This window comes from Zalophus californianus, chromosome 15, assembly GCF_009762305.2.
Source record: "Zalophus californianus isolate mZalCal1 chromosome 15, mZalCal1.pri.v2, whole genome shotgun sequence".
NCBI lineage: Eukaryota > Metazoa > Chordata > Mammalia > Carnivora > Otariidae > Zalophus > Zalophus californianus.
In genome coordinates, this window is record NC_045609.1 from 6,556,960 (window position 1) to 6,701,138 (window position 144,179).

Here is a 144,179-nt window from a genome sequence, read left to right on the forward strand (position 1 = left end):
TTCAACAGTCTTGCACAATTCACAGTGCTCACCATAGCACATACCCTCACCAATGTCTATCACAGATCTGTACCTCTGAAACAAATAATGCAATATATGTTAAGAAAAAAAAAAAGATAGCAGGAGGGGAAAAATGAAGGGGAGTAAATCGGAGGGGGAGACAAACCATGAGAGACGATGGACTCTGAGAAACAAACTGAGGGTTCTAGAGGGGAGGGGGGTGGGGGGATGGGTCAGCCTGGTGATGGGTATTAAAGAGGGCACGTTCTGCATGGAGCACTGGGTGTTATACACAAACAATGAATCATGGAACACTACATCAACAACTAATGATGTATGGTGATTAACATAACAATAAAAATTTTTTAAAAAAGAGATTACCTAGGTATTGAGATAATCAGTCATTCTCATTTTCTTCTTTATATTTATCTGTGCTTAAAAAAGAAAAGCACAGTTGCTGAACTTTTTTTTTAGAAAATAATAAAGAAATTTACCTAATAACAATTTTTTAAGCCATCAACAAAACAAAAGGGCAACCTATTGAATGGGAGAAGATCTTTGCAAATGATATACCCAATAAGGGATTAATATCCAAAATATATAAAGAATTTCTACAACTCAACATCAAAAAATACATTGATTAAAAACGGGCAAAGGGCCTGAACAGATATTTCTTCAAAGAAGACATACAGATGGCCAACAGACACATGAAAGATGCTCAACATCACTCTTGTAGTTGACTCTATTGAGTTTCATACTAAAGAACAAACAGTAATACAGTGATTGAGTCTCACTATTCTTGATCAGTTGCCTTTGTGAGATGCTTATGAATACTTACTTTGCAGTACAAACTCCCATATGGAAATATACCAAGATCCTCAAAAGAAAAGAATATAAAGTCTAATGGCTCCACGATCAGAAAGAGAAGGCCACAATACAGTGTTCTGCAGAGAGTAGATATCCAATAACCATTATTAAACTGACTTCCTAGGCCCTGCTATGTACCCCACCACCAGCTAAGAAGGAAGTCTAACATAAACTTGTGTAACTCTATGATTACTTACTTGTTAGGTGCATAATATGTTCCAGAAGTGAAGATGAGGAAACAATGCTGTCTTTTAGAGTCAAGGAAAAGCACTCAACGTCAGTAAGTGACATTTAAGATATGTATTGAAAAAGGAGGAGTTTCCCAAGGAAAATGAACACGAAGGCATCCCACACAGTGAGGGTAACATAACCAAAGGCATGCGATTAGGGCAAATGCATGATGTTATTCTGGAAAGAATATTCTGTTAGACAGTAAGCTCTCCAATGAAGCCTGGACCCAAGATTTTAAAACCTTATAAATGAGATAAATCAAATTAAATGTGGTAAGAGAGGCAAAACTGCCTAACACTGTGCCCTAAAGCACATGCTCAACAAATGCTGGTTTATTTCACTTTATCCTGTACACCAGGAGTGGGCGAATTTTTCCTATAAAGGGCAAGATAAAAATTGTAGGTTTTGCAGGCCAAAAAGTTTCTGTTGCAACTAGTCAACACTGCCGTTATACCACTAAAGCGGCCATACACAATAAACAGATGAATGTGACTGTGTTCTAACAAAATTTTATTTACAAACAGTACAGGGGCTGGATCTGGCTTGCACACATCTGCTGAGTTTTGCTGTCAACCAGCGTTTCCCAAACTTTGCATCAAAAAACCAACCAAACAAGAAAGCTCAGTATATGACATCACGGTGGTGCCCAGAAAGGAGCCATGTAATTTTTAGTACTCACTGGTGGAGAAAATACCTAACACATAACTCATACATGTACTAACACTGTTCACGAAACTTCTACATACAGATGAAAAATAGTAGTACTTTACATATATATCATTTATTCAGCCTGGAGATCATTGGAGTATGAACCTTAGGGCTTTTGCAATGATGTGCAGCTTGTCACGGTCAAGATCAAATGGAAGAAGGTGCAGAGTGCTCAATTTGTGCATTTAGAAGGGTAGGGTAGAGGAGGGATTGAAGGAAAAGCATGATCGATATAAGATTTTGCTTTCAGAGCATTTCCTGATGTACAAGTGAATGCAGGAAACAAGCAAGAGAGCTAATACCTCAGCAGTCTTTACAGGTGTGAGGTCATGTAAAAGTCAATGATTTCTGAGTCTATGAGCTGCAAAGCCCACAGAATTTAAATTTATAACACTAAGAATAAAGAGAGGAGGAGCCTAAGGGCGCCTGGGTGGCTCAGTCAGTTAAGTGCCCAATTCTTGATTATGGCTCAGGTCATGATCTCAGGCTTGTGAGATCGAGCCCCGCATGGGGCTCTGCGCTCAGTATGGAGTCTGCTTGAGATTCACTCTCTCCCTCTGCCCCTCCCCCAGCTCAAGCTCTCTAAATAAATAAATAATATTAAAAAAAAAAGCAGGAGCCTTAAGATAGTAAGCCTGGGCTTCTGTGTGTTTAGGAAATCATACATCTAGGGAAGCAGAAACCAAGAGCCACCTGGTTCCATTATCCACATTCAGAGAAAATAACAATCATCTTTCCCATTTGATAACCAGGTACCTGCGGCTGCTAGCAGTTAGGTTAACAACTCTAAGGTCAAGAAGGGTGGGAGAAAGGATGAGGAATCTCTCAACACAGTACACAGCTTACTTTTCCTATTACAACTGAATAAAGAGAAACTGCGGCAAAACCAAATAGTGCGGGGGTATGCCATTGCTAACCTGAAAAAAAAAAAAAGCCATCACTGTTATCACTGTTCAATTGCCTTTGTCTAAAATAAACACTCTCCTCTTGTTGTTGTTTTTTGACACCATCAAATCAGCGCCTTGGATTTGATGAGGACACTGATACACATGGAGTTTAAGCAACTTACCAGGTCACGACGTAGTCTATGTCTGATGGCACTGTCTGCCTCTGGAGCATGCAGTACTGTTATCCTAACAACCTCTGGAAGTGTCTGGGCTCCAAATGACTTTTCAACCTTTCTGTGTGTGTCAGTTTAGTACTCACAGGTATCAGATTCTCATCCATGCTAATCATGTTCTTTAAACATGCTTCTGCATCTGTACATATATGACTGAATGAACATGCAAAGAGAGGCATCTGCAAGTCAGCCAGCACCATGAGGACTATTCTTGTAAATCCAAAGACTGAAGAACCTGTAGAACTCTACACAGCTGGAAATATCTCAACTCCCAATGTCCCACTTCAACCAGGATCCACTTCACATCCAGGTTCCGCTTGAAAATGACTCTGGGGCGGAGCAAGACGGCGGAGGAGTAGGAGACCTGGATTTCGTCTGGTCTCAGGAATTCAGCTGAATAGGCATCAAACCATTCTGAACACCTACGAACTCAACAGGAGACCTTAGAAGAGAGTAGCAACAACTCTCTGAACAGAGAAGCGACCACTTACTGGAAGGTAGGACGTGCGGAGAAGTGAATCCGAGGCAATATTCGGGAGGATAGACGGCAGGGGAGGGGCCTCCGCCGGCCGCTTCTGGCAAGTGCTAGAGCCGCGGGGCACAAAATCGGACCTTCTAGAAGTCGGCTCCGCGGAGGGACGTCGCTGCAGTGGCTGAGAGGGGGGTGGAACCCTCGCGGGACAGTGTGGTCTCGGGACCCTCGGGGTCACAGAAAGACCGGGGGTGCCTGAGTGCGCCAGAGCTCCCAGGGATCGGAGCGGGGAAGCCGGCTGCAGAGACGGAGCCGAGGCGCGGGCTCTCAGCTCGGGTTGCCATAAACTGTGATCCGCGGCCCAGTCGGGCCACTGCTCCTCCAGCAGGGACCCAACAAGCGGCAGATCCGGGGAGACTCCCCTTCCTCCCCCGGGAGGAGCGGTGCGGGAGCGCACTGCAGGGATCTGCTGGGTTTGGAGACTCCACACGGGGTCGGGTGCCAGAGAGAGAAACGCTCGGTCACAGGCCGGGTGAGCACGGAGTGCAGCCGGAGACCGGGGACACGGGAGTGACTGCTTTTCTCCGGGGGCGCACTGAGGAGCGGGGCCCCGAGTTCTCGGCTCCTCCGGGCGGAGATTGGGAGGCCACCATTTTCACCCTGGTCCTCCAAAGCTGTACCGAGAGCTTGCAGGGAACAAAAGCTCCTGAGAGCAAACCCGAGCAGCTTGCTTAGCCCGGACCACAAGGGCGGGGCAATTCCGCTTCCGGCAAAGACATTTGGGAACCACGGCAACAGGCCCCGCCCCCAGAAGATCAGCACGAACAGCCAGCAAGCCAAGACCAAGTTTACCGATCAAGGAGAACGGGAGAACTCCAGCGCTAGGGGAATACTGCACAGAGAATTCATGGCTTTTTTTACCATGATTCTTTAATCTTTCAAAGTTAATTTTTTTAACTGTCTTTTTTTCTTAATTTTTCTTTTTCCCTTTTTCAACCAAAATCTTATCAATCTCTTTTTCTTTTTTTAAAGATTTTATTTCTTTTTTGACAGAGAGAGACACAGCGAGAGAGGGAACACAAGCAGGGGGAGTGGGAGAGGGAGAAGCAGGCTTCCCATGGAGAAGGGAGCCCAATGCAGGGCTCGATCCCAGGACCCCGGGATCATGACCTGAGCCAAAAGCAGATGCTCAAAGACTGAGCCACCCAGGCGCCCCCAATCCCTTTTTTAAAAAACATTTTTATTTTTCACTTTTAGAGTCATATTCTATCCCTTCATAGTAGTTACCCTTATTTTTGGCATATATATATAAATTGTTCTCTCTTTAAAATTTTGAGATAGAGTTTCTTCTAACAGATCAAAATATACCCTAAATCTCTAGTGTATGGCTTTGTTCTAGTCTCCTGCCTGATCACATTCTATCCTTTTTTCTTTTTTTTAAATACTCTTCTTTCTTTTTTTTTTAAGTTTTTGTGTGTGTGGGTTTTTTTTTTAAAGATTTTATTTATTTATTTGAGAGAGAGAGAATGAGAGATAGAGAGCACGAGAGGGAAGAGGGTCAGAGGGAGAAGCAGACTCCCCGCCGAGCAGGGAGCCCGATGCGGGACTCGATCCCGGGACTCCAGGATCATGACCTGAGCCGAAGGCAGTCGCTTAACCAACTGAGCCACCCAGGCGCCCCTAAATACTCTTCTTTCTTCTTTCAAACAACTTCTTATCTTATAAATTCCTTTTATGAAATCTTTTATAATTTTCATCTTTACAGTCATATTCCATCCCTTCATCGTATTAACCTTTATTTTTGTACATATATAAGTTTTTCTTTCTTTAAAATTTTGAGAGGTACTTTCTTCTAACATACCAAAATACACCCAAAATCTACTGTGTGGCACTGATCTATGCACCAGCCTGATCATATTTGATCATATTCTGGTTTTTTGTTTTGTTTTGTTTTGTTCTGTTTTTGTTTGTTTTTATCTTTATCTTTTTCTTTTTCTTTTTTTCTTTTTCTTTTTTCTTTCTTTCCCTTTCTTTTCCCCCAGTTTCAGGTCTTTTCTGATTTGTTTAGAGTATATTTTCTGGGGACGTTGTTACCCTGTTATCATTTTGTTCTCTCATTCATCTATTCTCCTCTGGACAAAATGACAAGACGGAAATAATCACCTCAATAAAAAGAACAAGAGGCAGTACCGACTGCCAGGGACCTACTCAATATAGACATTAGTATGATGTCAGAACTAGAGTTCAGAATGATGATTTTAAAGATACTAGCTGGGCTTGAAAAAGCATGGAACTTATGAGAGAAACCCCTTCTGCAGAAATAAAAGAACTAAAATCTAACCAAGTCGAAATCAAAAAGGCTATTCATGAGGTGCAATAAAAAATGGGGGCACTAACTGCTAGGATAAATGAGGCAGAAGAGAGAATCAGCGATATACAAGACCAAATGATGGAAAATAAAGAGGCTGGGAAAAAGAGAGAGAAACAACTACAGGATCACGAGGGCAGAATTTGAGAGATAAGCGATACGATAAGATGAAACAACATTAGAATAATTGGGATCCCAGAAGAAGAAGAAAGAGAGAGAGGGGCAGAAGGTATATTGGAGCAAATAATAGTAGAGAACTTCCCTAATGTGGGGGAGGAAACAGGCATCAAAATCCAGGAGGCAGAGAGAACCCCTCTCAAAATCAATAGGTCAACACCCCGATATCTAATAGTAAAACTTACGAGTCTCAGAGACAAAGAGAAAATCCTGAAAGCAGCTCAGGAGAAGAGATATGTAGCCTACAATGGAGGAAACATTAGATTGGCAACAGACCTATCCACAGAGACCTGGCAGGCCAGAAAGGACTGGCATGATATCTTCAGAGCACTAAACGAGAAAAATATGCAGTCAAGAATACTATATCCAGCTAGGCTGTCATTGAAAATAGGAGAGATAAAAAGCTTCCAGGACAAACAAAAAACTAAAGGAATTTGCAAACACGAAACCAGCCCTCCAAAAAATATGGAAAGGGGTGCTCTAAGCAGAGAGAGAGCCTAAAAGAAACATAGACCAGAAAGGAAGACAGACAATATACAGTAACAGTCACCTTACAGGCAATACAATGGCACTAAATTCATATCTTTCAATAGTTACGCTGAATGTAAATGGTCTAAATGCCCCAATCAAAAGACACTGGCTATCAGATTGGTTTAAAAAACAAGACCCATCAATATGCTCTCTGCAAGAGACTCATTTCAGACCCAAAGACACCCCCAGATTGAAAGTGAGGGGGTGGAAAACCATTTACCATGCTAATGGACACCAAAAGAAAGCTGGGGTGGCGATCCTTATATCAGACAAATTAGATTTTAAACGAAAGACTGTAATAAGAGATGAGGAAGGACACTATATCCTACTTAAAGGGTCTATCCAACAAAAAGATCTAACAATTGTAAATATCTATGCCCCGAACATGGGAGCAGCCAATGATATAAGGCAATTAATAACAAAAGCAAAGAAAGACATCAACAACAATACAATAATAGTGGGGGACTTTAACACCCCCCTGACTGAAATGGACAGATCATCTAAGCAAAAGATCAACAAGGAATAAAGACTTTAAATGACACACTGGACCAAATGGACTTCACAGATCTCTTCAGAACATTCCATCCCAAAGCAACAGAATACACATTCTTCTCTAGTGCCCATGGAACATTCTTCAAAATAGATCACATCCTAGGTCACAAATCAAATCTCAACTGGTACCAAAAGACTGGGATCATTCCCTGCATATTTTCAGACCACAACGCTTTGAAACTGGAACTCAATCACAAGAGGAAAATCGGAAAGAACTCAAATACATGGAGGCTAAAGAGCATCCTACTAAAGAATGAATGGGTCAACCAGGAAATTAAAGAAGAATGAAAAAAATTCATGGAAACCAATGAAAATGAAAACATAAGTGTTCAAAATCTTTGGGATACAGCAAAGGCAGTCCTAAGAGGAAAGTGTATAACAATACAAGCCTTTCTCAAGAAACCAGAAAGGTCTCAAATACACAACCTAACCCTACACCTAAAGGAGCTGGAGAGAGAACAGCAAATAAAGCCTAAACCCAGCAGGAGGAAAGAAATAATAAAGATCAGAGCAGAAATCAATGAAATAGAAACCAAAAGAACAGTAGAACAGATCAACGAAACTAGGAGCTGGTTCTTTGAAAGAATTAACAAGATGGATAAACCCCTGGCCTGACTTATCAAAAAGAAAAGAGAAATGACCCAAATCCACAAAATCATGAATGAAAGAGGAGAGATCACAACCAACACCAAAGAAATACAAACAATTATAAGAACATATCATGAGCAACTATATGCCAGCAAATTAGATAATCTGGAAGAAATGGATGCATTCCTAGAGATGTATCCACTACCAAAACTGAACCAGGAAGAAATAGAAAACCTGAACAGACCTATAACCACGAAGGAAATTGAAGCAGTCATCAAAAATCTCCCAAGAAACAAAAGCCCAGGGCCAGATGGCTTCCCAGGGGAATTCTACCAAACATTTAAAGAAGAATTAATACCTATTCTTCTGAGACTGTTCCACAAAATAGAAATGGAAGGAAAACTTCCAAACTCGTTTTATGAGGCCACCATTACCTTGATCCCCAAACCAGACAAAGACCCCATCAAAAAGGAGAATTACAGACCAATATCCTTGATGAACACGGATGCAAAAATTCTCACCAAAATACTAGCCAGTAGGGTCCAACAGTACATTAAAAGGATTATTCACCACAACAAAGTGGGATTTGTCCCTAGGCTGCAAGGCTGGTTCAACATCTGCAAATCAATCAATGTGATACAATACATTAATAAAAGAAAGAACAAGAATCATATGATCCTCTCAATAGATGCAGAAAAAGCATTTGGCAAAGTACAGCATCCTTTCTTGATCAAAACTCTTCAGAGTATAGGCATAGAGGGTACATACCTCAATATCATAAAAGCCATCTATGAAAAACCCACAGCAAATATCAATCTCAATGGGGAAACACTGAGAGCTTTCCCCTTAAGGTCAGGAACATGGCAGGGATGTCCACTCTCACCACTGCTATTCAACATAGTATTAGACGTCCTAGCCACAGCAATCAGACAACAAAAAGAAATCAAAGGCATACAAACTGGCAAAGGAGAAGTCAAACTCTCACTCTTTGCAGATGATATGATACTGTATGTGGAAAACCCAAAAGACTCCACCCCAAAACTGCTAGAATTCATACAGGAATTCAGTAAAGTGGCAGGATATAAAATCAATGCACAGAAATCAGTTGCATTCCTATACACCAACAACAACACAGAAGAAAGAGACATTAAGGAGTCGATCCCATTTATAATTGCACCGAAAACCATAGGATACCTAGGAATAAATCTAACCAAAGAGGCAAAGGATCTGTACTCCGAAAACTATAAAATACTGAAGGAAATTGAGGAAGACACAAAGAAATGGAAAAACGTTCCATGCTCATGGATTGGAAGAACAAATATTGTGAAGATGTCAATGCTACCTAGAGCAATCTATACATTCAATGCAATCCCCATCAAAATACCATCCACTTTTTTTCAAAGAAATGGAACAAAGAATCCTAAAATTTGTATGGAACCAGAAAAGACCCCGAATAGCCAGAGGAATGTTGAAAAAGAAAAGCAAAGCTGGCAGCATCACAATTCCGGACTTCCAGCTCTATTACAAAGCTGTCATCATCAAGACAGTATGGTACTGGCACAAAAACAGACACATAGATCAATGGAACAGAATCGAGAGCCCACAAATGGACCCTCAACTCTATGGTCAACTAATCTTCAACAAAGCAGGAAAGAATGTCCAATGGAAAAAAGACAGTCTCTTCAACAAATGGTGTTGGGAAAATTGGACAGCCACATGCACAAGAATGAAACTGGGCCATTTCCTTACACCACACACAAAAATGGACTCAAAATGGTTGAATGACTTAAATGTGAGTCCATCAACACCCTAAAGGAGAACACCGGCAGCAACCTCTTCGCCCTCAGCCACAGCAACTTCTTCCTAGAAACATCACCAAAGGCAAGGGAAGCAAGGGCAAAAATGAACTATTGGGACCTCATCAAGATAAAAAGGTTTTGCACAGCAAGAGAAACAGTCCACAAAACCAAAAGACAATTGACAGAATGGGAGAAGATATTTGCTAATGACATATCAGATAAAGGGCTAGTATCCAAAACCTATAATGAACTTCTTAAACTCAACACCCAAAGAATAAATAATCCAATCAAGAAATGGGCAGAAGACATGAACAGACAATTTTCCAAAGAAGACATCCAAATGGCCAACAGACACATGAAAAAGTGTTCAACATCACTCAGCATCAGGGAAATCCAAATCAAAACCTCAATGAGATACCACCTCACATCCGTCAGAATGGCTAAAATGAACAAGTCGGGAAACGACAGATGTTGGCGGGGATGCGGAGAAAGGGGAACCCTCCTACACTGTTGGCGGGAATGCAAGCTGGTGCAGCCACTCTGGAAAACAGTACGGAGGTTCCTCAAACAGTTGAAAATAGAGCTACCATATGATCCAGCAATTGCACTACTGGGTATTTACCCCAAAGATACAAATGTAGGGATCCGAAGGGGTACGTGCACCCCGATGTTTATAGCAGCAATGTCCACAATAGCCAAACTGTGGAAAGAGCCAAGATGTCCATCGACAGATGAATGGATAAAGAAGAAGTGGTATTTATATACAATGGAATATTATGCAGCCATCAAAAAGAATGAAATCTTGCCATTTGCCACAATGTGGATGGAACTGGAGGGTATTATGCTGAGCGAAATAAGTCAATCCGAGAAAGAAATGTATCATATGACCTCACTGATATGAGGAATTCTTAATCTCAGGAAACAAACTGAGGGTTGCTGGAGTGGTGGGGGGTGGGAGGGATGGGGTGGCCGGGTGATAGTCTTTGGGGAGGGTATGTGCTATGGTGAGCTCTGTGAATTGTGCAAGACTGTTGAATCACAGATCTGTACCTCTGAAGCAAATAACATATGATATGTTAAAAAAAAAGGAAGAAGAAGAAGAAGAAGATAGCAGGAGGGGAAGAATGAAGGGGGGGAAATCAGAGGGGGAGACGAACCATGAGAGATGATGGACTCTGAAAAACAAAGTGAGGGTTCTAGAGGGGAGGGGGGTGGGGGGATGGGTTAGCCTGGTGATGGGTATTAAAGAGGGCACGTTCTGCGCGGAGCACTGGGTGTTATATGCAAACAATGAATCATGGAACACTACATCAGAAACTAATAATGTAATGTATGGTGATTAACCTAACATAATAAAGAAAAGAAAATAAACTCCGTCTTGTTTTGTGGGTTACTACATCTGTTACAGTGGAGAGGACATAATAATGGTGAAAATATATGCAAGATGTCTGTTGGCTCTACATGTTTCTAATATAACTGGCTAAAGTATCTCTGAAAATATAAGAGCTGGTTGAATTCAAACAAGAGAGACTGAAATACTAATTGTGAAGCTTCTATTTAGATTCATTTTGGGTCTTTCCTGGTCCTGTTTCCTTTGAACTTGAACCTGCACTCTCAACATCCACTCCATCCTATTTCTACGCGCCATACGACACCAACCTTCCCAGTTACTCAGGACACAGGACTTTGAATATTAAAACCAGGATAATCCCAGGCAAATCAGGACTATTCGCCACACTGCCTATTGTTCACTGAAAAAAAGGCTGGTAGAAATATAGCCACAAAGGTCCCTTCCCCAAGGAGCCTGATCCACGGACCTTGGTCCCATTGCTGAGAAGTGAGCTGACTTACAGTGAAAGGCTGGGATGAGAAAAGGAAAAAGTGCCTGGATTCCTGATGGTTTCCTGAATTCTGACTTCACTACAGGAGGGCCAGCTGCACTGCTACCTTTTAGTTACATAACACACGCTTGTATAGCAAGTTGCCTGGGTTTTATTTAGGTATTGTTTTGGTTTAAATTAGTGGAGGTAGTTTTCTGTTATTCAGAACTAAGATAACTTCGGTCATTATAATATCCATCACCAGCACTGTCCAAACAATTAAAAACTTTTTTTAAAATCTCATGCCCCACTGATGGGTCAGTAGTACTGTGTTTGTGAACCAAAGGGAGAATTATTAATAGCTTTGGAGCAGGAACAAGGTCTATCCATTAATGCTTCAGAAAGAAAAGCACTAATGGAAAAGTGGTACCTCATTTCCAATTTTCTTTGTTAATGAGCACATTTCATTCTCAGGCCAGCAATGACTAGTTCAGAGTCCCTGGTGCTACAAAAGCTCTAATCTAAAGGCTAGCTTGCTCTGTCGTGAAATCACAGTGCAGATAAATGCTTAGATGTCCAGGCTTGAAAACAGATCTGGAAATTACAACTACACAAAATGTTTTAAAAATTGTTATCTCCTAAAATCTCAAGTCGAGTGCAGTGATATTCGGTGAAGGAGAAGAAGATGACAATCATTTATGAAAATCTCAGGCTCTGTCTGAGCCCTGAGTCACCTCCTACTCACCAGGGTTAAGGCCGGTTCTCCTCCTGGTCCCTGTTGCCTGCCTCAGTCTCTCCCCCATGAGGGTAAGAGTATAAGTCACAAAGAGACAAAGAGAAGGCCCAGGGTGGCTGAGTGAGCTCTCTCCTTCCTAGGATAAGGCACTAGGGAAAGCAACACATTTTGAAGTAGGAATTGATCATGAATCTCACCACTTTGCTGATACCAACACAGTGCACACCACAATCATCCCTCGGTTTGATAGAAATGACCTCCTGACTCATTCCCCTGCTCCCTCCATTTGCCCTGAAGCCAAGTCCTCACAAGAGAGGCAGACTACAATTTTCTGAAGCCAAACATCAGACTGTGCCTCTTGGCCTCTAACACTCTTGAGTCCCCGTCATACTCAGAATAAAATTCTAACTCCTTACAATAGCTTATAAAGCCCTATGCCCTGTGGCCCCTCCTCTCTTTCCCCAACTGTGACTCCTACCACTTTGCTCCTTGCTCACAGTGCTTTAGCACCCTGGCTTTGGTTGTACTTGAACGTGCTGAGCTCATTATTCTTTTAGAGTCTCTGCACGAGTTGTGCATTCTGCCTGGAAGGCCCTCACCTCAAAAATTTGCAGAGTTCTTCAGTGAGGCCTCAACTCAGGTGTCACTTCCTCAGAAAGAACTTTTCTGCCACCCTATCTAAAATAGCACCTCTGCCCCAACCCAGTCACTCTCCTTCCCCTTATCCTGCTTATATTTTACAGATAGCATGTATTTCCTGATTGCTTATACATATATGTGTGTATATCATCTATGACACAGACACACACACGTTTACTGGGTCTGACAATACAAGCCACTATTCTAGGTAGTGTGGAAAAAGCAGAGTGTGCGAAGGATTTTGGTTGGAATTTAAGTTGCTGTTGGCATTGTCTGTCTCCCTCACTAGACTATAAAATCCATGAGGGCACAACCTTGCCTCCTCAAGCACTGCCATAACCCCAGCTCCCGGAACACAATAGGTCTGCGATCGAGGGAGGGAATGAAAGACTACTTGGATGAACAAAGAAAACACAGCCAAGTTCAACAACTAGCTCTTCCACTTCCGGCCATGTTGCCTTTAGCAAGTTACCCATCTTCCCTGGACCCCAATTTTCTTTACCTTTAAATTGAGCGTAATTACCTCCTCCTTCAAGAATTGTCATTGGGAATAATTGAGATAATTCACCTAAATCCTCTAGAGAATGAGCTAGAACTTAGTAGGTGCTCAACAAATGTCCTGCCCCCTCACTCATTCCTCCGCCTTTCCAGGGATACCAAATCAGAGTAAAGCGATGCTTCACAAGTCAACAGAGTAGCTACTGGGTTATGTGTCACGAATTCATGAATCCGCCCAGGTACTGAAATTCTGCCATTTATTCAATTAGATTTCTGTGTCCCTGCCTAGTCCTATAAAAAAAATGCAGATATTCCTGGAAGAAAATATTCATAAGGTTTTCTCCATCTTAATAAACACCATTTTTTGAATGATTTTTCTTTACGACTGAAAGCCCTGCAGAATAGAAATCAGAAACCAAAGATGCCAAAGAGCAGCTTCCTAGATGCCTAGAGGGTGTGCCATCTACCATCACAGCCTGAAATCAGAGTCACAGCTAAATCATCAGAGATAAAATAACTGATTCTTGGACAGGAATGATGAAAGAGATTTGTCTTCAACACAGATATCCCTCGAGGTTGGCAGGTTGGTGGCTACCCCACCGATGGATACGCCTGGTGGAAAATTCCTGAGTGGCCGAGCCAGATACAAACTGAATTGTTTTATTGGCTAGAGAAGTGATCCTATTAAACTAGTGATGACATCATTCCAAAAGACCTTAAGGTTTCTTTATAATTTAGCCAAGATGGCCCCAGTCCCACCGTGATTCAGCTTTATACTGATGCCTTCCGTTCTGCTTTTACTCCTAGAGGGAGAAGAGGGAGGAAGAGGCCCCAGTCAGCTACTTTCTTTCTTCCCACCATCCCTCCTACCAAGATGCACTGAAACAAGCTCACCTAAGCCACTCCAGGACACCACTAGAACCCCTGACACAGTCTGAACCTCTGATGTTGGTACCCTCTCCTCTCATCTTCCTTCAGTGGCCCTGAAGTATCTCACCAACCTTGTCTCTTCTGGCCTTATAGGGTCAGTAGCCTCAAAATACCTAGGCTCCCTGGATTACAGAGAATTTAGAATCCAGGAAAAGTCCCCAGAAGCCTATCACCTTGTGGGTCGGTTCTATGACACCATTTTCAAGGACATTCCTTTTACTCATTTAATCTCCTTCAGTGATGGGCTTCCTTTCCCCACCCCCATCTACCACCCCCAATCCAGATAAGCTTTTGAAGCTGAAAGTCCTTTAGAAAATAAATGAAATTCTATCATTTTATAAAATGTATTCTGTTTGCATTCCAAGATATGTTTTTAAGTCTATCATAGCCAAGTATGTGCCATCATGGGTAGATTGTTACTAACCAACCTGGTTTGGCTGAGATGCCGTAGCTTACTTTTGGTTCCCTACATAACCCCTTGCGTAGTTTTAAGCCCACATTCCTAATATAAATGGTTCTTGATTCAGTAAACATACATAAATAAGACTGATCTTTGGATAAATATAAACTTTATTTTTATGTAAAGTGTTGTTCACTTTTGACACACCCATACCTGAAATCCAGCCAAGACAGTCTCCTCTCTTACAGAAATCTGTGCAGCTGCTATTTCTTAGAGAAAGAATTCTAAATCAGGGAGCTCAGAGGAATGACCTAAAATCTCATCAGTGTCCTAAAATCTGTGCTAGTAATTTTGGAACCATAATTTTGGAACATGAGATTGCACTGATAGCTAATAATACTGCAAAAACTTGTGGCTATCTTTTCCAAGCCTAGATCAAAGGTTTCATAAGCAAAGAACATTAAAGCTCTAAAAAAATTAATCATTACCCTGACATTTGCAGGACAACCCAGGTTAATCTTTTGTTTTGAGGGGCCACCTTGTCCTCTCTATGTACTAAAGGCAGAAGAAGTGGGGATGGACAGCAAAGTCTTGTTTAATATCACCTTACTTCAATGGTTAAAGAAAGATTTTTCAAGTAAAAATTTCCTGACCTGTGGCTTAATATTATGTAACAATCTTCCTTGCTGTTTAAACTTTGCTGATGAAGAGGAGAAGAAAACAGGAGACACCTCCTGGGGTCATCGTTTATTTAAAGGTCTTCCCGAGAACTCTTGTGACACATCAGTGACAACTGTGCCCCATTGGTTGTTTTCTCTATTTTCAATTCATTTTGTCAGTAATTGAGTGTGTGCTAGCGGCCAAGCATTTTGCTAGGGTCTGAGGGGCAAGTTGACCCATTCCTACTCTCCACGTAAGAGCTCAGTCTTAGAGCTCGTTGTTGTGACCAGTGCCCCAATGAGAATGACGAAATCATCATTTGCTTCTGGAGCCCGCCCACCCTCCTCTCAGTGCTTTGCTCTCTCCAAAGGCTCAGTTCTAAAGCATTGCTTGGAAAATAGTTCATACTTATATGAGTAAATCCATCACTAACTTCTCCTTTCTCTTTACCTACAATCCATCTTCCCCAATAGACTAGGAATTTGCCGTTATGGAAGAAATACAGTAATACATGAGCATTGCATTTCAAGGATAACACTTTTTAAAGAAGCCCCCAAGAGAGGATAAAGTTTAGCTCAGCAAAGAACCTTCAGGCTATGAGACATCTAGTTACCTGATGCCTTTCATCTCTTCTGGTTACAAGAAGTAGAAATATACTAACCTCAACACAAAGTAGAATTAGTGAGTACATGCATTTCATGGACCAAGAGCAGAAAGTGAAGAATAGATGGCCATTTGGTGGCATCCTAACTGGAAACTGGAACGATCCAAGGCAGTTATTGTTCTCCATCCCTCCCTTTCTCTCTGAGGGATGACAGGATTTCTAACTCCTGTTCCCCTGAGTTTGGTCCATCTTGTATCCTCAACCAGCTTCTTCTTCTAATGCACCTTGTGTATGGCTCCATGTGGCCAGCAGGCCTAACTCCATTCAGTTTCAGCCCTTCTACCCATCACCAACTATTATCAGTCTTAGTTCTTCCATCCAAATATGAAGGAGGAAAACAGGAAGAGAATATATGAGTCAGAGTCTACTTGGTCCAACTCATCTCTTCAAGCCAAGGTATAAAATTTGCTGACTAACCAATGCGCAGGCAGATACTGGATAACGTATTCACTTCTAACCCAATTATCTGGACCCAGAAAGTATCAAGAGACCAGAGTACGTAGGGCTGTCTACATGGGATCTGGACAGGGCAGAATGTTCAAGAAGTCTGGATAGGGGCAGGGAAGGAAACATCCTTCAGTGGACCCAACCTCTGTATTCCTAACCATGAAATATCTGTAGGATGTTATACACCAGGATCAGCCCCTCCTCTCTTCTTCCTTTCCAATTATTACAGACTTTTTTTTGTTGTTGTTTAAATCCATTTCACATTTGTTTGCTTGCCTCCCACATCTCTTTTGTTCTCCTTTACTTTAGGCTCTCAACCTTCAGGACATACTTAGTATTGAAACAAAGCAAAATCCACATGGATCATCCAGCAACCATGATTGCCCACTTCTGTAGCAGTCATGACAGAGGGTGCTCAGACAACCTCCATCTGCAGTTGGCCATAACATTGAGTATCATCGAGACAAGTGGGCAAAGAGAATTGGATGTCCCCATATGCCCTTCACAGTGGATCCAGAGAGGAGCCCAGGGGTCTCTGCATTGCCCTCTTTTCAGCTCACGAGATCAGACTGACCCTGCCTCACAACAATATAATTTGGTTTCTTTTTTATGCCTACATGATCTCTTTAAGTCCCTCTCTCTCTTTGTCTTTCTCTCCCTCCTCCCAGGATGTTAGCCCTAATTTCAGTTATTGAGGGGGAAAGAATTCACTGCTGATGGCAAGTTCTCCACTTGCACACAATACCGTGGCTGGAAAAACTGTGCCATGGCAGGCAGAAAATAAAATCTTCCCTGATATAAAACTCTGTTATAAAATGTTCCACTATTCTACAAATTCAACTATCCTTTGGTGACATAGCAAACATCATGTAATAGTGATGTATTTGATGGCATGGAAAACTTGCAAAGTAAACATAATTTTCCTTCCCTTCAGATGGGACTTTTTGATGGATAGGAGTCCCTTGAATATTAGAGGAATGCAAAACAGAGTGGAAGGTACTCAACCAAGTTCCCTGGCTCCATTACTGGATCTATTATTGACCAATCTTGTGACTTTGGACAAATCGTCTAACTCCTGCTGCAGCTCAGTTTCCTTGAAAGTCACGTGCTGTGTTGGATGCTAAATCAAAGTCTGTTGGTTGCCAGGAGTCATTCCTCTCACCACCTCCCCCCTCCCCTTTCTTGCTGGTGGAGCTCATCTCCCACAATAGAGGCTAAAAATGACCATCTCACTTCTCTAGCCTCCTCTGTAGTTAGGACACGAGCATCTAACCAGTCTTGGCCAAAGGAAACTGATCATTCTGCCTGGGGTCTTCTGGGAAAGGTGCTCCTTCCTACTGAAGGTAAATTTCCCTCCTATATGCCTTTGGAGGCTCTCATGCCCAGAGCTGTGGTAGCCATCATGACACAAGGACAAGAGAGAAGGATTATATAGAATCCAATCCACAACCCTGCCCCCTTGTGAGCTGCTGACTTACCAACCCTAGAAGTTATTAAACAATTTGTTCTCATTCTATTCTCAGCCATTTTCACTTGGGAATTCCATTGCTTACAGCCAAAATAGATCCTTATTGAATAGATGCCTTGGTCTCTAAGACCCCTTCCAGCTTTAACAACATACGATCAGATAAGAGACAAGGAAAGTTGTCCTCTTGGTAGATAAACTACAGATCTTGATTTTAAGGATCAATAGTGAAGAGACTTCAGAAAACAATACCAGACTTAAAAGCATTGAAAGCAGAGAGTTGTTGATATGCTATGGCTTGAAAAGCACAGACATGAACCCAGCCCAAACATCTCCCACTGTCTTTATACCTTGGTTGGGGGAAGGAGCATCTATAAGTGCATATCCGTAATATCCTGACTGCCCATCACTTGAACACCCTTCCTATTTTAGGAATCTGTCTCCCACGATAGAAGCCCAAGGGAGATTTACCCTCTTCCTATTCCTGGCTACCAGAGTAAGACAAGATGACGAAGGCCTAGCCAACTGAATGCTTCTACACAAAATTTTGAATCTTGGAAAGTGGGGATGAGGGGTACCAACACCATACTAAAGGTATTGACATCAGAGTCCTTAGCCTTGACGGGGCAGTGAACCTGTCACCAGTGGTGACTCCCCAACCAGACTATGTCTGCGGTGTGAACTTGAATAAGAATTCCAGATGCCCAGTCTCCCTTGGTTCTGCCTGCATTTTGAGCCTGGTCTTTCCAAAAGCTTCTGGGAGCTATCCCCAATATATCCCCATAATTACTGGTTTCTGGTTTTGGCTAGCCAGAGCCTGCTTTTGCTTATCATAACCAAGAAACCCAACAGACACAGAGTCAAAATCTTGAATGTGAAGAAATATATCTTCAAAAGTCTAGATTTCAGACAAATCTTTGAAAATAGAATTTGGAAGAATAGCTAGAATGTTTGAAGGACAGCTGGAACTTTACAATACCTCTGGTCCTACCAAGAGAGGAATATCAGCCTTTGGAGGCACTGAGGGAAGGAAGTCAGTCCTCCCTGAAGCAACCTCAAGCCTCCCCAAAGACTTCAGAATATCGTTAACGGTCATTTATAACATCAGCAAACACTCTCATTTCTCATTGCGTCCCTTCAGGGAGAATCATGATTGTCCTTCAAAAGTGTTTTTGATAAAAACTAATGATATATTGTGTGGTGACTAACATAACATAATAAAATTAAAAGAAAGTAAGTCTGGGCATAGGATGCACGTCATGAAAACAGTAATCTGTTTGTGTCTCTAATAAAAACATCTGTGACTTGAAAAAAAAAGTGTTTTTGACATATGCTTAGTGAGGTGTGTGTATTTGGGAACCAACGTTGAGTAGAATGACTTTTATTAAGAGTGACACCTACAGGGATGCCTGGGGGGCTCAGTCAGTTAAGCGTCTGCCTTAGGCTCAGGTCATGATCTCAGGGTCCTGGAATCGAGTCCCACATCGGGCTCCCTGCTCAGTGGGAAGCCTGCTTCTCCCTCTGCCTGCCACTCCCCCCTGCTTGTGCTCTCTCTCTCTGACAAATAAATAAATAAAATCTCAAAAAAAAAAAAAAGAGTGACACCTGCAGAATTGTCTGGGGACAAAAAAGCCTACACATTCTCCATTCACGGTGGAGTGGTTTCCCTATCCCTCAAAGACCAGACTTCCTGCTGCAATTATAAAAACAGTTTACAAAATTAAATAAAACAAAAGGAAAACATAAATGGAGCTATATCAAAACAAAGATAGTACGTTCACTGTAGGCTAACATTGTTGGTAAAAATTACAGTGAACAAAGTAAGAGGGAAAAATATTAGAGAGAAAACAGTACAGTTGAACTATAATATAGTGAAAGAAAAATCAAAGATTCAAATCAATAAAAGAAATCAAAAGATCGGATTAAAATAATAGTGAAAAGGAAAATAAGGTCACAAATAGAGATCCAAAAGGTAACCTGAATCCAAAAGGAAGCACTATTTTTAAAAACTCTAATTCAAAATAAGAAAGTATATCAATGGATGCAAAACCCTAAAACATGTGTGTGTTTTAAACAAAAGCCACTCCATTCTCAGTAAAGATAAGGAAACAGCAAAAATCAAAGCATTGTCTTTAGAGGAAGCTTTAGTCTCTTGAATGGTCTTCAGGAACAGAGACCAAGGGGGACAAAGAGCAAAGCAAGGTCCATCTATAACCTCCCAGGACAATTATCTTGTTCGTTCTTACCCAGTTACACTAAATGCTCTGTCTCAAACAGCGAAAAACAGCCCCGACAATTAGGCAAGCATACAGCCTTCTTAATGTTTGCTTTTGCTGTCACCTTTCAGTGAGCCCCTACTGTATGCACGTGAATATGAAGCCAGTCACGTTCACGTAAGTTCTCTCGTTTAATTCCCTCAACAGCCCTGTTTCACTGATTGTCAAGCACTCTCCGTACACCGGGTATTAGTTTGCTATTGCTGTCATAACTAACCACACAAATATAGTGGCATTAAGCAATAACCAATTTTTTTCTTATAGTTCTGAGGTCAAAAGTCCAAAATGAGTCTTATAGGGCCAAAATCCAGGGGTTGGGGTCAGCTGGTTCTTTCTTCCTGCCTTTTCCAGCTTCGAAAGACTGTCCTCATTCCTTGGTTCATGACCCTGCCTCAAAATGCCTATTCTGTCTCTGCTCCCACCAGTGCATTGTCTTCTCCAATGCTGAATTTTCTTCTCTCATCCCTTATGATTATAAGGAACTTGTGACCACATTGCGTCCATCCAGATAATCCAGGACAATGTCTCCATCTCACAATCTCTTAGTACATTTATGTGGTCCACTTTTCCATAGAAGGTGGCATCCACAGGGTCTGGGGGCTTAGCCCGTGGGCATCTTTGGGACCATCATTCAGCCTCCTACACACCGGTTGTGCCAGACTTTTTCAAGGGGTAGGTAGTTTAGTTAATAGTAACCACATCACTTTCTCCATTTTAATGATTATATTAAAATGAGATGAACTGTCAACATCAGGAGAAGCCGGATGAGGGGCATACGCAAAGTCTACTTTTGGTAACATTTCTGTAAGCCTAAAATTAGTGAAAAACAAAAGGATATGAACAACAACAGAAACAACAAAGATTTTCCTGGGAGTTTTATGAAAAACAAAGGTCCTCGGGTCCCTCCCAGGATGATAGAATTGCATCTCCAAAGGATGGAGCCTAAGGATCTGCAACTAAAACAAGCACATGATCCTGTTTCACAAGAAACTCTGAGAACTGCTCATTTGAGATTCTGCCAGGGCTCCTCAAAAGGTTACCTGGCGTCTTTCAGAAATGTAAATTCTCAGGCCTACCTCTGACTGACCAGTCAGAACCTCTCCTGGGCATGGGGGTCTGGGACTCTTGTGTTTAAACACATTCTCCAGGTGATTCTCTCGTACAACGTATTTTGATAAGCACCTGACTGCACGCTTTTAAATGGTAGGTTGTAACTATTACTATTAGCAGTCACTTCTAGCCTGAGATCACTGAGGATCAGTAAATAAAATACTGCAAATAAGGTAGCTACGACGTGCCAAAACTGGAACAAAATTCCAGGTTCAGCTGAAATCCTCATCAAATTGTCCTTTAAGTCTGATAGTTCACATTTAAGTGTATAGCATTCAAATCTTTCCCAAAATGAAAATATATTACCCTGCAGGAACAAATCATTAAGATGAGCCAATTACAGGGGCACCTGGGTGGCTCGGTTGGTTGACTTTGGATTTCGGCTCAGGTCATGATCTCAGGGTCGTGAGATTGAGCCTTGCATTGGGCTCTGTGCTCAGCACAGAGTCTGCTTAAGATGCTCTCTCTTCCTCTCCCTCTGCCCCACTCATGTTCTCTGTCTCTCTGAAATAAATAAATAAATAAAATCTTTTTAAAAAAATGAACCAATTACGTTCATTAATCACACATGAATGAGGTAACCTGTTACCACCAGACTTGAATGAGACTCAGGATCGTAGTTCTTTTTTTTTTTTTTTAAGATTTTATTTATTTATTTATTTGACAGAGAGAGAGAGAGAGAGAGAGCACAAGCAGGGGGAGGGGCAAAGGCAGAGGGAGAAGCAGACTCCCCACTGAGCAGGGAGCCTGATGTGGGGCTCGATCCCAGGACCCTGCAATCATGACCTGAGCCGAAGGTGGACACTTGACCAACTGAGCCACCCAGGCGCCCCAGGATCGTAGTTCTGACAGCCAGAGGGAAATCTGATATCACTGACCCAACCATATACGTCAAAACTATCAATCCAAATAGTCCTTCCTGCAATTATTTATTCTACTGTCTACATAAGCATACGCACACTTCTCGGATGTAACTCCCCAATAATGAGATCCAGAAATGATGCGAATCTTACTTCTGGAGGGATAGACGAGGAGGCAGTTCCTATGTGTGCTGGAAGGAAGAATCTATTCCCACTCCAAACCCACTGCCTGCTTCTTGGGCCCAGCACACTGAAAGGCCAAGAGACCAAAAGGGCACTTGGTAATGCAACTCAAAGCAAAGAAAGAATATGTCACCAAAAAGTACTCTGAGAGATTGACCATTGCAGCAGGTCCTGGGTCTGCTCACAGACTGGGGGCATGCCTGCAGGGTCTAAGCACCTGCTCAGTACCACTGTCCACCTTGGTCTGACCTGGGTGGAAGAGATGGACCCTCATGATCGGCAGCCAGCACCAGAAGCGAGGCAGGGCCCCAGGAAAGCAGAGATAGACACTTAAAAGCTTCCAAAGGAAGAAAGAAGTTTCCGCCAGGACCTTGAGCAGAGTAGTGAGCGGTGGAGTGGGGGTTTGAGAGGCAAGCCGATGAGCCACGCACACCCACCACCTGCCTGCAGACGCCACGTGAGTTAAAATGTACACTTCGAGCCTCAGTTACATTTTGCTGGACCTGGATGTGTCCGGCTGACTGAAAGGATGTTCACTAATGAGCCGAACCCCCATCCCACCCACAGGCAAAGACAGAACTCCGAATGGCAGAAGGGCAGGAACAGGTGTGGGGCCAAGCCCTGAGCGAGCCTCGGTGGGAGAAGAAAGTCAACTTCCCCAGAGCGTCTGGAGGCTCCGTGGGTGAGCCCAGAGTCACTGTGTGGGCCTCAGTGCCAGGCCATCCTCCAGATTCCAGAACCTGGCTCTGTGCGTTACGTGGGAAGCTGGCCGGCCTGCCACTCTGAGCACTTGCAAATATTAGAGATCTCTCAAAAACTTGCTGATTTCAGATCCTCATTTGTCCAGCCCATAAAACCTCAGGCTATAGAGAAAATCTATTGATTTTTTTGAAGGAAGAAAGGTGAGGGAAATAAATTCTAGAAATGATTCTGGGGCCTGTTTGATGGTGGCTCAGCAACTTCCGTCAAAACCACCTACAGCCGGATTTGACTTAATTTTAAGGTGTTTTGTAAACCACTCAAGTCCTTAGCAGCTCTTGCCCGAGGGATGGAGGCTAAGAGCCTCCAAGCAGAATGCAAGGAGGGGAGAAACACGCTCTCTCTGCTCTCAGAGCTGTCCTGACTTGCTGGCCAGCTTCCACACTACCTGATTAAATCAGGACCTAAATTTATCACTGACCTGTTTTCCCATCTCTGGTGTAGTCAACTCGTGTAAGCCCAGTGCTCTGCAGTTATTTTTGTGTGAAACTCGGGTTTAACCTATTCTTTCATACCTGAATTTTGCAAACAGTAGCCTATAACTCTAGTTATGGTCAGAAGTGGGGAATGACCCAATGGCATGGGGGCCAAAGACGCCCAGGAGAGATCCAAGCCAAGAAAACAAGATGCCCCTCCAGGAATGAGATCATACACGTGCTATTTCCAGATCCCTGCTGAGGACACAAAAGGCTAAGGAGAAATCTGAAAAATCACTGAGCTGACCTGATTCCATTCAACATCTTTGAAAGACGTAGCTCTGCACTGATTGAGAACAATCTCACCCCAGCACCTGCCCAAGCCCCTGGGATTGAGAGCTCTTTGGTGAGGTGTTCGATGCCTAGAATTCTAGAACAAGGCACACAAAAATAAAATACACAGCTCCTGGCCCCAAGAATGCCCAGTCCGGCGGAGGAAAGCCGTGTGAACGTTGACAAGGGGACGCAGCAAGTGCCTTTTTGGAGGGGAGCCCTTGCCGGAGGAGCAGGGACGCTGGGCGGCCAACCCAGACCGAGGGGGCGCAAGAGCTGAGAGGAAAGTATACTTGGAGGGAGCGAAAGGGACCGAAAAGGAGAGAAATCCTATACCACAAGGACAATGGTTGCCAAGCTTCAGTGGACAGAAGAACCACCAGAGGGCTTTTGTCAAAATGCAGATTCCCAGCCCCCCACCCCCTACTGTATTGTGCACTGGTGCCTCAGGGGATCCCAGGAAGCTGATTTTTCACAGCCTTCCCGGGGGATTCTCTGACACCTGGTCCAAGTCTCCCTTCTGAGAAACACGTTGCCCAAGCCAGTCCAAGGTCACGGCCAGTCTGGCAAGCGTGATGCTCTAGCACACCGCACAGAAAAGGCATCAGGACTGACTCTGCCTATTGTTTCTGGTCTTTCAGCCACCAACTGCTCATACCCCGCTGCTGGCATCCCGGGCACCCTCAGGCCCTCCTCTGTGGCAACAAGCTCTCTGGAACGGACACCCTCGGCACTCCAAGGTCAGGGGAAGGTCTTGAGTTACCAAGGACCAGGATGAATTCGCTTTTCATCCTGACCTCCGAAGAACAAAAATCTGTCTTTAATGAAAAGACTGAAACATCCTCAGGGAGGCAGGATTGTTTGCAGGAGGGTCGGGGAACCTTTCCCGGGGAGCAGCAAAATCAATCATGCCTTGCGGGCGGCCATTTATTCAGCTTGCGGGGAGAGCTGCCCCAGGGCTGTGCGGGCGGCCGGCTGGCACTTCAAGGGCTCACCTAGCCCACACCTGCCTCTCGGGGCGCATGTGCATTGGACGGGGCTGCCTCTCTGTGCGGCCCCGTGCGTTTGAGGTCTCCCTCCCTATTTTCAGACGATAAGGGGTGACAGCCTCTGATAAGGCCCCAGGGATTCTCCTCTAAGAGTGCTTGAGCAGCTCTGCACTTCCCTGAGGCATCCAGAAGAGGAAAGAGGTTTTGAAGGGCTGATGCCAACAGGACTCCCCCCCCCCCCCCCCGCCATGGATATAGCTCTGTAGGACAATCCACACCGACCACCCATGCTCTAAGGCAGAACCGCTCAGGACACAGCCCTGGGCACGGCTTTCCCCAACCGGATGGGTCCTACTTTCTTCTGTGCCCTGTGCTCCCTTTGCTGTATCGTGCGTGTCCCTCCAGGGCTGATGCGCTCCCCGACTCGGGTGCATCCGCCTTCCCAGGCTCGCCCACTGCCATCCTTCCGCCTGTGCGCCCCACACAAGCCCCCTGGAGCCTCCTTGCAGGTCTCCGGGGGGCCCGCAGTAACCCCAGGCTCGGAACCAGCCTCCTGACTCCAGTCCATCCCGCCAGCGCTGCCAGGCGGGTGTCTGCTGCGCACAGCTACCGCCTAGGGACGCCTCGGCGCGGGGGGCCCCCAACGCCCCCGTGAAAGAGCTTCTTCCCCATCTTCACCCCAAGTGGCAGCCAAACAGATCTTCACGCTGGTTCCTTCCAATGCCTTGTTTGCATTGTTGTGGCTGCTCTTGAACTTTGTTTTCAGAAATGTTCTAAGTGCAGGTGGTCAACATCGAAACAATGCAGAAGGCAGGAGGTGAAAAGTACTGTCTCCCTTCGCCGTTGACTCCCCTCTGTGCACCCCCTCCCCGAGGTAACAATGTTGCTGGTTTTGGAGCTGTTGGCTGCATTTATGTCTCTGTGGATACATGCCCCCCCCTTTCAAAATAAGTAAGAGCACACTACATACACTGTTCTGCCCTTGGCTTCTGTCACCTAATAGTGTCTTAGGGATTGTTCTGTATCAATACATAGGATCAGATCACCTTCATCCTGTTCAGCAGCTGTAGAATATTGCATTATAAAATTTATCATAATTTATATCACCAGTACTCTAATAAGCAATTTGATGAGTGCAGCCTTTTGGTACTAAAAATTAGGGGCTAACCTATACATCTAGCTCTAATCAGAGGCAGGTTTACTGAAACTAATGAAGCCCAAGCTTCTGTGTCCCCCCCTCGCAGGGGTCCTTCGGTATATTTTTTCCCCATGAAGAGGGAACCACGAAATTATATATATGCTTCAAGACCCACAAAATCCGGAGCAGCACCTGGATGTAGTATAAATTGTCTATGAGAGCAGAGGCCAAGTGTGTATTTTACATTTGAATAATGTTGCTGAATTCCAAAATCAAGTCCGTAATCCATGTTCTTGCCACCTCCCACAATGCCCCTGGGCTTCTCTTGACACCTCTGGTTGGATACAACCCTTTGCACCTTGCTTCAGTTACTCAGGTGGTTGTCCTTTCTTCTTCACGGGGCTGCAAGCACCGTGAAGTCAGCACTCAGGTCCTCTGTCTACTCTGCCCAGCACCCATCATAGGGCCTTTGCCCAGCAGACACTCAAAAATGTGCTCCATCTGCTTGAAGTCCTTTTCAGATGCAAAAGATATATAATCAGTCAACAAAATATGTATTAGGTGAATATTAATATTCTGCATCACCTTAAATACAATTTATTTTTAGATCGTGTCTGTGAGATACCAGCTCTGCCAACTTTACGGATTTAATGACTATGTTCTTTCGCATCATTAAAGTCATGTAAAAAATAGTATAGAGTGGTGGCCCAAGGCCAAAGACCTACAAAATATTACCTAATATGTTCCTTTCCCCTCTTCATTATTAATATTAAGCCACTGATATTGCAGTCTAAATAGAACCTTGCAAAGAAATTTAATTTGCAAATATGAAGAAGAAAAGTGTATTGAAGCCGACACATGCTGGCTGCCTCATTCTCATTATCTTCTATTACTTTGCCACGGAGGCAAATTTCATTTGTTAGACAGAGTTCATTCTTGACAAAACAGCACCAGGTATTAGAAAACTCTTCAACTTGTTTGCGGTGTTTGCCAATAAGTTTGGAGGCATTCACGTTGAGGTGACCAGAATATGCAGGCATTCAATTGGATGGGATACATCATTTCTCATTTTAAGCAATATTAAGTTTAACAATATTGGAATCTGTGCCGAAGGCCTCATTTGTCCTTGATCTCATAAAAACTTACATTAGAGGATCCCCAAATTCCATTCTAGCATTACTGTACATTAATCTGAGCCTCTTTGACTATCATTAGATATTTACTTGATTCCAACCCAGGCAGTCCGTCCGTGCTTCCTAAAATCTCTTTGTTCTTTCATCAACCCCAGTATCCTATAACTTTGATATGCCTCATCATCCCCTGGGAAGTTTCTTAAAAACACAGCCCCCTAGTCCCATTCCCTACAGTGTCTGACTCAATAATTTCTCTAGTCAAAGTCTAGTCCCTACCACAGAGCCTTGACATCACCTGGGAGCTTGTCAGAAATTCAGACTCTCAGGCCCCACCACAGTCCCACTGAGTTAGAACCTGCCCAGTTAACAAGATCCCCCCGAGACCCATATGTGCACTAAGTTGGGAGAAGCACTGAGCTATACCCCTCTTCTGTTTGTCTCCTTGACTCCATCCCCTGACATCTAGTCAAAGACATTATTCCCTAAATCATGTCTTTATTTTCTTCTTTCTTCACCATGTGAGGTATTGGAAGCATAGCAGTAAATGAGTCAAGCAAAGGTTCTACCACCGTGGAGTTTATGCTATCTTCAGGAGGACAGGTAACAAGAGCAACAAATGAAAGAAAATAGGGAATGACTGGGATCGGTTAAGAAAGAAAGAAACAGGGGCGCCCTGGGTGGCTCAGTTGGTTAAGCGACTGCCTTCGGCTCAGGTCATGATCCTGGAGTCCCGGGATCGAGTCCCGCGTCGGGCTCCCTGCTCAGCGGGGAGTCTGCTTCTCCCTCTGACCCTCTTCCCTCTCGTGCTCTCTCTCTCTCATTCTCTCTCTCTCAAATAAATAAATAAAATCTTTAAAAAAAAAAGAAATCTTTAAAAAAAAAAAGAAAGAAACACAGCAGAATGAGCATAAGGCAGGAACCACCATTTCTATTTAATAGATGAGGAAACGAAGGTCAGAGGTGACAGAATCAGGAGAGGGTCACACAGCTAGCAAACGGCAGGTCTCTCTAAAATCAGAGTCTACTGTCGTGACACCTCTGCTAATATGGCGTCATGTAAAACCAGGTGGGATTCATCCACACCCCCTTGTTGCTCTTGTTTTCCCAGGATTTCTGACCCCTCTGCTCCTAATTTCATGGTGGGGAGAAAAAAAACCCAACCTTTCACCCCAACCCCAGAAGGTCCAACTGTCCCTCCCATGCATAAGAAAATTGACCATTTTGTCCATAATTTAAAAATTCCATCATCTTATCTCTGGGGCAAACAAACAAACAAACAAACAAACAAAACACCTGCTTCTCTGTATCCACAATACTAGATGTATCTGTATCACCGATAGTGTCTCCTTGAATGTTTCCCAGAAGTGAAGCAGGTAATAAACTAGAACACACCTAGCTTACAGAAGACATCCCAACTCTTCTCTCTTCCAAGGTAGAAAGACTCTAGGCCGATACCAGTCAACTTTAGGCAAATACCTTCACAAAGAGGAGTGTTTCGTTTTCACAGGTACTATGCTAAAATATCCTCACCCAACTCTGATTCTCTGAAATGTTGATATCATTTGTGACACAATAGAAATATTCAGGGTTCTAGAATATTTTAACAAACCAACAACAAACACCACACGTGTTTGTTCCAAGAAAGTCTTTTACCACTTGCCCATATTTAAATATGACGACTACAAATAGATTTCATGTTGTACAAACACCTAAAAGAAAATTGGGTGCTTGGGACGCCTGGGTGGCTCAGTCGGTTGAGCGTCTGCCTTCAGCTCAGGTCATGATCCCGGGGTCCTGGGATCGAGCCCTACGTCGGGCTCCCTGCTCAGCAAGGAGCCTGCTTCTCCCTCTGCCTCTGCTCCTCCCTGCCCTGCTCATTCTCTCCCCCACCCCGCCAATTAAATATATAAAATCTTTAAAAAAAAATAAGAAAATTTAGTGCTTGTTGAGTCAGGTAATGGGAAAAGGTTTTGGTTTCAACAATAGTATTAAACTTTAAAAGTGTGCCTTGAAGGAAATAGTGCCTTGGCATCTTTAGTTCAATGCAAAGTAAAAGAAAAGCATTGTACAGTTGCCTTTCAACATTTTTTTAACCTTTCCCACTTTGTGTGTGATCCCATGTGGTTTTCAAATTTGACCCTGATTGCTCTTAATCATGAGTATTGCCAATAATTGGCTTATAAAACCAGAGAGAAGCTATGCAGTAGATGGCTTTTCCCTACAGACAAAGGCTAACTGAAGAATGGGCCCATGAAGATCTTTCTCTTCCTCTGGATTTTGCTGTGTGGGGATGTGAGGCCTGAGCCAACCTACTGATAATGAGGCTGACACATTAAACCAAGAGTGTTGGCTGAAAAATGGAGCCAGAAGTTCTAAAACAAACCAAAAGCCTACACTACCTGAAGACACCCAGCTACCATATTTTATCAAACCTAATATGCCATCCATTGTAAGACATGCCATTATTTTATGCACCACTAAGAGAAATCTCTATCCCTGTGACATAACGCTTTCTTACATTTAGACTTTTTCGAAACTCTGTTATTGAAATAGTTCTTTTAGACTTATTTGGGCATAGGTTTTCATTATATCTCCTTTTAGACATAATAACAGGGCGCATGGAAACAAATTTAGGGTCATCTCAACACTTCACACTTAGTCTGACTCTCCTTAGATCTAGTTTTTCCATATATCATCCTTTTCTGTGCCATTAAGGCCATTGGTGATGCATTTTTTTTTTAAAGGAATGGTCCACTACTCTCTTCAGGACATTCCTCCAACCCAGTGGCACCCTATTCTTCAAACATTGATACGCACGTCAAGCAATGACCACGTCACACTTACTGCCTGGCCACCAGCGATTGTGAAACACGTTGAAATAGTAATATATAGAAAAAGTGTGTCTTAGAGTCACTGGAATACAGTATGTGTGCCAATTCTTATCCTTCTCGTTGTCATGGACCCTAACCATCAACACGCGAACATGACCGCCAAGAGGCCACCTTACCACCTGCTATCACAGACTGCTAACTGCAGCTTCAGAATCAGGTCCAACAACTGGAGAGGGAGGGCCAAGAAGAGGGTCTGAGTTGCAGGATCCTATAAGGCAAAGTGATTTACTGCTGAACGATGAATCATTGGTGAAACTTTACACTGTATCAGAAAGTTCTTCAAGGCCATGGAAACTGGCTGGCAATCGAGATTATAGCCACATTATAATTCACTGTCCAACACACCCAACCTGACTGAATAGTGTCTGACATTATTTGCCGTAATACAAAGAGGAATTCGGTGTCACCGGTTTAGAATACAATGTTCTTAAGTCAGTGTAGTAAGTGACAGTCTATGTTCAGAGTCATTAAAAAAAAAGAAAAAAAAAGATGTGTTTATCACAGAGTATGAGGGGTGCCAGGTGAACAGAACTTGGAAGCAATCTTTATATATTAGAATACAATTTAAGAATAAATATATTCAAGCTGATAATATATCCACAAGGAAAAGAGAGACTCATCTTGAAATTAAACGTCCTCCAAAATCAGTCATGTGCAGTGAATGAGTCCTCAGCTTGTCTCCCTACATTCCCCATCAGTCCTCCATTAAAATAAAACACTTAAAACACTCGAATATACTTTGGTCTCCAGAGAAGAAAGGGAACAATAATAATGATAATAAAAACAAAAAATAACTATCATGTCCTGAATTCCCTGCGACAGGCATTGTATTATGCTCTTAATTACACAATGCCCCACTTAATCTACATGTGTGAGGTGGGCGATTTGAATACCATCATTTCCTAAAGGAGAACACTGAGGCTTGCAAGTGTCAGGGAACTTGCCTGAGGTCTCTGGCTGGGAAAGGGCAGAGCCATGATGAGTCAAGCCTTGAGAAAGACCTCAAGGTCTTTCCATCGCCTAAGCTTAGCTGCTCTCCCTTACACCTCACTGCCCGTTGTCGCTAACTTATAAGGTGATAAAATAAAACCAGGGGTCCCAACTGAGCCTTTAATGAAGATCAGAGGGGTGCTTCATTCAACTCTCACCAGGATAGCAGAGTCACCTGCACTGATTTAAATATGTAGCTTACTCAGATTTTGGAATCCCTCATGTAAATTGGGATATGTGAGAAATGGCTGGAGGACGCATAATTTACCCATTGCGGGAAGGATTGACAACACTTAAATATTTTCTTGAGACTTACACCGACTCTTTTATTTCCATTGACAACAATAGACAGTACCTGGTTTTACCGAAGTATGAAGAAAGAGAAAGAGACAAAGAAAGAATGAATGATGGCAGTGATGACAGACATATGGACATAACCTATAATTAGACTTTTTGGAGAGTCTTATCATTTTTCTCAGTAGCAATATTCAGGGCTGCCTATGGGCATAAAGTGAGGCCATCTTGCTTACTGGCTGTGTGACCTTGGGCATATCTATAAACGAGGTCATAGTGTCTTCTTTTCAGAAGTTTAGGACTGGTGTATGGGATGTGCCGTACACAGTGTCTGACCCATCTTTCACTCATTCATTCACGGATTTTTCCGCTCCCTGTTCACTGAACACGTACTATGTTTCAGGAATGTCTCTAAGTACCAAAGATACAGCAGTAAACGATGAAACAAAGTAAGACACATACCCTACTGTGATGAAGTTAGGAGTTTTGTGAGGAAAACTACATTAAATAAAGAATTAACTGTGAAAACTATGCTCAAACAGAACTACTAACTGAAAAAGCTTCCCCAAAGCAAAACCCGGAACAACAGGAGCAAGAAAACAGTATTCGATTATAACCCAAAGTATAAAATAAATATTCATGAATCCATACAGATATAAATGAATGATTGAGTGAATGGGGGAGAAGAGACAAATCTCCCATGCAGAAGATTTCAAAACACAGGATCCTGGGTGGCTTCATTGGCTAAGCAACCAACTCTTGATTTTGGCTCAGGTCATGATCTCAGGGTTTTGGGATCAAGCCCTGCACTGGGCTCAGCGTGGAATCGCTCGTCCCTCCCTCCTCTCTGTTCCTCCCCTACTCCCACCTCTCTCCTCTAGAATAAATAAATACACAGCACATTACCTCTGTGATCTTCCTAAAAACACATCACTCTAGTCTAATCATGAGAAAAACTTCAGATAGATTCAGTTAAGGGTCATTCTACAAAATTCTTGATCGGGACTCCTCAAGACTGCCAAGGTCCTCAAAAAGAAGGAAAATTAGAGAAACGGTCTCAGCCAAGAACTTAAGGAGACACGATGAGTAAATGTATTTGGTATGCCTGAGTGGGATCCCACGACTGAGAGAAGATTGGGTCAAATTCAAGGAGATCAGAAGGAAGTATTGATTTTCATTAGAAATAATTTATCAGTATTGGTTCATCAACTATAACACATGTGCTATATTAATATAAGATGCTAACAATAGTAAAACTGGGTGCTGGATACATGGGGAGGTACTGTCTTCACAACTTTTCTGTAAATGTAAAACTGTTCTGAAACTAAAGTTTATTTTAAGGAAACATTTGTAAAAAATCCGGAATGCACTTGTTCTAAACTCTGATAATCATTCTTTCAAAAGCCTTCTTAAAAAGTGCTCCTAAAGACAGGCCTCTGGAAGTAGGAGAGCAGGCAATTGCTAGATTTGACTTCTGACTTCTGTTTTTGCACATTTATAAATGGTTTTCCTGAGGCAGTGTGGGAAGAGCTGAATTTGGGCTCATTAAAGAGTAGCTAAAGTTTTAATTCTAAGATTTGCTTATTTAAAAAAAAAAAAAGGATCTCCTTCCTTAGCCAGAAACCTATACCACTCACTACTGGAGTCACTCCTGCAAGTCAGGCTTGCCCAGGGCCACTGACTGGGGGAGGGCACAGTGTTCCCCCCCTCCCCACCGCCCCAGAGCATGATGGTTTTGTCCAAAATGCTGCCATTAATTAGGCCATCAGCCTATGAAGGAAACTAATGTGTATTAAATGCCCACATGTTCAGCAATGATGGCAAGGTCCTCAGTCAGAAAATCCTTACTCTTTTATAGCACTTCTGAAGAGAAGTATGAAAACCCCCATTTTACAGATGAGGAAACTAAGGTTCGAAAATGACGTGGCGGACCAGCCAGAGCTGGCTCCCTGCTTTTTCTATCTGACGTGGAATAACTGTTTATTTTACATGCCACAAGAGAGTCCTAATGAGATGGAATCAGTTTTAAAGGCCTGTCCCAGCTACAGTCTATATGAGAATGTACAAAGTTCACAGAATGGTAAGATGTCAATCTACTTTTCCTACTAAAATTAAAAAAAAAAAAAGAAAGAAAACAACTCCTCTAGCAGAGTCAACAGTCAGATATTGGAACTCAAAGGAACTCAGCAAAGTAGGTCTTGCTGAATTAAATGTGCCTTTAATTGGTGTTTTGGTTGAATGTCCCTTTTGCAGCAAAAGGAATCCAAAGTAAGTGCCATTAACAGGGAGCTCGTTTTCCAACTGAGTGAACAGAATTGGGGGAGGTTGTAAAGTTTGGTTGTTCTATTTTCAGTAGTGCTCTGTTGTGTGAAGTTAATGGGTTAGAAGTAATTTATGTGGACAGGCCAAAGTATTCCCAGTCACCAAATCCAAAAATATTCTAGCTGGCCAAAGCAAACAGAGGTTGTTCTGCATTTTATACCTCGAGTCACCTTCTCTCAGCCCGGGACTTGGGCATCACAACAACCCCCCCGCCCCAACACCAGGCGTGCATTGTGTGTTTTGACACAAACTGCATATACGGTGAGCCCTGACAAGGTCTCTTTTATGTTTCTGTCAGATAACAGTATAAAGGAACTCTTCCCTTCGCGCTTCATTAGTAAACCTTTCAGGATAGGGAAGTAAATCATTGGAACTCCTGTTCTGCTTCAATAATCTATAGCTAACATCCTCTGAATATTTCAGAGTCTGCCAGACAAGAGGGAAGCACTTTCTATAATTATTCTCAAATTACCCTGTCTCAGAGAGAAGGAAATTAAGCATCAGGAACGAATGGGCACCCGGGTGTGTCAAGGTGGTGAAGCGTCTGCCTTCGGCTCAGGTCATGATCCCGGGGTCCTGGGATCGAGCCCCGCATCGGGCTCCCTGCTCAGCAGGAGGCCTGCTTCTCCCTCTGCAGCTCCCCTTGCTTGTGTTCCCTCTCTCACTCTCTCTCAAATAAATAAACAACCCCCCCAAAAAAAGAACATAAATAATCTCACCAAGATGTCACACTGGTGGATGGGAGAACTGGAGTCTCAGTCAGCAGGAAAGCCGGCTCAGGCACCCCACCAAGCCGCCAGGTGTGACGGCTCCGCCCCGCATCCCAGTGAGGCCCGCCCTGACCTCCCCACTGAAACCACAAACCAACAACTTCTGAAGTTGGAATTCAGGTTTGGGAGCTGCTTCTCCTTTCGCCAGCCTCGGGGGTCACTTCGTTCTCAATTTTTCAACTTTTTAGAGGAGAGGGTCCAAGACTCTCCAAATCTCATTCTCTGTCTCTTCTTCCTGTTGTTGGGAGCTGCTTCCTGGATGCTCCACTGGGCAATCAGCTCTGAGCTTCTGGCTCGCTAGCCCAGAGCTAGAGCCCCCCACTGCACACTTGCCCTGCAGGGGCTCACATTACAAAGGAATCAGGGAGTGTTGCTGCTGGGAGTGAAGTCAACACTTAAGTGGTGTGGTGATCACCGAGGGCAACACCCCTCTTCCAGGCTTTCTGTAGTGACCGCCATTCCTGGGACAGCAATAAAATGTAAAGCGAGCCCTCCCGTCCTCTGCCCTTCTCTTTTCTTGACCCCACTGCATTCCAACACAACAAATTCAGTTTTAATACATATTTTTTTTCCACCAACCAATGTATTCCACCAACAGCAGTATGTAGAGTTTACCTTAAAAATAATTACTATTATAAGTAATAACCAAATACATTCTTATTGTCAAAATGCAAGTAATACTGAAGTATTTTTAGCTGCCCATCCTTTCTCGTTCATGGTGACCTATTCTTTGTTTTAATGAATGCTAATGTCTATCAGATCTCTCCGAGGGTAATAACTCTTGGACATTCTATGTTCTGAATTGGCTGCTTCAGCATGGAGCTGCCTCTTCTCAAATGCTTTTGGACCCTGACTGTTCATTTCTTAATTTCCTCATCCCTGTTTTATGATTATCAAATGTCTAATGTAGGTTGTATGGTAGCAACATCTAGAATAATGTTTGACCAAATATCTGGATACCAAATATCTGGTATCAACTTGGCCTAGCCAAGTTGACCTATGAAATTAACCACCACAAAGAAAATCCCTAGGTGGATGCAGATTAGAGAATTGAGATTTGGAGACCTGAAATTTCTCCCTAGTGATTCGATCACTAGGTATACGACAGTATGTCCCTTGGGATAAAAGTCCCATGAAAGCCGAGACTGTGCCTGTTGGCTCCTGTAACCCCAGGATCAAGTGTGATGTGAGCACTCAATGAAAACTCTTCCTTCTGCTGCAATCCTATAGGCTAGACATCTTGATAAAGTTCTCACTAGGGAAAAGACTAGTTACCCACCCGAAATGTGTCTTCGTAGGAAAAAAAACTTTATCTTATCTGGGGCAGCCTTGGAAGGACAGTCCCCCCAAATAGAATCTGCACTGTTATTTCCTATTATAAGAACCCAAACTTAATTCAAATTCATATAATTCCCACTAAAAGATCTGGAAATGTGGATAGAACAAAGCACATTCATGTAAATGCATAATTGATCTCACGAGAAAGAATACAAATTTAAGGAGGGTTAAAAAAAAAAAAATCAGGGAGCCAGGACTCTTAAATGAACTGCACCAACCAAAATGAAACATAAACTGGAAAATATTTGCCCCCTGGCAAAGGGAAATGAAAATGGAATTTGTCTCAATCTTTACTCTGAATGAGATACAATTTCTGCTATTTTTAACCACTGCTCTTTCCTTATGTAAGTGTTAGGATATATATATAAGATGTACCCTACATCTCTCTATAAAATATATATACTTACACATGCATGCACATATACGAATATCTCATCTACATTCCATGTTGGCTCAGAAATCCTAAGGGAAGAAAATTAAGATAGAAATACGTCCCAGAGAAAACAAATGCAAAACCTCTTTGGAGGGACACTCCCTCACAACCCAGTGGGCAAACTCAGGTTGCCCAGGATTCCCACATACAAGAAGCACCTACTGAATAGAACCTCACAACCTAAAATGACAAACTCCGAGGACACAGGACACTTTCAGAGAGCAAGGACAGAAACAATAATTCGACCGCTGACTGCCTCATATACTGTAATTATCATGTAGGGTCTATAAAAGAAATATGTTCACCATGTTTATGAAATAAAAGATGGAATTTAAAACAAAGAAAAATAAACAAGACTGCACCGCTCTGTAAAAAGAAACTAAGCAGAACTTCTAACACACACACACACGCGTGCACACGCATCTACGTTTATGCATATTTATTCAGCCAAGTTTAAAAACTCAATGGATGGATTAAATGGATGGTTCTAAAGCAGATCACAGTGTGGAGAAGGAAATGCATGAACTGGAAGGTGTATCTGAAGAAGTTACCAAAAGGTATCTAATCCGACTTGTAAAGAGACGAGAGTCGCTCGGTCCAGGGACACCTGAAGACATGAAGACCAAGAATATCATAGAAATGAGGGAAGGTGTGCATCCCCAGGTGCAGGAAGCAGAAGGCTTCTCGAGGAGTCTGTGTGAAGACAGGTCTGGCACTGGAAGGGCCATGCCAGAAGCCAGGTCTGCCGCACCTGCATGGACCATGGTGTAGCACAGTATCCTGAAGAAGAAAAAGAATGTACAAAGTGCCGGGCCCACACAAACACATTGCTCGTTTAGTCCCAACAAAGTATGGTAAGCCAGAGATCATCAGTCCCATCTTACAGAGAGAAAACTGATGATGTTCAAAGACATTAAGGAAGCTTCCAAAGCTGCTCAGAGTAAACAATAAAGGCTCATTCCTTTTGCTCCTGCCCTGTGCCGTTTCCTGGTGTGAGACCCCTTTGCACAAAACATGAAACCCCTTATTATCTCATCTTCTCTTCTTCAGAACAAGAGGAAATCGCCCTCCCGCCCTAATCACTTCCCAGAGTGGCTACAAGGATAAAACGCAAGTATATACAACATCTTAAATTCTAGAGATCTGTGATTCTCAAAGCACATTCGTGTCGCCGCCGACCCTCCAAGGTAAATGCATGGTGTCGCTAACCAACCGTGATGGTGATCTTGAAGCTCCTCATGCAAGACGCTAGTTGTCAGAGCAGTGCACTTTGAGGTCCCATAAAAATCTCAGTTTTCGGTTTGCTGGGATAACGGAAGGACAGTTCACCTTCAAGACTCCTTGTAAAACTGATTAATATAAAATTAATATAGATAAAAATTTCCTATGAATCTGGCTCTGAGCGAAGCATTTTCTGCACCTTCTCTCTTGTGAGCCTCACCTGGACCTAGGAGGTAGGTATCACTCTTGTCCTCATTTCCAGACAGGAACAGAGAAGCTCAGGGAAGTTAGAAGACACACCTGAAGTTAGCTCACTCGCTAGTCAACAGTTAGTTGGTACTTCAACCCAAGCAACTGGACTGTAAAGTCCATGCACGTCCTTAAACATTATACTCCACCAACTCCTAATACTGACTTGGTTCTTGTGAAGACCCAACAAAAGTGCTTTGCAAATGGCAAAGGCACACTTGAAAGCTAAGTTTCCATTTTGTATAAACCACAATGAACACAAATTGGGAATTAGGCCCATTATGGCCACAACCTCAATTTTGTTTGAAAAGTTAATGCTCTCTTTACAATAATCTTGCCATTGACTTTAGTTTTATCATTTGAAAAGGTATTAATGCACACAATTAGCATTTGATTATTCTACTTCTGTTATTAACCCCCAAGTTCTTCTAGTCTTTACCAAGAACATTTTTTAAAATCACCCCTTTTAGTTCATTGATCAATGTTTTCTTACTTGGATGTGGAAAGCCTGGGTTTGCTGAGTTAGCTAGAGGTGGTTTTATTGCAAAGAAAATTCAAGATGCCCTATATAATGCTACATATAACTTCTCAGGTCCTTCGTTAACCTGGAGAATTCAAAATATCAGTTGAGCATGAGAAGTAGTGTATTGTGTGAAAGGGGGGTAAGATTATGGTTAGGCCTGGAGAGTGTGTGTGTGTGTGTGTGTGTGTGTGTGTGTGTGTGTGTGGTCAGTTAAGTGTCCGACCCTTGATCTCAGCTCAGGTCTTAATCTCAGGGTCATGAGTTCAAGCCCCATGTTGGGCTCCACGCTGGGTGTGGAGTCTACTTTAAAAACAGAGAAAGAGAGAGAGAGATGGTGTGATAACGCTTCCTGAAGAATATCTGAAAGCTAGGAGAGATTTTTCTGTGGGAAGTTTTTCTTTACAGTAAAGAAAATAGAGCACAGCAAATTATACAGATTAAAGACCCAGTGATTGGTGTTCTCTAATATTAATAAAGGAAAATACCAGATTGGTACCGGATTTTTTTTCTAAAATTATTCTTTTACAAAACCCAGTATTTGCTTTTGCTTTGGGGCTGAACTAATAATATTGCTTAAAAAAATAAAACGATGCGACATCTGGAAACTCTAATTTCAAGATCATTCACCAAACCCAAGAATGACCATGAGAAAGAACAGGGACCGAGAAGAGGAAGATACTCCATTGACGTTTAAAGGACAGAGTGTGGCGTGCCCCACTTGCGGCCATGATTTTTAGAGGGAACCTGGACTAGATAAATCCTCAAGTCATTTTATCCTACAATTAGGTCATATTGAAAATACTATTCAAAGGTGTCGGGAGAACCAAATGCTATTTCCTAGAGCACAAAGCAAAGAGTGTGTGTGTGCGCGTGTGCATGTGTGCGTGCGCACGCAGGTGTGTGCATGTGCATGTTTTAATCAATTCAACACTAGATGGCTCTAGTTACAAAACCAATACGTTTCACAAGTCTAAAATCCTGAGATGTGATAGCAGAGAACAGATGGATTCTAACCTTGTGGATCAAATTCTGCCCTCTTCCCAAGTCTTAGAGGCATTAAGAACAGCACCAAGCTTTCGGGTTTAAAACGCTGGGCACCTCTGAAAGAGCAGGCTTACCTCCTAGAAGTTCTTACCTCACCGATTCAAACTCAGCACTGACATAGCCTTGAGGATGTAGGTTTAGTTTGCTCTGTAATTATTCCACTCCGCACTCTGCTAGTACCCTAGTATTTTCAAATCACCTTCACATATGCCAATTCATTTGACCCTCTCCATAACCACAGGGGAGATGTTGTCCTCATCAAAGGCAAGGACAGTGAGACTCACACAGGGGGCAGAAACTTGCTCAAGGTTACTCCTGTGTGATAGCTCATAAGTGATACAGCTCATAAATGATAAGGCTGGCACTGGATTCCCCAAGTCCCAGCTCCTGGCTCAGAGTTCTTTCTACACCACAGACAAGAAGAGAGAATTAGATGTTTGCCCTATGTAGTCTGTCTGGCATGGCCCTTTCGTTTTTAAGAATACTCCATTCCGATTCATTAAATACCCCCATTAAATACCCAAAATGTATTTTGAACTCTTAAGAAATTGAGAACAGTGAAGAAATCTTTTTTTGAGGGAGGAGAGGGAGGATTTTTGGCTAGGAGGGAAACTTCTTGCTATTGGTAGTCTTTGGTTTTGAATTGCATTTGAAGTTTTTTAAAGCTTTTATGTTTTACCTAAACCATCAATAAATAATCAATGCTTTTTACCCAAATATTCCAGCTCTGCAGGGTGGCAAAGTCAGTTGGATATTTAAGGCAAGATTAGTTAAAAGCCATAAGCCAAATAATTCACATGCAAATGATTGCTGATAACTAGCATTTAATGAGCATTCACTATGGACCACTCTGCATATTTCTTCCTTCATCCATTCTTTCTTGCTCCAATTCCACCACCCTAATCTCAACCACCATTACCTGCCACCTCTCTAAGTGGTCTGCCAGATACTTCACCTGCCTCAAATCCAAATCTCTAACTTTTATTTGAATATATATATGAATAAATGACTCTAAGACAAGCACATATTGATTTTTTTAAAAAGGAAAGAGGTAGGCAATGTTATCCCACAACAATTTGTTCTCAACCTTACAGCCAAAATATACAAATAGATCATGTGGTTCACTTTCTTAAAATCCTTCCAGTGACTTGCCATTGCCTGGGGACAGCACTGGAAGTCTATGGATCCAGCGTCTTTCCCTCACTTTGCCCCCCACACCTGGCCTTCTATCAGTTATCTGAATGTGCCAAAGTCATTCACACTGTGCTCTTTCCACCTGCAGTAATGTCCAGCTTCGCGCCTACCCCCTTCAGGTCTCAGATGTTCTGGAAGTCTCCTCAACTCCCTCCCAGGTCCACACTAGCTTAGGTCCCTATGTTGAAAGCTTTGTTTAGCATCCTGTACTCCTCCTTTGTAATACTTACTCCAACTCTATTTAATTAAGTATTTGGGGGAGTATTTGCTTAATGCGTATATTCTACATCCAGTTTGTCAACTCCTGAATCCCTGAAGACTAATATATTATTTTGAAGCTTTTAAAATTTTGCTTCACAATAAATTTTAGATCATAACCAGTACACACACGCACAAAACAGAAAAGTTTCATGAACATGTCCCTTCTGCATGCAACTCACTTGATAATTTCTACTCTGTTTTAAAAATGTTGGCTACAACTCAGTTTATTGAGTTTATAGCCTGCTAATAGACTCAACCCTCATTTGAAATAACCACTCATCTAACACAATGCTCAGTAGATAGTAGGTCCTTGGTGATCATTTATGGAACAGACAAATGAAAAAATACTTACCAGTTACTACTTAAAATGATTTGTTTTTGTTTGCGTTGGATAACGGTTGACTGATTATGGCTTTGTCCCTCCCCGGAGAATGGGGCCCCAGAAGGGCCAACCCCAGCCATTCTGGGTACAGTTATTTCCCTTGACTGGACTGATGGGATCAGGGTCATGGGGTGATTTCCCCTTGTCCCCGTGCCACAGACTGTCCCCTTAACTACCCTCCAGAAAGAGAGATTGTTCGTTATTTCCCTGTTTGCTGCAGACTGTTATATCACTATCACTGCAAAAAGAGAGGATTTAGAAAATAAAAAACTTCCTAGCAATATTCTAATGACACCAAATGCATTATTGTCTTTGCTCTTACGATTCATATGTCAATTGTCCCATCTAATTATCAGGCTTTAGGGCTATCTTATTTTCCAACACTTTGGCTTAACATGAGTACAGCCCTATCTTGTTGAACACCAGGACCCCTCAAAGAAGAAAACAATTCTTTTGATTAACCAGTTAATAAATGCCTTTATTTACCTGTTGCGTTTTTCTGTTTCCACCAGACACCTAAAATCCCGGGCTTTTCTCTCATCTCTACTTCTCACCATCCAGGCATCTACCACGCAACATGACAAAGAAAACCCTCCCAGGACTGACAGTCTTAAAATATCAACCATTCTCTGCAGGACCAGGCAAAGTCAAGGTCAGGATTCTCCCTCCATGTGGGAACCGTTAGAGCCCAGGCTGAGCTTTCTCCAGAGCAACCAGGGAAACTACTCAGTGGGGGGTCCGGTCCCAGGGGCTTGTGCAGGGGTGTGTCCTTCATGTAGCAGCGGTGCAGCCACAGGGAGCTTGAGTCCTCCCGTCCCCCCCCAACCCCTGCCGAGCTCACTCCCAGGGCACAACTCCAAGGCAAAGGGCGTGTTCTGTCACCCCTGGTCACACATCCATTTGGGAGAAGCGGAAGCAAATCAAAGGCTTCCACGAGTCTGAGAACTGAAAACTGGAAGCAGAATGAACATTCCAGCAACAAGCTTTACATTCAGCATTTTAGATTCCCACGTGTGTGGTTGACACCTTTTCCTCTACGTCCATATTCTGGAAGGATTGTTCATTCCGCACTTTTCCTGTGGCCCATGTGCTTCGGTTAATAGTTGGCTCCTAGAAAATCAGACTCCTCTTATTTGAACTGAAGCCAAGTGAGGGTAGCCTCTAATTCTAGGGGGCTGGGGGCTTCTAAACCCTTAAGCCAAAATGTACTCAAAATTGGGAGGGTTTTGAGTTTTTTTATTTTTTTTAAGTGGGCTTCACACCTTTAAGAATTTCCTCCACACGCTAGAGCTCTTACCAGAGAACTTAGAATCTCCAGGTTAGATCTTTGAAAATGTCACTTTCTTTATTTTTCAAGAAACACAGTTACCACTGAGGTTTCAAGCCATGAACTTCAAGCTTCAGATCTCCCGTAACCCAGTCCACAGCTGACAGTTATGCTTTCACAATGATGGGCCCTCTTAAAATCCGTAGGAGCAGCTTGCATAAAAAAGAAGCCTGTTTCCCCACCCCAATCTGACCCTATTTACTTGGTTACATAAATGCTTTGTGTACTTCATTTTTATAAGCCAGCATTTATCTGCATACTTGACCTGAAACTCCACACTTTACTCCATGCAATACAGTGATATAAAAAAGCATGAAAAAAAGGAAGAAAGACTCTCCCAAATTTACTTTAGCCTTCATATCCCTTTGACGGAAAAGAAAACAGGGGCACTCACATAAATAATAGTTACCCAAACCGCAGCGAGTTCTGCTTTTTAAATACGTAACTCACGAAAACAGCTTCAAAAGCATTATTCACATCAACGGTTTTTAAGGCAAAATATATTTTAATGTTGTAAACAAAGGAGCCTGGCTGTTTTGTAGATTCTGCGGGCTGTAGTGACCCAGTTGTCTGGTCAAAGGGCTGTATGGATGCGAGGGACAGAGCGAGTTAAAGTTTAACTTTCAGGAATTGTAAACCAAACCTAAAGCCACTGAACCTTTGGAGTTTGATATGTTGATTAGAGAATAACCAGAGTGACACGTTGAACGCTCCATAATCAAGGAAACCTTTTCCGGGTGGGGATCTCTGATCACTCAGGTACAGTCCATGTGTTTTGCTTTTTCTTGCTTCAACTCTGTGAAACTGTGCAGTGTGGCTCAGTGGGAATGCAATGAGAAGAGCTTCTATCCTCTTCTATTAGTCTAATACAGGGTGCTTTCTGGCTGGTTTTTATACTAATGGAGCAACCTGAACACAAGAGAATATATTGGAGGAATCATATAATCTCAGAATGAAATGGCAGCCATCTTCGGCTTCTTGGTGTAATCAATTTCTGGGGCTAAAGAGTAGATTTACTGCCTTGGGTTCAAGAGCGGGGCTAACGTTTCCGAGAAGTTTATTTAGCCATGGCCAGACAGCTGGGAGCGTTGTGGTTGACTGTTTCTCCTGGTCCCAGGACCCCCAGAAACATAAAAAAATGTAATTAAAAGAGGAAGAGCACTAACATCACTGGCAGATTCTGACTTCTCCGTGTAGGTCGTAATTTCTACCATACCTTCGATTTCGTATTTTCAATTCTCTCCTTCCCTCACCTTTGTCCTTCGCAACCACCCGAAACCACAATCTAAAACACAAAACCCCACAGAAAATAAACCCACCCAAAATCACCTGGGTGAATTCTTGCTATTTCATTTCCCAGGATCCTACTCACCAAAGGAATGCCTTAAGCTATTCGCTTTTCATTCTAGCAAAAGTAAAAAAAAGAAAACAAAAACACATGGAAAATGACTGGCTATGAATGTGTTAAATCGCAACCTTGGGGATAGCTAATTATTAGAGCTTTTTCTTGGGTTGGTTTGGGCAACCATGCTGCTGTGGATATATGTTTCACATGATCATTTTGTTCACTCCAGAAAGATGATGATTCACAACCAAAATACGCTACAATTGTATCTTAAGAAAGGTGTCAGAGCACTTAGCAGGAATATCCATTCCTACCAGAAATCTCTTAAACTCTGATTGAAATACTTTTGTCCCATGATTACGAAAACGAATTCTGAGGCTCCAAGTCAAACAAGTGTATTTACGGTAGGACCGTTCAGATGTGTATTGTGTATCTTCAAGAAGGTGAGGGACACAGTATTATTTGTGCACTGCGCAGGATTGGTGTTTTGCAAAATATACACCGACAAGCTCAACTTTTGTTAGAATTTAGAAGCTTCAAAGGTGTGTTGGTCTGGTCTGAAATATCCTTTATGATAATGTGCTGAGGCATATACGGTAGGAACGTAAGTCTAGAGATGATAGTGCTTACTAGAATAAGAGCATTTACTTGTTGAAGGGCAAAGGCCTTCCCCTGCGAAATACAGAATAACAGACAAATGACTTACTGGTTCATATTGCAGGGCCATATTTTCTGGAATTATATCGATACTGCCCATTTGAGACAATTCTCACATTTTGCTGTTCCAATTTATTATTTATCAGGTATAAGGGAAGGGGGAAGGGAATCGGGAAAAAGAAAGGAAAAGAAAAAAAACTTAGTGGGCAAATATGAATTGACAGGATGGATAGGAAAAACACTGAATATTTAGTTATTATTTTTAACTGGGCTAATAATACCAAGTTGTTTTGTGTTGTTTCAAATATGACATTTCTTACACTGTACTCAGTGGACGTTAATAAATGTGGCTTAAGAAAGAGGACCCTGTTGTCAAGTTGAGGAAAGGTAGTCAGACACTTTAAAGCAGATCTTGTTATTAGGTGGACATTTGCAGGGATACTAACAATAACAGATGTTGATTGAGCATTATATGGCCAAGTGTAGTCCTGAGCACTTTCCGTGCCTCCATCTATATTATTCTTAAACCAGTCCTATGAGGTAGATACTATTACAACGTTTTACTAATGAGAAAATTGAGCAGGGACTCGTTACCTAAGAAGGCTCCACATCATCCGGTTGGGAAGCAAAGAGCCAGATTCCCCAGCCAGATGGTCTGACGCCAGAGCCCACACGTGTCACCATCATAACTGCCCTCCCAGGGACTGAGGATTTACCGTGCGTGTCAATGTATGCACTTCTTCCGAGCATCTAGGACTTTGAGATGTTTCATTTCCTCAGCTTCATTTACAACAGAACATCTTTCAGGAACATCTATTAACATGTCTCTGAAAGCGGATTCCTCAGAACACAGTTTAAGAAAGAACAAACCCCTTTTAGAGCTCCCATCCAGCATTCATAAAACCAGAACCAACTGAAATCACCACAGCTAAAAACATCTGAGGGACCTGATGGCTTAGCTATCTTCCATCAAACAGGACCATGCCTCTCGTAGAGACTTTCCAGATTAATTCTAGAAAGAACACCAGACTCTTCTCCTGACAGAGCGTGGCTGGAAGGCAGGTTCCCGAACTCCCAAGCTGTGTGACCTCAGGCACACTACTTAACTTCCCTGAATCTCAGATTCCTCGAGTGGGCCGTGGGGATAGAATCCACCCTGCAGAATTCAGTGAAGATTAAATGAGATGACACAGCAAAAGAGTTAAAGCATTATCCCTGGGACTTGGTAGGAGTTCGGCAAAACTCTCTTCCCCTTCCCATTTCTCTATTTGTAACCATCTCCAAAAAAATATCCTGAAACTTTCCAAACTTACCCATTGGCTGCTCTTTGTCAAAACTCTACTGATATAATAATAATAAAAAAAAAACTCCACTGATAGAGTAAATCAAAAACTACAAGCAAATAGTACAGTCCTGATTAGTCACCAAGAGTAAACGTATTCTATTTATCCAGACAAAAAGACAAAACCTATTTTCTTTTATTCTAAAAAGACCGCAGCAACAACAACAAAACATAATATGCTTTTATTTTAGAGAATGTTGCTCAGGGAAACTCTTAGCTAAACACCCAATGCCCTTTTCTCCAAAACCCACCGGGCAGCCTGCGGTGGTGGGTGTTCATTTCATCACACAGCCAGTCGATGTTACAAATCTGTTTCAATAACTGTCTTTTAAAATCCTGTCATCCCTCAGCAAGCTGGGGAGTACGCTGGGTACTGTTGCACAATTGTTGTCATTACCTGATGTGTATCTAAATGACTCAATCAGTTTAAACAAGATGGTACTGATCGATGGTGGATAAACACCATTTGATCTTATTCATGGAAACAGTAACCAGGCTCCTGTAAAGTGCAGTTCTAACAGTCCCAACGCCCCCTGGGGAAAGCATCTGGAAAAGGAGAAGCACCATTGCAGTGACATTACCTATTAGAAATCTAAACACCATCTGCTCCTTGGCAGATACTGTAAGATGCAGGAAGTTCTTAACCAATGGTTCCTGCTGATTGGATCAGGAGAGCTGATGCATCATTGGAGTGCATCCAACTCAATCCAACTAGAATCTCAGTCTTAAGAACTATGTAGAACATTTAACTTAATAAATTAAGGTTTTTGTGTTGAATATTTTCAATTCATCCGAACCAAAAATTTCAATATTTCCTTTTATAATCACGGCTGCCTCGACTAAAATATGCTGGTACTTTGAGCTCCCTAATTTGATCTTTTTAAAGATATATAAACTTAGCTTCTTTTTTTCCTAATACGGATATGTATGTGGAATTTTATCTACGTAGGGTATTAGCAACCATGTGGAAAATACTTTCCAGGTTTGTTTCTTCCGATAGGGCTCTGTCCCTGGTAATAGTAGTAGGAAGGGCATAATGTGGACTAAGATAACCCCCTCCAGTTTGCAGGGGTGTGCACAATGTTCTGCCCCCAGCAACAATATGGCTAAGAGAATTTGCACATGACAATCTGGCCGGACGGAACGACTATGTGAGCAAACTGGCTGGCAAGTCTATAAAATCCCGCCTTCAGTGATGCAGTAATGTCTCCCTTCTTCCCGTAGTTAAAAATGATCATTGTTTTGGGGATGCCCAACTGATTCAAAGAACATTACACTTAACAGAGCAGAATTAACTACTGTTACTACCTCTTTTCTATAGGATATTCTAGCTTACAAAGCATTTTAGACAGAAGCATTTAACTTAAAAAAAAAAAAAGATTTATTTATTTGAGAGAGAGAGAAAGAGAGACAGAAAGAGCATGAGCAGAAGAGGCAGAGGGAGGATCTGAAGCAGACTCCGCACTGAGTGCAGAGCCCAGCGCAGGGCTCGATCTCCCGACCCTGAGATCATGACCTGAGCCAAAATCAAAAGTCAGACACTTAACCGACTGCGGCACTCAGGTGCCCCTAGACTTTTTTAATGCCAAATTTCTTCATGGTCAATTCAGCATGCCTACTTTCTTCAGGGAGCTCAGTCATTACAGCTCATTCCAGTTGTGCAAACCTGTTAACCGCAAGATGCTCACGCAGAGTCTAGAAGCCCAGCTGGGCTCACGCAGCAGAGGGCGGATTACACAGGGAGCTTCACCTACTGTACTGGACATAACTGCCCCGGTGATGAGTAACTAAGAGGTTAGATGAAACTAGGAAGAGAGAGGGCACCTGGGTGGCTCAGTCGTTAAACGTCTGCCTTCGGCTCAGGTCATGATCTCAGGGTCCTGGGATCGAGCCCCGCATCGGGCTCCCTGCTCCGCGGGAAGCCTGCTTCTCCCTCTCCCACTCCCCCTGCTTGTGTTCCCTCTCTCGCTGTGTCTTTCTCTGTCAAATAAATGATAAAATCTTAAAAAGAAACTAGAAAGAGAGGATGAGAATCCCCATAGAAGGTGAGAGGAAATCTAGTCCCATAGGAGTCCCAGAAGGAAATGATCCTACAAAGATTTCGAGCACGGCACGTGAAAGAAGTGAAGGGAGGGATGCCGGACTATCTCCCGGAACACTGGCTGGGCGTTCGCAGGGTTTTAGGTATCAAGGCAACTTTCTTTCCTTCCTCTCAATTCACCTTTACATTCTTCTGTCCAGCTTTTCCGTTAGGATTGCGTTTAGTGCTCATCTTTCCAGCTGGGGGCTTCTGCATGAAGTTAATTCGCTTCTTAGATTTGTTTAAACCCCTAATCCCTCCGGTTACTTTCTGTGGCAGTCAGAGGTCAGACGCTGATACCATGCAGCGGGAGTCTGTGTTGGCACATGGAAATGACCAGGTCAGGAATCCTCTTGCCTGAAGACACCCCGCAGTGCCTCACAATGCGGGCAGTGACTGCCGACTGGTTAGAATCAGCACCCTATGATGATGATGATGATAATGATATGAATAATAGCTCTTCCATGCTGGCATAGCTCCTGCCACATGCGGGGCTTGGAGATTCACTCCTTCAACCCTGTGGGGTTCTGTGGAGTGGGTGCTATTGCAATAAAGAGGTCAAGTCTTAGGACCATGGAGAAACTTGCGCAGGGTCACGTGGCTAAAAAGTGGTGGAGACAGGAGTGAACCCCAACAGTCTGGCACATACCACTCTGCAGACAGGGTGTGAATAGAGCATAGAGAAGCACTGGATCTTGGGACTGGAACTAAATTTTGAGGTTCTTTTACTGGACAGAGAAGAGTTACATGAGTTTCCCAAGGATAAAAGACATTTTTGTTGTTGTTGTTAGGGTAAGAACCCAAGTGTAGACCTCCAGCCCTTAGTAATTGCCCTGAATGACTTGGCTTCCTGACACCTAAATTCTGCTAGGGTCTGAAGACACAGCACCTCCCACCTGGAGGCCACACCCTTCCCCCCTCCCCCGGGGGGAAAGAATAATTGGGCTGCTAGGTCTATAAATGCTCAGGGAGTCCCATATTTAAACTGCCCTAATTTGGAGCTTTAAATGGAGACCCAGATATTCCCAAATAGCAGCTCCACCAGCCTCAATGGAATTATTCATTTAGGATAATAAGAGTATGCTTCCAGAAGTTCCTTGTTAACATACACATTAGTTGGGAGACAGGGTATGAGTGATAGGGACACTTTGAAGTATTGACATTCAGGAACACATTAGCCTAAAATCACTTAGCAAATTAACTAGCCTGGCAAAGCCGTTCCAAGAAGAGCATTTAGGACATGTAAGTTGTGATGGTAGGGAAGAGAAGAGGGAGAAGAGAAATGGCCAAGGATGGAGGTGTTCTAGGGAACCAAGAAGAAAATTTAAGATATTTGAATGACAGCTATTTGTCTGATCTTTGAGGAAGAATTTACTTATTAATTTTGAATGATTACTAAAGACATTTGAGCATCACAATTACCAGATTCCTCCATGTTTCTCCCTCACTGTAGAACAGGTAGTTAAGACAGGAGCACTGGCCAGAATTGGAATCATCCAAGAATGCTAGTACATGGCCCTTTAGGATTTTTTAAGACCAGAGAAAAACCCGTAAAGCCTAGAAACTCTTCTTCTCACTTGCCTTTCAAAACAAGCTATAATGTCAAATACTTCCTATAATAATAATTTAGTATCTCAATATTTCAAAGGATCCCCTAAAGCACAGTGATCTAAAGGATGGATTTATAGCATGGCACATGGAGAAGAGAAGACATTTGCACTGCTAAAGAAGGAGGGTCCAGACCCAGAATGCCTGGGCTTGAATCCTGGCCCCACCACTTCCTAGCTATGTGACCCACAGCAAATTATTGAACTTCTCTGAGCCTGTTTCCTCTTCCATAAGATCAAGATTATTTTGTGGATTGGATCAGAAATTACACATAAAGCGCTTAGAACAATAGCAAACAAGTGTGCACAAACCTTAGCTGATGCAGCTGGAACAGTCATCTCATTCCTGTGCTGCTTTCCTAGAAGAACATGGCTAGAAACAGGGAGAGGCTATGAGGTCAACATGTAGAAAATTGGAGGTCAGGTGGCTGAGAAATAACTCTCCCCCGCGCTGGCCTGTGGAGCAAGTTACGGACAATTTCTCTCTGACATGGTTGCAGTTTTTCCAAGACAGAGATGTTCTCCGTCGCAGTCAGGGGCTCCTAACTAAGTCAGGATAAAATGATTAGAAGGAACCTGGGTCATTAGCAAGGTAGCAGAATAGAAATCTGAATCTTCACACCAGAGGGCAAGCCTCTGGGCCTGTGTTATTTTCATGATGACAACAAAGAACCCATCAGGACTCGAAGCCACTTTCAAAGATGCAGATTGAAGAATAGCAGGATTATTAGCATGACAAAAACGCAGGCATGAGATAATACAACCTGTCCCCAAATCAGTCCCCTGCGCAGGCAGGACAGCAGACCCCTGAAGAGAAAATTATGGGGGAAGGGGCAAAGTGGAGCATCACGACTGAGGAGGAAGGGGTTGGGGATTGGCGTCTACCTCAAGGGGCGTGGCTGGATGGACGGGCAGGAAGGAGATCCCTTGGGATTACCGCGTTAATCTGTCCACCGGGACTGCCTGATGGGCCCCTTGCTCAGGTTCAGCATGATTCTAGATGCTGTGTTAGATACAAAGATGTACTGCACTTTTGTCCCTACTTCAAGGGGCCCAGGAAGGGTTCCCCAAAGGCCCAGTCGCAGTCTTAGGATATTTCACGTCTCCCTTCCTTCTCCAAACTCTCTTACTTCGCTGGAAAATGCATACTATTTCCTATACTACGTTGAGGGTTCCTGAAAGGCAAAAAAAGGTATCCTATTTCTTTTTCAACGGGCAGACCTAACACATTGCTCTGCACATAACAGGTTCAGCCTCTTGTTTGCTGAACAGCAGAGCCACCTACCTGGGGAGAGCAGGAGAAGAGGTAGAAGAGGCCAAGGAAAACAGCACTGACTGCCCCATCTCCTACTCTGCCCTATGTACTTGTCCTGTCTTTTTGCATCACTATGACAACACTGTGAGGCAGGCATCATGATCCCCAATTGCAAAATGAAGAAGCTGGGATCTGGGTAAACAACTTGATCTAAGTTCATGAAGTTCTTAAGGGTAGAGCCCCAACATTGGAATCTGAGTCAGTCCGAATCCATGATCCCATGGTGTGTCTAGCGGGCCACCCGCCCCGCTCGGAAATCAAGAATGAACACCAAAGGGCAAAATACTGGGTGTTTTATCATGTGGCGACACTAGAAAATTAGGACAGAGAGAACCAAGTCTGGAGTAGTCAGAGAGGCTATATGAAATTTCCACTCAGTCCAGCAAATCTGTATGATGAAGTGTCTACAGAGTGCCGGGCTCGGTGGAGGGGCTGGAAATGAAAAGATGAGTGCCTGTCCTTGGGGACGGGATGGTCCTCCCTCTCTTCATTTTCCCACCTGTCCCTACACTAGTCCTTCTGCCTCTAATATACTCTCAGCAACACTCATGGCGTCTCCTTCCTAAAGTGCGCAGCTGAACCTGTCAGCGTTCTGTGCTGACTTCATAATAAAGCAAGGACACTCCATCATGCATTCAGCATCCCATCCATACTCAACTCCCCCACCACCCAGGCTGTTTTCACTTCTACCTCTGGCCTCTAGAGTCCCCATCTCCCTTCTTCTCTTGACTCTTAGGCTCCTGGACTAGCCCGAGTAGAGAGAAGCTATCCGCTGGAAGTTAATATAAAGTTGGGCACGTTTGATAGGTGATGACACTGGTTGACAGGGTTGTAGAATATGGAGCCATGGAAAGTCTTCATATAGAAAGTAACATAATAAAATGGTCAAGAAAATTAACAAGTGTCACGCAGAGGATGTTAGAGTTAGAAAAAAAAGGCCAGAGGTCAAGGTAAGGAAACAATCCAGGTATGAAATCATGATTGCATACATGATAATTAATGGCCGTGGGAATTCAAAAGAAAGGCAAAGTGTCAGAACTCAGTGGCAGACTAGACATAAGGAGAAAGAACTTATAAGGACAATTTATGCGAAGGCATGAAAATTAGCATAAAACCAGAACTTCCACAATCCAGTTTCTTGAAAGGGAACATAAGGTTGCCTTCCATTACGAGTGTCAGATCACCTCAGGGCTACTGTCCTACAGAGCTTTAGATAGTTGGATTTTTGTAAGCTCCACTCGAGGATCAAACATATTTTATTAGTCAGTGGTTGGCAGTCTTGGTGAGAATTGAGTGTTCAACCTAATTTTTCCAAATTGGTCTGAGGAAACCAGATGCAGCAATTAAGTTCAAAAGGACAATCTCCACTAGGAAAAAAAGAGACATAATAACATGAATCCAAGGATGAATGAAACACAGCACTCAAAGCTCATCAGGCCCCTGTAATCTGCCACACAAATAACTGGTCCCAGGGCTATTGAATAAACATCTGCTTTTAGACTGAGAGACATCTACATGGCATGCTGTGATTACCACTTTCCCAATTTGTAAGTCAATTTAGAAATGAAACATAGATGCAAAGACATTTTGTTCTTCTTAAGAGCTATGCCAGCCTAGAATTTCTAACCTCTGCCAATTCTCTTTCCCAGGGATCCTTAAGAGAGTGGGGCATGATGGGAAGAGTTGGGCATCATGACTAAGTGAAGAGAACACAACAGCCATCTGTAGCCTGATCTTACAGTTACTGGGCACATGACTGCCCTGCAGCCACTTATGTATGTGTATTAGCCAGGGTTCTCCAGAGAAACAGAACTGGTATTCCAATCAGTACATACACAAAAATGGTTTGGTTGTTGTCATTGTTCTGGTATGTGTAAGATACCCGGACTAGCGACTAGCACCTCTCAGATACATCTACCAGTCCATCTAAAGGGATTTATTGTAAGCAGTTGGCTTGCATGATTATGGAGGCTGAGAAGCCCCAAGCCCTGAAGTTGGCGAGCTGGAGGCCCAGGCCAGACGATGTGTATTTCCAGCCGGAAGTCAGCCGGCATGAGACGCAAGGGCCAGTGTTTCAGGCCAAGTCCAAAGTCCAGAAAAGATGGATGTCCCTGGGAAGGCAGAGTTCTCTCTCACTCAACGTTTTTGTTCTCTCCTGGTCTTCAATGGATTGGATAAGATCCACCCACATTTGGAGAAGACAATTTGCCCTACTCAGTCTATCTTTAATCTCATCCAGAAAGACATTTACAGACATACCCAGAATAATATTTGGCCAAATGTCTAAGCATCCTGTGGCCCCGTCCAGTTGACACATAAAATTAGCCATCAGAGTAGAACCTTAGTGGGCTCTAGAGTTCATACACTGTCTGACTGTAAAGCTCTGCATTTCTTCCCCACCACCCACTCCACCCTCCGACACATGCAGTTTCCACCCGCTGTTAATGATTTCCCAAATCATTTTTGGACTAAAAAACGTGTTCATCTCTCGATCTTCAGTGTTACCAACAACAGGTCACGTATGAGAGTCTTTCAGAGTTTCTGATCGTCTTATTCAAGCTGAGCTGAGGCTGAAGGATTTGGAGAGGAGTTGGTGGGGTCAGAGCCAGCTACAAAAGGAAAGCAGTGTATGGAGAGGTCTCCCGTGTGATATCATGCTACCAACACTAGCTGCCAGGAGTTGGGTCACACCCGTGTGTATATACACATTCATGTCCACACACGCATGCTTGGGAGTTCAGACATATACACACCCATATAACTATGCCCCTCCAGAGGCAGCAGCTTGAGTTTGTCTCAGCCAGGAAGACTGTGGAAAGGAGCATGGGAACGAGGCCCAGCAAGTTACAGTGGGAATATAAACAACTTATTGGTCGGTCCTCACAGAAAAAGAGTTGAAAACAAATCACTTGAGCCAGAAGCTAGTAAGAATGTGATTTTTTTTTTTTTTTGGCATTTCTAAACACTAGCATTAGGAAAACATTTATTCATTAGGAATGATGAAAATATAAACAATTATTAGAGAAAATATGGAATCATCCCCCCTTTTCTCCTATCATCTAGTATCTACCTTTCTTTTATAGGCTTTTTTCTCTTTAATACAATGTTCTTTACATGATATCTAGCCCGTCTCTTTAGCAGGTGGGATAAATTCAATTACCGTCAATTGTTTTGTTTTGACATTTAACACGTAGAGACTCGAGCTTCATTCAGCAGTTCTCAACTCAGCTGCCAATCAGTACCACTTTGGAGGCTTACAAATAACCGTTTCCAGGCCCCTCTCCCAGACCGGGTGGATCTGAATCCCTCTAGGGTGGGGGGGATGCTGCCCCAGTGCAAGTGATTATTAGGTAAAGTCAGGCAGGGAGTCTGCTCTTTCTCCATAGCTCCTGCATCTCTTATCAGCTGTCAGCTCATGTTGACGAAAGCTATTCTTAAATGATTTTATTTTTAGTGCCAGTTTGGAGTATGCTGTATAGTGGTACCATATTTTAAGGATAGGGCCCTGCTTAGCAAGTTACGGCAAGTCACGATTAAGGAATTTGTTCAAACTGGACACAGCCTCTGAGCAGAAGATTACAGTGAAGTTGTTTTTTGGAGCATGATAAGGGGCGCCTGGGTGGCTCAGTCGGTTAAGCGTCTGCCTTCAGATCATGTCACGATCCCTGAGTCCAGGGATCAAGCCCTGCTTGATGTGGCGGGGGGGGGCGGTCCCCGCTCAGCGGGGAGTCTGCTTGTCCTTCTGCCCCTCCCACCCATATACCCCCACTCGTGCTCGTGCACGTGTTCCCTCTAATAAATAAAATCTTTTTTAAAAATTCAGGAGGGGGAGATTTAACAGAGTGAATATGACTTGCTAAAATCCAGGAATGCTTGCAGTTAAATCTGAAAGTTCTATTTTGACAAAGCATGTGTAGGTTAATGATTTCTCGTCTGCATTTCCTTGTGTAATTTACAGTTTCAAGCTAAATCCCAGGGATTTAATGGCTTCTTGTTGATAATTTAAAGGGCATTTTAAGCAAATAAATGTGAAATGTCTTTTGAAGCAGATCAAATGTTCCTACTCTATTCTATCTACTTCAGAATATGCTAAAAAGTGGGAGGTATTCCCACTGGAACACAAATTATGCATTTTTAAATACAGTTTTTAAATGAAGCTATATGGTTCTATTTGAAATTAACTTCCCCTCAACCAAAACAAAATGGATGTCTAGGTGTCAGGACTGTTTTGCAAGAATGATGATCTGTGCACCAGATGGACATGCTTAACTCTCCCAAGAGTTTGGGTAACTTTTTCTTTTCAAATGAGATTGTATCTGATTCCTGATTTTGAATTAGTACTTAAAAAAATAAAAAGAAGAAAAAAATTAGGAGGACACACCTCTCACGCCTTGCGTGTTTGTAACGCTGAGATTTAGTCCAGGCGAGTGTGTGTATGTAGATACGTATGTATGTACATATCTGCACAGACAAGGACACACACAAAAATTACAATACAGTCATTTGTCCATTATACGTCTGCTTGTTCCTTTTCTCCGATAACTTTAAGTCGGTAGCTCTAATGGAATTTTGTCTGGTATAGTTTCATTTTCTCCATAGATATTTTTACAACAGAGCAATTTCCCTAGTGTCTTAGGTTTTACTAGTTTCAGTTACTCTATCTAGGACTTCAAATGACTCCAAATAAGATGGTATATAGATTTAAACATCAACAAACAGTCATCAAAGTTTATTAAAAAAATTTTTTTAATTAAAAAAAAAAACAGTTCCATCTTTTCTTCCAGTAGTTATACAGTGTTTTTAAAGATTTTTTTCATTAATCCACTTATAATTTGGGTATCTGCTGTGATATGGTAGGCCAACTTTTTTCTCAAAGTGTCTGTGATCTATCCTTTGAAATGACACCTATCAGCAAATTCCAACATAAACAAAACTACAGGTCTAGACTTTTTTTCTTTCCATTAATCTATTTGTCTATTCCTACGTCTGTTTTAATTTTAACTTTTAATGAGTCCAGTTCCCAGGAATGTTACACACTCAGTGTATGTTGTGGTATTTCCTGAATGTTTTTCCTGCCAGGTGAACTTTAGACCCAATATGTCAAATTTTAAAAATAATTTTATTGAGGTTTAAATTAGTTTGCCTTCAATTAATAATATGGGAAGAACAGATACTTTTTCTTTTTTTTTTTAAAGATTTTATTTATTTATCTGAGAGAGAGAGAATGAGAGATAGCATGAGAGGGAAGAGGGTCAGAGGGGAGAAGCAGACTCCCCGCTGAGCAGGGAGCCCGATGTGGGACTCGATCCCGGGACTCCAGGATCATGACCTGAGCCGAAGGCAGTCGCGGAACCAACTGAGCCACCCAGGCGCCCAGAACAGATACTTTTCAATAATAACACTTCCATGTATCCAGGCCTTACATCCTTCAGTATAATTTTATCATTTTCTTCATAAAGAGTTTGGATACTTCACATTACGTTTATTCTTATGAGTTTTGTTCATATTGTTCAGATCTTCTCGTTTCATTTGCCGTTTCTGTTTCAATGACAAACTTGTTTTTCCTGTTCTTGTAGTATTCCTTTATTCTAATTGTTCTGCACAGTTGATTTACTTGTCTTTAATGAGAATGATTGCTGTGCTTCCCCATTAAGTATATTTGCTGTGTTTTTCTAATGTTCTTCATCAATTTAAAGATGTTTTATTCTATTACTTACAAGGTTTTTTTTTTTCCCTAAACCAATAGTGGGTGTTGAATTTTAAGTGCCAGTTTTAATTTACTGGGATGACTGTGTTTTTTCTTCCTTGTCACTGAAATGAATTAATAGAATCCCTAAAATTGAATAATCTTTGTATTTTGGTGATAAATGCATTGTGTTTATTGTATATTATTATTTTGAGGCTTTGCTATACGTAGTTTACATCTAGACTTATATGTGATATTGGGGCCTATAGTTTTCTATTTTGTGATATATTTGTCTGGCTTTGTATCAGAGATATGACATTGACAGATTTAGTATAAGTTTTCCATTATTTTGTATGCTTCAAAAGCTTTATATAATGAAATAATTATTTGTTTCTTAAATGATTTGTAAAACTTGCCCAATAAAACCATCCGGACCTTGTGTTATTTAGGAAGAAGACAGTGAGTTCTTTCATTACAAGTGTGTGGTTCTTAGATTATTCAAATTTTTATTTCACCCTCGAGTTTTCTAGGTAACTGATCATTGCATCCGTATTTGTCAATATACTGATAAAAGTATCAAGAGTCAAGAGCCTCTCTCTCATCTGTGGTTATAGCCATTTTTCCTACCTGTTTTTTAAAATAGGTTTCTCCTTTTTACTTTGTCAAGGTGGCCAGAGGTGCTAACTTACCAGCCTTTCAATCAGCTCTCACATTTATCAAGTCTACAGATTTTTCTGTCTCACTGGTTTACTTTTGATTCCTTCCGATTTCGTTACATCTACTTTGTTCTGTTCCTGGCCTCTTTAGCGGGACTTTTGTTGTAATTTTCAGTATTTTTTTCTAATTAATGATCAACAGTTTCCCCAGAATAGAATCTTGACCACATCTTAGTCTTTGATGACTTATTCTCACTGACAATTCATTAGCATCACTTAGCTTACTTTTTATATTAGTAGAGTAAGGGCTATATATTATATAAAGCTAAAAATAGTCAAAGGAGAATGGCAAACTGATTTGTTTACCTAGTTAGCCTTTTTTAATGCCTTACAAATATGAAAATTAACACAAGTGAAATCAGACTACACTGCTGTTTTTAACCTTTTTTTAATTTGATTCTATTCACAAATATCTGTCTGAATTATATATTCTACTAGAACAGTTTTATTAGATGCACTGTGCCACCACTTATTCAAATATTTCTTAATCACTGATATATAGATTGTGTCTAATTTTCATTACAACACTAATGTGCTCTTTCACAGGCACACACGCACACACACACACTGAAGACTTAAGGATTTTTCCTACTGGGAAGTGACAACAAAGACAAGAAACAACCAGATCAGTTATGGAAGCAACATGAAAGAAGTCAATATAACACTTTCAAAACTGTATTTCTCTTTCCCTCGGACAGTTTCTAGAAAGGAGAATAGCTTTGCAGAAGAACCCAGATGATGCTGAGTCAACCAAAGCAGCAGACAAGGAACAAGAAGGAAATATTTATTGAGCATCTTCTGAATGCCCAGCACTTTATTAGGTGCTCTCATAGCCATTATCTGATTTATTTGGTTCTTTTGCTAAAAGACCAAACAAACAAACCAACAATACCCTTCAAGTTTAGGTATCCGTGCTCCTGTTCTTAGAATAAGAACCAGGGTCTTAGGAAAGTTGAAATCATGGGGTGCCTGGGTGGCTCAGTTGGTTAAGCGGCTGCCTTTGGCTCAGGTCATGATCTCGGGGTCCATCGGGCTCTCTGCTCAGCAGGGAGTCTGTTTCTCCCTCTCTCTCTCTGCCCCTCCCCACCTCACTAGTGCTCTCTCCCTCTCTCTCTCAAATAAATAAAATCTTAAAAAAAGGAAAAATTAAAATCATGGTGGCAGGATTGAAATTTCCACGTAAGCTGGTCTTTCTCTGAAGACATGTCAACCTAGTATGGAAGGAGGATTTTTTCAATAATTTCAAGTTTACTATATCTACTATGAAAAATTGTCATTTTTCTTTATTTTAAGCCTTGTCTAGGTCCAAATTGCCCAGGCCCAAATTAATGTATGATTCATTACTAATGCCTTAGTAACTGAGAAGGAATTCTGGTTAACTTAATTTTTTGGCTGATAATATACTGATTTTTTCAAAAGATTTTATTTATTTATTTGAGAGAGAGAGAGAAAGCAGGGTCCCAGGACCCTGAGATCATGACCTGAGCTGAAGGCAGCCACTTCACCGACTGAGCCGGCCAGGCGCCCCAATATATTGATTTTTAAAAATAAGATGTCACATATTGGGACTTGGTGGGATGTTTTTATGGCCACATTCTGGAATTTTATGTATGCATATTCTCTGTTAATTTTGCCATGGTTCATGATACATGGCCAACTAAAGAGCTATCACATGAATTCACTTCCAAAGTAAACTTAAGACCGGTTGTAAACATTACCAGGGAGAACATTAGAGCTGGTTTCTATTTCTTTATCGAGTAGTGCACAGTAATATTTACTCAGCATCAGTAGGCAAATGCATAAACTTTGGTCGTCAATCCTTCACAGGCCATGTCAATACAATTGGAACTCCTCCTGTGTAAAATTCCTAGGAGATATTAAACGCTTGGAACTCGTGATAAAAACCAGGTACACAACTGGCATGCTGTGTGAGAGTTATCATGCAACATCGGTGCACAAACACTGGGGAAGCCCGGATTGGGTCTGGAGAAGTCCCCGTGGCCCGTGAAGCCATCACCGACCTTGCTCGCACAGACCCCAATGTCTCCCACCCGGTCACGGAGGAACGTCTCTCCTCTGCTTACTAAGTCAGAAACAGTCTTTCCCTCCACTCCATGCCCTTATTCCTCCCCTTTAGAAAAAGTCCACAAAATACACACAGAAACTTTACCATTAACAAAACTCTATTTCCTGACTGAATTGTCTAGCACGGTGCCTGGCACATAGTAGATATTCCTTTAATACTTTGGACCTTTTTGTGAAAGTTGAGGATAATTATTTCATTGCATTTTTATTTTCTTTAAGATTTTATTTATTTATTTGAGAGAGAGATAGCAAGAGAGAGCATGATCGGGAAGGGAGAGGCAGGGTCCCTGCTGAGCAGGGAGCCCGATGTGGTACTCGATGCCAGGACCCTGGGACCATGACCTGAGCTGAAGACAGACGCGTCACTGACTGAACCCCCCAGGCGCCCGCGTTGCATTTTTAAACCGAGAAAGCTGCTAACGTGAATCTCTGTCTTTAACGTTCCTCTCCATCCTGCCCCTGTTACCTTTGTCTGTCTTGCCCAGTTTACTATTTTAAAAATTTTCCTACTTTCTCTGTTGCCAACGGCCACCAACTGATTCTCCGCTAGGGCGTTCATCTTCCAACACTGCCTAACTTCGGGCAAATCTAGATAACAAATATCACTTACAGTGCCCTCATAATTTTCCTTCCACAAATTGCAAGCCCCATTTATATGTACAACTTTTCCATATGCTTTTCTTCTTTATAGCCTGGGGTTATAAAGAACGGGCAACATACAGTATCCCCCTCACAGCTCTAGAGGCAGAAAAGTCAGCTTTTGCTCCCCTACCTGCTTCTCTCTCTTGCCTCCCCCTTACCTTTGTCTCCCTGCTGCCTTCCCTGAGCCAGGACCCGCTGGTACCTGAGGCCTCCAGGGTCAAGGGTCAGGAACAGCAGCTCTGACCTTGCCCAGCAGTGAACTCTGGAAATTTCTACTGAAAAGTCTCAACCAAGGTGAGATGTTCATTCCAATCCACCTGTGACTTTCAGGAAGGCAGAAATCTTGAACCCTCAATAACTTCTAGGCTCTTCTTTTCTGGATCAGGTAGGCTCCAGTGTTGCAGATTTAAAACCAGAAAGGCATTGAAAAGAAGAAAAGTGAATTCAGATGTCAACTCTATTTTTCAATCACTTTGTACTCTTTTACACTTCTTGTCTCTGTCCCAGAGACGAGAACGTATTTGTAAATGCAGTGAAACCACTGAAATCCATTTCTCACAGAACGCAAATTCACTCCAGGACAGAACTTTCTGGAAGTGAATGGAACAAGAAGAAAAATAAATAGTAGGAGATTAGATGCAGATTCAATTAACTTCAGATCAAGTGTAAGTTACTGTCGTTTATAAAATGCTAGTCCAAGGCCTTTCGTTTGTTCTCCAAGTTATTTATTGAGCGCTTAACATAATGCCAGGCTAAGCCTTCTGGGCAAAGAAAGAGGAGTCCAGCACAGTCCCCACACTCAGGGAGCTCACAGTGTAGCGAGAAAGACGGCTGTGCAAGCAGATAATTACAACATCATGTGCAACAGTACAAGGATGTACCGGCTCGCTTGAGAGCGTGAAGGTGCTGGCGGCACCTGATGTGAGCCAGAGAGGGTATCAAAGGAAGGCTCCCAGAGCAGACGTTTCGATCCAATCTAGAAGGATAACAGGGCCAACATAGTGAAGGTTAGATGTGGGAAGGGAAGGGGAAGGAATAGAGGGCCGACAAGTATAAGACAGCATGGTAGCCCCCAGTGGCAGGGAAGGGGATGAGATGGCTGGAAGAGAATCTAGCCCTGGAGGGAAGATGTCTAGTCTTGGAGGGACGATGTGTCGTGCTAAACACATGAAACTTTACCTCCCCAGAAACTGATTTTGAAATTTTACCCTTTGGAATTAGAGATTAATTATAATAAGAGGAAAAATAATCTAATAGGTAACCCTCATTGGGCAGTTATCAAATGCCAGGAACGGCTTTAAGTATTTCCCATCTATTCATATTTAATCCTTAAAACACCCCTGTGAAGTCGGAATTATTATTATCCTCACACTTTATACGTAAGGAAATGGAGACTCAGAGTCTCCGCTAGAATGACTGGAGGCAGAGGAACAGAAGAGGGGAACCTCTTTATACAGCAGGTTTGCTGATGAGCGTCCCTTGAACCAAGTATCGCTTTGCTCAGAAAACACACGAAGGACCGGGACACATCGATGGCGGAGGAGAGAAAGTTGGCAGAGCTAGAAGAGTCCTCTGCTTTTCTGGATTGTGAGCCCCTCCCTCACCCTGTTTTCAGACAGAATACAAGGAGCAGGGAGAAGGGAAGGGACCTGTGCCGGGCCCTGCCTCTTCTAGCATTGCTGGGGTGGGGGGGGGGGAGAGTGGGGGAGGGCTGGAAGCTCTTGCAACACATTTATTCATGTAATACAACAACCCTGACAGAACCACTACTGCTTCCTGAGTTGAGGATGCAAGGGCGCCAAGAGGTTAAGGAACCTTCCGGACACACAGTCAGAGGCCGAACGCGGATTTGAATCCAGATATCTACATCCCTATTCAGGCTTCCTCTTACTTGACGTGATAGGACATGCCCGTCTCATCACTCAATTGTTCTCAACATCCTTCCTCTACTTGGCTTTCCATCCACCTCCTCCTGCTCATTCTCCTCCTGCCTTTCTGGCTGTTCCAGCTCATTCTCCTTTCTGGGTTCCTGCTTTTTGTCTCCCTGACTTCCAAGAGTTGGAGTGCCTCAGAGATCAGTCCTTGGACCTACTTTCTACACGCAGCTCGTAGATGATCTCACCCAATTTTACAGCTTCAATATCATCCCAAGGCAGAGAGATTTCCAGATGCCCAGATCTTATCTCCTGCTTGGAACTCTCTCCGGGAATTTCAGCTCGTGGACCCAACTGTCCACTCAGCCTCTCCGTGTGGCTATCTACTGGGCATCTCAAAATCAGCATGCCGGCAGCAGAGCTCCTGCTCTTCCCCAAATTTGCTCTTCCCCATCTCAGCGAATAGCAGTTCTATTCTTCTAGTTGCCCAGGCCAGAAAACTGGATGTCATCCTTGACTCCTCATTTTTTCTCTCATGATGCATCCAGTACATCCAGTACAGATATCCGCTCTTCACCACCCCTGGTCCACCACTGCTCCCTCTTGTCCAGAAGGTGCAATGGTTTCTGACTGGTCTCCCTACTTCGCCCCGTGAGCTGTCTGCGGACCAGAGTGAGGTCAGGGGTGAGTGAAGCCCTGCCTCCAATGCAACATTGCAGGAGCATCAAAAAACTCAGGAATCAAAGCAAGTGGTGTTTTCATGCCATATTTTTTCAAATCAGAATCCATGCCAAAAATATCCTAATGAACAAAATCACAAACTCTTTCATGAAAACAGGACAAGAGTATTGGCATCACTCCCCCTCCACCCCGGCCCTGCCCCACCTCCCTTCGGTGTTAGAGGGATCCCGTTAAACACCTTGTTGATCCTCTGGCCTCCCATCTCAGAGCAAAAACCAAAGTCCTCACCGTGACCTGCAAGATCCTTTATGGCCTGGGCCACCATTATCTCTCTGATAACGCCCACTTCTGACCTCATTCCCTCAACCCCATCCCCTCCACACAGGCCTGCTCCCTCTTCCATCAGGAAGCTCCCACCTCAGGGCCCTCATGCTTGCCGGCTCTTTGCCCAGAATGGTCTCCTCCAGACACACCCCTTACGGCACCAGGTCTCCTCACAAATCCACCCCATCGGGATCACACTACCATTTCACTCCCTCCACCCACCCACACACTTCGTATTCCTTATCTCTTTATTTTTTTTCTCCTCAGAAACTATCCTTAGCACCTGCATATTTCACTTGTTTATGGTTCTCTCACCCACTAGAAAACTCTGTGAGATTTTTGAGGGAGGGGGATTTGTTTTGTTCTCTGTTTTCCTAGTGTCAAAAAATTCTTGAATGACAGTAGGTACTCAGTACCTTTCTTAATGGCTAAGTGATACTTACTGAGAAGTATACTCATATACTTAGTACTCGTGAGCGTTCTCCTTTGGCGCCAATGTTCCTAATGCCTACTTTGTATCAGTTTTGAGTCCTATTGCCTCCATAAATTACCCTGGGAACTACTCTTCCAAAATGCAGTGGTCTGGGATCTGAACAATTATGGGATATTAAATTAGAAAATGTATTGCACAATCTTTCTTCCAAACTGACCAAATTTAAGAGATGTTTGACTTGCTTAAGAAAAATATTTATCTGGGATCCAAGTTCATCCTTCAGATTAGATCAGTGTTGGGAGAAATGAACATTGAAGATGAGGTGTCTCTTGTAGCAAATCCTGAATTTTATTTCTATGCCCTGATTCCTAAGGACTTGACGCTATGTCAAGATGTTATAGAGATTTTCTCAACAATGTCCGAGTGAGTTTCTGTGATCCAAAGACCTTTCTGACGTAAAAGTGTCTTCAGTTACCTTTACTAATCATTAACCAAAACTGAAGGTAGGCCTTGCAAATAAAACTTGTTATTTCGCCATGAACTGTTATGTTTTGATGGAAAAGATGAAGCTCAGCAAAGAGCAAATCTACAACTTGGCCAAAAGACAATAGACTTTGCCTTCAAACATCTGGAAGACACACGACGGCCAACATGACTAATCTCACCAGACTCCAGTCCACTGGTGGCCTCCCTGCTTTTGCAGGTTAAATCCAGTACGGGGGCAGGGGGGGGGCGGGGTGAGGATGTCCTGTTGAAAAGACAATTTTAGCAACATTTGGGGAAAGTGCAAGAGTTACACTTTGTCCTACAGGCTAGTTTTCTTTGGAAATCTTCCAAATGTCTTTCATAGTTTTATTTTTTTAGGAGGATTTATATTTTCACAGAGCTGTCTAGAACTGTAGTCAGCAACCAGTTAGCCTTATAAGCTGAATACAGGTTTCCTTTCACCCCTACCCTGTAGCATCCATAGAAAGAGGATTTACACTATAAAGTTTTCAGTAAAGCTCCATGTCCTAAACTGGATGCTACATGTGTATCAAATCCCCAATATCTGGAAAATAGTTTCAAATTTGTCTTAGCCAAGATATAAAGTTAGGATTAGAAAAAAAGAAAGAAAGAAAGAAAAAAAATCACTGCCTTTTGCCAAGGACAGCAACAGAAACTGATACGTTAACTTGATAGATGTGCCTTAAAACAGGGCAGGAGGGATGAAGCTGATTTGCACACAGTTCTGACTTAATACTACCTGAGAGAATGAATGAGTAAAAACGGAACTGGCCGGGGTTAGAAACAGGCAAGAATTACTAGAACTATCAAGGGCAGGAATGGCAATGCTTACATGTGAGGCATGAAATTACTCTGTCCCTATAACAACTGATGAACAGTCTCTCTGAAATTTTTTTCTCTTGTTCTCTGTATTTTATTGGAAGTCTTACTTTCTAGACAATGCTAGACGCTGCTTGTCTATGAGTTTGTCTATTAGTTATTACCTTAATAGAATATGTTGAATCTTTTATTGACACGATCACCTCTGCTTTACTTTTCACCCGATTTTTTACGCGTTTCCCATACTAGTAATGGCCCATTCATCTGACTCTTTAAATGACCACCTAAAGTAGTGTAGGACAGCTCAATGCACAGCACAGAAAAGTCTTAAAAGGGTCTCCGTTGAAAAGGCATTCAATCTGCATGTGATTCAAATCACTGGGAAACACCCTCCTTTGGTCTTGGTTGGCAGAGCCCAGTGGGCAGGGTGAAAGCCCAGCACAGAACCTTCCTGAGCCCTGACACTTAAGCAAGCAGGTCAGTGTAAGCCCCTCTGTGCATGGGAACCTGCAGCGCACCCATGCCACCGCAGCCTGGACCATTCAGGATGGCCACACCCTTGCCCTGTCAACCTCTAACTGGGAGCAATTATCACATTTGCAGTGGGGTTCAAATTATGTCCCCAAATAAAAAGTACAGATGACAAAATGCTGAAATTGCATCTTCATATCTGCATAAGCATGGAGATGTGTAAACTTTTAGAATTTCTTATATTTTTTTGCAAAGGGCTTCCTGTCCTCTCCCGAGTGGTCTAAGTGATAGATGATCCAGGTGCTAGTAGACACCACTTAAAAAAAAATCTATTGTTCTTGTTTTGTTAAAACCAATATGACACCTTTATTACACAGACTAGTTTGCATGACTCCTATATATCTGACACCAGCACAGTCTATTCTAGAAATTTATCTTTGGAGATTAAGTAGATAAATATTTTAGGTAACACCTTGAGTAGATAGATAAAGCTCAGTCTCTCAGGATTTTAATACTTTATCCTAGTTGGTTTGATTTAGGAACCATGTTCTCTTCCCGCATCTGCAAGGACCATTCTGCATATTTTTAATTGACATGAGCTAATTTGTTTTGAGCATTTGGTGACATTCTAAAATAATTGGATTGAGATTTACTGATCTGTGTTCTAATTGGAGAAGGGGTATTATTCATTTGTGACTTCTAAATCCCAACTAAAATGGAACCTTTTTCAAAAAAAAAACCTCTTTTTTAATGAGGACATTTCACCAGCCGTGTTTGTGTGTGGCTGTTCATTGCTCTAACCTTAATGACTTATTTATAGAGAATGTTTCCTAAAGATGTCCTTCATGAGAAGGACAAGTTTGGCAACAGTAATTTACTTAATTTATCTTAAATTTGGTTTCAGTGAGCAACCCTAATTAACCTGATTTTTTGCTGATAATCACTCTCAATGGAATCAAATCACAAATCCGGGGATGGATTGAGCGGCACCCAGAAGGAAGCAGCTCTCCGCGCACTGGTCCAGCGCACAGGATATAGCTTGGTCCAGGTAGGAACTTCTTGTGACATCTGCTGAGATCCAGCACTGAATTCACTGAATGGTGGGAATATTCGTGGTCCTAAGATGCAAAATGTGAAAGGTCAGCTGTGTAACTCTTGATGAATGTTCTTCCCCGGGGTGGGGGTGGGGGGCACAGGGGTGGAGGAGAAGTCACATCATTTCAGTGTTGTGGGTGACGCCGCAGAGGATGTTCTTTCTACCTGGGGTTATCAGCTTCACCTTACTGGTCATTTGAAAGCAGAATCTGTGTTCACGTCATAGAGACTATTTATTGTAGCTTAAAAAAAAAAAAAAAAAAAAACCACTTTGGTACATGAAAAGGCAATTGGAATTTACTACCCAAAGCTTTCTGTGAAGTAGAACCATGCTAGTGTTTCAAGAATCAGCAGAGAGCAAACTGTCCCTGAACTAGCCTTAGTTTCCAGAGAGATGTCTCACTTCAGATGCAGGAAGACGTCTGGATGCGGGGTCCCAGGACTGATCCTTTGGTCACTGTTGCTATTCCATGATGTTCTCTCACAATACCTCCCCCGCCAAGTCTAGGATCTGTAAGAATTTCTCTCCATGTTCAGCATTTTTAAAAAGGAAAAAGAAAAAGCCCGAAAACTGACTTCCTAGATGTCGGTTAAGAATTATCTATATGTTATTGCTGTTTCTGTGAAAGCCTCCTTTAGAGAGGTTAGGACACATGGAAAAGAAAGCTAGTACTAGGCATATTAACGATCTTACTTGAAGAAATAATGTTGCCCTTTTTACAGTAAGACAAAGTATTTTAATTCCCAGCTGTAGTCTTTCACCCACATACTTTTCAAACTTAACCAAACCCATATGCTATTACAAATACAAATTTCATTTGGATAACAATAAAACATACAGCATCCTTTTATTTCATATCCCTTTGTCAGATTGTTACAAAGGGTACTACATTTAGTTATGTTAGAAATGTTACCAAAATACTTAAACTTTTTTTCTTTTAACCTTCTTTGTATCTGAAACACTCATGCAAACAGTGGTAGTAGAAAGCAATTTAAACTTAAACCCTTTTGAAAAGGAATTTATTAATATTTATACATAAGGATGTTTGCCTTCTGGAAATCAATCTGTAATGGTTCAAAATATAATGATAGGAATACATATAAACCAGTCTAGCATGGCATTATTTTTGAAACCTCAATATCACAAACCTAAGTGTATAAAAGAAAATTATTAAGTAAACTATGAATATCTAATCATTACATTCAACAAGAACTTTATGAGAATTAACCACAAAACAATGTAAATTGTTCGATTTTATTCAAAACACTAGTTCTTCCTTTCCCCCCAAATGAAATTCAGGGCAAGTCTGATGGCTTTTTTGGTAACTTTTAGGTAATAAAAAAAAATCTTCCACTAAATAATAATATGTCTAGTGCACTGTAATAAAAACTTCAAAGTTACAGCTATTTCCTTTCCCAAGTATGTCAGGTTAGATGGTGATTTCTATGTTCTTTTACGCTTTCAGAAGCATAATTTCCCATGCCAGTCTGCTAACTATGCTTTCTGACTCTGAGCTGAGGCAGAAGGAAGGGATCAAAGCAAAGGAGAAGGGGCAGAGTGTGCCTGACCCAGGATGTCAGCCCTGGGCTCTCTGGGCCCAGCAGGTAGGCAGGATCATCAGAGACATCCTTAATTCCATTGTTAGGCATCTCTCACCTGGCTTCACTCTCCTCTAGCACCACTTTCCTGGGCCTCCGACTCCTTCTGCAGAGCTCTTTTGGACACTGTAAGCAGCCCTCCTGGGGAAGAGGGAAGATAACCCCTGATTCCTCCATGTGGCCAAACTCTAGTCCCCTGAAAGTACTCACACATTCTCTGACCGGTAAAACCTGGAGGGACGGCGGCCACAAAGCAACCACCTCTCCTCACCAACATCAAAGCAGGAGAACCCACTGCTCTCACCGTTACGTATTTCAGGAATGAGTTAGACCCACCGGCCTAGTGTGTTCCCAAACACAGGGGATGCATAGCAAGCTCTCTGAGTGCTTTCCTTATTTTACCCTGCCTCAGGTAAATTGAGATGCACCTCACAATTCCTCTCACTTGGGGGAGATGAGAATCCACAACTCACCATCAGTCGTCTCCAAATATCTCTGAATGGACTCCAAAACCCCCTCTCAGACTCCCTTACTGCTTTCCTAAACTCAGGGATGGGGAGCGGGAAGGAGGTGTACTGTCAAGAATGTAAAACCGCTTCTTGCTACCGCCTCATCCTGCTTGGTGGTCCAGTGACTTGATTTCATATCCAAGCCAGGGGCCAAAATGAGTCCCATTCATCTTAAAATCCTGGTGCAAATTAAACAGCATTCAGTCATTAAGTAATCATTTTCAAAAATTCTGCAGCACAGAAGATTGTAACATATTATTACAGCTATGTAAAAAGTTTCACAGATAGTATATTTTTCAAAGACTCAAATAGTGATGGAGATAATTTTACAAACCTAATGCTAGGATTTAAGAACATCTGCAGTATAAAGGAAAAGAAACCAATAGGGCTACTTTACTTTCATAATTAAAAATCTTTCCCAATAAAATAACTAAAAATATATGGCCGATCAGCATATTACTTTCAACTTATATGTTCAGTTACATACAGAAAATGTCAATAATGAAACCTCAAGTTAATAGCAACTAAATAACAGTAAACATTTAGTGGGCACTTCTATTCTAGCTGCTTTGTATAAATACATTCATTTAATCCTTACAACAACACTATGATCATCTCCAGTTTCCAGATAAGAAAAACAAGGCACAAGAAGGTTAGGTACCTTGCCCACGATCATATAGGCTATAATTCCACTGCTATTGGTCAGAATTTCTGGCAAGATTTACAGAACTAAGAGCTGTTATAATAATATCTTTATGACTGCAATTTTAGAGATTAGCATGATAGGGCATACAAAACTATTTTGTTGAGCTTAAACTCTGTAACATGATTCACTTTGAGTAGTACTATTTGTTAGCAGAACGACTAATTGGGGCAGAAATTCTTCCATAATGTAAAAACCTAGAATTCTAAAACCCAGCTATCCAGATCTAAAGCCTCTAATTAAGGTCTAAATACATAGACAACTCGGTTCAAGCATTTTGAATGCATTGGAAAATCCCTCCTGATTTTGGTTGCAAAGTATATGAAGTCACCCAAGACTTCAAATGGGAGACCTGTGGTTTAATATCCTCCTTGCCACATACAAGTGGTATGACCTTCAGCATGTCCTTAACCACTCTTGGTCTTAATTTGCCGAATACCGGCTAGGTCCTGCTCCCACTCGGCTAGTCACGATGTTGCAATCCTGGGATCTGCCCAATCTAGTCACTGGTCAGCAGCCCAGATTAACTGGCTGGAAAAGGAGAACAGCACGTTGGAGGCACAGCCTCAGCACTTTGGGACTTAGGGGAGACTCTTCAGTCTTCTCCATACTTCAGCCTTCAAAAAGAGGGCAACATCGGGTTTCCTTTTACAAAAAATTAAGATAAAGAAATAGCTTAATACAATTCTGGGAGCATACCCATAAAAGGACCATTTAAAATTTGATGGTATTTGCTAAATTCGGTTTTGAAGGATTTCTTTTGTTGGATCTTTGTAGCCTCCGAGATTGAACGTTGAATACTTGCAAAAGGAGAGCTCAAAAACCAGAGAGTGACTAATCTGTGCTCTGTTATCACTAGCAGGACAAATACAGCCGTCAAAAATAGAATTTTGCAGGTTACTTAATAACGTGAGCCAGTCTTTTATATCCCAACTGATGCAATACTTTGTGCCTGTGAGCCTTTGAATTATTGTAAAAAAAAAAAAAGAGATCACAAAGTACATCTTTGGTTATTGATGGCTGGAAATTTCGTCAAAATACCTTGGAGAATAAAGGAAAGTTAATGCCATACCCTGCATTTAGTAGACGTTCAATAAATATTGATAAAAATGTGTAACATTGACAAGTTAAACTTTCAACTTCACACTTGTGTTAGCGCCACATAGAAATATTTTGGAAGGAAGTATGCTGCAACGTTGTTACTTTTGTCAACAGTCTTTGCCTCCAGACAATGGAATTATGTGTGGTGTTTTTTTACCCCCTTTTTCATTCTTAACTGAACTTGCCAGATTTCCTAAAGCAAGTATATTTTTGAGAGTCAAAGAAAAAAAAAAATCAGATCATGCTGACCCTTTCTTCAAGAATGCTTTAATGATGTGGGTCATAAACTCTGACCTATGATGATCCTTCCATCTGGAATTTTCTCCTTAATGCCAGAAAAATACATATTCATAGATGAGCATTTTCAGCCAACTTCCCACCCAACGTGTGATTAGGTTACGTCCATTTTGATTCTAGTAAAGCTAAAACTAAAAATATATTTAATAAAGATCACCCTCAAGTAGTCCAAATGTTTTTAGAAGTAGGATACTTTATCATATATTTTAAAATACTTATATTTATCATGTATTTTCCATACTTAAATATTATTTTTAAATAATTCAAAATATGGTATTAGCACTGTTGTCCAATTGCCCTGATAATCTATTTTCTAAAAATCATCAGGACACACATTTTTATAAATTATGACAGTCCCAATGCTTTCTTAATCCAGCGGTTGTCTTTAGTATGCATAAAGGATTTTTTGCTTTTCTGTTTTGTTTCCTTAGTCCTTCTTATTGAACACAGTGTATTATGGAAGGTCTTGGAATTATAGAAGTAGAAATGTAGCGTCTGACCTAAAATGCATATAAAATTGTTGCGATGAAAGTGAGTTCATCCAAAAGTAAAAAGGTAACATAAGACCCATTGAGTGAACAATGCAGCTGTGGGTGCTTCCTTTCTGTATGGAGCTATCAAACGGACCATACCCTGACCTAATGAGTGGGGAGAAATACTTAGACATAAGGATGTTCATCATCGTGGAATTTATAATGTCAAAAAATAGATCTATCCTAAATGTCCAATAAAATATGACTGGTCACAAAAAAATAGGGTCACCCTTCTATTTCCCAATTATATAGTCATGTAGAATTAGGATTTCAAAGAAAGACATGGAGAGATGTCCAAACATGGTTGTTGACCTAAAAATGAGAGTGCAAAGCTGTATATAGCTTCCAAATAATATTCTGAGAAATTCTCTACACACAGTAAAAATACTGGAAAATAACAAAATGTGATCTCTGATTAGAGTAAGTTTTTCTTGCTTGATGCTCTTTTCTTCCAAACTTTCTATAATGAGTGTGGACTATTTTTATGATAAGGGAAAAAAAAAAATCTCATGAAGTGGAAAAATGTTCTAAGCAGCATTCAGTCAGCAGTCAACAAATTGGGAAATTTTCATGGAGAAAACCTCATTGTTAAAGGTTTCCTTTAATAATATTTATAATATTTATATTTATATATTATATTATATGTATTATAATTATTATTATAATAATAGTAACCATTATTAAAGGTACAGGATAGGTCCCTGGGTTCATTAGGCTGGTCTTTCAAATCTTTGTAATGTTTGAAATTTGCTTAATATTGATATCGTCCAACCCTTTCATTTCGCAGTCAGAAAACAAGCCCCAGAATTCTACAGTTCAGTAGAGACATGAGCCAGAGGTCAACCAACTGAGCCAAGACTCAACTTTGGCTACCGCCTGTTTTAGTTATGATTTTTTAGATTTTTAGATTTTTAAAGAGTTGTCTTTTAACAAGCCAAAAATATCAACTACCTGGCCCTTTCCAGAAAAAGTTTGCTGACCTCAACTCTAACGCTTACTCTGGCACTCTGTGTGAGAAGCGAATCCACAGTTTTTAAAGAAAATTCCCCATAGCATAAATGAGTGTTTAAACTTCCTTAAGAGAAGCGGGCACACCCTCTGTCTTACCCACCCCAGCCAGCTCCCGCCTGAGCCTCATTCGCTCATTCATTCATTGACTCCACAAAGAGGGCCACGTTTCCTGCCTTCGTGAAGGTTATCCTCGAGGGGAGGCAGAAAATAATCAAGTAAGGAAACCAAAAAATTGCAGATCGTGGTAAGTGCCAAGAGTATCATAAACCGGGTGGTGTGACAGAGCAGAGCAGGGGACCCTCTTCAAGCAAGAGGACACTGCAGCTGGAACTTGGAGGGTGAGCCCAAAACAGAGCCGTGCCAGGAGCCAGGGACAAAACAGCATCCGTGGCAGACGGGGCCACAGCACTTTTGAACGGCAAAGACATTAGTGTGTCTTAATTCCAAAGACCCAGGAAGATTGTACCAGATAAAGAGAAGAAATAAGTGGGCTCCCTCCTTCCCTTCCTCTATTAATCAACCTTGAGGCTGGGTTCCTGGGAACGGTTCCCTCAAACTAGGAATAACACGCAGCTTCATTCCCACCCTTCAAGCTTTGCTCGCTGTGCCTGTTCTCTGATGTGGGATTTCAGTACCACCACATATTTTCATGCTAATTCGCTCATCTCCTCAACAAAGATGTGCAAGTCAGAAGGCAGAAAGGATGGGGCTAGAGCCACTCACCTGGGATAAGGACACCATCCTTCCCCTAGAGGTGCCCCAGATTAACTCATCTCTCCGGGTTTGTCCTGCCTTAATCTTACTTGGGTAGTCAAGTTGCAATTTTTTTTCTTATGAATAATGCAAAGAAAATAAGCAACTTAGGATCCCCGTGTTTACCACCGGCTTCGTCTAGATGAGCACAGGGAGAAGCAGATGGAAGAACACTGTGGCGCTGACATTCTTTTCCAACCACCGCACGAAAATCCTAGGGACAGAAATAGGAATTCGACTTCATGATAAAATATAGCTCCCAGGTCCTACTTTTTCTTCCATTGCCTGGTACCACCTGCTCACGTCCCTGCCATCCAAGGACTTAAGTCATTCACCAAGTGTGTTAATACTAATTCTTTAAATGGGTAGACTGAGCAGGAGAACAGGATGGGGCCCGTAGGTCACAGACACGTGTTTCCCTGAGCTTATCACCCCAGCCACCCACAGACCAGCTTGAAAACTCCTCAGAGGGCTTTGCTTTTACTAGCCAGAAATGCCAAAGCATGGGGTGGAAGACTCCAAATGAAGGAACAGCTCTGTGAATCTTTCTGTGGAAAATGTATGCCTGTATGCCTGACAGGTGACGGATGGAAACTTCAGGATGCCAAGAAATGGAAATGGATTCCCGAAGCTGTTTTGAAACGGCCATGAAGTTGTCCTCTAATAGCCTAATAGAGAATTGGTTATACACGAGCTCTTCAACTGACGGTTCAAAATCTTTGCAAGCTACGCCTGAGAGTGTTTCCCCTTTAACAAGAAGCACGTGGGGTTTTCCATTTAAAAACAGGTGTGAATTTCACGACTTAAAGATGCAGAAACATGGACAGCTCTTTGGGACTGTGGACTTTGCCTGCGGGCAACTTCAGCATTTCTTAAGTTGTCACCTGTTTAATACTGATCAAAAGAAGGAGTATTATCCAAATAAGTAGAAAATGCAGAACCAAAAATAAGTGACTCTTCATCTTCAGAACTCAAAACTTTAGCAGGAGATTCAAAGGCAGCTATCTAACATAGGCAAGGACTAAAACAGTGAGACCACAATACCATACCATCATGAATTTGCATAGGATGTCAGTAGTTGTGATTTTTTTTTTAACCTTGTTTCAGAGGTGCAGGGTGGAGAGGAGAGACGGTGTTGAATGGCATACTGACACAGCATTAAATGACTCTGAGTCTCAGAGGAAGAATTATTCTACAGCTGACCCTTGAACAATATGGGAGTCGGGGTGCTATTCCCCCCCCCACAAAACTCTGCCTGCTAACTTCTGACTCCCCACAACTTAATCACTATTAGCCTCCTGCTGACCAGAAGTCTTACCAATACCGTAAACAGTTGATTAACACATACTTAGTATGTTGTACTATATACTGTCTTCTTACAATAAAGCTAGAGAGATGTTAAGAAAATCATAGGCAAGGGACGCCTGGGTGGCTCAGTCGTTAAGCGTCTGCCTTCGGCTCAGGTCATGATCCCAGTGTCCTGGGATCGAGTCCCACATCGGGCTCCCTGCTCAGTGAGGAGCCTGCTTCTCCCTCTCCCTCTGCTGCTCCCCCTGCTTGAGCTCTCTCTCTCTCTCTCTCTCTCTCTGACAAATAAATAAATAAAAATCTTTAACAAAAAAAATCATAGGGAAGAGAAAATATATTTACAGCACTGTAAAAAATCAGCACATAAGTGGGTGTGTGCAGTTCAAATCCGTGTCGTTCAAGGATCAACTGTACTTTGGATTCTCTCTCAAACTTTCTGATAAGAAAAGTTAGTTGTGGGAGATACATCTTAAACACCGTCTTAAACACAGAGAACAGGACTTGGGCTCAGAGGTTTTAGCAAACAAGCCTACCTAGAAGGTGATCATGATTTCCCACTTTGCAATTATTTTTATAATCACCTTCAGTTGCAAGAAAGGATCCTGATATTTCACTTATAAGAATGATTCATTTCTAAGAAACTTACAGAAAAAAGTTTCTTTAAGAAAGGACAGTGACGCCAAGAAAGTCGTTTAGTAATAGAATAGGTAGCAAGCAGACAGGCAATTGGAGACACGATGATTTTTTAAATCCCTACAATCCCTTTAAGGGTCGTTTTGACTCAAAAAACAGTCTCTGAACATTTTCCCACCTTCAGCTGTGGGGTCAAGGGCAGGCCTCCCTTTCACCAGCACCCTCCCACCCTCGCAAGCCCCTTGCCATCACCCGGTCAGCCCTGTCCCTTTATAAACGAAGAATTTAGTCAAGGGAGGTTAAGCGTCGTGCCAAATCCCTCCGCTTGTCAGAAATTAAAATTCATGGGGGATTTGGTAAGGAGAATAATGACCATATAAAATTCCTCATGCCAAAAAACAAGTGCATTAGGCGGAATTCTTCTTGGCCCATGTTGAGCTCGGTAAGACAGGACAGGAGGGCAATCACCCAAACCAATGTTTTCCATTGCACGTGGACAAATGTCTTTATCTGTATGTGGACGGCTCTCTATACTTTAACCGGATCTCCATCTGCTATAATATTACCCAATTCGAAAGGGCAAGTTGTATCTATAATCAAAAGTGGGCTGGGCCTCTTAAATCCCACGTTCTGAAAGTTAAAAGCCCCCAGTGGATAAAGGAATCACCGAAGCTGTCACCCAGTTATGTGTTGGTGGGGATGGAGAGGCTCCCGCAGACTGCCGCAGTCAACAGACGTGCGCGGAGCTGGAAGCCAGAAGGGAGCGTGAGCACAGCGAATCCAGGCTCCCTCCAACAGATGCTGGGCGGTCCCTCGTTAGCTGGACTTCCTTCGTAAAAACAGATACACTCCAAAAAGTTTTTCTGATTTTGAATTGTAAGGATACCCTTGAATTTAATAGTCCCATGAAGTTGGCCAAAAACTAGTATTATAAAGAGCTTTACAAAATACAAGCTGTGCTTAGAAGCCTGTTTGCTTTTGAATACTTCAAATATTGAGATCCTGAATTCTGAAAGTTTGCCACACGTAATCCTTTAGGGGAAAGGGCAAGTGTTACAGATTATTAAATGCCTCCTTTGATAACACAAATTAGTTCTGCCTCTAAAAGACAGTGAACAACCTGAGATGATAGTAGGAATATTTTGAATATTTTGCTAGGCAACAGGGCTTCAGTGTCAGCTTTCCAAAGTGAAACAAGAACAGGATTCCTAATTTGCTAAAAGTCATTTTTGTGGAAGAACCGTATCATACTTTTTTTTTTTTTTTTAAGATCAAATGGAAGGGCTCTGTGGAGAGTGAAACAAAGAAATTGTCAAGAGCCAGAAGCTGTGCGCATTTTTCATTGTGATTTTTGCCATAAATACGTGCCACCAATAATACTACTCAGAATTCATTACATCAGCTATTTCTATTCAAATTAATTTTAAAAGTAAATTTTTCTCACTTATGTAAATGGAAAAGCCACAAGTTTTATACGGTAATTACATGGTCTCTAATGTACAATAAAATGCATGACTATTAAGATAAACCAATGGCCTCTAAACTAATGTCTCACACTCTATACTTTGAGAAACACTAAGCTATAGGAGGATAAAACTAAATTTATATTTGCCTATTATGTTCATGTGTTAGCTTTTCCTCTCGGTTTCCAGACACAGTTCTATAAATTTTAACATCCTGATTTTTCAGCCTTTACATCACAATTATTACTGTTCTTCTATCATTAGAAAAGTAATACCTGACCTGCCTATTGGATATGCTTGGTAAGGACTGTAGAAAATATAGCTAATGAGGGTAATGTCAAGTTGCACAGTATATAAGTTAAATAAACTCTGCTTTCTAAAATTCCTCAGCCTAAAAGAGATTAAGCCAACCTGAGATCACTGATCTTAGGATGTAAAGGCAAATAAATAATACACAAGACAGATCATTATCTTTACATAGAATTAACAAAATGAGTATTCCCCATAGCACTGTCTGTTGGCCCTCATGGGACAAAAAGGTCATAAGCAGACCAATGGCAAAAATCACATATAGGAGGAAGCTGATCTCTATGACATGTTGAACTCTATGACATAGGAGATAAATAGGTGGTATACAGGTGGCAATAGAAATGATATCTAACAGAGAACTTTATTCGATCTCACAAATCAATAACTGGGGAAATATGGTATTAAGTCACAAACTTCAAAAGACACAGTCCTGCAACATGTTCTCCGTACACTGACATAGGCTGTTGAGAAGAGTCTCCAAGAGTCTGGCCACAGCACCGTGTCCCGGGCATGGTCCTGGTGACTCCCATGCTTGTGAAGGCGACAAATGCCACCGAGCAGGAGTGGACTGTCCAGCACTAACAGAAACAGAAATAAATATACACACAGCCAGCTGGAAAATGGGCAGGAGAACATCTGAAAGCAGTTTAGTAAGGGAATACACACAATTTCTTCCCCTTGGCAAGAAAAAACAAAGGACCAAACAGAACCACAAAGGGGATTACAGATGATTTGCAAAGAATCGCTCAAGCAATGGAAATTACTGCTCAGGAAACTTAAGAAAAAAAAAAAAAAAAACAGACTGCATGAGGGTTTATTAATTAATCTCCTTCTAGTTTATAAATGGGCTCACTAAGAGGAGAAAACCAACCATCTGGTCTCCATGTTTGGTGAAACTGAAAAGTAGGCATAGCACAACACGAAGAATTATGAGGCTCAAAAGCCTGAAAAAATTGCCATCACAACTTTGAACAGTTATATATGCCATGAAATTCACCAGAATGAGAATCATAGGACCTTCATTCTAGTGTTTTGTGCAATAAATTAAATCAGTGTGACTTTAAGCAAGTCACAGAATATCTACAGTGTCAGTTTCCTTATTTGTAAAATCGAGCATATTGGGTTAATACAAAAACCAAAGAAAAATATTATTACAAGCGTGAGCTTGGGATTCAAATTTTGTCTTTGTCACTTACAGCTTGAGTGACTTTGGACACAGTCTATGCCTTGGATTTCTCATCTATAAAATGAATAGTATTATCCCCATAGCTTTGTTGAGGACATAAAATGAGTTAATACATCGAGAGCCCTTAGCACAGTACCTGACTCAATTAGGGTCAACTGTTGGGTTTTTTGTTTTGTTTTGTTTTGTTTTTTGCTGTTGTTACTATTACGTGTAAGTAACAGAAGTTCAAGTTCACTCTGGCCGGTTATGCAGACAAGGAGTTTATTAAGAGAATGTTTTTTTGGTGGAAACTTTGATTTGGAGAACTAGATTTAAGAGTAAGCTTTCAGGAAGGTTTTCAAGGTTTTTAGGAAGGTTTTAGGAGACCACATCGCAAATCTGGAATGATAAGAAAATGCATCATGGGGTGTTCAACACAAGTCTGCACCATTATGATTCCTGCACGAGAACTCAATTTTACTTTATTGTAACCATGACTATATCCCAGCAGCAAAAGAAGCTGGAATAGCAAGTATGTGGCCTTTTTTAACCCCTGTAGGAAAATGCAATTTGGCTCAGATTCCCTGGACGTATAAAAAGGTCAGATGCCAGATGGCCAAAAGGAACTCAATCCTTTTGACCTCAAGCTGAGATTTATTGCTTACAATCATTTACGAAAGTTTGGGTGGTTTTATTCATCATCAAGACGATGGTGTCCATCATTTCTTAAAGACTCTATGGTTCCATAATGGAAGCGCTAAAATATCTGCTAGAGAGAAACTTCCAAATACTCTTGATATTTAAACTGAGTTACTAGGTGGGCTCAGTATCCAGGGTACGTGAATTACACCCACTGGATTTATAGCTAGAATTAGGTCTTCAATTTTTAATTTACATAGCTGAAGTTTTCTATCTATTTATGTGCTACGAGAGATGGTAAATGGTTTCCAAGTCTTCGATTAGAAAAATAGAAGTTCCCAGAATTTAATGAACATTCTCTCATGAAAAACAAAAACCTATATTCTTTCTCTCTGAACTATTAATACATTTGTACTACTGGGGGAATGCATCCCACGAGAAGGACATCAGCCAGGAGGGGAAAGAGCCATTATAACTGGGCTTTATCTATTTTAAACTCAACTATAAAAACAGTGCCAAAAATACCAGCAATCCAGCTCCCAACTGTCCTGAGTAATGGACAGCTATTCTAATCCCATGACTCACGCCCAACGCTGTCTTAAATTGGCGCGTTCGGCCACCACTGGTGCATTCCAAGCCCAGCGGGTGGTTCGTAGAGCAGATCTCCCCCGTGCATGAATTTCGTGGTGTCTCTGAACCAGCCAGACTCTGTGATCCCAAAAAAAAATACCCTTGGGGAATTTTTGTCAAGTGTTTATAGAAACCGTAGAAAGATGATTAATAAGCTTTATTGCCCAATTATTTTGGCTCATAAGCAGATGAATCCTCCTATTCACGTGATGAGCACAAAATAGTTCGGTGATATTTTTAGCAATTATAGCAAGAAAGAAAAATTTAAAAGGTCAGTCTGTTGCCTGTTTTCAAACTATCAGACAAAGCCTGTCAAATCAGAAATTATGGGATGAAAGTTCGGTTTCTTCAGCCTAAAGAATAAAACTACTACTAAGTTTATACGACGTTTATTCCAATAATCCATTGAATAGACCTCTAGACATTTAATACAGCTCAAAATGGTCTCAGAAGGACCATCATTAACCAAATGGTGAGCGTCACACCAAGCAGGTGGATTTTAGTGTGGCAACAGAAGTATGTCTCCTTATAAGCAATAGACATCAGATATGTCCTTCCAAAATTTGTGTAATAAAATGATTAGAAATTGGAAAGGATTTTAAATGCAGCAGAGTGTTTGCCGTTTAAGGGCATGATAATTTTTTTGACAAGTGAGTATGTAAAGGTATGGATCTGTTATAAATGATTAGACTTCCATATAACAAGGCAAAATGTGGGGATTAAGCAGATGGTCTCTGAAACCAGATGGCCTGGGTTCAAATCCTGGCTTTGCCTCTTCCCAACCATGTGACTTCAGCAAATTACATAATCTCTCTGGGCTTCAGGGTTTTCTGTAAAAAGTCCTTAACCTCGGACCCTGTTGAAGCCTTATGACAGTGTCCGGCACATGGCAAGTGTCATATAGGTTTTTGTTAGAAAATAAGTAGCCAGAACTTTTAATATATCTCTGAAAATATCAACTTCATATTTTTCTGAAAATTCTTGATTGAGATAGAGCTCATCGAATTCTTAAGGCATTTTTTTCCCCTAGAAATATAAAACATTTCATTTCTCAGTGCTACAAAAGTTCTGCTGCTAGAAGTTTCTGCGAGAATATAGGGGAAGAAAAAAATGCAAGATCTCTTGAGGCAAATATTTAAATATTTAGTGAAATAAATAAACACCCGGTTGTTGGAGGCAAAAAATAATCAAGGCGAGGTAGAACACCCACCTGATACCTTTTTTAAAAAATTTAAAGCAATACTATAGAAACTAGGAATAAAAAAGCGATCACAACCGGAGACATAATTTACACTGTGATCCAAAAACCTTTGAGCTAATACTTACAAAAGCATTGAGAAAGTCCCAAGTTGGTTTATATAAAGATTTAACAGTGAAACTGGAAGTTGTTCTATGTTTGATTTTAAACAAACTATCATATAAAACAATGTCTTTAAACAACTAACATATGACTTTTAAGAACACACATACAAAAATATTTGGAAAAGCAAACCAATTTAACAGGAACTACTTCGATATATGGGCAGAGTGATGCACTGGGAGATGTTTCTCTTAATCTTATACATTATTAGGTTTTTCGCCTTCTGCACTACAGTTTTTTCCAACAACATGTATCATTTTGTAGTATAAAACTTCTGAAAGTATTACTTGTAGAAGTTAGCAATGAATGCTGATATTTGGTCCCTTATATTCACTTCTCTCCAAAAATCGCAGTCAAGTCTAATGACCAAGAGCTCTGACTACACCCAAGTGGGAGGAAGTATGTGTACCCTTCCCCAGAAAATATGCTATTGCAGATCAGCAGCAATGGATCAGACCCATACTCGACTCGGGGCCCCTGAAGTTGCTTTCAGGTCTTTAACCTCTAGAAAAAATAAAGATGGCACTGGTGTATTTAATATCTAATGTCTAATAAAGACAAGAACCAGAACTACTCCTCCCCATAAAACACCAAGGATTTTTACCAAGGGTTGGTTGGTTTTACCAAGGGTTGATATTCTATTTGGCCTGAGAACAGTTTTGTTCCCCACAAGGAGATCAAATATCAGTAAATCCCTCTCATCATCTTGTCGGCTTTGAAAACAGATTTAAGTCCCCCACTAGCTACCCCATTATTAGCCAGTCCACTTCTTCAAATGTTCACCTTCATAATGTTTCTATTTAGGGGCTTACATGGCCCTGCTTGGCACATGAGGCAGCCCAAATCCAAGGAGGCAAGAAAAGAATTAGTAACCGTTGACTATATTATCACATGCCTAGAACAGTGCCATGCATATTTGATATATTATCTCCTTTAATCAAAAAGCCAACATTATCCCCACTTCGTATGTGATAATACTGAGGTTCTAAGAAGCTAAGTCATTTGCCCAAAGCCCCATAGCTCTCGAGTCATGGAGCCAAGCAAGCCCCTTGCTGCCACCCCATAGAGACTCCATGTTACAGCAGAGCCCTGGATTCAAAGTACAGTCAGATCCCGTGATGATCAGGCATTGGTGAGTTTGAATGACAATAATCATGATTAATTTGTCCAGCACTTCACATGTTTTCACAACACTTATCAAAAGCAAGTTGCTGAAGAACGAAGCATGGTATTCAAATCCACATAAAGGAGACCTTGACTTTATCCTCTGACCAGGTCACTATTACTTGTCGATGATAAACAGGTTCCTTATTACGATTTTGAAAATAACTGAGGAACTCAAACTAAAGGTTTTATTGTTTTCTTCTCTGCCTCATACAATCCACCCGGGATTTGCAGGAAAATGGACAAAGAAAATATGGCGGCCCTCCACCAGGCTGGGATGCTGCACCTCCAGAAAGAGGCTGTGAAATTTTTATTGGAAAACTTCCCCGAGACCTTTTTGAGGATGAACTTATACCATTGTGTGAAAAAGTGAGTCCAAATTTAATATATTTTCTTGTCTTTCAGGGGAAAAAATACTACACACTTTGTTTAGGGCTCATTCTTCTTGGTCAGTGATGGCTTCTCTTCCAATTGCCATTCTTCAACATGGACAAACTCAAAACCTTCCTGTTAGTGGCCGTCCCCTTATTGTCACTGCCTCGATGTAGCTCTTCCTATTCCTGATGGCTTGAACTGCCGCTGCTGGTAACTTTTCCATCAGTCTATAATAATACTACAACGACCTCTCCAAAATAAGATATCGCTCTAACTTGACATTTTAACATGGTTTTCTAAAGTGTACCATTTCACAAAGAGTATGTGTATGTTTGTCATGGCTCAAATGTATACCTACACATATTGATTCAGAATGAAATTTCCTTCTACAGGTTTGATCTGCCTGCCCTAATGCATCTACAAGATTAAGAATGGGGTTTCTCAAAGTCATTATATAATTAAGGAACACATTTCCTTGGTTTTAATTCCAAGTCTTATATTGTTACTAAACCTAAAGCTATAGGGAGAACAGAAAATTAAAATTTTCAATATTTTACCAAGTGGTGCTTCAATAACCACATTCCTGGAAAATTTAGAAAAACTAGAGTCTTGCTATTTCTTTCCCTAAATGCCAAAATCAATTGTGTGTATGTGTATAACTCAGCCTCTGATTCAGAACTGCTCCTAATTTTACACAAACAATCTCACTTGGCATGTGCACAAATTATGAGGATTTAATTCTGTAAGAATTTTATATACTGAACTTGAAAATGAGCCCCAGGAAGCACCTGAAACAGATGAAACATGCTTGAACTCTTTCCTAATGAGCCCTGGATAGATAGGTGTCCACCACTGAATACCGCGGGGTGGAGTGGGGGAGGCTGAGCCAAGGGGTAACCAACCACCAGGAAGCACACATTTAATGACACCTCTTCTCCCTGCACGCCTGTCCTATCTGTTAGGGCCACTGGTCATACAGCAGCCAGCAAGAATAAATTCCTGAGTCTGCGTTGCTGGAAAACATTTGGGGTAGCAGGAAGGAACAGTATATAGGCAAAGCAAAAGAGTTATAGTCAAAGGGATAGAGAACCCTCCTACTGTAGAGCTCCTGACCTTGGGCCGATTGTGTCGAACAAACATCTACCTTCAGCCTACAGATCAAAACAACAACAGGAATCCCCAGATCATCCTCTGAAACACATCTTCCCTGGGTATCTTGAGGTCATGGTGGGAGAAAGACAGATAAGAAATCAGTTAGCAAGGTTCCAAGTGGAGAGCGTCCCGGGTCGGTGGTAGAGTATGACCAAGTAAAGATAAAACTATGGAAACTTGAGAGGCCAAAGTAGAGGGCAAGGACAAATCTATCGTGAAATTGTGTTTCTGATGACAAATGCTTTCTCAGGTCCCAAGGACAATGGATAAATCCACAGATAATTGTGTGATGAAAGGCCACTTGCTCTGTTGAAAACATATTCTGTTAAGTCAAGCCGAAATGCACTTGTATACGTCTTCTTTATTTAACTTGACTTTGGCCGAGAGTCAGATAACAGATCTGAACCCAGCATGAGAAAATGCAAACCATTCCCCGTGGGATGCAAATGCCAAATATGGCAGAGATAAGACTTCAGAAAATAGTGTGTGTGTGTGTGTGTGTGTGTGTGTGTGTGTGTGTTTTCATTTGGAAGTACAAATGTACAAACGTGGATTCTCTCTTTTACTTGTAGATTGGTAAAATTTATGAAATGAGAATGATGATGGATTTTAATGGCAACAATAGAGGGTATGCATTTGTAACGTTCTCAAATAGACAGGAAGCCAAGGATGCAATCAAGCAACTTAACAACTATGAAATTAGGTAAGATCCACTTCTTCTGATTAAAAGTGAAGCAGACAATGCACCCTGTATCTGTTCTTCCATCAAACTTCTCTAATATAGTATATGCAAAAGACAGGCAAATCAGAAATAAAAAAAAATAGGTTTCTTTGGTGCAAATCAATTTGATAAAATATGTATTTAATGTCAACACTATATAAGGTGTCAAACTAAGTTTTGTGAAATGCTCAAAGAAACAAAACTCATTAATTCAACTGTCTCATGAATATGGTGATGGGCACTGTTCAAAATATTGGAAATATCAAGATGCCTTTTCCCATCCTCATAGTAAACAAATGGATATAGATTTTTAAGAGTATGAAAATCCATATGAGGACTCTAAAAAAGCAAATAAAACAAACAAAAAGCAGAACCCGACCTATAAATACAGGGAACAACCTGATGGTTGCCAGAGGGAGGAGGGGGAGGGGGAAGGATGAGGAAAATGGCTGAAGGAGAGTGGGAGAAATAGGCTCCAGTTATGGAATGAGCCAGTAATGGGGATGAAAGGCACAGCAGAGGGGATGTAGTCCATGGTATTTTAAGAGCGGTCGTACAATGGCGAGTAGAGCGTAATATACAGAGAAGTCAAATCACTGTGAAAGTCATGTCACACTGTGTGTCAACCACACACACAAAAAATTTAGGTATGAAAAAAATCAAACCACCTCTAAGGAGGTGGCTGCTCTAACTTGGTGTGTTTAAGAAAATACTCTCCAGGAAAGTACAATTTTCCCTGAGACTTGAAAGAGAAGAGCCAGCCATGACAGCCATATCTGGGGGAAGATTATTCCAGAGAGTAAGAGCAGCACGTGCAAAGTTCCCCAAACGCGAACAAGCTCGAGGTGTTAGAGAACAAAGCCAACGAAGTAGGAACAGAGAGGAGAGCTGAAGGCAATGTCCTCTGAGAGGCTTATACGCCATGATTCAAAATTTGCCTTTTAGTCTAATAAAAAGGAGAAGATATTTCATTAGATTCATGCTTTTAAAAACATAACTCTGGCTGTTGGGTGAAGAATGGAGGGTAGCAGGAAAAGAGGGAAGCCAGAGGGAAAGCTACAGCGGAGAGTAGCCTAGGTCTAGACGAGGGATGATGGCAGGTGCGCAGGGACTGGTGGTACAGGTGGCCAGAGCGGTCGGACCTCGGGGGCGTTCTGGGGGTTGAACACACAACACTGGCTAAATATTGGATTTAGAGTGAGAGCAATGTTGGAATTCAGGGACGAAAGCTAGGATGTTGGTCCCAGTATCTGTGGATGAGATAGGGTCGTTGAGATGGGAAGACCTGGAGAATAGCCAGAAACTCGGAGAGCTTAGTTTGGGGAATTTACCTGTGAGAGTCACATTAGACAGCCCCAGGGGAGCTGTTGAAGTGGTGATTGTCTGTATGATATTGGAGCTAGGAGAGAGGCCTCAGAGCCAGCCAAACATAGGCAATATTGCAAATCATGGGACTGGTGGAGGATTCCAGGGCGTAATTGACCTGGTGCAATCAATAGCTGGTTTTTAATCAACTAAAACAGGGCTAACGTCGTGAAATTGCCTGAGTTCTAAAACCTGCACCTAGAGACGCAACCGTCCTAAATTATCTCTTAAAGGAAGCCGTGGGGCACCTGGAAGAAAGATCAGTGACGCGGTTGCAAAGCCACAGCTTTGGGGTCAGACAGGCTTCACCTGAGTGCCGGCAAGTGGCTTCACCTCCCCAAGCCTCAGTGTGCTCACCCCTAAAGTGGGATGAGACTTTTAAAGGCTTACAGACTTTTAAATGCTTATCCCAGTGTTTGGAACATGGTAATAGGTCAATAAATGATAGAACTCTTACATACTAACACGTTCAGCAATTCTAAGATGTAATTTTCATATATGTCCCTTCTGCATCTTAAAATTAATGTCATCTTAATGTGAATACAGAGAGATTTCCTACCATTTATTGTCTCCCACTTCCTACAGGCCCCAGAGAAGTCCTGCACTATCCTGAGAATTCTGTTCAATTCTGTTCAATTACTAGGTCATTTTTCTTAAACCCCTTAGCCGCGAAAAGATGGACTCGATGGGCAACCGTAGTAGCCTAGCCACTAAGTCCCAAGGTCGGATCCTGGAACAGAGTTTTGGAGGACAGTATAAAGGAAGTTCCCCTCCCACACATGCCTCCATGAATCTGAAAGAACTCTGGTATGTGGAGGCTTGTCTGGTGTGGGAACCAGGCGACCAGAGAACAGGTTTCTTCGGACAAATCCTGGGACCGTCAGCATCTAATTCCTCACACCTTCTCAGCATCTGTCATAGGAGATGACATACACTGAGCTGTTTTTGGAAAGGGCTCCAGAAAGCTCTACTTTAATACAGCTCTTTAATAGGACAGGTACAAGGTTTCAGGGATCAGAGGAGTCCCCATTCCTTGGTCCTCCGTGGAGCCTAGACATCTGGAAAGTGAGGGTTATTCTCAAAATGGCTTTTAGTTTGAGATGCATGGAGACTTGGCCACACAGGGAATCAGCACGGTTTGCTGTCTGTACTCAACACTTTGTTACACACCGGGGCCTCTCCACGCTTTCTGAGAACAAATAGGGTGTGAAAAGCGAGCACAATCAATCCATTCCAGTCACTCCTATGTAACACTGACACATCTCTGTGAATTTCAGGGTCTTCATCTATAAAAGAGAGAAAGAGATACTTACCTCATGGGGGTCTTAAGAAAAATAAATAGATAATGCAGGCAAAGCTCACGTGGTCTGTGTTTGCTGAGGATTACAGTGGAGGAGGGGGGGCAGGAGCGGGCGGAGGGGAAGGAGAAATATTACAAAGCATCTGGAGAGAGCAGGCTGGTGGCCACATTCCAGTCAAAGTTCAGGTTGGGCGCCAGAAACAAAGGTGAGGCACAGAGGTGCTCTAAACATCAAGGTGTAGGATAAATAGAAAATGAAATAGTAGCAGAATAGATAGCCCAGAGCCAATCTCCCCTGCTTCCTCTCCATCCTGGATCAGTCCTGCCAGAACACAGAGCCTTGCCTGCAGAGAAGATAACCTTCGATTTGCTTTTAGACACTCTTTCTCAGGGATACATAAGGTTCTTATCCGGAGAAGACCCCTCACTGTCCTGCCATCCTGCTCATCATCAAATATTCACTGAGATTTGTCTAAATGCCTGGCTTCTGGAGACATTAAAGCTGTGCCCTCAGCGTGTGAGAGATGGCTTTTCGTCTCCAAGCAGTTCTGGGAAAGTGCCTGACTTAACCATACAGATTTAAAAATAGGACACGGAGACTCCAGGCTCCACCTGCTGCTAACTGACACCTGACTGGCCCTCCATCAAAAACAATAAAATGTCTAAAGAAATTAGATTTTGGACTAGAGGGGTTTTTTAAGTAAGAAAAAAACAAACCAACCAACAACAACAACAAAGACAAAACCCCTGAGAGATGACTTTATCCACCCTTCCCTATCCGCAAGGAAAAGCACATTCCTTGGGCAACGCTCAGCAGACTGTAACGGACCTGCCACAACTCTGCTAGGTGGTCCCCAGTTCTTCCGCAAAGCACAGAGGGCAGGCACGACAGGGGCCGATCCTGGTGAGCACACCTGCCGCCCCACTGAACACCGCCAATTCCGAGAAATCAGAGCAACCTCCCACTCGCCGGGCTGAGCGCTTCTCTTCGCGACATGCAGGTAGTTTCTGTGAAAGGAACTTTGCCCATTTTAAGAACTTTAATAACTTTGTGTTATTACAAAAGTCACACAACAAAAGGCAAAAAAAAGGGGGGGCAATAAAAATTCAAACCATTCCTCCATAATCCCATTGCCCCAAGATAATCACTATGTTGGCTTTTTACTTTTTAGGATCTTCCTAGATTTTTGGTATGGTGTTCATCAAAATGGTCTTCTCGTATACTTATCTTGAAGTCTTTGTTTTTTAAGCCAGTAGCCTAGGGTGAGCTGGTTTTTTAACCAATAAATATTCTTCTGCATTACCGTGTTGAAATGACTATCGAGCATTCTATGGTATAAATGCCCAGCTTTTGATTATCAATGATTCTCAGCCAGAAGCAGTAGTGTCCACCCCAGGGGACATTTAGAAAGATGAAGAGGCATTTTTAGATGACCTAACGGGTGACTATTCGCATTTAGTGCACAAGAACCCGGGGTGACAAAGATACAACAGTGCACAAGGAGGAAAGATCCAGCCCCAGACTCATTATGCATCTCAGCCAAGATGCATTAAACTGGTCCTAGATGGCAGCGCCTGGGTGGCTCAGTCATTACGCGTCTGCCTTCGGCTCAGGTCGTGATCCCAGCGTTCTGGGATCGAGCCCCGCATCGGGCTCCCTGCTCCGCGGGAAGCCTGCTTCTCCCTCTCCCACTCCCCCTGCTTGTGTTCCTGCTCTCCGCTATCTCTCTCTCTGTCAAATAAATAAATAAAATCTTAAAAAAATAAAAAAACTGGTCCTGGATGGTGGGATATTTTGGTTATATCCAATGTGGGGACTACTTAAATACTAGCAGTGAATATCCTGATACCAAAATGTTGGTTCATCTCTTTCTTAAAGACACTTTCCCAGAAGGAGCACGATTTGCCCCCAAAATTATATACAAAAGATTTTTGATACACTTTCCCAAGTGTCCCCAAGAAAAGCTTAATCTGCACTCTGCCAGTGAAGGCAGACATGAACTTGCTCATCAGCAGCACTGCGCAGCAGAATCAGGAATGAACGGAGAGTCTGGAGGCCAATTTCATCCCTTAAAATCTACAAAATCTTAAGCAAGTCATTCAATTTCTCAGGGTCTCGAGTTCTTCATCTATAAAATGGAAACAGCGCCTGCTCTGCCCATCTTCCTCGGGTAGGCCAAGTAAGAGAACATGTGAAAGCCCGGTCAGCATAAGGGACAACTTCTAAGGGCCGTCATGTCAGAATCGCTTCCCTATTTGGCCGGGAAGGAAAGGGAGCTCACAACCGTCTGGGGCCAGGTAGCCTACGTGAGTAATGGGGGCAAGGTGCACAGGCCTCGGGGTCAGGGATTACCCTGGGCAGTGAGGAAACAACAGGAAAAGACCAAACAGCCCACATCCGCAGACCCTCTCAGGTCCAGGGTCATACATGTTACAACTTCCATCTTAAGCCTCAATCACACAAGGATTCTTGCCGAGCAGAAAGAATGCCTGCCTTTTTTTTTTTTTCCTTTTTTTTTGCAGAAATGGGCGTCTCTTAGGGGTGTGCGCCAGTGTGGACAACTGCCGATTGTTTGTGGGGGGAATCCCGAAGACCAAGAAGAGAGAAGAAATCCTAGCAGAGATGAAAAAGGTCACCGAAGGAGTTGTCGACGTCATTGTCTACCCGAGCGCTGCAGATAAAACCAGAAACCGGGGCTTCGCCTTCGTGGAGTACGAGAGTCATCGGACGGCTGCCATGGCCCGAAGGAAGTTGCTGCCAGGTTGGCACCCCCTCCTCAAAGAGGAGACCCCCACACACACACACTCTGCTGCCTGCCTGCCCCAGGCCGCTGTACACCTTAGCAAAGGAGACAGAAGCTGGGTGTTGTGTGTTTGCTCTGGAGCTTTGCTTATGTGGTACTTTAAACCCCTTCCCCTTCTTATCTATGTCGCAGTAGATGCAGCTCCCTGAAATTTTCACCGACTAGGTTCTGAAACATATGCACGGAGGCTAACGTACGTGCGCTAACCCCGTGATGAAGCGTTACAGTGAAGAATCTTCTCAAAAGTGAATATATCTGCTGTTTTCGTATACAGAGGTTGTCATCAGGCTTACTAGGAATGGAGTAGATTGTCCATTACGATGTAGAATCAACCTGGGAGTGACACATTATCCCAGTGACAGCTAAGTGACATGAACTCGTATTAGGACTCCCCAGTGTCTAATATTTTCTAATGTGGGGAGAATAGAAATAATAGCCCTCCTCAGAAAGGCACCTGTTAGGGGCTACCACCACAGGGTGGGTCCCATTTGGGCAACAACCGTCAATTCCCGAATTTAAAGGCCCTGATCAACTTTAGGGAAATTGTTGAAAATCCTCTGCTCATTCTCAAATATTCACTAAAACTTACACAAAGTAAGTTATTAAGATGAATCAATATTAAAAAATGGTAAGAGGATTTCAAGAATGACACAGTAGAGACATTGGAGTCCACTCTTCTCTTGAACACCATGGAGAGCCACCAGAATTAAAGACGAAACCACCACCACCTACATTTATATTGTCCCTGTACACAAGCTTAAAACCAAACCATGAATGAGTAAGTCATGGGGATGAAAGGTACAGCGTAGGGATATAGTCGATGATATTGTACTAGCATCATATGGGGACAGATGGTAGCGACACCTGTGAGCACAGCATAACGCATAGTTGTCCAATCACTGTCTTGTGCCTGACTCTAATGTAACAGCTGTATCTACTATAGTTCAAAACATAAAAAAAAAAAAAGAAAACACAATAAGAGGGTTGGCTCTCTAGAAGTTTTCAAAATTGGAAGATGGCTTCTGATCTTGGGAAAGATTTATTTTTTAATATTTATTTATTTGGGGGGAGGGGCAGGGGGAGAGAGAGAATCCCAAGCAGACTCCCCACTGAGCATGGAGCCCAACATGGGGCTCGATCTCACGACCCTGAGATCATGACCTGAGCTGAAATCAAGAGTCGGTTGGAAGCTCAACCAACTGAGCCACCCAGGTGCCTCGGGGAGGATTTTTTATTAATATTTTCATGAAGGCAGGGGCGCCTAGGTGGCTCAGATGGTTAAGCATCTGCCTTCGGCTCAGGTCATGATCTCTAGGTCCTGGGATCGAGTCCCACGTCAGGCTCCCGGCTCAGCAGGGAGTGTGCTTCTCCCTCTCCCCCTCCCTCGACCTCTCCCCCTGCTCATGCTCTCTCTCTGTATCAAATAAATAAATTAAAAAATATATTTATTTTCATGAAGGCAGCTGAAGTGAAAAGATAGGAGATAGCCCCCAAAGTTGCCAAATCCATTAGAGAGATGGGCATTTTTCAGATCGATGCTTCCTTTCACTACTGTCACCACCCGATGGTCGGATCCTGTGCCACACAGGCGCAGAGAATCCCCTGACACTCCTCATGAGGCATGCTTAGCCCTTTGGTCACCTGAACTTAATCTTTGGTATCTTCTTCGACCCTCCTCTTCAACGGTTCTTCCATGAAAAGTCCCTTGTATCCATCCTGATCTCAGACCATCGTTGGAGTCTAAGAACATATATTCCCAAACAGAGGCTGTTTTCAAAAACTCCAGATTACTCTCCCAGCTCTGCTCTCGTTTGGATGTACCCCACTCTCTGCCTCTTCCATCCTGAACATCCTCACCAGATTAGCGTTCCCCAAATCTCATGTCATTCTTTTGACAATTCTGGCAAATCGTAGGAATTTGATCTCTCTACGTGTCGGTGGGCTGAATGGTGCTGCTCACTCATTGGTTCAACAATAATCACCCACTGCTTGCTGCCGAGGAGACCGAGAAAAAACTGAGCCTATTGTTCAAGGCTCCAGTCCTTTCCAGACACACTTCCATTTCCCAACAAAACCCTTCTTTCTAGCAGGACCAACTCCCCTGTGTTTTAGGCAACGCCATACTGATTGTTGTCTCCTTTATCCTGAAAGCTGTACCTCCCACTAGAATGACCTGCACCCTCCCCTCCTCTGCTGACCCATGGCATTCAAAGCCCCAGCTGAGCTGAGTTTCTTCAGCTGCATGTGAGTCTGAGGGCGTCCTCAGCAGACAGACCATGAATGAGCTGCCCAGAGCCCACTATTCATTGCTGTTGTACCTCGTGAGCCAAGTCTGCTACCCACTTGGACACCCTACCTATTACCTCACTGTCGATTCAACAACAACAAAGGATTCGGGTCACTGGCAATCGTCTGGAGAGCCTGGTTGGAAAGAAGGCGATCTTTAGCAAACATGATAAGCAAGAGCCACAAACAGCTCCTCCTTCTTAACTGATCCAGACTTGGAGACAGAGGGAAAACTGTTGTCTAATGTGACGTGTTGCTCCCCCAGCCACCTACCTCCCCTGCAGACAGTGGCAGCTCTCTCCCGACACCGTATCCTTGCAGAGGTGTGTGTGTGCAACACAGTCTTGGCGTCCAACCCCTAGGCTATAGCAGAGCATCGTGAGGATGCTCCGAGGAAAGTTCTTGCAGTGGTTCCACCATCAACCAGTGCGGAGATCACCTGGAGGGCTCGTGAAAGTGCAGAGAGCGGGGCCCACCCCCAGGGTTCCTGACTCAGTGGGTCTGGTGTGGCGCCTGCTCATTTGCATTTGTAATGAGTTCCCAGGATGCTACGCTACTGAGACCCAAGTTTGAGAACCCTCAATCTAAGTCAGTGGCTGTCCGTCGTGGGCTGCAGATCTGAATACCCTGAGGTTTTTAAACAATACCAGAAACCAAATCAACCTCAGATCAGCTGAATCTGCTTCCCGGGGGTGCGGAGCAGGGCCCTGGTGTTTTAAGTTTTCCAGATGATTTTGTTGTGCGGCCAACGTTGTGATCCACAGCTAACTCCATCAGCTCAGGATACTGGCTGTCACCTGCTGGGGAGGTCAGTAAGAACATATGGAGGAGTAAATGGGAACATTTACGAAGCATGGACAATGGGCATTGCTCTCTTCCCAAGGAAATCCTTTTAAAACAACATCTATTGCACCCAAAGAGTACTCCAAAGAAACTATACACACAAGAGACCAAAAAAACCCCCAAAACAGTCAAGGGGAGATGCATCACTAGAAAGTGACTAAGTCCCTCACGTGCATCATCTTTATTTCCACAACAACACCAGGTAATACTTCTATTATCCCAAATTTACAGATGAGGAAATTGATATTTAGAAAGATGGCTTCCTAGCCAGGATCATGAGCTGATGTTTGACCTTGACTGGCTTCGAAGCCCATGTTCCCAAATCCCTCAGCAGCCCTGATGTCCATGGAAATGTTTGGGGAGATCACTGCTAACCATACCTCCTCCAATTCTGCCCACTGCAGCCTTCTGCAGACCTTCAGGCCAGCCGACGGCTTCCTGTGGTCCCAGGCCAGGATGGCAAAGGCTAATGGGCTAGAACAGGGTTCTCAATTTTAGCTGAATTAACTGAGGTGCTTTCAAGAATCCTGAGGCCTGGACCACTCCTATCAAATTCAGGAAGGGGAGTCCTGGGGTCAGTAATGAGCTGGTCAATCTTTCATAGACAACTCCCGGGGAAAATCCAAGCCCTGACTTGTAACGTTGCAGATCCCCGTGGAATGAATGGTACCACTGTGGCTGATTCCAAGCTACCCAGATGGCCTCAACTGGCTCATAAAACTCTGAAAATGTAACAGTCTAGTATAGCAAGTGGAAAGGAATTGGGTCCAGCACACCATTGAGGGAGACTCAGGTTGGATATTTCTTAAAGCTCTTCCAAAACAATAAAAACACACAAGATTTCTAATCAAGTTTAGAAATTGAGTTGACCACCCCACCCTACTTCTCTCCCCACGGAGCAACTGCGAGCAGGAACTGAGGTAGCGAATGGAAAACACAGTATATAGGGCAAGATGCTCAATAAATTGCAACTTTAGAAATACCAGAATAGATGTAGTCATGGGTAACGACTACCCCTTCAAAAAGAATTCAGTTTCTCATCACAGACCCTTCCACTGCTCTGTCTTCTTGAATGCAATAAAATATTTTTCTGCAGATTCCCAAGTTGTCCATGTGCTGTCAGGAAACTAGGAGGGAACACAGCAGATGAGAGCCCTGACCAAGTGTAGGATACAGAGAACAAACTAGGGGTCCCCGAGCCCTGCTCACTTCTGCCCACACACCAGTTTTTAGCTCAGTGGTGGCAACTGGTCATGCAGATCCCAACAAGAGCAGACATACTTCCTAATGACCTTTTTAATGCTTCATGAAATCAGACTCTAGGTCAGAGCCCTAAATCCATTTTTTCTCCTTTCTCCCCTTCTGCCACCTCCTTTTCAATGACTACCTTCCCCTCCGCCCACCGCCCCCCCCGACGAGAGCTGGTCCAAGACCCAAACCTGCCCATTGCTGCCTCATTTCTGTTCCATTTCAAACCGCATCCTAGTTCCCTTTATGCTCAATTATTACAATAAGCTGTCTGTCACACAGAACTCCCTTCTGGCCAGTTCTTCCATTTAATTGGAAGTTTTCTCAAAATCAGTCATCATCTCTTATATTATCGGTCTTCAGGCTCCCTCAAGATATGCTCAAAAGTATTGGTTGCAATTAAAAGGCCATCTCAGCGAACCGAGATGATATTGTCCTGATTTCTGTGTAACTAATCATACTTGTGATCCTTCTGAACAGGAAGGATTCAGTTATGGGGACATCCTATCGCAGTAGACTGGGCGGAGCCCGAAGTGGAGGTGGACGAAGACACAATGTCTTCGGTGAAAATCCTGTACGTGAGAAACCTGATGCTGTCTACCTCGGAAGAGATGATTGAGAAAGAATTCAACAATATTAAACCAGGTAAGACACACTAGAGAAGATTGTTTTTGAGGTGTACTTTAAAAACGCTTGTGCTTGAGATGACTTCCTATGACTTTAAACAGAATAGCTCTCATTTAGCATTCTTATAATTGCATGTGGACTACAAAAACCATATTGCAGCCCTGGGATTAGAGAAAAAGGGACACATGGTCCTGAAACATTTACAGACATTGTAACTCTACAATTATCTATGTGATTACTTAATTAATGCACATTTCCTTCACTAGACTATAAATCCCATAAAGGTCTTTTGGCTTCTATTGTCTCCTCAGCCCGTCTCTGGGCCTGGGTCATAGTAGATGCTCGATAAATATTAACTGTGTTGATGAATGCATGGCCAGAACTATATCTAAAGCAGGGTTTCTCAGCCTCAGTGCTCTTAACTTTTTAGGCCAGATAATTCTTGGTCGTGGGGGGTCTGTCCTGGAAATTAGAAGAATTTTAACAGCATCCCATGCCTCTACCCTCTAGATGCCAGTAACAACTCCCAAGACGTAATAACCAAAAATGTCTCCAGACACTTCCCTAGAGGGCAAATTTGCCCCCAGTTGAGAACCACTGGTCGAAGGGAATATGATTATGACTTCAGGTACATAAATAGGGAGGTGAGAATTAACTCTAGGAAACTCATTTGGGTAAAAAGGAAGGGAAAAGAACAGAGGGAGGTGGAGGGGGATAATTATTGCTGCTCATCTTGTCAGTACTTTGCAGTATCAGTTTTATACCATGAGTTTCAGCCCTCGTCCCTTTTTGCTCCTATAGGAAACTACAATAGTGAGACAGGTAAAGCATTTCAGAACAATGTCCAAGTGAGAATTTCCCAAAGCCAGTTCTGCAGAACATTAATTCTGTGGACTGTTAGTAGATGCTACTGATAAAAGGGGTCCATGGTCAAATAAATCCATAAACACCAGATTCAGGACAATTAAACAGAACTGTTTTATTGCAGGACTTATCAGAGTCCTTAACCTTCTAATATGCTTTGAAAGTCTCCAAAAGGAAATGTAAGATGGCTCCTCTCCCAAATTTTTGGACCATGGGTCTCATTTTTTGACCAGCCATCTTGTGGAATTAGCATGTTCTGGAATACGCTCTGACCTAAGTTTATCACTGTGGTAGCATCTTTTCACTTTCACAGCATGAGTCACCTACTGAGCACCACGACCCTAGGATGCAGGTTACTGTGTCACTTCCGTTATTATAAAGGTGAGAAAACCAGAACCCAGAGCAGTTACACTGCTTGCTCAGGGTCATACAACTAGCAAGTGGCAAATCCCAGATTTGAATCCAGGTCTGGCTAAGACCACGTTCTTCGCCACTCTGTGACCTCCATGCCCCATCCTCATTCCGCTCACTCACTCCTTCATTCAACTATCATTACTTTAGTAGCTCCTATGTGCCAGGCACTGTGGGAGGAGTGAACAGGTGTGCTGTGTGTGTGGAAGGAGTTTAAGATGTTCCAGAAGAGCCTCCCCCCCACCCCGGGTGGCTCAGCCAGTTAAGTGTTCGACTCTTGATTTTGGCTCAGGTCATGATCTCAGGGTCGGGAGATCGAGCCCCAAATCAGGCTCCATGTTCAGCAGGGAGTCTGCTTGGGATTCGCTCTCACCCTCTCCCTTTGTCCCCCCCCAAAAAAGGTGCTCCTGAAGAATAACAGCCATGACAGCCTATCCTTGGGGCACAGAAAAGACTCATGTTTAGGAGAAGTGACCTGTGAGCTGAGATCTGAAAGTTGATGCTTTTGTGGGCAGAGGAATGATATGTGCATGTTTAGATGTTATTGGGCTGCCTCCCACTATGTGTTGACTTCCTACCTTCTTATTTTTATTTGATACTTCCTTTTTTTCAGTCTTTTCAATAAACTGTATTGAGAGAATGGCATGTCCACATGCAAATAATAAAGTTGGTCTGAATTTATATAATAGGCAAAGTTGACTCAAAATGGATCAAAGACTAACAAAAAAAGCTAATATTATTTAAAAAAAAAACCCTAGAGGAATATATAGGGTAAAGCTTCATGACATTGGATTTGGCAATACACTCTCCAATGGTATTAAAAGTACAGGAAACAAAGAAAAAATAAAAACTGCATCAGAGGACACTTTCAACCCTGAAAAAGCAACCCACAGAATGAGAGAAAACATCTGCAAACAATACATCGACCAAAAATTAAGTCAAGTAAAACTTCAAATGTATATTTGTCCAATGGACAATATCGTGCAATTGTCATAGACACATGGTCAACACGCACATTAAAAGATGTTCACCGTCACTCGCTATTCACCCCAGAAATGCAACCCCAAAGCGTTTTCCACCTGCCAAGATAGCAACAGTAGTAGTAGTGATCATCAAAGAAGATGACACAGATGTTGGGAGAAGCTGGAGGAATGAGAACCACGTGCCCTGTAGATGGAAACACAAAATAATGCCATCACTGGGAGAACCACACGTTGGGTCCTAAGGAACAGATAATCACCATATAATGCGACAATTCCACTTCAGGGCATACACACAAAATGAATAAAAGCAGGGGCTTGCATACCGTGCTCACTGCATACCGTGCTCACAGCGGCATTATCTGTATCACCCAAAATGTGAAAACCACCCGGGAGGGGTTGGAGCAGTAAAACGTGGAATGTGCGTGCAGTGGACCAGCACTCACACCTAAACTGCAGGGAAGTTTTGAAACATACGACATGGCTGCACCTTGGACACACGCTGTATGGCGCCAGTTATCTGAGGTTCCTGAAGTAGGCACGGTCCTAGAGACGGGCCGCAGAACGGTAGCTGCCCAGGGACAGGGGAGAAAGAACTCAGAAAGGATTATTTCATAGATACAGGGTTTCAGTTTGGGTTCACGAAGAGGTTCTAGAAATGCACGATGATGACAGTTGCACAATATATTTCTTCCTTTTATCTAATTAAAACATTACTGTTTTGTTTTGCTTTGTTTTTGCTTTTTGGAAAAGTCTGGAATGAGACCTCCAAGACTGCTTCCTTTCCTGGTCACTGGTCATCAGCTTATCGTGTTAAAGAGAGACATGTGCTTGTGTCCTCCTGGTTATAATGAAAATAATAAATGCGGGCTCTCTCCCTCTCTCCTCTCTCCCTCTGGTGGCACAACTCAGGGCTCTATACTGATGTGTGGCACCTTCTCGGCACTCCACCAAAGAATATGAACTATAGAGGGTGGAGAACTAGCAGACACCTGCTGTATTGGGAAGAAAAAAATCAGAGCTAACCAGTTTATTTTCCAGTGGAAAGGGTGTGTTTATACTTATCTAGGAAAATTTTCAGAGAGAAACAGGAAAATACCCCTTTAAAACCCCTATTGAAAGTTTGGATCCCTCAGAGGAGCCCGAATATTCCCGGCAAATATTTGACCCTATTATTTTAACCCTGATTAACCTAAAAATACTCTACTGCCATTCAGAGAAATAAGTGACAATCAGAACAGAAACTGGGGCTGAAAACAGGTTCATCCCCAGTGTAGCCTAAGGCTATCTGCTGAAATTCCAACTATAGTCATTCTACAAAATCTGATTTTCCTAAAACAGTTTCACATCCGAATCACCAAGAGGGCATAAAACAGATTGTGGGCCCCTCCCCCGGGGCGTTTCTGAATCAGCGGGTCTGGGGTGGGTCCGGGCGCCGGCATTTCTCCTAAGTTCCCGGAAGAAGCTGATGCTGCTGGTCTGAGGACCGCACTTGGAGAACTGTGGCCCTTTGATCATCTTCCCTTCAGATAAAAGGTGTGTTTCCCTTCTGGTAATTGATGCCCTGCTGACAAGTTGACCATGAACACAGTCATATTTTTCCAATTCCCTGTATTATGACTTCGGAGTCTTTTGCGTCATTGCTAATGACGACCACTGATATTTTATTGCTTCTACCCTCTTCTACTCAACCAACCATCGGTAAACAAACTCCTATAGACTCAAGGAGGGGCATATTATCATAAGCCATGTAGTGAATACGATTGTGGAGAAAACCAAGCTCTCACTTTCTAACTTGTTTCATACATTAAATCTTCATACATTAAGATTTCCAAAGTCAGGTTTAAACAACACTGAAGAGTGTTGTTTAAAAATGCAAGCCGGTTTCATTAAGATTTCCAAAGTCAGATGCAGCTGAAGAGTGTTGTTTAAAAATGCAAGCCGGTTTCATTATCTGCGAGCAAAATTTGGGGGCATTTAGATCCATCAGCTTCCGAAATGCCACCTAACGAATGAGAATGCTAGAAGCTAGAGTGTGAATTGACTGGTAATATTTGCTCGTTCCATGTATATTTGTAGAGCAGCCTCTGTGCACACAGTACTAGGCAGGACCTGGGTGATGCTAATACCAGGATGCCCCTGAAACAGATCCTGTTCTCAGGGGGCTAACAGTCGAGAGGAGCCTCGATGAAGGGCAGCACTGAAGAATGAATGGAGCCAAGCCTGGAAAGATAGAGACCCTCATTGCCGCCCCCCACCACCACCCTTTCACTTCTCAATGACCAGGACAAGCCATAAGGTTGTGTTTTGATAGTTACGCTACCTGACACTGAAGGACTAAAGAGACGGCACGGGAAGGTCAGTTAATTCCGTGTCCCATGCTTTGTGGTCTCAAATACGTTTATGTATTTCCTAAGCCTCGCCAGACAATTGTGCTCTGGACAGCCACTGCCATAAGAAGTCAAGGGTTGAATGCTGAGGGACGAGAGGGGTGCCACATGGTTTTAAATGAGCCCTACGTTACAGCCCTACCATTATTCCAAAAGACAACTTAGAGCCGTTGAACCATGTGATTGCCTTTGTAACCTTGAATCTAAGAGGATAGATAACTGAAGCCTGATAGCGAGAGGACAAAGGAGAACCCTTATCTGCTCTTCTGGCCCTCCCTGGGGAAGGGTCCCATCATAGGTTCTGTCTGGTGATTAGGATAAGAGAGGAAACCCAGTCTCTGGAGATACACCCGAGTCAGTGTTACTGAAGGAGCACAACTGGCACGTTAAACTGTTAACTGCTAACAAGTTGCACAAGTGTCCATTTCACCTTCCCTCCAGGAATAACTTTTTAAGGTTGAGTCATCAACAATATTTTCTAGCAACATTTTAATAATAAAATGTTAAGTTCAACCATTTTGGTAAAACTTTTTATATATATATAAGTTACCACCAACGTAGGCAGGAGCTCCTCAACATGAAAATGGGTTAGGTTGATCTGTTATTTTTTTATCACACAAATAATACCAATCAGCATTGCAAATGTTTGCAGAATACCGAAGCGTATAAATTAAAATATGAAATCTCCCTTTATTCTCTCCAATTTTTCTCCCCGTTCCTAAAGTAACCTCTATTTTAACAGTTTGGTCTCTATTTTTCCAGTTCTCTTTCTGTGTGCATTCCTACTTAGGTGTGCATATATATGGGTTGGGATTTTAAAAACATAAATGTTACAGTATTATACTTATTATTTTACAAACTTTTAAATTTAACAATAGGTCTTCAGTCTTTCCACGTGAGTCTACATAGGTCTATTTGTTCTCTTTAAAGACTCATTTTATTTCATACGAATGTACTAGGCCTGATCAGTCTCATGAGAATGGACTTTAAGTGGTTTCGCTTTTGCTACTTCAACAGCGGTAGAGTTAATGTTCTTACGCATGATGCTTTTGCATATAGGAGTGCTTCTTTAAAAGACATTCCTCATGGTAGAATTAGTGGATTATGTACATTGTTTCCAACATTTAGATATTATGAACAGCATGGTAAGGAACTATCTTGGTTTTCTGATGTTCTTTCAGAAACTTTTTTTTTTTAAATCAAAAGAATATCAGATAAGCAGTTAGGAGATCTGCATTCCAGTTCCTAGCTGTGTCAACTCTTATGAATCTCACTTCCCTTGTCAGAACCCTAGATTCCTAATCTTTAAGTTAAAAATGCATACATGAAGGTCAAATGAATTTTTTAAAAAACTTAAAGTAAATCATTGCTGAAGTCTCTCCTACCTCTAAAGTTGTATTCCATAAATCAAGAAATAAAACATTTTTCTAGGGGAAAAGCCATAAAATTGTAAAAGGCAATCACCTAAGTATAGATTTATAGGATGACCAATAGTTAAGTTCAAATCAATTCAATGAATATTTCACCGAATATAAGCTACTATCTTTTACATTGTATGCCAGACAAAATAAGATACTGCTTCTATCCTTAAAGATCTAATAATCTAGGAAGTGGAAAACACAAATCCATAACTGGCAATAAGGCAGAAAACAGGGGATATAAAAAAAAAATACAAACAAAAGCTTCTGTTGAACGTGTAGAATTGTAAACCTGGACATAGCGACTATTCTCAATGAGATCTTTACCTGAGTAATGAGTCTCCAAAAAAAACCAAAACAAAACAAAACAAAAAACAAATAAATAAAATCATTCTCAGGGCTTTCTCAGGTTTGCTAATGGGGCTACTTTCTGTTTCCAGGTGCTGTAGAGAGGGTAAAGAAGATTCGAGACTATGCTTTTGTGCACTTCAGTAATCGAGAAGATGCAGTGGAGGCTATGAAAGCTTTAAATGGGAAGGTAAGGTAGGACAGTACACACACACACACACACACACACACACACACACACACACACACACACACACACAAACAGGTTTCACCCGAGTGTGGTGTGGAAATTTTATTCAGAAGAATGATCACGCGAGTCTGTATCACTCAGGCTTTCTCCACCTCTGACAAGACTGCCTGGGTCCATGAAGATGAACAGAAGAGAAGTGACAGAAACACAGTGGAGATGCGCTCACGTATCTGGCTCTCTCTCTAATTTTGGGTGATTTGAACAAGTCACCGACCCTCAATTTCCTTACAAAGTGGGGGATTGGAGTCCATTATTTCAAGGTGTTTTTCTCAGGCCCGGTTTTCTCTCATTACTTCAAGGGATTATCACCTCGCTAGTGCAGTATTTTGGAGACTGAGGACCAGAAAACTGGTCAATTCTGTTGTTCTTCTGCCCTCAGAGTTTGCTCTCCTACTCTGGAAGGCTCTGGATCTCTTCCCCTTGCCAAGAGTGGAGTCTGGGGGAAAATGTGCTTCTTCAAATCCTTTCTCCTGACTTGTACATAGAAACCAAGATCATATTTAGTTATCAATGCAATAAACATTAAAACCCTTCTATAGACCACTTACCTTGCTAAACAATGTCTGGGACACAAAAAAACAAAGAAACTTGCCAACAGGCTAGAAGCCTATGGAGGAATAAGACGAGTACACAAACATCTTTCATAGTTTAGCCAAATAAGTTCAGTTTCATTAAATTTATGGATAAATAGAGAGCAAGTGAGGTGAGAAAGTCCAAAGGAGGGAGGAGCGAATCAGAATCAGAAAATCTTCAGGGAGACGAGAAGATGGTATGCATGAGAAGCCCTAAAAATTGGGCAGAATTCTCAAAGGAAAAAACCACGGAAACAGAGAGACAGTCTGAGGCATGGAATTTGGAAAGAGCAGGAAGTGACTGAGGAACAGTGAAAGTAGACCGATTCGGTTAGAACATCACACACGTAGGGCTGCATCTCCCATCGGGCTTTGCACAGTTAGTCCTAATAGCAGATAGGTGGCGAAGGGACTAGGTACAGAAGGGTGAGTGTAGGGAAGGGGAATCAAGTGGAGGAACCAAGGCTCACAGTGCTACCAGAGTCAAGGCGACAGGCGGCGGGGCAGGGTGGGGGTGGTGCCTGGAGAAGTAACTGGAAACCTAATGGAGAAAGGATTGTGTAGAGCAGGTCTCCTTGGAGGAAGTAGGGATCTTTGGCCAAAGGACACAGCCAGGGGCCAAGGGAGCACCTCCCCGAGCAGGTGGCTGGGCTTAGGGGCCAATCCGGGGCCCACACACACGTACGCGCTCTGGAGGAAAAAAACATACTGACTCCAAAACACAAAAAGAAAACTGTTAAAGCAAAAATTGAATGCAAATTTAAATACATGTCCGTGAAGCAAAACATGATTTCATCTTCATTGGTGATTACATTTAGTATGATAAAACTGTTATTACCTTGGGAACAATTTGTAGGTTAGTTTCTCAATTTGAAAACATTCCTGAGGATACATGATGATTGCTGAGAAGGGACAGTCAGTCATAAATTAAGTGCTAAATAATTACATTGAAATAATCACAGCGGAAAAATATTCAAATTGTTCCCAATTTTAACAGCTAGAAATTTTATAGCAATGTGATATATTATAAGGTTAAATATATACTCAATATGTTAAAATATATACCAAATATTATATTTAACTATAATGTTGTATGGGAAAAATCAGAAGTAAATTTGCCTAGGCACTATACAAGCTTTGAGTATACATATGCATATCAATAGTTAACTTATTAGACAAGGTGAGACTGAAGCTTTTTGTGTAATGGAGTAATGATCACATACAATTTAGAGAAATGAATGTACTAAGAGTTGCAATTTTATGGAGTAGGAAGAGACATGTCATTGGTACTATTTGAAAAGCTACTACAGTCACCCAAACAGGAAGAAATAGGGCTTGAGGAAGGGCAGGAATAGAAAGTAGGAGATAAAGCTCCACACAGGGCTATGGGGTATGAATTCAAAACACCCAGGAAATGATTGGATGTTGGAGTGAGCAAGAGTCATTGGTTTTCAGTACGGGAGACTGGAGACAGAGAAGCCAGGAAAGGAAACCTATTTAGAGGGAAAGGTGATGACCTGAGCTTTGCATTTGATTGTTCATCTATTCTAGAAATACTTGTGAAGGTCTGTGATGTGCAAGGAATTTTGCTGGGCTTGGGAATATACCAATTAATAAGATATCATCCTAGCTCTTGAAACATCTAGACCAAATAACTAGAATACAATCCTGTGTTTAAACCACTATTACAGGGGCAGATGAATGCAGCACAAAATCTATTACAATGTGAGATCTGACTTTGCAGTAAAGAATCATTCCATTAAAAATGTCTCTTGATATGGAAGTGCCTAGAAGCAGAGACCTATTTGGGTCTCTCACTTTCCTCAAGACAGGACTGAAGATAAAGAATCTTATGTGTAAGACCACCCCATTCCTTTGGATCCTCAGGTCTGTTTCTTCTAATTACATCAACACCAGTGTGAGATAGTTGAATATGACCGCGATTCTCTCTCTCGGTGTATTCCAGCTAACATGTTTGATACAGGCTCCTGCTCTTAAAAAGTAGGGCAGATATATGAAACTAGGAACAAGTGACAACCAGGAAGCACAACTTTGTCTAGCAGACTTCAGTGATCTCAGAACCACTGAAGCACTCACAAAATGGCGAGCTGCCGTGAAAGGGAATTCTTGAGGGAATGCTTCATTTTACTTCTTTTCTTTATAAAAATAGAAGCTTATAATAGTCTTATGCAGAAGAATCTACAAACGCTTCCTCACAACACCTTGTCCCATCGATAAGAAATACCTCGATCCATCAAGCGTTCGTGGAGAGCCATCTTTGTCTCGTGCGTGCGCAAGCAGTACGGAAAAGTGAGTCACGCGTGTAGCTCTACGCACAGCCTTTTTCTTCAACATCTGGATCTGTTTGCAAACTGTCCAAAACTTGCATCAGAAAGAAGCCTCTCCAATAAGTCTTGAGGACAAGTTTTTTAAGAAGTGCATGACTTGAGAAATCTCAGTAACGCCCCTGCTATCCCTGCCAGCTCCCAGCTCTTTAGCAGGTCAAAAAGCTGCTTCATAGGTACCTATGGGGAACAACACAGTAACCTCCACAACACAGTAGCCTCCTTGATTCTCTTCCTTAAGTAGGGCCCCACTTTTAAGCCTCTCTTCTCCTTCAATGAAAACTTACCTACAACGTGTGGCTGCTCTAAGGAGTAAACCATTTAGCTGGCTAGTGGCCAGAAAGACCTGACGAGGCTACCCATGCCACAGTGTTAACAGTCGATAAGATTTCCTTATTGGTTTCCTTCCACCTTCATTTTGCTGTGCTAAGATATAGACATTATATTCCACCCATTATTAACCTAAAAGGTCTTAGAATTATATAATATGTAACTTAAAACATATATCGCATAAAACTATCACATAATTCTCTGTCACAGTGACTGTGCCACATAATTTATAACCAGTATGTCAGTGGCCAGTGGCCGGTTTGTTCCTGTCAAACCCATTGCATAATACATGCAATTTTCCAACAAAACCACTCAGGAAAACTCAACTGACACACAAACATGAACCCATGAAGAGACAAGACATGTATAAGTGAGACAGTCTGTGAACAGAACAGCAAATTGACTAACACTCAAGAGCCCAGGGCTCAACCACACTTGGTTGTCTTCACATTTTCTCATGTTCCTTCTTCTTTGCTCTCTATGACAGGTGCTGGATGGTTCCCCCATTGAAGTGACCCTAGCCAAACCAGTGGACAAAGACAGTTACATTAGGTACACCCGAGGCACAGGTGGAAGGGGCACCATGCTGCAAGGAGAGTACACCTACTCTTTGGGCCATGTTTATGATCCCACCACAACCTACCTTGGAGCTCCCGTCTTCTATGCTCCTCAGGCCTACACAGCAATCCCCAGCCTTCATTTCCCAGCCACCAAAGGACATCTTGGCAACAGGGCCATTATCCGAGCCCCTTCTGTTAGAGGTAATGCTCATCAGCTCTTGCTCTAGAATAACTCTACAATTTCAAATGATTCGTATTGCAATAGCCTTGGTCAAATGGGATGGACCCACTGAGAGAAAAGGACTGGGAAAATCGTTTATGAAAAATCAAGTATTATATCAATAGGTGTCCTTCCATAAAAATCTTTTTTCACATTACAACTGGTTATTGAAAAAACTCGGTCAGAACATAGCACAAATGAGTCTAATGCATACATTTGATCTTTGCCTGGGCCCATAAAATTTGTGCAGACTAAGTAGTTAGCTTCTCCCTTATCACTGGACCACCATATTGCCATCATATGTGACTCATTAGAAAACCCAAGTGAGGGGCGCCTGGGTGGCTCAGTTGTTTAGCATCTGCCTTCGGCTCAGGTCATGATCCCGGGGTCCTGGGATCGAGCCCCGCATCGGGCTCCCTGCTCAGCGGGGAGTCTGCTTCTCCCTCTGCCACTCCCCCCTGCTTGTGTTCCCTCTCTCGCTGTCTCTCTCTCTCTCTCTGTCAAATAAATAAAATCTTTAAAAAAAAAAAAAAGAAAAGAAAGAAAGAAAACCCAAGTGAAAGCAGGATGGTCCAATGGAAACCAGTTATTTCAAATGGCAAAAAACAAGTCAAGGCACATATATATTTAACGGTAACTCAGTGGCATCATATTCATACATAAATCACAAATTATCGTACATATTCTAACAGATATATGAGAGACTTTCATCTGACCTCCCCCTAGAAATATGTGCTATGTCTTCTAAAAAGCCCCACTATTGAGGAAATCAACTTATTTCCCCAGGATATGGAGAACTAAACAGTAAAGTCCAAATAGAAGACTGACTACCATACAATAAATCTTTCCTATGTAATCCTACAAGAATTCCAGATGATCACACAGTTCTCTGGGCTCAGTTCAAGGAACACAGACAATAAGGAAAGCGTTTTTTAATTTCTGTTAAACTAGTTTGTCTCTGCCTAATGGAATCCTTCAAAATAGTACTGCTAGGAGAGAATTAATGCCAAAAGAATCCCGGTTCTATCTTCCAAATATGACACCACTCTGGGCAATTTGACAACCAACTGTATTTAACTCTGTCCTTGGGTTTTACTTAGACGCAAAGGGGCATGTCCAGGTTACCGTGAAAACAATTATCTTACCGTGTTTTACTATTTTTCAGGAAAACTGAACTGACCATCCTAGAGGTTCTAGTCTTCAACAGCCTTAACCTTTCCATAATCATAATAAAATCACTCTATCCAAAATTATAATGCAAAAGAAATCATCAGGTTTTCCTCCAGGATAATCTATAACAAATTATGTCATTAAAGTATGGTGCATTTATAATCTGAATTCATATTATTAAATAATTTATACATTAAATATAAATTGTCAACCAGTTGTAATGTAGGAAAAAAAACAAGCTCCACTCCAAGGGAAAAAATACCTTATAGCAAGAAAGGAATCAATGAATGATATTCATGGATGAAGGGTAATCAATTTGATTTTTTTATCACTTTACACCACCAATAGGGAATCAAAGTAGCAACATGGCAAAACAAAAAATCAATAGGAATCTATTAATGAAACTCAATGGAAATTTAAGCCTCACATTGTCTGAACATAAAACAGAAAATAGTGAACCTATAAACACGTTTTCTAAATGTTCAAATGTTTCCCAACTGATCACTGGGGATGGGATTACTGGGGAAGCTAAAATTCATTTCTGATTTACTGATCAATGATAAAAATGCAAGACTTATTTTAATACATGTGGTCATACCATGCTGGGATGTTTAAATACCTTCCCAACGTTTATTAGTCTATAGAGAAATGTCAACAGAAGGTCTACTGAAGATAGAAATTGCAAATTTTTTCTCTGTGTCACAGTTTTAAAGTTGCTCATGTACTTATCAATAGCCTTGAGAGTATGGCTTTCATCCACAGATAGTAAAAAAAAAAAAAAGAAAAGAAAGAAAGAAAGAAAAAAAACAAGACACTTCCGGTGAACCCTACTTTATATTGAGTTTCATTACATTAGAATCCTAGAGTTTTCTATGCATCTTGAGGGCAATGATCAATGTGACTTGGGCTAACTTTTCCATTACAGTAAGATTCAGGGTGATCTTCTGGTGGTTTGATTCAGTTTAATGCCTTCTTACGTTCCTAGAAATTTACATGAATGTACCTGTAGGGGCCGCGGGAGTGAAAGGACTTGCCGGCCGCGGTTACTTGGCCTATGCAGGCCTGGGTCGCGGATACCAGGTCAAGGGAGACAAGAGAGAAGACAAACTCTATGACATTTTACCTGGGATGGAGCTCACCCCAATGAATCCCGTCACTTTAAAACCCCAAGGAATTAAACTGGCTCCCCAGGTAGGTAATGTTATTCCAGAGACACTTTCCTTAAGTTAGGCCAAAGACCATCAACATTTGCCTTTCATCAAATGACCTGACTGGATCCCTACTTGGGCTATTGTTTTGTTTTGTTTTGTTTTGCTAAATAGGTAAAGTGGCCAATCCACATAAGGTACTGTGAGAGAACGCTAACCGCTGAGTGCCACTCACTGTTCCAGCACAGGCTTTCATATATTTCCCAAATAATCTGAACTGGAATGCAAAGGTCCTGAAAGCCATTAAGAATTATCAAACTTACACGGAAATAAAATGAAGCAAAGAACTCAAAATAACTGCCTACTGCGTAGGAGTTGGCTAATGGAGAGTATTCAAGACAGGGAATGAATAGGCCACTTAGGACATCTTTTATTGGAAACACTGGGTGTGAGAGAAAACACCATACCATCCATGGTGATATCATGGACTTGTACTAATGATAAGATGCCATCTATCATATCCAATTAGGTCTCCCACAATGATTATGCTTGGGGAGGGGCATGATGGTGAATTTTTAATGCTTTCATTCCACAGCTCCAAGTTTCCATATTTCTGCATGAGGCTGTGGTTTTTATTATTGGAAAATGAGATGTTATAAAAGCTGTTCCAGGGTGGAAAGTGAATAACAGGGGTAAAAACAAAACAAAACAGGATCTGTGTGAGCCCTGAGCCTGTTCCCTGTGGGTGTACAGTACATGCCAGGCTTTCTGTAGAGACACTGGCTGAAGAAGCCATACCCAGTTGTTCAGAGATAGAGTTTGTGGACCCTAAAGGAAACATCCCTACTCCAGGTCCAAAGGTATAAGCCCCAAATGTATGGAAGTAGCCTTATGATTGCAATCAAGTAGAAAGCATGGCTTTCTAAAAGCTCATCTTATTATTTTTGTAGGATCAATGGCTGTCTAATACATACCAATTAGCTCATCTAAGGTTTCTACTAACCCTACCCAGGCAATTAAAAATAAGGATCCCTAGCAGAGTGGTACACAGCCTTCATTTGTTTGTTCAAGAGCCATTTATTGGGCATCCACCATACACCGAGTACTGTGTTAGGTGCTGGGCATGGAAAAGGGAATATAATGCAGTCCTTGCCATCAAAAATCATATGACAATCCAGTGAGAGGATACAGACACATCAACAGATCATTATTGTCAATTCTACTAAGTGTCATGGTAAAGCTTTGCTTAGAAAACACAAAAGCTTGTCATCCAGTCAATCTTGGGTTAAAATCCAAAATAAGGAACCTCATTAAGGACCTGGAATACTTAGAAATCTTTAAAGAAAATAAAAAATAATAATCATTATAAATTCCATATAATAGTTCCAGGAGCTCCCACCGTGTGATGAATAATCTCTGCTGCTTCTATTAAACCCAGGTTAGAAATTGGTCATGGTTTATAGGGATATGTAAGGAACTCCCTCTCCAAACTAATGAAATTTCTTTAGTCTGAATCTCTACAAGGTCGGCTTAGAAATTGAAGGCTATGCCAACCCAAACCAATGTAGATGGAGCCTTAACAGCCCCATGGTGGGGTCATGGGCATCCGACAAGAGCAGGGAAACAAGGCGTGCCCAGCAGAGTCAGGAGTTAGCGTCCGTACTCTTTGAGCTTGTGTTTGCACAACGGGAATGTCTGCCAGCTAGAGTAGTCTACTGGTGCCCAGGAACCTTCAGGAATGCTTTGTAGACGACAAGAGATGCTACACAGCCAAGAGTAGTCACAAGCAAAAGTCACTAAAGGAAATAGGAGCAATCCACAAATTTAATAAACTGGAAAAGGCCCTGCAATTGCAGCTGGACTCGTGTCAGAACCAATGAGATAAGAAGCTCCATGGAGTCAGCCCAGGGCACGGTTCTGTCCCCAAGTCTTATTCTTTTCAGACTTAGGCCCTGTTTTGCACAGTTTCCTGAGTCTGCTGACTCGTGGGAGCATCGGGGCAGGTGGACCACTGAAAATGGCTTCAGGATGAAAAAAAAAAATTGGGTGCCTTTAGACGAGATTCAGTTTGGAGTAGTGATAAAGGCAGAAAAAAGCATGCAGGAAGATTCTAAAACTCAGGTCTTTGTAAAAACAACCAGAAGTGGTATTTTGCCAAACAAAGACATTGTAGCTGTCAACATCCATCTATTGATGCTCATCAGTAACTGGTAACCACTAAACTTTTTAACTCGATTTTTTATGAAAATGTGAAGTTAAAACCCTATGACAAACGACATGAAGTTAAGAATATATTCTTAGGTTATTTTCTCTAAACCATTATAAACAGGAGGATGGACGGTAGTCATGAGGGAGTCCAACCACACAGTGCTGAAATGTCCATTTTTTTAATGGAAGAAATATATCAAACAAATCATAAAATTAAACTATTGGTAAAAAAGTTACGGCTAATGGACTAAACTAAAAACATATTAGAATAAATGGTGTGAAAATGATTTTTATGAATTGGTCGACATAACATTTTAAATGGAGTTCAAGTTGAGTTCATCTTAAATTTTATGAGTCATTAAACCATATGGCATTTTGTATTTTCTTACATTAGCTTAAGCACTGAAGATTAGAGTTTCAAACCCTGAAAGCTGGAGAAATAATGCAAATGTGACATTTGAAAGGGAAATCACTTTTTTTTTTTTTTTTTACTCCTGTAGATACTAGAAGAAATTTGTCAGAAAAACAACTGGGGACAACCAGTGTATCAGCTGCACTCAGCCATTGGACAAGATCAAAGACAACTATTCTTATACAAAATAACCATTCCTGCCCTGGCCAGCCAGAATCCTGCAATGTGGGTAACATCTCCAAATTCCTAATCTTTTAAGCTTTTTAGAATAAGAGTCTCTTGTAAATCAAGTCTCTTGTAAAATCAATATTTTATCACTATCCAAATAAGAGAAACACTTACATCTACTCCTTGCTCATTTTTCATTAAATGCAAACATTGAGATGTGTAGTTGGGATGTACGTGCCAAGTGGGAGACTGGCATCTCAGAGGCCCCGAATTTCACACAGACAATGAAGACTGCGTAGTATAATCAACCAATAAAAAACTACAGACATAAAATGGAACAGGAATCAGATCTATAGCCCATTCTTTTATCTGTGTAGTATTTAGTTTGAACCATATGAAACTGCCATTTTGTACATGACAACACCATGCCCGGTCACTTATATTTTGGATCAAAGATCCTCTCTGTTGTTGGGTATCACCACCTCAAGCCTGCATTTCTACATATTTTAGGAACCATCCTGTTTCACCTGTACCTTAGAAAAACCGTGTGAGAGTTACAGGTGTGCTCCAGGCATGTCCTATCAATCACCGCTGTCCTGGGTCAGGTCACAAACATCCCTACGTGCATATACCTGTAGAAGTCTTCAGTGCAAAGAGAACGAAGAGAAGACCACACACATAAAATTCCATCATCTGCTCATCTTAGCCCACGAACAGCGACTTGGGTTTTCCCCCATCTCGGGTCCTCAAATGTAATGACTGAATATGCCTTGCAGCCACCCCTTCACGCCTCCGAAACTGAGTGCCTACGTGGATGAAGCGAAGACCTACGCGGCCGAGTACACCCTGCAGACGCTGGGCATTCCCACCGACGGGGCCGAAGCCCCCACCACGGCAGCTGCCGCCACTGCCTTCCCAGGTAGGGAAAATGGCGCCAGAAATGGCACCTGCCCCGGGTGTTTGAGAAACACCCCCTTGGTACCATGAACTCTGAGAGTGTTTTTAAACTCCACCCGCAATAAATCCAATTTACACCATCTGTGACCAAAAACACTGGGCAGATGCGTGAACCATCAAGGTTCCCCAAGGAGTGGAAGTGGGGTCTAGTCTCAGCTTGGCCCCTGCAGCTGAATGACCTTGAAAGAGCCAGTCTCTGCGTCAGGTTGGGTGGGGTTTTTACTTTTTAGGTAAGAGAGTTTGGAACTACCTATTAGTAGTTGTTTATCTGCGTGCCAGGTGTTCCCCTAAATGCTCAGCATGCTTTATATTATGCCAGCAAAGGTCATGATGCTGCAAGAGGCAGGTTGTAGCATAATGCTACAGTTGAAGGAACCAAGGACAGGAATGATTAAGGAATTTGGCCAAGGTCAATGGCTTTTAAGGAGTCCTTGGACTCCCTGCACAACCCTAATCTTCGACTCAACTTGACTTTTATTGCTTTGCTTTCTGAAAGAAATGTGTAGCTCACATTTTTCTTAAATTGTTTTAAATCAAAAACTCTGTGTGTGAGAGAGACAGAGAGAGAGAAAGAGGGAACCTTTCAATATTTAAGATAATCGGCTCTCATTTATTTGTTCTATGATTTTGGACTGGAGCATACGCGATTTGCTCAGAATAAAGCCTCTCTGCAGATCACCTTCAGGGTCCCATTTAAAAGACTTTTCCCCATTTGTTATGTACCTACAGCAAAAAGCTAATAATTAAAAAAAATGAACCCTCTAGATATTAAAAAGTACCAGACAAGAAATTTGCTTTGGAAATCTTTCCTTAACAGTTAGTCTGAATAACCCCATTCTTTTTTAGCAAGCAAAGTTCATTTCTTTTGAAGACATTGGTCACTCCAATGTGTCATTGTGTCGACGGACCTCCCTTAAGACCAGTCCAGAGATCTGAATGGACCCAGACACAAGGCGTTTCTATCAATCCATTCAGTCATGTACTGGTCACGTTCAGGTGTGAGAACTGCTGTATTCCTCCCATCCACAGCACCTGGGCTCACTCTTGTTTTCTTTTGTTTCTCAAAAACGGCAAATATGTTTTCCATCCTGGCAAATAACCACGCTCCACACCCGAACACGACCTCAATTCCAGCTTTGTTCTGTAGAATGTGGGGAGGAGGGGTCGTGCACCCCTGCAAGGTTACCAAGGCCGCAGCTGCTGCCTGCCACAGAGGGCAGGTCCCCTGGGCTGCGCTGGGGCCACCAACCCTGGGCTCGCTTTCCACAGAGTGGGGTGTTGAAATGTCTGTCTACTGGGGACCTGTGCCTGGGTTTCTCAGTTCTTGGAGAAAGGTGAGCCCCTGTCTCATGGAAAGCTGCACCCCCCCAAAGACGGCTAACTAATGTACTATAAAAATAAATAAGCCCCTGTCAGAATTGTTACAGTTTGCTTGCACATTGGAAAGGATTCGCTTTCACCTCAGAATGTTTGACCTTTTCCTCCCTTCTGTTTGCTCCTGCAAGAAGTAAAAAATATTTAGGGCATGGGAGTTGTCTTGGGAATGCCTAAGAATTTGAGAGCCTCTCTTATAACTCTGCTGTGGAGTCAAGCAAAGAATAATAGGCTCCAAGGGAAGAATCTGTTTAAAATCCAAATACTCTTGCACTTAAGAAAGTACCTCTGAAACAAATAATACACTATCTGTTAAAAAAGAAGAAGAAGAAAAAGAAGAAGGAGGAGGAGGAGGAGGAGGAGGAGGAGGAGGAGGAGGAGATAGCAGGAAGGGAAAAATGAAGGGGGGGAAATCAGAGGGGGAGATGAACCATGAGACACCATGGACTCTGAGAAACAAACGGAAGGGTTCCAGAGGGGAGGGGGTGGGGGGATGGGTTAGCCCGGTGATGGGGGCACGTTCTGCGTGGAGCACTGGGTGTTACACGCAAACAATGAACATGGAACACTACATCAAAAACTAATGATCTAATGTACGGTGATTAACATAACATAATGAAATAAAAATTTTAAAAAAGTAGCCAAATTGAAAAAGAAAATTCAAAATCCCCAGGGATAAAATCTATGACACATGCACATACGCACACGCTCTCACACATGTGTATTTCTTACTCACTTATTTAGAAATACTATTTCCAAAATCATAATTGGTAACACATTTCTCACATCCTTGGAAAACATACCAAACTTCAGTTAGTGCCTTAGTCAGCATTACTGGCCAAAGTGCCCAAGCCAAGGAGTGGATTTAATTTTTTAAAAAATAGTCCAGCCAGCTCCGTGCGTCCACTTCCTGAGAAGCCACCAGAAAGAAATCAGTGTGTCTGGGTTTGGGATGACTGCCACAGCACATAAACCAAAGGGACTGTTTTGTTGTTGTTGTTTTTTAAATCAGGTCCCTGTTTGTTGCTTAAGTAAAATTTTCCCCTTTTTCTTGTCATCCTCACACGTTTTTGGATCATCTCAGAAATAGCTTAATTTTGATCTAAAACATTAACAGGGAAACATTGCTTTTGTAGGATAGAGGTTATGCCCTTTTCTCTAAACGTGACTGTCAATCCAGCCAGACATGATACTAATGTGACCGCACATGATGGTCTCCTTACCACGCAAAGCCCTGGGCTGTCTGAAGGTGAGCACGAGCATCATCCAAATACACCGGACAGCTTGGTGGTGATGCAAGAGGTCTTTGCCCTTCCCGGTTAGGTCTAAATGTAAACAGGCCAGGTATTTGCCTTTATGGTGCTATGTAGAAACGTAATAAAACTTTCCAAATTCTTCCTACCGGTCTACCCACTCCCTCTGTGTCTTCGGTAAAAGCAATGGTTTTTAACATTTCATTTAGGTGGGGGGCATGGGTACGGAAGCAGACCCGCAGAGCCCCACCCATCAGCCCTGCCAACCCATCAGTCACCTCCCCTCCCTTATAAGCTCTGAGAGCCTCTGAAAAAGTTCTAAATCTCAAGCTTTAATTACCTCGGCATCCTGTTAAGTTTCCATGTCTTGGACTCTCCCCCCGGTGTTTCCAGTTTTCTAAGCATGAAGTCGTTCCGGCACATGCGGCTGACCTCACTTTGAGGCACGCGGTGCCCTAATCAATGAGTCTAGATATTAGGTCCCCTGAGTTCACTTTTTTTTAAATGTGCATATTAACTTTTGGCTTTAAGCGAGGTTAACTTTTCATCTTCCAACGAGAAGACGATAAAGCAAGAGGGAGCGAGTGTGAATGGCTTTTGATGAGGTTTTCTCTGCCTCTCCTCCAGGATATGCTGTCCCCAGTGCAACGGCACCCATGTCCGCAGCCCAGCTCAAACAGGCGGTGACCCTCGGACAGGATTTAGCAGCATATACAACATATGAGGTCTACCCCACTTTTGCAGTGACTGCCCGAGGGGATGCATATGGAGCCTTCTGAAGAAATCTTCCTTTTAAGTTAAGACACGTGAAACTGTCTCTAGAAGAAATAAACCTCTCAGTTTCCTTACGATCACAAGTCCTGCTTTTCCTAAAGAGACGCCTTTCTTGAGACTGCACAGCTTATACTAATGGTAGAACCAGGATACGAGAATGAATTCCCAGTGAAATCAAGTGTCAAGAAGCCTTCTGTCTGCCAGAAAAGTTAAGAGCCATTGCCCCCAAAAGCTGGTTCTCCCAGGTTCCTGAGTGACTGGGGCGTGCATTATGCACCCTGATGATGTGGAGAGAGATCTCTCAACCCTTACAGGCGTTCCGGGGCTGAGCAGACCTGGCCAGTTAGGGGCAACAAGGGGAGGCAAGTAAACCCCAGAGTCTTAACCGTTTGATGGGGGCCAGCATCGCTTCTGTCTGAAAATTCTACCGAATCAACCTGTCCTAGATCGCCATCTCCTTGCCCCCTACCGCCCCCCGGGGACCGCCTGGAAATCAATGGGAGGTGTTGTGGGTGAGGATACAATGAATCCAGGCCCACTGTTTATTTATTAATGCACCTCTTCTTCCCTGGAGCTCCCATCCTTCCCAAGGGTCCCCCAACACAATAATCACCCCAACTTAAAATGGCTTCTTCTCATTTTAAACATTTTGACTTGTCCACCTGGATTTGTTTTCATATCAGTCGCATCTTCCTCATGTCAAATACCATAAAAAAAAAGTACATCCAATATATAGAGTATCACATAGGATGCTTCTTCCTATTCAGCGAATGGGCTGAAAAGTCATTTGAAACAGAGAAGTGAAGGTCTACTCTCGTTTCTTGGGTGTTTTTGCGGCACCCAGACCACCATCCAGCATTCAGAGACGGTTCTATTAACGTGGGGTCAGCCTTGGACTGTCTAACCCACTTAGAGTCAAGCTGCCAAGGAACCTTCTACCTTGCCTTCCTTCTACTTTCAACAAATATCAGACGGCTTTACCATATCAAGCCCTTTGGTCTTGAAGTGGTCACAGAAAACCTTACACCCCCCACTGCTGATTAGAAGTGGATTCTTAGACACCCAGCAAGGGTGTTCGGGACCAAAGTTCCCTAGGGCTTTAGGCCTCTCTCCAGGAACATCTCATGAGAATGTAGGAGCTACAAAACCTGGGACGGAGGGAGCAGACGGCACTACTTTCTTGCCATACTCGTAAATGACAGCTTTTTGTTCAAAACAGAAATAATCGAGCTCTGAATTTCAAACACCAATCACCACTGCTTCTGTCTCATTAGTGCTTTAAGACATACAGCACCAGAATTTCCGGCTAAAAAACAAAAAACACCCCTGGCACAATTCTGCAGGACTCAAAGGAAAACATAAATACAAAGACAGAAAAATTTGTCAACTCTTGATTGGAATCCTGTGATCCAACATCAGCCCAGATTCCAGTCAAAATCAGCTAAATTCCAGCAACAGTTAAAAGTCCTTATAACCTTTCAGTTCTGTTAACTCCAATCAGACATCAAAGGCCTCAAGGCTACAGCTCACACGCTCGGAAAGGCTGGGTGCTTTTGGCTTTACGTATTGTTCCTCACATGCCCTAGGCTAGTGGTTCCCAAACTTGCTGCACTTTAGGAACGCCGGAAGCGCTTTTCAGACTGCCGGTGCCAAGATGGCGCCGGATACCCATTACGTTAGAGTATCACGGGGAGAAGCCTGGCCTCAGCATTTAAAGATCTTAGGTGATTTCAGTGTGCAGCTAACTTTGGGAATGGCTATAGTCTTTGTATTTCAACCCTACCCCCTAGCGTTTCCCTTATTTATTTCACTTCCATTAAATAGAAAAAAATGCAAGAAAAAATTTTGTCTAAGTTAAAACAGATAGCCAAATAATATTTTTTATAAATATTCAGCTCATAAAACGTACGAATCTAAATATAATTCATATTGGCTTCAGACGAACTCTTGGACCAAACTAATTTTAAAAATGAGAAAGTGAAAAATTCCTCCATCAGCAATTCTTAGGTCCAAATCAACATTCTCCTACAGACCTGCTTTTATACTCTAAAAGAGTAATGACAGCGGGGCAGGCAAGTTCCTACTTAGTCCAAAAAGTCGTTAAGAGTCCAAAACAGCATTCCAAATTCCAAGAGCAAAAGTTTTCATGTTCTTTAAGATCTTTGAAAATAGAAAAAAGAAAACAGTGCTCTGGATGTCTAGCCAATGCCAAATAGAAAGAAGGTCTGATCCAGAAGAGTTTTAAATGTAATCAGAATGAACAGTTAGTTAGTACAGGAATCTTATATGAGAAAAATCTTTATTCCAGATTAAATCCTTACGATTCTTTTTAAAGGCTAAGAACAGAAACCTAAATATACAAAATCATCACAGTATCGAGAAAATTGCCCCTGGAGCACCATCTCATTACTTGCCTGAGGAAACACAAGCATTTGTACATTTACTTTCTAAGGACCGATTTTATTCAAGTGAGTAGATGTGGTTTGACTTTTTACTGAAGTTTTACTTCACTCTAGTAAAATCTAGAGAATACTTTGAATTCCATTAGAACATACTCATAGAAAGTATCAGTGTGTCTACTGTACCATCTGTATTTACTTTGCCCAAACTAAGTATTGTAGGGCAACTACACAGCCCTATAAACTCATGATACGGCTCTAATGAGTTCGAAACTTTAAAAACTGGGATTTTTAAAAATCATGTGTAGAACCTAAGGTTTATTTTGCATGATGTTCACATTTTTAGACTTCGGACATCAGCACCTATTTAATACCTATTATATCTTGTGCATCAGTATCTATTTTTTTGTTATTTCTTACTTCATTGTTTCCTAGAAAAAAAACTCTTCATATAAAGAGGAAATTAAAATGAGGCAACCAACCAAGTGATAACAGAATACCCAAACAAATAATTTAGAAGCATCTAGTAAGTAAGAACTGAGTTTCTAAATTTTGGTAATTAATAGCTTAGTGAAAATTAAAATCAACCACTGTTATTTAGGAGGAAATGGAGCAGCAGGGAGATTGGACATCAATTTTCTTACTTGTAAAAATGCTGCCTGTTCTCACCCCATTACCGTAGCTAGAAGACCATCCTTAACCACAACAACATAACCATTCTCCTACATAGCGAGGTTTCTTCTCCTACTCCTGCCCAATCCTGGTATCAGGCCAAACCACACTGTGTTTGGATAAAAAAACACCCAAAATGCTGCTAGAAAGCTACCTCGTGTTAAGAAAATACTGACTTCAAAACATATCTAACAAACCATAGTTCCTTAACTTTTTAATGGTGGATGGAAATCACAATAGCTATGTATTGATAATAGTTATTCAGGAAATTAGTTTTAGTTTTACTTAAAATTAAACACACACACACACACACACACACACACACACATTCCTCAAATCACATAGATTAGCTTTTCATAAATATTGTCTCAATATAATTTTCAATTGATGTTCATTTTCACTGTATTTTTCAATGACTGTTTTATAGTTCTGCCTTGGACAACTGGGTCACAATTTGAATCCATGGGGCACTGGGGGATTCTCCAGGTTGCCTTTTCAAGAATGTGGGTTAGTAAAGAAAGTTAGTATTTTGAGTAGATTGTCTTTCCAAAGCTACAAAGTTGGAAAAAATGTATTATTGCCGTGCAACTCCAGGCCTATCTAAGATTTCCCAAAAGTAACTTACAATTAAAAGTGAACAAAGTGTTCCAGGATTCACATGAGGCTATGATCACTTATGCCCTCCTTGCATTCATACAGAAAATCCCAGGAGATGAAATGTACCTACAACTTAACCTGGAGACTTGGTACTTTTTGTATCCTGTGGATACATTTTTACCTATTGTAGATACATCTGTCCAAGATGAAACTAGGTTTCAAATGTGACACCTTAAGTGAACTTTGTGATAAATACTTGTAAAAGAAAATATTGGTAGCATAATTTAGGAATTTTAATGTACTTATTGGAAGACAGAGAAACTAGGCAATCGATATTCCTACCTGATATGTACTAGTTACGTGTTTAATTGACCTGATCATCAAATTTGATGCTGAGATTTTACTTCATTCTACTGATGTCCTGAAAAGGCTTCAAGCTTTACAAGAACATAGCCAAAGAAAATGTAATGTGGCCACCAGGATATATATATTTATATTTGCCAACGTTAGAGCAAAGTAAAGCAAGTCCTGCTATAATGAGTAAAACCATTAGAAAAATGAGATTTTTCTGGGCGCCTGGATGGCTCAGTTGGTTAAGCGACTGCCTTCGGCTCAGGTCATGATCCTGGAGTCCCGGGATCAAGTCCCGCATCAGGCTCCTTGCTCAGCAGGGAGTCTGCTTCTCCCTCTGACCTTCTTCCCTCTCGTGCTCTCTATCTCTCATTCTCACTCTCAAATAAATAAAATCTTTAAAAAAAAATGAGATTTTCTGACCCCCATGCCCTACCACTTTACTTATGGAGTAAAACATTTTTTTAAAATTTCAGTCAATAAAAACATAGATACAGAATATTCTATTGTTCCCAAAATATCCACTTTAAAAGCCATATTTTTTTACAGTGTTTATATAGAAAGTAAAATGTGTGAGTTTAATAGGGACAGCACTGCATACCTTGAACACATAGGTTCACTGATGGGAGAATGTTAACTGTTTGCATCCCCAGGTCACCTCAGTTTTGTAGAAAAGTTAAAAGAAAACGTTAAACTTCAGCTAATAGTGAAGAGAAATTAGTAACCAATATAGAAGTGAAAAATAATTCACTTATTTTTCTGGAAACGAGAAGCTTCCATTCATTCAAACGTGCCTGGAATGAAATCTAGAACACTTCCGCATCTCCCTCCTTCACTTTTCTCCTCTTGAATGTACCTTGTTTTCTCTTCACCTATATTCCTTTGTCTAAGGGGAGGGGAGATGCCAAGAAACAGTGCTTTAAAGAAAGTAAGCTGCCGGCAGGAAATTCTTGGAACCTGAAGAATGTTAACCCCACCCAGGGTTTAGCAATGTCTCTGGGGTGATGGTAGGTCCCGGTTTGCAGGGACAGCCCCGGCTTATGTCTGTGGTCCCACCGTAACCATGTTAACAATAGCCCTTCATACTCACAAATGTGTCCCAATTCAGACAACATACAGTGACCCCATCTTTATGTCTCCTTTTTTTTTTCTTTTCTTATTTTCTTCACTAAGATTAATTCTTACTCTTAGTGAAGAAAATAAACAAATTATAATCTCTACTGCTATAAAGCCACAAGCCTCTCCTTCATAGAATGTGTGATCCATCTGTATTTACTATGAACCTGCTCTTATGCCAGAAACTAGGAACATTTGCGTGTGTGTGTGTGTGTGTGTGTGTGTGTGTGTGTGTAATTCCACAGTGGAGTTCACAGCCTAGTGATCCATTCTGCATTTTTATAAACTGAATATAATTACACTTAAGTTCACCAGTACCAGTCGGTAGTTTGTTTCACTTAGTCGGAATCCCCACCGTTAAACCAACTCTGTTCTAAATTTTAAGTTTCAACTATTACTGCCAAATACTAGGCGGGCACAGTAAGCCTTTTTAAAGATTCATACAACTCTTCACCTATAATTATTGCTATTCAAGTAAGATGAGTTTTCAAATATGTTCCCCAGAAGAAACATAAAAGTGAAAAAAATAAAAAAGGAAAAACAATTTTCATTAGAGGTCCAGAAGCTTTAAAATATGCTTTAAAAGGTGGAATTGACAAGTTTACATACTGATTTATGACATTAAAGAGCAGGTATGCTTTGTTACTCACTTGAAAACATTTTGATTATTAACTATTTCTGTTTTCTAAATATACCCGTGTTTATAAAATTCGAAATCTTTTTAACAAGCCTTATCTATACCTATATGTTTTGCAATAAATAACTTGCAATGAGGTATACATGTTTTTTTCAAATGTACATTTTATTTTGAAATTTGGTACTTTCTTCTGTAATTCCTAAGAGATTTAGGGGCTCTCAGGAGAAGAGCCACAGATAAGTGTATTTAAAATCAATCCATCATTGTCACTGGTTTAAATGTTTCATATAATTATTGGTATTTTTGTTTCTATTCCTTCATGAATTCTTTTTTTCCCCCCTACTTTTCTGACTGCAACAGAGTCAGACATCATTATTCCCTATCAACGAAAAAAAAAATGCTGTCAGCAAACTGCGTCTCTGGTTTCCAGGTGTTAAACCATCTCTTGCTTCTTCTCCTTGTTGTTATTAATGACTTTATTTATGTGAAGTTAGTTAGCTGAGGTACCAAAAAAGAGAGATTAAAAACAGTATTAAAGAATGTGCATAAGGCACTTATTTTTGTACTTTGAGTACAGTATTTTATAGAACTGTGATCTATCATAATATAGCAAGTAAAATTACAACATCCGTTCATTGGGAAAACGATCATGAGTTTGGAAGATATAAACATAATGGTACCACAGGATCATAAATCACGTAAAATGAGAAGTAATGCAGTATTGTGATGACTAGTGTAATTTCAAGATGACAACATGGTTTCAATTGAATTTTCAAGTAACATTATAAAGTTTTAAAAAGTACCAACATGAGTTGCTGATTTCTCTTTTTCTCTCCTGAATGCCACAGTTTTACTCTTCTTTTGAGTAAATACCTCAATATTAATTACTATAATTACAGGTATCCTTTTGGTGATTTCTTTACATTCGCCTCTTTTGTAAAAGTTCCCTCTGGTGCATCTTCTGAGAGTAAATATGACATTTAATAATTAGATGCATTATTTTCCAGTCAATAAAGAAAACAAGAGAAACACCCAGAGACTACACATAATGAGAAAGCGTGCCTCCAGAAAGGTCAGTGGGCACTGAGGCCAACATTTGCCCATCCCTAATGGACAAGACCAGAGGGTCAGAAACCATCCCTCCAGGCCAGAACCAGCTGCCTGTGTTTTGTTGGTCCTTGAGCTAAGAATGGTTGTGAGCTTTTCAAAGGACTGAGCCAAGACATTTTTTACATTTTAAAAGGCATTTAAACATAAAGGAAAAAGGGACGCCTGGGTGGCTCAGTTGGTTCAGTGACTGCCTTCGGCTCAGGTCATGATCCTGGAGTCCCGGGATGGAGTCCCGGGATCGAGTCCCGCATCAGGCTCCCTGCTCGGTGGGGAGTCTGCTTCTCCCTCTGACCCTCCCCCCTCTCATGTGCTCTCTCTCTCTCTCTCATTCTCTTTCAAATAAATAAATAAAATCTTAAATAAATAAATAAACATAAAGGAAAAAGCTGTGACAAGACCATGGACGGCCCACAAAGCCAAAAATATTTACCATTTGGCCCTTTACAACAAGTCCGCCAACCCTGCACTAGGCCAACACCCCCTATTTGGCCTCTGTTACAGGTGGCCCCCACTTCTAAGTTCCAAATTCCCTAGGATTGGGGTCGGCTGCCAATGACCCTACCCAAAATTGCAGTGCTTTACATCAGATAACAATTTACCATCCCTCGCCCCAGAAGTCCCAACAGCTAGTATGATGCTGGTATCATGCTTCACGGTGTCAGGAACCGGTCTTTCTTCTTGTCCTCCTTACTGGTAGGATCTCGACCTCACGACTGAGATGGTGGCATATACATTCCAAATAGAAAGGTAGAGGAAGATGGAAAGAAAGAGAGGGAAGGACCCCCTAACTAGCCTTCCCTTGAGGAGAGCAACTGCACGTTACCACACTTCACAGTGGCTGACACCCCGCTGGGCAGAACTTAAGCACGTGGCCACGCCAAGGCACAAGGGACGACATGAACTGCCGTCCTCATCTGGGCAACCATAAAAAACCATTTTGCCATGGAAGAGTGGAATAAGGAGTATTGAGGACAACTAGCCGAGCCCGCCACAACACCTGCCCCCCAGGGAAGTGGTGAGGGCAAAATGAACTACGGCACACGTGGTCCCCTGGCAGCCCTTCCTTCACCAACAACAAGGAAGCTGGAGGTTGACCTCAGAATTTCTTGACATCTTGTCACCCACTGACAGTACACTGTGGTAGGGATGGTTTCGGGGTCCCCCCCTCTTGGTATGCCCACCATTGTATCATCTCTGCCCCCAAAGGCACACTGGACCTGGCGGCTTGCCTCTAAAGAACAGCACTTCTAAGATGAGGTTCTAACACATCGTGTTTCCCGTCGCTCCGGCCTCTCGCTGGGGCTTGCTCGCTCACCCTGATGAAGCCAGCCGCTGGGGCTGTGAGCTGGGCCAAGGGCAAGGAACCGAAGGCAGCCTCCAGCCAACAGCCTACGAGGAACCCCCGGGCTGCCCACAGCCACGTGGCTGGGCTTTGGAAGCAGGTCTGGTCCCAGTAGAGCCTTGACGGACCACTGCCAGGGCCAACACGGCAGCTGCAGAGGGGGAGAGGGCCCGGAGCACAGGCCGGAGCTATGGGCCACCTGGATGTCGCTCTACAGGAGCTATGGCTCAGGAAGCATTTTCTGAAGTGACTAGGTTTCAGGATAGTCTGCCGTGAGCGATGGATAGCGGATACAAAAGTAAAGAGGTAGAAGCTTACAGGGCAAGCAAATGTGTTTGTCAGCTGAGTAACTGAAGCTGTTAGGCAAAATCAGAGGAACCAACCCCATTTTTTTTCACTTTTTATTTTAATTCCGGTGAGTTAACATACAGTGTTATATTAGTTTCAGGTGGATAGTATAGTGATTCAGCGCTTCCGTACACCACCCTGTGAAACCCGCCCGAGTTCTGAGTCTATGAATAAGTTGCTGTTGTCACTATGCAGGGGCATATGCCCAGTAGGGAGGAGAATAAAAGCTAAGGAAGTTGTATACACCCGGTGGGTGGGAGGTGCTCAGAAATGCTGATGGAGGGGCGCCCGGGTGGCTCAGTCGTTAAGCGTCTGCCTTCGGCTCCGGTCATGGTCCCAGGGTCCTGGGATCGAGCCCTGCATCGGGCTCCCCGCTCTGCGGGGAGCCTGCTTCTCCGTCTCCCACTGCCCCTGCTTGTGTTCCCTCTCTCTGGCTGTCTTTCTCTCTGTCAAATAAATAAAACCTTTAAAAAAAAAAAAAGAAAGAAAGAAATGCTGATTGAGTGGAAAGAAAAAGAGAAAGGCAGGGAGGGATGAGAGTGAAGGATTCAGGGATGCAGAGAATGAGGGGGGGAAGGGGGAGAAGGAGAGGAGGGGGAGGAGGGAGGACGGAGGGAAAGAGGGAGGGGGAGGGGAGTGCAGATGGGAGGGGAAGGCATGAGAAGGGAAGGGAAGAGACTAACCTACTCTACCGTTGCAGTATTTTCCTCCTTTCTCAGCAAGCCCATCTCTCATTGCTTCAGTGAAAGTATCTGGCCAAACATCAAAAGGGCTCCATGCAAGTCTTTCTGGCTCCAGTTTTCCAAAAGCTTTAGCAATTCAAAGAATTTACAGGGTTTTTGGAGGAAGTTAAAGAGTGGGAGAAAGTGATTTATGGTACAGACAGAGTGTCATGGAAAAGCAAGGGGAAGAATGCGTGCACCTCATCCCCCAAATAGAATGCGAACAGAGAGAGAGAGAAGAAAGAAATCCCCTAAAAACTAAGAACATAGGGAATCTGGATCCATTCCCACTACTATGTCAAGTCAAGTTAAAGAAAAATAATATTCAATGTCCACCTCAATGCAGTTCCAATCGTTCTTCTGAATCCCATGCTACCTTGCAGAATGATTAGGAGCAGAGGCTTGGGAACCAGGCAGACTGGAATCTGCTCTACCAACGACTAACTGTTGGAAACACAGGGAAAACAAACTGCTTGAGTCTGTTTCCTCATCTACTGAGGAGAAATTATAATCTCTCTTTTAGAGCGTTATGACAAGGATTTATTGAGATCATGTACATTAGAGTATTCATCCCAGTGTCTGACATGGTGAAAACCCAATAAATAGAAATCATTAGTATTACAAAAATCTACAAAGAGGACATAGGGCTCTGATGGAAAGCTCCAGGGTCGCTTCTCTAAGGAACAAGGGAAAAATCAGGCTTGCAGACTTCTGGCGCTGTACCAACAAGTAACCCAACAGCATTCTATTTCCCCCACTGATTACAACAGAAAATTCTAGCAGGCTCCTCGAGGTGGAAAGGCAAAACCTGAAGACTAACCCATGATGGTAGTGACTTTTCTGGTTTTGTTGTTTTTTTTTTTTTTCTCCTTTATTTCCTTAGGACTTAACGTGAGGGTACCTGAGTCACAAAATTTGACAAGTACAAACGCTAAAACCTCCGAGGGAAAGCCCCCTTTTTTAACCAGAGTCCCAAGAAAGGAAGAACCAGACAGTGGGGAAGAGGGAGGGAGGACTGTCTTTATTTTTTTCTTTTTTTATTCTTTTTCTCTCCCAGTCCTGCCCATTGCTGACCTCCTTGCCTGGATGCAGTGACCAGACGGGCGGCAACAGCAGCACAGGGGACCCCATTTCCCCCTACTCCCCCACTCCCCCTCCCCAAGAAGACGCCTCTAACCAGGCAGAGGGGGAAGAGTATGGAGAGAACCCTCATTTTCACCATTTCCTCCAGGCTCTCTACCCAGAGAGCAGACGCAGTGGTACAGAGCTGCGCGAGAAGCGTGAGAGCACAGGAGGACTCAGAAAACACGCCCTTCTAGCCAAAGGGATGAAGCAAAGGAGCCCCTGGAGACCGAACATAAGAGAAATCCCAGAAAGGAGAGCGGGGAGGGGAAATCCCTCAACCTGTGTACTAAGGGACAGAAATTCCAGGTTCACCCCATGCTACACATACTCAGGAAAAAAAAAAAAAAACAACTCAAAAAGACATGGCAAAGATTATGGCCAGGGGTAAAGACATCTACGTCATAATGATAAAGGAGTTCATTTGAAGAAGACAGAACAATCCTAAATGTTTATACACTTACTAATAGAACTTTAAGATTCACGAAGCAAAAACTGAGGGAATTGGAAGGAGGAATAAAGAAATTCCTGATTATGGGTGGAGATTGAAATGTACTCTCAGCAATTTACAGAACAAATAGAAAATCAGTGAAAATATGAAAGATTTGAAAAACGCTAATTTTTTCAACTAATTTGACCTAATCAACATTTATAGACTACTCTACCCAACACCAACAGAATATGTGTTCTTTTAAAATACACAAAGAATATTTACCCAGATAGACCATATTCGGGGCCACAAAAGAAATCTCAGTGAATTTCAAAGAATTCCAGTCATACAGACTACATTCCAATCACAATAGAATCAGATTGAAAATCAGTAACAAAGATATCTGGAAGGGGCGCCTGGCTGGTTCAGTCAGTATTGAGCTTGCGACCCTTGGTCTCAAGTTTGTGAGTTCATGCCCCACATGGGGTGTGGAGTCTAGTTTAGAAAACAAAAAAGCAATTTAAAAAAAAGCCAAGCCCCCCTCCCCAAAAGAAAGATATCTGGAAAATACCCAAATATTTAGATACTGAGTAATATGCTTTCCAAAAAAAAAAAAACAAAAACAAAAAAAGAGTCAAAGAAAAAAAATTAGAACGTAAGTTGAACTGAATGAAAATGAAAACTCAACATATTAAAGTATCTGGGATAGCACAAAAAAGTACTTAGGGAGAAATGTATAGCGCTAGATACATATATTAGAAAGAAGGCCTCAAATCATTTTTTAATATAGAAAAAGAGGGCACGCTAGAGCATGCTGAAAAGATGAGAATGAAAATCAACAGGACCAAAAGGCAGTTCTTTAGTAAGATCAATAATATTAGTAAGCCTCTAGCCAAACTGGTCAGGAAAAAGAGGAGAAAAGAAAATTAGCTAAGACACCACAGATTCTGCAGATATTAAAAAGATAATAAAGGAATATTATGAATATGTTAAAAGAAATTCGGCAGTTTGTAAAATGAGCACATTCCTTGAAAGACATAAATGACCAAAGTCTAATCAAGAAGAAATAGATAACACGAATAGTCAATGGTTATTAAAGAAATTAAAGAGGGGCGCCTGGGTGGCTCAGTTTGTTAAGCGACTGCCTTCGGCTCAGGTCATGATCCTGGAGTCCCGGGATCGAGTCCCGCATCAGGCTGCCTGCTCAGCAGGGAGCCTGCTTCTCCCTCTGACCCTCTTCCCTCTCGTGCTCTCTATCTCTCATTCTCTCTCTCTCAAATAAATAAATAAAATCTTTAGAAAAAAAGAAATTAAAGAAATTAAACTTGTAGATAAAAACATCCCCCCAAGCCAACGTCATGTCTACATGGCTTCACTGATGAACTCTACCAGATATTTAAGGAACAAATATCAATTCCATACAAACTCTTCTGGAAAATTGAAAAGGAAGGAATATTTCCCTGCTTCTCCTAGGAGGCCAGCTTTACCGCAATATCAAAATCAGACAAAGAAACTCTAAAAGCTTGTGATCATAATAATGTTTAGCCCCATAGGAATTAAAAAGAACTTCCCCCAAATGATCAAGGGGATCTACAAAAAAAATCTATGACTAACCTTATATAAATGGTGAAAAACTCTAGGCTTTCCCTGTGAAATCAGGAACAATTCTACCATTTCTTTTCAGCACTCTGCTGGCGGGGGCGGTGGGGGGGGGGGGCTTCTTGCCAGTACAATAAAACAAACAAACAAATAAAAAATAAGATCTGTACGTTAATGTTCATAGCTGCTTCTTTCGTAATAGCTAACAACTGGGAAAAGCTCAAACACTTACCAATAGATGAATAAACAAATAAATTTTGATACATTTATACAAGGAATGTTGCTCGGCAGTAAGAAGAATGAACCCCTGATACATGCTATGACACAGATGAATCTCAAAATAAGTATGCTACATGAAGAAAGCCAAACCAAGAGTGTACACACTGTGTGATTCCATTTATATAAAATTCCAGAATATGCAGACCCTCCTACAGTGAGAGAAAGCAGATCAGTGGTTGCCTGCGGGAGGGCAGAGGGATGGACTCCACCAGCAGCACCAAACCCTGAAGGAGGAAGTGCCCTGTTCATCATCTTGGCTGTGATGTCGGCTTTGTGAGTATATACATGTCAAAACACCAAATTGTACGATTTTATTATGTTTTTCATTGACGATGTCAACAAGACCTCCGTATAAAAATAAACAAAACAAACAAATGGGTATAAAAATAGTAAAAGCAACATGGCAATTAGAGAAGTCAAGGGATGAAGATTCTGGTGATCTGGGTACAAGAAAGTATGTTAGCAGAAAAAGAAAAAATAAAAAGGGAAAAACGTTGGCTCAGCTAATTGCGACCCCCAGTAAGTCCTCTATCACCTGAGGGCCTGCATTTCCGCGGTTCTGTGATATGAAATGGCTGGACGTGATGCTCTTTAATATTTGTTCTAAAGGCTACACTATCTTCTTTCATTGACATAAGGATTCTTCATAACAGGCTTTAAAGATACTGCCAGTGTGCTCTCTTAAGAACCTTCAAAATTCGTATCAACTAACGAGATAGGCATGGCTCACCCTCCGCATTTCCAGCCCCCAAGGAAGGCACTGTATCTTCCCCAAAATGTGTGCAACCGGGGAACCAGTACCCTAGGCAATAAAACATTTTCAAGGGAAGCCTGATTTCCTCTTATCTTGGTAGCTCCTACAGGTGATTCAGTTCTGCGGACATAATCCCAGAAACAACCCTTCTGCTGTCCTAATGAGAACACAACCAGGGAAATCTTCCTTTGAGAGATAATTGCCCTCTCTGACCTGCTCTTTCCAAAGGCAGTGAGTGGGTAGCTTGCGAGCACTATTAGCCTATCCTCCATCTGGTAGTTATGAAAATTTAAACGTGTGTGTGTGTGTGTGTGTGTGGTTACACTGTAACTCATTAGTACCCAGCAAGAGCCCTGTTGGCTTGCTTTTTTCTGATAAGAGCTGGGATAAATCATGACCCTTGGCTTGTCTTCCTCGTTTCCTGTTGGAGGTTGTGGACTTTCTTGTTAGCCTAATATATCTCTGCTAAGTGCCTTGGGAAACATGCTCCAGTGTCCAACCACAGTCCCATCCCGCCAACCAAATTCATGGGATAAAACATTCAATCGAACGCCTATGTGAAAGCCAAAATATTCTGAGCTTGTCAACTGGACAGAGCTTAGGACAGAGCTTCAGCCCGATAATGATGCTTCTCACCTGCTTCTGCACAACAGGAATGTCCTGAAGGTGCATAATCTTGATTTATCTCGAAAGTGCCTGGCTCGATGCCAGGGGCCAACCTGGGAGTTAAGTGACACCAGCTCTAGTCCCACATTGACTGTGAACCTGGAGCCTGTGTCCTTGGTGAAACTGTGAAGGCATCTGGGCGGTAAGTCCCCTCGTCTATAAAGTGAGATCCGGCGCTCCTCACTTTATTGCCTCGAACCCACATGAGTGAAGGGCCCGGGGAGGACTCCGGGAAACGGGACAGTCCTAATGCATCCAAGTTTCATTAAAACTGAAAACAATAAAACACATGCGAAACAAAACTTGCCCGTGGCTTGCAGCTGACTCTGGTTTCAAAGATCACCACAGTCTACTCCACCTCGACAAGCCTAAGACCTGCCAAGCCAAGGTGCACTGGACCCTGTGCGTGTGTGTGCGTGCGCTAAGTTAGATCAAGTGTGACATCCAGTGGTCTACTTGGCTAATGACACTTCGAGACTTTGGACCAGCCTGGGGAATTCTGACCTGGTAGGCACTTAATCTTACTGAGAAGACTTCAGTTGAAGAAAGGGACTTGAGCTAACAAGTATTCTCTACTGGGTTGCCAGACCCTGCGAGGGGAACTGCCCCCACCCCGTGTGTCCTACACACGCTCCACAGCAACTGTGAGACCTAGGTCACCGTCCATCAAAATGGAGAAGGAGACAGAAAGACGCAAAGAAGTTCACTAACTCACGCAGCTAACTTGCCAACTTGCAAGACAAGACATTAGGGAATCATAAATACAGTCTGGTACCTGAGTCTGCCCTGCATTCATCACTCCGAGACCTCAGGTTTCCAAATGTCCACTTTCTAAATGTGGAAATTAGTCTGACAAAGGTTGTGGGATGCCAAAAAATTAACTACTTGGGGACAGGGCTGAGGGCAGAAACCAAATTTTGCAGAAGACCCACCTATTCATTTTCTCATAATTAGCTGTCCATATTAGAAGCATCCTTTAGCTCAACCCAGGCTTCTGAAATGCAAACTGATCCCAAAGACCCTTTGCTTTAATTTAGACACGCCCCCCCACCCTGACAATTGGCATTAGCAAGGACCTTACTGCTTCTTATCAAGAGCAAGGACACGAACAAGAATTAATAATAATTAATTTTAAGAAACTTGAATGTGTAGGTAGTACTGTTAGTCCAGGGGCAAAAGGTCTAACACACTTAAACTCCAAACATTTCATTTTATGTAACCAGGCATAATAATGTCCATAATGATGACCCTGAGCCATTAAAAACAATTGAATTATTCTTAGAGTCCTATGCTTAATCAAGTAAGGAAATATGGAATCTAATTTAGAAAGATTTAACCTCCAAAATGATGAGAGTGAACATTTTCTGGATAGTTAAGTAGCTTATCTCGAAGACTGGCTTGGGTTTGCCATATTCTCAACCCTGGAAGACAATCTGTAGGAGTAGCCAGGTGACATCTCCCCTCTGGCCAGAGATTCTCCTACCATCAGTCTTCAGTTTACGCTGCAAACATGGGGGCACTGTTCCCAGGCAAAACGATTTCCAGGACCCCTTGCCTGTTTGGCCCTAATAAAACCCGGTTCGGTCTCCTAGCAGAGTCACATTGGAGAAACAGCTTGCAAGGAATTCCATTCACTATTTTCCCAAGTGACTTTGAAGGGCATTCAAGAAGGCCACAGTAATCTTGGTAAAAGGTGTCTTCCACCCCATTTTCTTTGCACACACACGGCACCTGCTCTGGGACCCACCTCTTCAAAACCCCCAGGAAAAACTTCCCCTGCTGCTCTACCCGTCGAGTCCTGTCTTCCGCCTGGAATTTCTCCCCTACGTCTACCTCCCTTCTTGTCCCTCTTATCTTTTTAGCTATTCCCACTTGTCACAAGGTACCTTCTGCTTTAGGGTTCAACTCAAATACAGTAAAACCTCGCCCTTGGAGGACTCCCCGATCCCGTCATTGAGAAAAGTCCTTCTGCTGCTGCCTTATGCCTGCATTTTTCGTTTCTGCCTTGCCCATTTCTCTCATGTTCTTTCTCTCAATCGTGCCTTACATTTCTTTTATTTTTTTAAGATTTTATTTATTTATTGGACAGAGAGAGAGAGAGAACACAAGCAGAGGGTCAGAGGCAGAGGGAGAAGCAGGCTTCCCGCTGAGCCGGGAGCCCGATGCGGGGCTCGATCCCAGGACCCTGAGATCATGACCTGAGCCGAAGGCAGACGCTTCACCGACTGAGCCACCCAGGCGCCCCTTGCCTTACATTTCAATTATTCGTCCTATCGCTGTATCTCCCAGTTAGAACCTGAGTTCCCTGAAAGACAGGGAACGAAACGAAAGTGACCCCATGGTAGGCACACATTTCGAGTTTATGAGGATTTCAGAGAATTCGCAGAACATTAATAACAGTGACCTGTAAGATGGCACCACGGGATCAGCCAAGTTTTATGGTGTGCAGAGGGGACTGTTCATAATCATTTGTCAAACAATAAAGAGGAATAGGGCAGACACCCTCCAGAATTTCCTAGAGCAACAGGTGGACTCGAAGAAGAGAACAGGTTCTCGAGCCACCGATCCTGTCCCTTTGATTTGTTCGGTCACCGCTCCCGATGCCCTTGCCGTGCGCCAAGCTGTGTCCCGCGACTTTTCCACCTCTGCACTCATTTCAGCCTCCCAACTCTCCTGTAAGACAGGTACTCTGAGTCTCACGATCTGAGAGGCGACAACCAGGGCTTACAGAAATTGATCACATGGCTACCAAGCTGCACTGTCAAGTTTCAAACGTGGCAGCTTCCCTCCCGAACAGAGGGTATTTCCCTCTGCGGTGGCCATGGAGGTTAGCCACTCAAACCACCTGTAAGGGAGACATTGCCACAGTGGGATCTGCCACCTGGCTCATGACAGGGCCACACTTTCCCCGGGGATGCTCCCAGACAGTGATGGAGCCCAGCAGGGGTACGAGGACCAGACCATGACTTTCAAGCAAGCGTTGCTCAATGTTTCCCCATCCAGCCTCACCGAGACTTTCTCAAGATGCACTGTGGTCTGAGGATCTTCGGATGCAATCCCTCCTTCCCCCCTTACTCTCCTTTCACAAATGCCAGGTGGGCACTATGGTCTGCAGCTTCTCTAACCGGTTTCTGCTCCCTCCCCTAGATCCTCAACAGAGAGTCTCTTGCATGTCTATTCTCATTGGGCATCTGCTTCTTGGATGGCACAGGTGATCCCAGAAGTGGTCCAAGAAAACCACTGTTTTGTTGATTTGTTCAGCTACCATTGATGATGCCCTTTCTGGATGCCAATACTGTGAGGTTTCAGGACTGGCTCCATCATGACCCAACAGGCAGGGATGACTCCATCCTTAATGGAAGGTAGGGCACAGAGCGTCCCTTGCAGGCGGCAGCCTACTGGCTGAAGATTTCCCTGGTGTTACCCTGGGGAAATGCCCTGGTGGAAGGAAATGCCGACAGTACAGTGACTCCGCCATTTGCAAGATATTGGGGAACGAGTCTTGCAAAGATGAGAGAGTTGGTGAGTCATTACCGGGTTGTAGTAACGCTGCACAGAAGGACAGTGTGAAACTGAGGGTGGTGGACAGACAGCTCCGGGCTGAGAGAACCCGAGGACCTCGTCAGTAGCTTATCTCTTGCCGTGGAAAAGCAAAGAGCTGAGGAGCCTATTCCGAACCCGATAGTTGGAGTTGCAGAACTCCAGAGACATTTCAATAATAAAGCAGGATTAGTGGCTCTAGAACCTGTTCTCGTCTTTTCTCTGAGCATATACCTATTGCTCTTGGAATATTGTAAAGTGTCCCTTCTTCCTCTTTACCTCACAAATATTTACTGAGTCTACTGTGCCCAGTATATGATTTTGCTGACTCATGGAGTGCTGTCCTTGAATTCATACAGTGACTCACATTTAAATACTCACCCAAAATAGGTCAGTTAAGCTGAAACCATGTCTCTGGTTGGGAAAACATGGGACCCTTGAATGTGGGGATGGGGACGTCTGGGTGGACACCCCTAAGCATCTTGGCTCTACAGATACCCTCCCCCCTCCAAAAGCTTGCAGAGTCCCTCCAGACCCTTGCTAGAAGAACTAGCATGTGCCCTGTGTGGGAAGACACTGCAGAAGCTTCTCCTGCACCAGGCAACAGGCGTCCCCCTAAGGCGACGCTCCCACCTCCTGGGAGCCCGACTGTCAGGCCAACAGAAAGGGTCAAATCCAGCGTGACCCAGCTTCGGACACGCTGGGGCTGATAGGAGAGGAAAGAGGTTATACCCCCAGAAGGAATGACAAAGATTGCCTAGCAGATACGAGCAGAAGCCAAAGGAGAACCCCTGGGGTTGGATTGTGTGTGGGCTGGATTCGAGGGCCAACGGAGAAGGCAGAGTCCATAGACTAGAGGCACTTTGGAGACAAATCCCTAGGGAAGGGGCGAACTCATGGCAGGGGCTATATTAGTTCTCGGCTGCTATAACAGATCATCACGAGCTGAAACGGCTTGAAACAACACAGGTCTCATACCTGATAGCTGTGGAGATTGGAAGTCCAAGATGGATGTGACTGGCGAAAATCAAGATGTCGGCAAAGCCGGGTTCCTTCTGCAGACAAGGGGAAAATCTGTTTCCTTCTAGAGGCTTCTAGAGGCTGTAGGCATTCTTTAACTTATGGCCCCTGCCTTGCACGGCGCCTTCGAATCTCGCTCTCTGACCAGCTGGTTCCGTCTTCCGCTAATAAGGACCCTGGTGATCACATTGACGTCCACGTGGATAACCGAGGCCCTTCTCCCCATCCTTAATTTTAATTAAATTAAGAACCTTCATCATAGCTGCGAACTTCCCGTTGCCAGGGAAGGTAACAAATTCACAGGTTCCAGGATTTAGGACACAGACATCTTTGGGGGTGGGGAGGGGTATTATTCTGCCTAATTCGGATGACTTTTTTTTTTTTTGGACGTATAACACTGCATTAATTTAAGGTGTACAACACAATGATTTGGTATATGTATATATTATGTAATAATCACCACAACAGGTCTAGTTAACGTCTACCACCTCACACTGTTACAATCTTTTCTTGTGATGAGGACTTAGGAGACCCAATCTCTTAGCTACTTTCAAATACACAGTATTGTTAACCACAGTCACTCTGCTACACTTTACACCCCCAGAACTTATTCCTCTTATAACTGGGAGTTTGTATCTTTCAACCACATTAACTCATGTCACTCACCCACCACTCTCCTCCTCTGGCAACCTCCCATCTGTTCTTGGGATCTATGAATTCCATTTTTTTTTTTTTTTTTTAGATTCCATATATAAATGTGATCAGACGGTATTTGTCTTTCTCTGTCTGGCTTATTTCACTTTAGCATAAAGCCCTCAAGCTCCATCTACCTTGTTGCAAATAACAGGATTTCCTGCTTTGTTTTGATTTGTTTTATTTTGGATTGGATAATATTCCATTACATATAATAGGTGGCTCTCTTTTTTAAAGATTTATTTATTTATTTTAGAGGAGGGGAGGGGCAGAGGGAGGAGGAGAGAGAGAAACTCAGGCCGTCTCCAAGCTGAGTGCGGAGCCTGACACGGGGCTTGATCTCACGACCCTGAGGTCATGACCTGAGCTGAAATCGAGATCTGGACCCTTAACTGACTGAGCCACGCACGTGCCCTGCATGTAACAGGTGATTCGTAGAGTCTGGAGAAAATGATGACCCACTCTGATTGCAGTACGAATGCCTAAGTTGCCCTAGAAGGTGCTAGAGGAAATCGAAAGTTTCAGAGAGGTGGCATGCTGGCTGGAGATGCTGTGGGTCCAGAGTCCCACCAGCGGAGGGCCCAGAGCATGTGCCATAAGGGATATACCAGTGCGTGGCTCTCCTCTGCCGACCAGTGCTGACGGTGGGGTACGTCAGGGTGACGGGCCCCAGAATGAGAGAGACCAGGAGACCGTGCTCCCAGCCCGAAGCCAGGGAGCTGCCTTACCTTAGTAACCAGCCATGTCGGACGGGCAGCCCAGGGGCCCTCAGCCACACAGAGTTGTGGAAATGGTTAATAGGATATCCTGAATTTTCTTGTGACCCTACAAGCAAACTAGGTAGGTGAAAAGTGAGGGTACAGAGGAGCTGGAGGCTGAGAGCCCGTTGCCTCAATAACAAGTCAAGATCCTTTGCTCTGTTCCCCGACTGGAAAGAGTTTTCAGATCCAAGACCCACTGACTGAAGAGATGGCCAGATCCCCAGAAGGAAAGGCCCCACAACCCTGTGGCCAGAACATAGTGCAATGATCGCCTTCCCAAAAGAGCCCTAGCTGTTTCCTCGGGTGACTGCAGGCTGGTGGGGGGAGAGCTCAGAGGCTCTAAGATGACTGCCCACGGGATCTGAGGTGACACTGTTGCCCAGAGTGCCCGGAGCATCATCACTGCCTCCTGTTAGAGTAGGGCGTATGTAGTATCAGGTGACAAACAGAGACCGACTGAAGTCTGGCTTACGGGGGCTCTACCTGGTCCATCAGTCCCCCTCTGGCCACTTCCGTTCGTCTGAGCCAGCGGTGGTGAACAACTGGCTCTCTGGGGGAAAGGGGGAGGAAAAAACAATGCCTGCCAGGCCTCTCGGGTTCTGGAACCAGTGCATCCCACACTTAGAATTACTGCCCTAGCCCATGAAGGTGAACTGCCCGGCACCTGCTTCTGGGGCTGGAACAGATGCAATCCCTGTGTTCAAGTCAATCCCCTGTTACAGCTCCCCTCCTCCCAGACTCAGAGTTGGTCCCAGGAGGCTGGGGTTTGGTTTCAATGACGCCCCTAAAACGGAGAGGGGTTTCGTGGAGGAGCTGATGTCCAAGCATCAATTCTCCCTTCCCCGAAGCTCCTGGGCTCCTCACACAAGTAGACCTCTGGCCGGCCTGCCCTTCCATCCGCGGAGCTTGGACTTTTGTTCTGGGGCCCCCAGGGTAGCTGTTCACTACTCTGCCATCCAAGGCCAGGTAGCGAAAATCGGCCCCACCGGCTCACTGTTAAGGCCACAGAGGCTCAGAGACGGGTTCTGAACATGGACAGAGGCAGCATCACCTTGAAGGTGAAGGTGGGCCGGTTCACACTGAGCCACTCAAATCTGTAGCTTCTCCCTGAGGGTGTGGGAGCAGAGAATGTCTTCTCACGTGGGAACTCTGAAGGGGAGGGAGGCACCAGCCGCCCCGTGTGGGCGCCTAGCTTCAAACCAAGCACACAGTCAGGAGGGTATATAATACACACGCATCACTTATGTAATACAAATGTATTTCCGTGATGTGCCGTAATCCTATTTCTAATCCACATGAAAAGTCTGGATTTCCTCCTGTCTCCTCAAACTTCTTAAATTCACTGTCTTTTTAATCCACTGTTGGAGCAGGGGGGGGATTGGAAATCCAGAATATTCTCTACAACGTGGGTCAGACACGCAGGTTTTCACATCCACTTCAACAAATCTTGCCAGCCGCTTTTTTTAAGGTTTTATTTATTTATTTGACAGAGAGAGAGAGTGAGAGAGTGAGCACAAGCAGGGGGGGTGGGAGAGGGAGAAGCAGACTCCCCGCTGAGCAGGGAGCCCGCTGCAGGACTTGATCCCGGGACCCTGAGATCATGACCTGAGCCAAAGGTAGATGCGTAACCAACTGAGCCACCCAGGCGCCCCACTGTCAGCTGTTTTTTTAGCTGGTAGTCTGTGTTGGGTTTCATGGGCTCATAACAATTTGGAACAAGAGAACGAAGATACTCAGAACCTCCTCAGTTCAGCCTGAAGAACGAGGTACATTTGCCTCCTTTGGCTGTGTGAGGAAACTGACTCAGGGTCGCAGAGTGTGAAGGATAGAGCCACGGTTCCAAGAGCCTGTCCTGCCCTGCCCCCTCTCCAAAAGGACTGCTCTCATTCAACTTACATCTATACAGCTCCCAAAATAGTCTGCCTAAAAATACCGTCTGAACAGGTGACCTTCTGGAACTGTCGGTTCTTTCACAGCTACTCCTCGTTGGTAAGGTACAAAATCTATGATCTCTGCAGGAAAAGCCTTTGAACCTGAGTCTCAGAGAATTCGACTATAAATTCTGCTTTCGTGGCTAAGAAACCCAAGCCCAGTACAGGCCTGGGAAGGAACAGGAGCCGATGCAGGTTGCACAAATGACAAATTCCCCAGAGACATCCTTTCTCTCCAGATATCCTGCAAAATGAGACCAGCTTTGGGAGGAGACAGCTGAGTTTGCAAAGAGTGACACAGTGCCTCTTGTCACAGGCAGGCCACAATGTCTAACATCCAGGAGAAGCAAATCACCTGCTTCTCCAAGAGGAGCCTTTAAGGTGTCTCTATCCCAGGGAAAAGCCAACTGAAAATGAGGCCTCTTATGACCACGTTTCGCCTTGCCAAACAGAAGATCCTGCCCCTCGCCATGTGGAAACTGCAATGGCGTGTCCAGAGTCCATGTGGTGGAGTTGGGGACAGCCTACACTTAGGCGTCAGGTAGGCCTGGCTTTCAGTTCCAGCACCGTTGCTAACAATGTGCACTGCAAAAGTCCCCTCAGCCCTCAGCTCCTTCCTCTGTAAACTCGCAGGCTGTATGTAATGAGGTGTAAATCTGCTCACGTATGCCAACCACCTGGCATGGTGTCTGGTGTGTGAGAGCCCCGTATCTGAAATGCTTTAAAATAAATAAGTCATGTTCAACTAAGTTGAGGAAACACTGGATTAGACAGATTTCTTGCCATCAGAGAATCTAAAAACCTCTACTATCTTAATGTGTGTCGTGAGTCGCTGAGAAAGGGACTTTCTCATTGTTCAACCTTTTAGTTCATAACTTTTAAATATTAATGCATATGTATACTGGCTTCCATTTGTACTTTTGTTCTAGTTTCCACAAATGTTAGAGAGAAGTGTGCTTACCATAGGCTGCATATTTTTGTAACCATTCTTACTCCTGTAGAGAGTAAGTAAATTTATAAACAGCTGAGATCACAAAGTTACTCTAAGAAATAATTAGTCTCTTTTAGGAATAAAACCTGTGGATTGCTTACCAAGTGATAGTTTTCAAATATTCATTTCTCAGTAATTAGTTGGCTCTTTATCTCCAAGAACAAGAATTGTTACAAATCTATTTTTATATGTATTTTTGTATCCATTCATATAACTATGCAGTTATCACCTTTTTATCATAAATTTATCAATAAGTTGCTAAGTTAATAAATGACACCAAGATATCTTCCTTAAAAAAATAAACACGAAACAATGATTCAACAGGTATTGACCACCGACTCACGACTGCTGTTCATATTGAATTCAAAATGGTGTAAGAGCTTCTCAAAAGGATTCACCTATTAAAATATTATCGTGTCCGGGCAGCTCCATTATGAGATGAAAACGTGTGGTCTTCTGTAAAAAGCAAAAGTTTCCTCTTAGTGTGATCGCACATCTTTTCACGGGCTTGGCGACACTTCCTGGCTGCCTCAGCAGGTGGCACTGAAGATTCAGGGCAGAGAAAATCCCGCAGAGTCCACGTGGACTCATTCTGGGGTGAATATTCAGTTTGTTTCTTACCCTCTCTAATCTCTGATGCTGCCCATCAGCCTGGAGGAAATGGTCTGTTTTGCCAGAGGCACTAAGGGGTAAAGTAGTGTCCAAAATATGTCTCTGTCCCTCCTGAAAACTCTGCCTGTGTATCTAATCCCCTTAGAAAAGGGGGGGGGTGGGAATCTGTAGAATTCTGGAGATCAGGAAGGGCAAATGCAGGGCCATTAGTTAGCCACTGCCCGCCCCCCAATGTCAACGACGGCTAGTAAATCAGAACACACTTGCACCCAGACCCAGACACCAGCTCTCAATCTTTTCCAACATGCTTCTCCAGGCTGCTACTGTGTGACTCAGTCGACAAGAGGCGCTCAGTGAAATCCACACAGTGCTGAGACTCTGAAGATCAAGTCCTCGACAAGAATCAGAGTCCTTAAGAAATGTATCCCGAATTCACCAGATGCTTTACAGCAGAACGGGGACGGGGACCCAGGCTTCTGACTCCCACTGAGGAGTTCTTATTGCACGGTGTCTTGAGCCTCGACTGCTGGGAGTCAGATTATTTAAGCAGAAGCCCCGAGGACAAGCCCAGATGATGGAGTCCCAGGGGTCTGGCTGCTCTCTCGTGGCCCCTTCCTCATTTGGAGAAGGGGTGGGGGAGGGGAGGCGCAAGTTAAGTCCAAAAGCTGTCTGTTGGGGGGCTATGTTATTTGTGCAAGTCTACTTGGAGAAGCAAGTCCTGCTCTGCTGGCCCGGAATGACCCAGTCCTCTGGGTGCTCCTGCCCCAGAGCCCCCACCCACCGCGCGCCGAGGCTTTTTACCCTTGGCTTTGAAGGCAATCAGGTACCCATCTTGAGCTAAATGGCAGGTCCCTTCATTGATATTGTTTTTTTAGGAACTTTCTATGATTTCTGTATGTTTTTCGCCCCCCTGGTTTTTCCGCTTCAAAACTGTCGCTCTCAAGTGCTTTGGGAAAAGCCGAGTATGAAGCCCGTAAACCACATCCTGCTACTTTTCTTCTCAAAACTACTGATGATGCAGAATGAGCATTGCCTGTGGGCTCAGGGGCACTCGTAGATGACATCCAGCCAGAATTTTAAATGTCATGCACCCAGAAGTGGTGCTGTCACCCTCCGGCTCATTCCTGATTGTCACGTGGCAAGTGCAACTCTTCAAGGCACTGCAATTCACCCGTCACTGGGATCCGAAATCTCAGCCCTTCTCAACCCCCTCCACCCCTCACCGCATTCTCACAGTCACATCACCCCCATCTGTTCTTCATCCACTCCTTTTACAAATGTCAGTGCAATACTTCAAACATACGGAAAAGACCAAAAGAATAGTAACATAACGGACCCCCGTGTCTCCACCATTAACATCTAGCAAGTGGTTGTGCTTTCCCATAATTACTTCACGTGTCTTTTTTTTATTTTAAAATAAATGTTTATTTTTCAATTTTTTAATTTTAATTCCAGTGTAGTTAACAGTGTTATATTAGTTTCAATAGTATTATATTAGTATACAATAGTGATTCAATAACTCCGTACATGACTCAGTGCTCAACATGACAAGTGGACTCTTAATTCCCTTCACCTCTTTCTTCCAACCCCTCGCCTACCTCCCCTCTGGAACCATCAGTTTGTTCTCTCTAGTTAAGAGTCTGGTTTTTTGTTTGTCTCTTTTTCTCTTCATGTGTTTCTTAAGCTCCACACATGAGTGAAATCATTTGATATTTGTCTTTTTCTGACTTATTTCACTTAGCATTATACCCTCTAGTTCCATCTATGTTGTTGCAAATGCCAAGATCTCACTCTTTCTTATGATTGAATAATATTCCATTGTATATATGCCACATCATCTTTATCCATTCATCAGTTGATGGACAGTTGCTTTGCCTCCATATCCTGGCTACTGTAAATAATACTACTATAAACATAGGGGTGCATGTATCCTTTTGATTTAGTGTTTTTTGTATTCTTTGGGTAAATACCCAATGATGCAATTGTTGGATCATAAGGTAGTTCTATTTTTGACTTTTTGAGGAACTTCCATACTGCTTTCCAGAGTGGCTTCCCCAGTTTGCATTTCCCACCAACAGTGCACGAGGGTTCCTTTTTCTCCACATCCTTGCCAACACCTGGTGTTTCTGGTGTTGTTGACTTTAGCCATTTTGACAGGTGTAAGGTGATATCTCATTGTGATTTTCATTTTTGATTCTCCCTGATAAGTGATGATGAGTATCTTTTCATGTGTCCACTGACCATGTGTATGTCTTCTTGGGAGAAATGCCTATTCATGTCTTCCGCCCATTTTTTACTTTTTAAATTTTTTTTAAAGATTTTATTTATTTATTTCAGAGTGAGATAGAGAGAGCCCAAGAGGGGGTAGGGCCAGAGGGAGAAGCAGACTCCCTGCTGAGCAGTGAGCCCGATGTGGGACTCGATCCCGGGACTTCGGGATCATGACGTGAGCCAAAGGCAGTCACTTAACCCACTGAGCCACCCAGGCGCCCTTCTGCCCATTTTTTAATTGGATTATTCATTTTGGGGGTGTTGAGTTGTATAAGTTCTTTATATATTTTGGATACTAACCCTTAATCTGACATGTCATTTGCAATATCTTCTCCCATTCAATAGGTTGCATTTTGGTTTTGCTGATTATTTCCTTTGCTGTGCAGAAGCTTTTTATTTTGATGAAGTCCTAATAGTTTGTTTTTGCTTTTATTTCCCTTGCCCCAGGAGACAGATCTAGAAAAAGTTGCTATGCCCAATGTCAAAGAAGTTACTGTCTGTGTTCTCCTCTAGGATTTTTATGGTTTCAAGTCTCACATTTAGGTCTTTCATCCATTTTGAATTTATTTTTGTGTATGATGTAAGAAAGTGGTTCAGTTTCATCCTTTTGCATGTTGCTGTCCAGTTTTCCCAACATCATTTGTTGAAAAGACTTTCCTTTTCCCATTGGATATTCTTTCCTGATTTGTTTAAGATTAATTGATCATATCATTGTGGGTTAATTTCTGCGCTTTCTATTCTGTTCCATTTATTTATGTGTCTATTTTTGTGCCAGTACCACACTGTTTTGATGACTACAGCTTTAAAATATAACTAACTTTGGAATCGTGATGCCTCCAGCCTAGCTTTTCTTTTTCAAAATTGCTTTGACTATTCAGGGTCTTTTGTGGTTCCATACAAATTTTAGGATTGGTTGTTTTGGTTTTGTGAAAAATGCTGTTGGTATTTTGATAGGGATTGCACTAAATGTATAGATCGCTTTGGGTAATATAGACATTTAATAATATTTCTTCTTCCAATCCATGAGTATGGAATGTCCTTCCATTTGCTTGTGTCATTTTCAATTTCTTTCATCAGTGTTTTATAGTTTTCAGAGTACAGGTCTTCTACCTCTTTGGTTAGGTTTATTCCTAGACATCTGATTATTTTTGGTCCAGTTGTAAATGGGAATGTTTTCTTAATTTCTCTTTCTTCTGCTTATTGATATACAGAAATGCAACATATTGGCAATGAGCTCCTTGACATCAGTCTTGGCAATGATTATTTGGATCTGACACCAAAAGCATAAGGCACAAAAGTGAAAATATGTGGGACTACATCAAACTGCTTCTACACAGCAAAAGAAGCCATCAAGAAAATGAAAAGACGACCTACAGAATGGGAGAAAATATTTACAAACCATATACCTGACAAAGGGTAAGTATCCAAAATATATAAACATTCATACAAATCATTATCAACAACAACAAAAACCAATTTAATTTAAAAATGGGTAGAGGAACTGAGTAGACATTTTTCCAAGGAAGACATACAGATGGCCAACAGGTACATGCAAAGATTCTCACCATCACTAATCACAAATGCAAATCAAAACCACAGATACCATCTCACACCAGTCCGAATGGCTATCATCAAAAAGACAAGAGATAATGTGGCAACAAAGACGTGCAGAAAAGGGAACCCTCATGCGTTGTAGGTGGAAATGCAAACTGGTACAGTAACTGTGGAAACCAGTATGGAGTGTCCTCAAAAAGTTAAAAATAGAACTACCCTATGATCCTGCAATCATACTTCTGAGTATATACCCAAAAGAAATGAAAACATGATATCACAAAGATATGTGCACTCTCATGTTTATTGCAACATTACTCACAATAGTCAAGTTACGGAAAAAACCTAAGTGTCCATCGATGGATGATAAAGGAGATGTGGTATAAATATACAATGGAATATTATTCAACCATGAAACAGAAGGAAATCCTGCCGTTGGTGACAACATGGATGGACTTGGAGGGCATTACTCCAAGTGAAATAAATCAGACAGAGAGAAAAAAATACCACATGATATCACTTATACATGGAATCTTAAAAAACAACAACAACAACACAGAAACAGAGTGTAGAATGGTGGTTATAAATTATAAACAAAGTCTGAGCATCTAATGAATAACATGGTGACAATAGTTGATAGTACTGTGTTGCATAGTTGAAATTTGCTAAGAGCAGAACGTAAGTGTCCTCACCAAAAAAGAGAAAAAAAAAGTGTACATCTGTAAGGTGATGGATCTGTTAATTAATTCAAGGTGGGAATCCTTTCAAAACTGATACATATACCAAATCATCACATTAGACATTTTAATATATTACAAATTTATTTGTCAGTTATACCTCAATAAAGCTGGGGGAAAAAAAGAAAATTACTATTTTGGAATCTCTAAAGAAATAATAGATCTAATTAACAATCATTTTGACTGTAAAAATCAAAGATCAAAAGTTGAAGGAACTTTTATAATGAATGGATCAGGCTGATGACCCCTGAATGTCAGGTCAATCTTAACTTAAATGAGACAACCAGACATTATGTATTTCCTGTTTTACAAAATAGAAAACAAAGAGCCCTCCCAACAAAGTATTCTTGCCAAAAGAAAGAAAAAATTACCTGAATCTAATCAAGCGTTTAGAGCTAATGTTTACAAGAAACAGTAAGGGTAGAAGAATAAGTTAAAACACATGAAGAAGCAAAAGATCATAATGTAGGACAATCTATTAGATACTGTGGTTTCTTCAAATAGTCTGGAAACAAGGGTGATAGGAGGAGAAATGTTATATATCAAGTATAACTTAAGAGATTAATAAACCAGGGGCGCCTGAGTGGCTCAGTCAGTTAAGCATCTGCCTTTGGCTCAGGTTATGACCTTGGGGTCCTGGGATCAAACCCCTCAGCCAGCTCTCTGCTCAGCGTGGAGTCTGCTTCTCCCTCTCCCTCTCCCTCTGCTGCTCCCCACTCTCACACACTCTTTCTCTCTCTCTGATAAATAAAATCTTTAAAAAAAGAGAGAGATTAATAAACCAAATGCTATATACAGAACTTGTTTGGACCCTGATTCAACAAACCCACTGTGAAAAGGTATTTTTTAGATAATCAGTAACATGTGAACATAGAGCATTAAATGAAATTAAGAAGTTATGGTCAGTTTTGTTAGATATGAGAGTGACCTTCTGGTAAGCAGAAGAAAAAATATTTTTATTTGTTAGAGAAATATGCTGAAGTTTTATAAGAGACATAGTCCAGCTCGACACCACCCCCGCCCCATAAAATGTGAAGGAAGAGATGAAACACAAATGGCAAGCTGTTTGTGCTTTCTGAAGCTGAATGATGAAATATACAGCAATTATTGTACTATTCTCCTTATTTGTAGGTTTCAATTTTCCATAATAATTTTTTTCTAAGGTCTCAAGAAGTTCAACAACAGTCTAAGCTTGGAATCACGATGGCATTCTCATGATGTCCCTACCATGGTGGAGGCACAGAATGGATGATACCTATAGGACAAGATTATCAGACTCCTCTGGGTGGGCTTCATGGCAACGAACCAGGAGGAAATAGCATATTTCCCACAGGACCCCAATAAATTTTGTGCGAAAAATGGACATTGAGATGCGAATTAGTTAATTCAGAGAAAATAAAATCCCTCCAAAAATGAGATTTCTTTTCAATAACCTTTAAAGCCTTCTCTTATTCACAAAAGCATTTCTTGAAATAGAAAGTATTCATTTATGTAAATATTAAGTAAATTATTCATAGAGAGAAAAACTCACTGCTCCTACTTTTTGCAATAACCTAATACATGGAAACAGTCGTCTTCTGCCTTGATTTAAAACTGGCACTACCAAATTCCTAAATTATATTATGATTCCTTTCTAGCTTTGTCTCCATGTAAACAGAAAGACAGACTCTATACTGACATGTCCCTCATTTGCTGCAGAGCTTATAATACTTGCCTAAGAGATTGGAGGTGAAAAACCCCAATTTAGTTCAATAAGAACTGAGAATAAACATGCATAATTATATTTGTCCTGATTCTGTCATCTTATAAATATATATAATAGATATTCCTAGTCTCACCCACAACCCATAAAAGATCAATTCCCAAAATTATGGAATGTTTATTCTCCATAAAATTTTAGTTAGAGCTGCATGAAAGCTGATTCATTTGGCTTTTTATGATGTATAAATTAATTTTAGAATTTACTACAGTCTTTGACAGTGACAGATGACACTCATAGGCAACCAAAGACAGATGAGACCAGTTGCCATAAAATGACCATATTATCCAAAAGAATCTCTTTTGGTGGGTGTCTGTAGGGGTGGAAATCAA

General features: G+C 42.3%; 1 protein-coding gene across 3 annotated transcripts; it reads left to right on the plus strand.

The window, feature by feature from the left end:
- Positions 1 to 42,782: 42,782 nt before the first annotated feature.
- Positions 42,783 to 120,423, plus strand: A1CF (APOBEC1 complementation factor). Of its 3 annotated transcripts, none has more exons than XM_027596760.2 (12): positions 42,783 to 42,867; positions 65,597 to 65,740; positions 81,199 to 81,333; positions 83,064 to 83,194; positions 88,401 to 88,639; positions 93,539 to 93,703; positions 100,189 to 100,286; positions 104,081 to 104,354; positions 106,529 to 106,734; positions 109,400 to 109,536; positions 110,256 to 110,398; positions 113,691 to 120,418. In XM_027596760.2, the coding sequence occupies exons 2-12, from the start codon at positions 65,642 to 65,644 to the stop codon at positions 113,840 to 113,842; spliced, it is 1,779 nt and encodes a 592-aa protein (XP_027452561.1). In that variant the 5' UTR covers positions 42,783 to 42,867; positions 65,597 to 65,641; the 3' UTR covers positions 113,843 to 120,418. The 3 variants fall into 3 exon arrangements, with proteins under 3 accessions (XP_027452561.1, XP_027452562.1, XP_027452563.1); XM_027596761.2 differs by having other exon boundaries at positions 106,553 to 106,734; XM_027596762.2 differs by lacking the exons at positions 42,783 to 42,867; positions 65,597 to 65,740; positions 83,064 to 83,194 and having other exon boundaries at positions 81,208 to 81,333; positions 113,691 to 120,423.
- Positions 120,424 to 144,179: the final 23,756 nt, after the last annotated feature.

Coding starts and splice junctions, on each gene's coding strand:
- A1CF (XM_027596760.2), top strand. CDS start 65,642: ATGGAATCAAATCACAAATCCGGGGATGGATTGAGCGGCACCCAGAAG. Junction 81,334..83,063: donor TTATACCATTGTGTGAAAAA/GTGAGTCCAAAT, acceptor TTTTACTTGTAG/ATTGGTAAAATTTATGAAAT. Junction 100,287..104,080: donor TGAAAGCTTTAAATGGGAAG/GTAAGGTAGGAC, acceptor TCTCTATGACAG/GTGCTGGATGGTTCCCCCAT.